The sequence below is a fragment of the Oncorhynchus gorbuscha genome, linkage group LG19 (assembly GCF_021184085.1).
Source record: "Oncorhynchus gorbuscha isolate QuinsamMale2020 ecotype Even-year linkage group LG19, OgorEven_v1.0, whole genome shotgun sequence".
Lineage (NCBI taxonomy): Eukaryota > Metazoa > Chordata > Actinopteri > Salmoniformes > Salmonidae > Oncorhynchus > Oncorhynchus gorbuscha.
In genome coordinates, this window is record NC_060191.1 from 33,523,327 (window position 1) to 33,667,505 (window position 144,179).

The following is a 144,179-nucleotide window of genomic DNA, read 5'->3' on the forward strand; positions in this document are numbered from 1 at the left end:
TACAAATGGTAGTGCATACAGCCCAGTACATCACTGGGGCCAAGCTTCCTGCCATCCAGGGCCTATATAATAGGCAATGTCAGAGGAAGGCCCCAAAAAAAGTCTCCAATCACCCAAGTCATAGACTGTTCTCAATGCTCCCATACGGCAAGCTGTACCGGAGCGCCAAGTCTAGGTCCAAAAGCCTCCTTAACAGTTTCTACCCCCAAGCCATAAGACTGCTGAACAATTAATCAAATGGCACATGTGACAAATAGAACTGTATTTGATATGGGATTTTTAGGTGAGAGCTGATGCCTGTGATCCCTGCCCTGTGATAAACAGTGCCCACTTAGACAAAGGCAGGGGCTCAAAATATTTGGCTTGTCCGTAAGCGCGAACCAATGCCAATGCCTTTTGGACATATTTGTTTGGTGCAGTCCGGACCTGCCTTGATTTCCACATCCACGGACATTGGTTTTTGGTTTGGTCCGGACAAAATTTGAACCAATCATAGACGTCTATGTTTGGTTCAGATTTGGTGTGGTCTGGACAAGAATTGGTCCAAACATATACTTCTATTAATTACGTATTTTCAACTTTGATTCAGAACCAAAAATGAGCCTGATTTAAAAATCAGGAAAATACATATTTTCAACATTCGGAAAATAAGTGTTTTCAACTTTCATTCAGAACCTAAAATTAACCTGATTTCAAAGTCTGGGAAAAAGTTATTTTTCAATATCTGGAAAAGAGTTGTTTTCAAGTCCTGGAAAATATTTTAAATGTACAGAAAATATGTCTTTTCACCTTTCATTCAGAACCTAAATTTAACCTAACTTCAATATCTGGAAAATACATATTTTCAACGTCATATTGCTTACTGGGACTATTGTAGTTTTGGGGACAGCTTTTTTTACTCTCGCCTAGGGCAGCAGAAAAGCAAGACCGGCCGTGAGGGTGTGTGTGTGTCTTCACAGTCACAGTGTTGTGTCGTGTGGTGTTTTATCTGTTTTTTAAATCCGATTTTACTCCTAGCTTGAGTTACCCGATGTGAACGAGAGTTCCATGTGGTTAAGGCTCTATGGAGTACTGTGCATTTCCCAGCCTCTGTTCTGGACTTGGGGACAGCAAAGAGACCCCTGGTTGAATGTCTTGTAGGGTATGTATGGGTGTCTGAGCTGGGTGTTAGCTGTTTGAACAGACAATTATCATTACGTTAGCATTTTTATTATTAGAATTTTCGATAATGAGCGTAAATAGAGACAAATATATTGATAAAAGTCGCCTTGTCCGAGAGACATTTACATGGTAATCAGAATGTCACACCAGGGTAAGCCTACACAAAACACAGCCCTTATTTTAAGTGTTTCTAAAAATCCCCTATGGGAAAAATGAATGGTGGAAAGATTATTAGAAGCATTTCCCTATGATTTATGCCTAATATGTCACCTCCATTGTGGGGCTCTATAGGCAAAACATGTGCATTGTTTGAAACAAAACACAGATAGGCCTATGCTACAGTTTGTTAACACCATCTGCTCTAACCCTCGCTCACTTTACATAATTCTAAACAACACTGTACATAACTCAAGAAGATCTAAATTCATACTCCCATATGGGAATAAAATCTGATATCAAATGCTTAGCATGCAGATGCTGTTTCACCGGTAAAACTTGAAGAATTTATCATTCCCGATTGACGGTGAGAAGGGACGGTTACCACAAAAATGTGTGCATAATGTAGAGGACAGACGTGCACGGGTGATACCTATAATTAGCTCTGGGGAAGAGGCTTCCAGGGGGGTGGGATGGGCGGTTACCATCGGCGGAACTGAAGCCTCTGCCTGTATATAACACCTGAATTATAATCAGAGAGATCTGATGAAACGACAACGGTACAGATAGAGCCTTACATGTGTTAGTGCCAACTGCACACTTATCATGGAGCACCCATCTATGTAGGCTGCAACATTAAGTATAATGTTCATGCCACAGGAGCGGGCATAGGTGAATGGTGCCTCAGTTGTTGTTAGGAATTTACCACACTAAAAAAAGACGTGCTAAAATAATGTGTCTTAATTTACACCGCCAAATTAAAATAATTTCCGACCGTAATTGATGATGCTCTTGAGCATGCAAACAGACGCGCGTGCCTGTATTTTCATCTCGAGGTCGCGCATGAAGAGGGCGTTGTTGGAGGAGGTGTTGGGGGGGCAACATTTGTGCAAGGCGGGGGACGAGGGCAGGGAGAGGTTCAGCGAACGGAAGGGGATGAACAGGAAGAGCAAGGGCTGCTCACACAGAGGGGGAAACTGCTGGCAGTGTTGGTTTTTCTAAGTGTATTTATTCACCCCGTCTCCTTTCCTATTGTGTTCATGATTTTCTATCTGTGTAAATGTCCCTTTCAGTTAGTTTATTGGCGCCACGGTCAGTGCTTCCTCTACAGTAAGCGTATTATCAAGCTAGCGACTCTTGACTGTCTCCAGCCTGCAACTTCCCGTCACCGAGAAGAACGAAGACGGAAAGAGCGAGCAGCTGAAAAGGAAACAGGGTCGGTCAATAAGAATACAGCGAAATCTACACGGATATCAGACTGATAGACAAGTCGATATTAGTTGTCTTCTTTTAGTCGACTAGGCGGATCTGCGTTCTTCTCATTGTGACTTGCTTGCCAACCGTCGTTTTCCTTGTTGAACACCCGGCTGCGGCTTGCTCCACTGTCGCCGAGGCTCGAGCCAACCACTGGTGGGGGGTTTAATGGGAGCCTTGTTTCGATAGAACTCCCTTCTCCCCCCAACCCCCCCGACGGACCCTCGCTCGAATCCAATTCGGGCGCTGTCTTCCCCGGGGGGTGCCCGGTTTTTGCTTAGTCTGACTGGGGAAGGAGGGCGGTCCCCCAGCCTTGACTGTCGCTCTGGCCGACCCTAGTGGACCCTAATATGGCAGGAAATCTGAAGAAAGGCGGAGGACTGATCGGGATGATGAAGGACGCGTTTCAGCCCCATCACCACCTCCATTCCAATCACCAACCAGGGGCCGTGGACAAAAAGACGGTGGAGAAATGCTGGAAACTAATGGACAAGGTGGGTGACTAGCAGTCATATAACTATCCATCTAGCTATCCGGCTGATGATCAGTGGCTCAGGAAGCTAGCATAGATGGCTAATTAGCCAGCTCGCTGACTAGACAGCTACAGTACTAGCTAGCTAGTTAGCTAGGGGTAGCTACACCGACCAGCTAGGCTACACCGACTGGTAGAGAAAGTGGTAAATGAGCTAGTTAATTATATGTAATGTATTGTATTCATCTGCAGAAGATGTAGCCAGTTGAAGTTAGTTAGAACTACCTATATGGCTAGCGCTAGTTAGTTTGATGCTGGTGGTGGCTGGATTGCGATCTATGTTAGCCAGCTACCTAGGCAGCTAGCTAGCCAATTAACATTAGCTAGCAACATTGACCAAGAAAATAAATATCGCTTGCATGGTGGTGGTGACTCAATCATCATACCAGATTAGGGTCTTGAAAACAGTAGCTAGCTAAGTAAGCAAAGTTAGGCTTGGGCTTTGACCATAGCCACAGAGCTACATTTTACCTTTCAGAACAGAAGATCCGTTCCGTTGACAAAGGTGTGCAATAAGGTTGTAAAATGTTATTCACCATTTGGGATTTAGCTAGCTGGCTGAATGTAATTTTAATGACCAGTGATTGTAAGATCAGATGTCAAACACAATAACTTTCAAACAATGTGGCAACAATCTAACTGCTCGACTCCCAACACTTACTCTAGCAGTGACTCATGAAGTCCAGAGTATTGTGCAGCATGGAAATTAATACATGTGATCATCATAAAGAATTAGCTCCATTTACTTCACAAGAGGCGCAATTCACAACATAATTTCTTGGAAATTGTAGCTGGCTGACCCCTAGTTTCCTGTGCGATTCACATGGAATTATCGCAGTGATTCAGAGGACAAGAAAGCCTTTTTGTGTTTGTTTCTCTATGAGTAGTGTACACATTTGTCACTCTTTTCTCTTATCTGTAAGAACCCAAGCCCCTGAGGATTGTTATAGTGGCACATGTTGGCCAGTTTGCATTGCTCTCCACCAGACAAGCACATCTGCATTGTCTCCGTTAAGTAAAGGTTAAAAATGATGTATGGGAGAAGAGGTCGCTTAACACAAACAGAAAAAGTGAAGTGACACTGCAATGTCAGTTCTCCTTTTCTGTTTCAGAAAGTGACCTTGGCTTCCCAATCAATGGCACACACAAAGTCTAGTCTGTCTGAGGCGAAGTTGAGGAAGTGTGTGTGTGTCCACAAGACCTTTAGAAATAGAAGACTTTGTCCACGATGGAGGGTTGTTGAAAGGAAAACCACTGTAGAACCTGCGATATGTGTTCTATGGTATGCTGACTTTAGCAGAATGCTTCGAGGCTTGGATACAACTTTACAAATTACACTTGTGGAGACTTTGTTTGCTCCTACTGCAACTGGTATCCTATCAAGTATTGTTCATAGCATTTGTCCTTCCCCTCTTTCATAACGGATTAATAATCATTACACTGACCCATCTGCATCAGGTTTAACCATTTTAATACAGCTTTTTCTTCATACGGTTTTGCCCCATGCACAAGTTAGCCTATCTGCCCATTCAGATATCATGAGGACAACTCGGACAACAGTCCATGTTTGTAATAGATCTGCCTAAGAACTTCAATGTTAAGCAGTTAAAGTGTATGTATAGAATTGGTGTAGAGAGTTATTACAGGCTTACTGCTTTTCCCGTGTTGATTGGGTCCCTAGTCAATGTTTTAGTGGTTTTATCGTAACAGGGACCTGCAGTCATGGGTTACGTCCCGAATTGCATCCTATTCCATATATATTGCACTACTTTTGACCAGGGCCCGTAGGGGGACGCACCCGTGATCTAGAGCACAGTGGTATGGGGGGGGGGGGGGGGGGTTCTGTCCCAGCCTCCGATCCTGAGGTTAGCGAGAGAGCGGAGGAAGGGAATGCGGAACAGCTCAGCGGCAATCTTTTGGTTTAGTCCAGGCCACCAAGACTGGATGTGTTTGCGTGTGTGTGTGCACGTTTAGCCAACTGATAACTCTAGGACTTCCCTTCCTTGGCTACAGGCTTATCTGCTCTCTGACAGGACTCGTGCACTTGGGTTGGAAGCACATCAGGGTTTATTGTGACCCCCTCTGACTGACCTCAGTCAGTTGGCTACACTGAACACATGTAGATGGCATGTAGTACTGTGCGCCTCCTGTAGTCTGTTCTGCTGTGATGACACCATGTGGTATTTCACCCAATAGATATGAGAGTTTTATGACAATGGGATTTTTGTTTTCTAATTCTTTGTATGTCTGTGTAATCTGAGAGGGAAATGTGTGTCTCTAATAGAGGTCGACCGATTGTGATTTTTCACCGCCGATACCGATTTATTGGAGGACCAAAAAATGCCGATACAGATTAATTGGCCAATTTATATATTTTTTTGTTTTCTCATGATTTGGTTGGGTTGAGTTGCTGTCCTGGGACTCTGGGGTCTGTTTGTGAACACAGCCCCAGGACCAACTTGCCTAGGGGACTCTTCTCCAGGTTAATCTCTCTCTAGGTGATGGCTTTGTTATGGAATCGCTTCTTTTTAGGTGGTTGTAGAATTTAACGGCTCTTTTCTGGATTTTGATTAGCGGGTATCGGCCTAATTCTACTCTGCATGCATTATTAGGAGTTTTAAATTGTACAAATCAAATCAAATTTTATTTGTCACATACACATGGTTAGCAGATGTTAATGCGAGTGTAGCGAAATGCTTGTGCTTCTAGTTCCGACAATGCAGCAATAACCAACAAGTAATCTAGCTAACAATTCCAAAACTACTACCTTATAGACACAAGTGTAAGGGGATAAATAATATGTACATAAAGATATATGAATGGGTGATGGTACAGAGCGGCATAGGCATATGAGATGAGTATGTAAACAAAGTGGCATAGTTAAAGTGGCTAGTGATACATGTATTACATAAAGATGCAGTAGATGATATAGAGTACAGTATATACGAATACATATGAGATGAATAATGTAGGGTATGTAAACATTATATTAGGTAGCATTGTTTAAAGTGGCTAGTGATATATTTTACATTTCCCATCAATTCCCATTATTAAAGTGGCTGGAGTTGAGTCAATTTCTTCAGCCTCAAGGGTTGAAGAGGCGCTGCTGCGCCTTCTTCACGATGTTGTCTGTGTGGGTGGACCAATTCAGTTTGTCTGTGATGTGTATGCCGAGGAACTTAAAACTTACTACCCTCTCCACTACTGTTCCATCGATGTGGATAGGGGTTGTTCCCTCTGCTGTTTCCTGAAGTCCACAATCATCTCCTTAGTTTTGTTGACGTTTGAGTGTGAGGTTATTTTCCTGACACCACACTCCGAGGGCCCTCACCTCCTCCCTGTAGGCCGTCTCGTCGTTGTTGGTAATCAAGCCTACCACTGTTGTGTCGTCCGCAAACTTGATGATTGAGTTGGAGGCGTGCATGGCCACGCAGTCGTGGGTGAACAGGGAGTACAGGAGAGGGCTCAGAACGCACCCTTGTGGGGCCCCAGTGTTGAGGATCAGTGGGGTGGAGATGTTGTTGCCTGCCCTCACCACCTGGGGGCGGCCAGTCAGGAAGTCCAGTACCCAGTTGCACAGGGCGGGATCTCACAACAATAGTTCTATAACTGAGTCAAGAATATTTAGACAGATCCTAATTGGTTTGTTGAATTTTATGTTCCTTTTGATGGCTTACTGAGATTTACTGTCAGGGCCCAGGCATCTGTCTCTCTCTCTGTTTCTGTCTGTCTCTCTGGTGTTTGTCTCTCTCTCCCCCTCTCAATTTCAATTTGAGGGGCTTTATTGGCATGGGAAACATTTGCCAAAGCAGGTCTCTGTTTCTGTCTCTTTCTGTCACTATCTTGCTCTGTATCTCTCACCCCCTCCTGCTCTCTCTCCTCTCTCCTATTCTCTCTGTGTGTTGTCTTTTGATCCCCATGCTATTCCACTGATAAGATCAGCCTGGAGCTCACTAAGCAGATGCAACCAGCCCTGCTCTGTGACTAGGCCACTCAAGACATGGTGGGTTCATTTGAAGGTTGGCCAATTCAGCATCAAATTGTGAATTTGGGTGGTGTTTATGATGACTGAGTTCAATAGACGGAATAGGTTCAAGTGCAGAATTGAGACGACAGTCACGTTTCTTTATTTTATTACATGACAGTTTGCTCCTGTATCTCTTTATAATGCACGAGGAGCGTGACTTGTCTGAGTGCAAGTTGAATATGAATGTAGCCAGTAAGTCTAAGGTAGACAACAGATAACACTCTGTTTTAGATGGGGCGTTTATACTGGACACAAAGAAGAAGCTGACAAAGTAGATGATTGGTTAATTTCTGGAAAATAGGCCCTCTTCCTTGTTTTACTTTGGTCAAGTTATTCATTCATCACAGAATGCTGTGGCATGCATGTTTATGTTGTATATTGATTATGTGTTTATGGTTGTGACTCCGCTCGGGCTGTGGAGGTCACAACATTTCGTCAGGTGGTGATTGTCAAGCAAATAACGGTCGGTCTCACGGTAATTGACCGTTAATTAAGGTAAACACATTTAGCATCTCCTGGCTTCCGAACACAGTCTACAAGTCATTTTAAAAAGTCTAACAAATCCATTTAATATAGCCTTCACTGTCACAATCAATCCATTTATTTTAAACCGGTCTAAAGAACCATGATATGAAGAAAATGGTCATGTCCTGATGTGGCTATGCCGAATGGCTGTGGGCTACACTAGTTCACTTAACAGACAAGATTTTTTTTTAATTCTGTGGCATTATTTTATAGTATGAAGAACACAATTGAACAAAGCCGAATAAAACAAACATTTTCTCAATCATTTGAGGGAGTGCGCACGTGCAGCTGTTCTTTGTTGAGCGGTTAACAAAGAAATAATTATTCCTATATGCTTAATTTAGAGTTATGTAACTTTAGTTGTTCTACAAACATTGGGCTATAAAAAGTTGCTTGAAAGGAATGCTTTGTTTTTTTTTGCGCAGGCTGTACACACTACATCACTCATTCACAATTTGACAAGCACTTGATAATGCCTCAAATTTCACGGCGGCATCCCCTTTGTGGCCGTAATGCACCCTAAAAAAATCCATGCCTTCTGCGGCCCAGAGTGCTGCGTCGTTCCCTTCTCCCTGAGTGTGCTGTGTTATCCAAAGCGTCTCTCACTCACACCTCTCCGTCACGCGATCGGGGTCTTTCTCACAGGCAATAAGTGAAGGCCGACACTTCGGGGACGCAATTGCGCGCGTCCTTATCTAATTCCGAGGTGCATATTGAAGATATTAGAAGTGTCCACATTTACTTTTCATCAGCCAACAAGATTAGTAGGCCTAACGAACAGCAAAAGCACTAGCCTATGCCAATCTACTATCCCCCATAGTGCCAAAGGCGACTTATTCTGTGCGAGGAATTAAATATTCCAAACCTAGTCCGGGACAGTTGTGGGATACGATGGATCGAAAATTAATACAACCACTTGCATCAAACTTTGTTATGCATGCGATGTTGTTAAACTATTTATCTATTTCATCACATTATAAGCGCAGCAATGCACACATGGTAGTAGGCTATAAGCGCAGCAATGCACACATGGTAGTAGGCTATAAGCGCAGCAATGCACACATGGTAGTAGGCTATAAGCGCAAATGTTCCGTTAGCGGGAAAACACCATTATCAAAAGTGACCGCAATTATGCATGCAATGATTTTATTATAATTTATAAAGGTAAATTTTTATGGCAAAAAGGTGAGCTTCCCCAAACTTGAAACTCACTCACTGCTTATATAAAGTGGGGAGAACAAGTATTTGATACACTACCGATTTTGCAGGTTTTCCTACTTACAAAGCATGTAAAGGTCTGAAAAAAAAAAAATCCAGAAAATCACATTGTATGATTTTTTAAAAAGTAATTAATTTGCATTTTATTGCATAACATAAGTATTTGATACATCAGAAAAGCAGAACTTAATATTTGGTACAGAAACCTTTGTTTGCAATTACAGAGATCATACGTATCCTGTAGTTCTTGACCAGGTTTGCACACACTGCAGCGGGGATTTTGGCCCACTCCTCCAAACAGATCCTTCAGGATTCGGGGCTGTCGCTGGGCAATACGGACTTTCAGCTCCCTCCAAAGATTTTCTATTGGGTTGAGGTCTGGAGACTGGCTAATATTGTCACCCATCAGACTATTCTTAATTTAATCGTGACTTTACAGAAACAAATTAATATATGTGACATTTTGTTTTGATTTAAAATGGACCATTATCATACACCTGCATCAAAACGGGCTGTGGAAAATAAATCCATATCAAATCAAACTTTTATTTGTCACATGCGCTGAATACAAGTGCAGACCTTACCGTGAAATGCTTACTGACAAGCCAACAGTGCAGTTCAAGAAGAGTTAAAATATTTACCAAATGAACTAATGTAAGTAATAAATAAATAACGCTCCGGTACTGCTTGCCGTGCGGTAGCAGAGAGAACAGTCTATGACTTGGGTGACTGGAGTCCCTGACAATTTAATGGGCTTTCCTCTGACACCGATTATTATATAGGTCCTGGATGGCAGGAAGTTTGACCCCGGTGGTGTACTGGGCCCTAACGCAGCAGGTGCCATACCAGGCGGTGATGCAAACGGTCAGGATGCTCTCGGTGGTACAGCTGCAGAACTCTTTGAGGATCTGGGGATACATGCCAAACCTTTTGTCTCCTGAGGGGGAAAAGGTGTTGTCGTTCCCTCTTCACGGCTCTTGGTGTGTTTGGACCATGATAGTTCGTTGGTGACGTGGAGACCAAGGAACATAACTCTTGACCTGCCCCATTACAGCCCCGTTGATGTTAATGGGGGCCTGTTTGGCCCGCCTCTTCCTGTAGTCCACAATCAGCTCCTTTGTCTTGCTCACATTGAGGAAGAGGTTGTCATTTATGCACTTAAATAGCGAATGCAGGATGCTTTCCACTGTGGTTTATTTTCATGCCAGCCAGGTAGGCTATACTCCTGTTGTAAATATAAGCAATGCTTATATTAGGAAAGTAGAGAAATAAATATAGTAGGTCTAGCCTATAGAAGTCTGATGGGATCCTCTTTTTATTAGCAGCCATCACTCTTTCTCCTGCAAGTGCATAGCCTATAGAAATATTGCCGATTCATAAGAAAACAGAGCCCTTCCCTTTGTGTATTGGAGAGGGACTGTGTGTGTGTGTGTGTGTGTGTGTGTGTGTGTGTGTGTGTCGTCTATTACCAGACCAACAGCAAGCTTTAATCCTGAGATGACTATTTCATTCTCTTCACTGTGTTGAAGGCCTTAAAATAGACTCACTTAGTGACTCTCAGGGTTTTCTATCTCAGCACTGCTCTCTCACACGCTCTCCCAGGCACTTTCACTCGCTCTGCCACTTCTCCTCCAAGTGGCTTTTCTCACTCTCTCACTTCCCTGTAGTCCCTAGTCCTTACTGGACTTGACGCTCTGGCGAGACTCAAGTGATGCGCAAGTGATTACTTGTCAGAGAGAGCTAGAGTATTTTACGTTTAGGTGAAAAGTGTTACGATCAATATAATCGACGTCATCACACTATCATACCGATGTATTTATCAAATGGTGTTCAGCGGTAGTTTTTGTTTTAGTGATATCGATGGTCCCCTTTTCACTGACCGTTGTGTATGTAGGCTAAACACTCAAGCGTGCACAGACGTTAGTTTGTTCAGTTAATGTTTGGGTACTTGTCAGGGTTGTGATCAATTCACTTCCTGAATTAAAAACATCTTCATAGAATACAATGTGCAACTTTTCAATTCAAGAAATAGGATTTTTATTTACTTCCCGAATTGTATTAAAAAGCAATGGATCCCAACCCTGGTATGTATTCGCATACTACTAAGTCTCTTCCACCACCGTTGCTGACTTCTCATGTGTTTCAGTAAGCTGATTCATCATCTCCCCTATGTGTCCTATCCTCTCCCTCCATCCAGGTGGTGCGACTGTGCCAGAACCCCAAGCTGGCACTGAAGAACAGCCCACCTTACATCCTGGACCTGCTGCCAGACACCTACCAGCACCTCCGCACCATCCTGTCCCGCTACGAGGGCAAGATGGAGACGCTAGGCGACAACGAGTATTTCCGCGTCTTCATGGAGAACCTGACCAAGAAGACCAAGCAGACCATCAGCCTGTTCAAGGAGGGCAAGGAGCGCATGTATGAGGAGAACTCTCAGCCCAGGTGAGATGATGACATTGTTGGAGATTGAGGTGGAAATTGAACTCATTGTTGACGAAATGCAGGTACTTTTCCTAAAATACTTATTGGTCTCACAATTGCCATTTCCTGATAATTTTTTTTTAAACGTTTCATTTTTTTCCCCAAGACATCAAGATAAGTGCCTTTGTTTTTGTACCACGAGCGCGTGCATTGAGCCGTCTTATCCTCCTCCTTAAATGCTCCTGTGAGGTCGCACTCTGACCTGTGTTAGATCACGCTTAGTTCATTCACTACCAGAATATTAACCCTTTTTGTTAGCCCAGAGCTAAGCCGAGCTGTACGGTGCTGGCCTTGGTTACACATCCACCATAAGTCCAGGAACTGTGATTTGAAGGAACACGTTGAAAAGCAACGATCTGAGCCAGTACGGTTTGGGACGGCACAATAGCATGAAAAGGCTCAATTTCTTTCTCCTACATCTGAAGTGAAGTGGGGGGGGTATTTTTGTGTGTGTGCTGAACCCCTCCCTGTCTTAGCAGGCAGGTGTCGGGTTAGATCTCATCGGTGGGTACGTTTCTGCGCCTCCTTAAAGTGGAGCAATGTAGTCTTGTACTGAGTAACAGCCAAAGAGAAGGGTGCTGTGGTTTGTACAAGTGAACATTTGTGGTGTAGGGTGACGCTGATCTATTTGCCTGTGTTCTGTCTGTCTCTGTGTTCACAGGCTTTGCCGTTAGTCTCCCACAGACATGAGGGTTGTAAAGAAGCTAAAGAAATGGCAAAAATACAAAATGTAGTCTTAACACCGTAGCTTTTTGAATAACATCAAAAACAAAAAATATCGCTCCATACACAGTACAAATGTACACATAAGATCAACTTTCAGACACACACAAACAATGACTACGTCTTATCTGAACAGACCCGCATGTTCACACACCTATCCCTCATGCCTGCATTATTGTTTGCCACTTGGCCTTAAATTGTATCAATTTAACAAACACCGTTTTGGATGTGACCAATACCGTCTTTTGACATGACCAATATCATATTTTCCCTTCAATTTGAAGCTCAGGGGCCAAATTATTCAATTATCTCAGAGAAGGGAATTGTATGCAGTGCCTTTAGCAAAGTTGAACAAGCATGTTAATGTTGACGACATTCTATAAATCCCGTCAGAAATGCAGGATTTGGCTTAAATCTTTTGGAGGAATAGGCTGTAAAAATGGTCTATTCTACTTTGCCAACGGCACCCCATGTAATTCCTACTCCGACGCTTGATAACTATGGCCCCAGGTTATACAGTTAAAAATGACAATGAAGCTTGATTTGCACATTCCTAACTTATTGCTGGACACACTCCAAGCCTCTCCCAGGGTCAACCGGTTACACGCAGTGGGAGCATGAATATGATGGCTCGAGTTAAGTGTCAAGTATCAATGGCAGGATGTGGCCAAATATTTTCTCCTTTAATTAACTGACACAAGTTGGGCGCCTGCGCTCATCTCCAATGTACTCAAAACAGTTTTTTTTAATGAAAACTGTGGTTAATTTCCTTCTTTTAATGCAACAAATCAGAGTAGCGATGACTCTCTGCCTGGAGTTTTGCATGGCTTCTGTTTTTTTGGACAATGAGTCTCCTTGTGCTGACACTAAGGGAGAGGAGGAGGCTCAGCTCACATTCCTCTTCTGTCTTCCCCCCTAATTGAATTAGCATTAAGTAACGGACCCATTTGAACGGTCTTAACCACTCCTTTGTGAAATACATTTTCATCATCACTTTATTACAGAGCGAGTGGGTTCTAGAGCCGGAGCTGGTAGTAACCGATGAAGCCCCCCACACACACACACACACACACACACACACACACACACACACACACACACACACACACACACACACACACACACACACACACACACACACACACACACACACACACACACACACACACACACACACACACACACACACACACACACACACACACACACACACACACACACAGGGACCAGAGACAAAGAGCACTATTGTGCCTAGAGGAGGGCTTTAGCCCAGTAGCGTGGTTAGTGTGTTACCAGCCGCAAACGGCCTTAGCTGTGTGACACTCCTCCCATACCAGGGTTCTTAGCACGGTGTGCCTTACATGCTGACTAAACCGGGTGCGCGCATGTTGATTTTTGTCCACCCACACCAGACGCGATCAGGACACAGAGGTTGAAATAACCAAACAAACTCTAAATCAACTATATTCATTTGGGGACAGGTCAAAAAGCATGAAACCATCATAGCCATTTTAGCTAGCTAGCTTGCTGTTGCTAGCTAATTGTCCTGGGATATAAACATTGGGTTTTTATTTTTACTTGAAATGAGTAAGGTCCTCTACTTCGACAATTAATCCACAGATAAAAGGGTAAACTGTTGTTTCTAGTTAAGGCTTCTCCTTTGGGCTTATTATGGCAGTTGGCAACCAACTTTTTAAGGTGCATTACCACCACCAACTGGACTGGAGTGTGGACCTCAGTTCGTCTTACAATCAATCACCCATGTGGGTATATGCTCCTAAAAACCAATGAGGAGATGGGAGAGGTGGGGCTTGCAGGGATGTAGGCAGACACACAGAATTTTAGGAGCACTATGAAAAATGTTTGACATATTAAAGCTTGTGCTCCCAAATTAACATTCCAGGTCGCATGGCTAAATATTTAGGCGCAGATGCAAGTAAAATGGTCGCACTGTAGAGCCCTAAGTTACCACTCGTTCCTCCTGGATAGGCTGGAGATGGTTAGAACAGTTTGATACAGTGTTAGCTTCAGCCTCGACTTAAGTAGTCTCCTGTATGGACAAAATTTTAGCTATTCCCTTTCCTCTGGTTGTTGATAAAGGCGGAGCACCATTTTAGTGAAAAATGATGGATGCTAGCTATGAATGATATGACGATTACGTGGTCATCCGACACGGTTGTTTCTTCTCAGACCGTTGCAGTACAGAGAGCGCTAGTGGGTGGATGTGGTGCCGAGATGCCCTGCAGACTTCTCCACAATACTACCGCCGCGAAATTTGCTCTTCACTTTATTTTCATTTTGGCATCCGGCACAAATATTTTTTGCTCGTCTTGCACGCAGACATAATGACACACAGCCCCCATAGTTCTGAGGAGAGTGATATTTGCGTTCAGCGTTCTGACAATTGCTGGATGATTACCACAACCACCGTAGAATGAAAGCCTTTTGCTAATTTTAGTTGTGCTTTTTGTGCGGTGGTGGCCTGACATGGGAGTCTAGCTGCAACACTGCTGTGTGTGAGGGGGTGAAGTGTTGGCTGTGGGCTGTGGGCTGCTAGAAGGGAACTAATGATTAACAGTGACACTGTCACGCACTGTGCTCGCCACACAGTTTCTTCCCGGTAGACTGCGAGCTTCCTTTTCCTGTTTCTCACAGGCCACCTAGTGCCATTTCTACGCCGCTCAGAGAGGGGGGGAGGGTGCGCAACAGGGAGAAGGAGCACAGCAAATGCTAGCCTGTTTATAACCACAAAGTCCAGTATGAGTATGGAGTTGATCAATGTGTGCAGAAATAGGCCCTTCCAACCTCCCCTATATCCGGATATTGCTCAGACCTCCCTGAGCTTTGCCGTTTGATCTGGCTTCCTTGGCTAAGCCCCTGACCAGCGCTCCGTCCTGACTGCTGCTAGTTAATATATCCTGGGGGGGAGAGGAGGGCTGGTTCCCAAATGGAACCCTATTCCCAATTATAGTGCACTACTTTTAACCAGGGCCTATGTAGGGAATGGGGTGCCATTTGGGATGAGGACAACAGGAGAATGGTCCCGGGGCGGAAGGGGTAATCCATCTGCAGTCCGAAGCGTGAGACAAGGCTGTTCTTCTACTCCAAGCCCCGTTTTCATATCCACGGGGCAGGAAACCAGAACAGGAGTGCGGCTTTCCTTTTTAGCGTGGCTGCTCTCTCCTCCTCCTGTCACTCCACCACATGCCCATGATCCTGGCCTTGTTGGATTTATGTTTTCAGATCAACATTAAAAGCAAGTACTCCCGTCTATATTCATGCAGCCCCTGTACAGCCTGCTGCAGCCTCCGCGGCTACAGCTGAGGGTATTGCAGATGGTGGGACCCCAGTGATGTTGGGAGAAGGATCTGCATGGTTGGCCATGGGCCTCCTACTTCATCTCCCTCACTACTGCAGACACTCGCTGTCTGTGCCCTCCTTTCTCTCTGCAGACAGAGGAAGCCTCCCATATCTTCTTGCACCTGGCAGTCTCAAGCTAGTCTGCACGTCCCTGATAGTGCCTCAGTGGCCCACACAACCCCTTTTGTTGTGTCTATCTCTTCTAATGCCACATTCAGTCTCTTCTCTAAATAAGCAGACAAAACTATTGCAAATGGTTTCATTTTGTTAGCTTTTCGAATGTTGACAAAACAGTTGTCGTATGTAGCTGCTATGAAAGGGGGCTTCTCTGCCTCCTATCTGTGCTGCCGGAACTCTGTGGTATCATGCCAAGTTCATGTCCCTGCCAGCATGTCCCTACCAGCATTAGTACCACAACATCCCTCTATTTGCAGAGGGCATGCGCCAGTTGCTAAATTAGTCCCTCAAAGCCCTGAGCCTGCCCCGTGGATATGACTTCCCATTTTCTATAGACTACCCAAGACGATAGTTCCTCACTCAGTAGCAGGCTATTGGCTTTGACTATCTCTCCCATCTTATTTGCTGGCAAAGGTCTGTGCAAACGGATCAATTTCAGCAATAGGGAAATGCACTGCCAGATAACGAAATCATTCCAAAGGATGTGTACATTTTTAGGGCACATGCAGAGAATGTGAGAGAGCCTGCATTTTGCATACTGTAGCATCACTCTGAGTCTGCTTATTTGTATTTAACCTTTTAACTAGGCAAGTCAGTTAAGAACAAATTCTTATTTACAATGACTGCCTAGGAACAGTGGGTTATAACTGCCTACAGAACGACAGATTTTTACCTTGTCAGCTCAGGGATTTGATCTTGCAACCTTTCGGTTACTGGTCCGACTCTCTAACCACTAGGCTCCCTGCCGCTGCTGAATTTGACATTCTTTGCCACTTCATGTACCAGCAGTTACTAATATGTAACTCCAATACTGTTCTGTCTGAGAATTTTGGGCTATTTCTTGATGAGTTCTGTCAGATCAGACAGACAATTTGTGGTTGGATGTGAGAAATGGAAAACATTTCTTAATGTTTTAACAGCATTACATAAAAAAATAAAAAAACATTTGTCCATAAGAACAATAAGAAAAAAATCCTACAATTCAATGTGAATTCACAATACAGCTGCCAGCAATGGTTTTGGTCTCGGTCCCTTCAGATTGTTAAGCGTTGCACCGGTAGTCTACTAACATTACTGTATCTCAATTCCACCTCGCAATGTTCGCATATCCTTTATAGTTAACTTCTCAACATATTGCCATACAGGTAGGGCTGACCCAATTTAGTCGACTGGTTTATTGTTTTTTCGATAGGCTGACGGTCGGCCGAGATTTTTGTTTTTTAGTCGAGCAGTCCAAAATAGATGAATGTTGCGTTGCGCCTGAAATGGCACCCTATTCCCTATTTAGTGCACTACTTTTGACTAGAGCCCTATGGGCCCTGGTCAAAGAAGTGTGCTATGCAGTGAACAGGGTGCCATTTTGGATACAAACTTTTTATTCACATTAGGCCATTAGGGACCATGCCAGTTATCTACTCTGACTTAATTTGGCTTTGTGAAATGCCCTCGACTGATGGGCATTTTACCCATCATGCCACATGCAGGCCAAACTGTTAGCGCTGCTGTGAATGGAAATGCACTTAATGCTTCCTGGGCTCCGTTTCAGGTTGAGTTACACTGGCCTGCACATCACCCCTAGCCCGATCACGCACGCACCCACACACACACACACACACACACATGCACGTATGCACACCCGGAAGCAACACTGCATCGTTTATTTATGGCATACTGCTGCTGCCAGTTTCAAAATAATATAGACTGTATAGTTCTCCTACTGGGTTATGAGGAACATTAGGCTTTAAACCGTTCCTTATTTGACCCGGGGACACAGCAAATAGGCGACGTAAGGCTATTTAGACAGGAAATGGTAAGATTATGCATCGGTCGCTTTCTCTAACACTGTTAGCACGGAATAGCACTTTTCGAGTGGAGCGTTTTTAGGCGGCGACTCGTGTCTCTCAGTCTTTATCAGGGTGGATGATATTAAAGGAATTAAACGGTTAATAGAAAAATAAGAAAAAGTGAGCCTCTATGTTTTGCGTTGGTGCGTCAGGATGTGTCAGTCAAAGTATGTGTCTCTGCGTGCGTGCACTCAAGCACACTTGTTTGTGTGCGTAAGTCTGCTGTCACTGCTGTTTCCTGACAGAGATCCGGTGAGCAGCCAGTTCCGGAGAGTTAAATGTATAATGTGATGAAAGGGGAACCCAGTGTGGTTGCGATGTTTTTCTCTGTAGAAGTGTCTAGGACTACTGTGGTGTGATTGTGTTGCTGCTGCACGGTGGGTGTTGAAGGTCCTAGTTCACAGACAGACACAGACAGCCCGACTGCTACATTGTATTGCATTGAGAGTAGGCCTACCACCAGGCTTACAGCATGTCAATCCCTCTCTCCCCGATTGTCATGTAGGCCTAATGTGTAGTGCCACCAGCCACTGTGATTTAGTCCCCCAGACCGTCCGTTCGCCAGTAATTGGCTTCAAGTTGGCCGTCGCTTTAACTTTCTAGCCTTCTATCTCGGAAAATTGGAAATGGGAAGCTAGCAGCCAGCTGCTGGTCAAAGGTCAGGCCCTTATAGGAGGAGGGGGTCACCACGAGCTCCGTATCCAGGGATAGCTTGGCCCATAGCCATGGTAACAGCAGAGATCTATGCTCTGTTGTCGAGGCTATGGTGAATTGGAGGGGGTATATGTATCTGCGGGTTAACTACTGTAGCTCGTGCAGAATAAGAAAATGAATGCATCCCAAATGGCACCATATTGCCTATAGAGTGCACTACTTTTAGCCAGAGCTCCATTGGCGCTGGTCAGAAGTAGTGCACTATATAGGGTAAAGGGTGTCATTTGGGACGCAAGAAAAAGAAGTGCCGCGCCGGGGTTAAAAAAACACACAGCCGCCCACGCACTGAGGTTGCATTTACTCAAACACTCTCTTTCTCTCCCTCCTTTTCTTTTTCTTTCTCTCCTCTCCTTTTTCTCCTCTCTTCTCTCTGGCTAACGATGTCCTTGGGTTTTTCAGACGAAAAGGACTGGCCATAAATAATGAATGGGTTTGTGTTGTTTTTTTTGGCATAGTCTTTTGGACTTTTCTAACTAACTTTCGTTCGGTGCTATTGTTGTATCTGTGAAGACTGGTTTTGAGTTAAAGCAGATGACGCATACAGACAGAGGAGTAGAGTAGAGGACAAGTCTATATGCACTTGTTGGGATCTGAGATATGATAAGCCTAAACAATGTGTTAATAGCGCCACTTTGCCCTCTGATAGGATAGGAATAGCTAAGCAGTGTGTCGTCTCCACTGTCCACTAGGCTTGTCTCTGTATCAAACAACATACAGGAGATGCGTTTTAAAGGTTTAAAGGCTCCCTGCCTCTCTTGACTTAGCCTTGTAGCATTGGAGCCATGCCCAGCCGCGCACAGAAATACAGAGCAAGTGTTGTAGCACCAAGTTCTACCCTAGTCAGAGATATGAGGACACACATACAACAGACAACGTGTCTGTCAGTGCAGGCGCATTGTAAACTCATAAGCTACAACATCACTCTCGGGATTGGCAGTTTAACTCGCTGTCTTGTAGACTGTGACCCTTAATTGTGACTAGACACATACACACTAGTCTCTCTCACACACAAGGCTAACTAGCATGCGGAGCAACTCTGCAAAATGTGTCCTTCCTGGTCTGAAAACGGTGATGAACATAACACGTAGCAACAACAGCATGTGGGGGGAGGGTTCTTGAAATGTAGCAACCAATCAAAATCTTGCCACTGGGAGCCAGCAGGCCATTCAAATATTTTTTGCGCGACCTCTAAGGGAGGTGTGACAGTGGTGTGATTTTAGCGGTATGGCAACGCAAGACTACCCTGACACAAACAGTGTGCGTGCGTGTAAAGGTGAATCAAATATACGCTTTCTGTTTGCCGTCACTGCCCACTTGGTTAGCTAGGGTCAGTAATGTCAACCTCAGGATGTCCCCTTCTAGAAATGTGGGCACTTATAATTGGCATACTTCTCCAGCAGAAAATAAATTGTGATTAAATTAAGCACATTGGTTGAATTTGACATTTAAACTGGAAAGTGTGAAGGAGAGGTTAGACAATGTAATTGTCAGACGGGCTTAGTTTTGCAAGGGTCGTGTCAAGGAGACGAGGGGAAACCGGACTGATTTCTAGCGGGGCAGATGGTCTTCTACTGCTGCAGAATGCCACGCCTCACTCAAAGCCATTCGCAAAAAAAGAGGCTGCATTTCTTTTTCTTCTCGTCTTGGCAGTTGAGTGTCAAAACATCCCCCCACACGCGCTCACACACACACACACGTGCTCACACACACACACACACACGCGCTCACACACACACGCTCACACAATTTGGCAAGGTGTCTGTATGCTCACTGTCTTTTTCGAGCTCATCATAAGGCTCTGTCCTCTCCTCTGTCCCCTTACACGGCCTTCCCCACCCTTCCTCTGTGCTGGCATTGGAGAGTGGGAGAGACTCTGCCGCCACACTCTTGCGCTCTCTTTTGCATGTCAATTATCCCAGCCCCACCCCTCCCCAAGAGCCTCGCACAATCCCTCACTGTGTTATTCTGTGCTTTCTTTGCCACTTCGTCCCCCCTGCCGCCACTGCGTTCACCCGCCTGCCTCTTGCCTCGTTGCTCATCTGCCCAGGGGCCTCTGGAATCGGAAAAGTGTGTCAGGCATGTTATGGCCTCCAACCCCTCCCTTCTACCGTCGAACCCCAACCTGCACACCCAGGCTAGCGTGTGTAATGTGATGGAGGTCTAGTCCCTTTCTCACTCACTCACTCACTCACTCACTCACTCACTCACTCACTCACTCACTCACTCACTCACTCACTCACAGCTTCCACCATGGAGTTCAGCCCCTGGCCTCTATGTTGTGGTGTGGAAATTACAAAGCCATGTTAACATGACATATTAGTTATCGGTGGCTGAAATGTGTAGTGGCTGTTTTAGGGAATCGCACCATGGATTAGTTTGTCTTGGCCCATAAGACTATTTTCAGGGTGAGGAACCATCCATCGTCAAGTTGTATAATACTCTCTCCCTCTGTTCCTCTTCTGTAGACGGAACCTGACCAAGTTGTCGCTGATCTTCAGTCACATGCTGGCTGAGCTCAAAGCCATCTTCCCCAACGGCCTTTTCCAGGGGGATAACTTCAGGATCACCAAGGCTGACGCCGCCGAGTTCTGGAGAAGATCATTTGGGGACAAGTGAGTCCACCTCTGCCCTCTACAAAAAGTTGACATTTACAGCAGGCTAGCCAGTCATAGTGAAAGTATTTACATTTAAGTGGTAAGATTGGATATATTTATGCACCACACGATGGAAATTGGAAGAAAGAAATTGCTTTGATGTTTCAAGCTACATGAGGTAGTCTAGGTAAACCGATAGAAAGTAGTTGACTCTTTTTTTTTTTTTTTACCATTTTTTTTTGTTGGTTTCCTCCTAAACCAAACTCTTTATTAGTCACATTTTTGTCAGTCACCATAAACACCCAGAACCAGGAAAAGCGACTGGCCAAATTAAGCCCACAAGATTTCATATGGCCTGACCAAAAATGTCTCCTTAAAAATGTCAAAATTGTCCCGTGGCTTAATGTTGCAGCTGACCCCTGCTCTAAACACTATTGTTGCGCTGTAGCGAATAACATGTTTGGAATGTCCATATTCAGGGTAGAATCAGAAGTGGGATCAGACACCGTAAGTGCAATAACAGGGAAGGTTTAATACGCTGCATCAACGTTGCTTGTTCAACTCAATGGGTATAGTATAGTAAACTTGTCCCATGTTTTAAGGACGATAGTGCCTTGGAAGGTGTTCCGGCAGGCACTGCACGAGTTCCACCCCATCAGCTCGGGCCTGGAAGCCATGGCCCTCAAGTCCACCATCGACCTCGCCTGCAACGACTACATCTCCGTCTTCGAGTTTGACATCTTCACCAGGCTTTTCCAGGTTGGGCCTATACTCACACGCACGTGCAAACACACACGTACATGCGCATGGACACACAAAAACACGAGCACAAGTGCATGGATATACACACACTCTCATGCCTAGATGCACGCAGACACACACTCAAATTCTAGGTAACACACTCACACACACACACTCACACTCACACTCACACTCACACTCACACTCACACACACACACACACACACACACTCACAGCCCCCCTTGTACTACACTCACAATTTCTCTTGAGAGATGAGTTGAGAAAAGAGTCAGACAATGTATTTGTGTTGTGGATATCACATTTTATTGGTCACATTCACATTGTTAGCCGATATTAATGCAAGTGTAGCGAAAATGCTTGTGCTTCTAGTTCCGACAGTGCAGTAATCTTGTTAGATATTACAGTAGCTCCCATAGAATAGTCCTCCATACCATCACTAACTCCTATCTACGGTTTAAAAGCTGGGGGTAATGGACCAAACAATGGCTATCACTGTAGGCAATAGTCTCTTACCATAGCCGCACTTTCTACCTACACATGAGTTTGGCAAAGCAATACTTATTGTGGCCATGTGTGTTTCTCTGCTATGAGGTATCGGGTGGCTGTTGCCTGCATCCCTGCCTGCTGAGAGAGAGGGCCAGTGTTTTATAGTGGCTGCGTTGTGTGTCTCTAGGCTGAATTGAGGCCTCTTGCTGGCTCTTGTTGTTGGCATAATGCAGTCTCCAATACTTAAAGAACCCACTTTACAGCAGTGGATCTCAACTGGTTTTGCTTCAGGAGCCAAATTGAACCAGGTTGTCTTAGTCGCGATCTAATATTCGCATTGCGATTTTATTTTAGGTCTGGAAAACGGTTCAATCCTATATTGACAGTAAATGTGCTAATTATATGGCAACGGAACAACAATCCCACCTTTTTCTATTGTCAATAACCCATATTCTGGTTTGAGACTTCAAAATCAACCAAATCTGCTAAATAAATAACTATATATTGAAAATACTATGATTGAAGAAAAGTAGTTGAGGATAAATGATTACAAAAAAATATACGTTCATTATTTCTAAACATTTTATAACTGGTTTTAGTCATTTAAATTCAGACTGCTGTATAAAAATAAATAAAAGTAAAACCACTCATGACCCATTCAAAACCTTGGACCTACCAGTTGAGAATCGCTGCTTTACAGGGAGTCGGGACTGGATGAAATTGTTAAGTGCCTCGGAGAGGAGTGGCTTTTTTGGGGCTAATTCAAGTTTTTAAGTGGCCACCGTACAGAGCACAGAGAGAGCTTACTGGGCCATTCTTTCACTGCTAGTCAGCTGTGAGGAACAAACTGTACTAAAACGTACCCGTCCTGTCACAAAGGACCTCGGGATCTGACTAGTCCTTAGGAAATATGACTGCATTATTGACATGTTTGCAATTCTGATCCACTAGTGACGCATCACTAATCCAGTTGCATTGGAAAAAGTTCTAGTGGCTGTTTCCCAGACACAGATTAAGCCTGGTCTTGGACTAATGTACGTTCACCGGAGATGAATTTCACACACGTCATGTTTAGTGCTGCTGTCCCTGTGTGCAGTGGCCTAAATGCTAAAAGACCAACAACCAATGTCCCCCCGTAAGTAATTGTCCCAATTGGACAAGTGCAAGTAGTTGCCCCTTGTTTCAATCCATTTTCTTCCATTTGGTGCCTAATGAATATGACCCACGCCACTTACATGCCAATTTCAATACCTCAAAGCGAAGGTTTGTATACATTTTCCCCTTTTTAGTCACCTGTTTCTTTTGTTGTTTCTAAGACACGACTAGTATTTGTTCCCCGAGGGGGAAGTGTTCTTCAGTCTCATTTTTTTCTTCAACATTTTATTTTGTATTTTCTTTCGGCCCCAGCTAGCTCCCTGGCTTGTGTGATAGTGAGTGGATTGGATACAGTGCAACCTAGGTGGCTGGCTGTCTGCGAGTCGTGCCGAACAGCTGAATACATGCCCTTTATTTGGGTTTTGGACGCGCCCTCGAAATAGCCGCGGCGTGTTTGCCGAGAGCGCTCGTGTTCTTTTGAAGCCCCCTGCACATCAAGGTCGTGCTTCTCATCAGCATGTGAATGAACCTGTATGATAGAGCGATAGTGGATAAACTGCAGTAGGGTAGAATTGGATGGAAGCATCATTTCCAGTTAGTAACACACAAGACTGGTCTGGTTAAAAGTAGTGCACTATATGGAATAGGGTGATGTAGCCTAGCCGATTCAAGGGTCGTGTCCTAGTGTTGTGTTCATTGGGCGTGGGCTAAGAGAAGTGTCTTAATTAAAATACTTCCACATTTTACAGTAAAAAATGACATCTGAGAATGCGTCTTTGAGAAGAGGAAGTGACAGGATGGCATTGTTGCGGTCTGTTGGGTCACCCATACATGCATAACCCATTGGTTGACTGTATTGTACAAGGCTCGGTCTTTGGTCACTTTGTTTCCACTTCATTTGCCACTAAACCATCAGCACGAGTTCACTTCACGCTTTCTTTCACGGTTTTTGACTTGTCAAGAGACCTCACAAACTCACTGGTGTGGATCCCCGTTCGCACCTCTACGCATGCTCGTCTAATTGCTAAGTCAATTTGAAACGAGTTTGTCATAGTGCGTTAACTTCCATCTGCTAGCAGTAGAACTTGCACGAACACTGGCCTAACTCTTATTTCCTCTTTTCTGTTGTCTCCGAACATACATTTTAAGACCAGACGGCTGAAAAATAGTTCCTGATGGTGTGTTAAGGTGCTCTGAACACTCTCTAATTTGAGTCACACAGGCAGTCGTATTGCAGCGCAGGGTGATTGACTCTTAGTACAGTACATTCGTAGCTTCTCACTGTCGTTACCACATTACCATTCCCCGGGGGCAGATCTGACATGAAGATAAGGTTGCATCTCTGGAGAAAGTAAAGGGAGCTTTTAAGAGTCAGCCATGAGTTGTTGCATTACTCGCCACGGTGTACCACTGTGTTGTGCCGCTGTGTTGTACCACTCTGTGGCGACGTGACTCACCTTCTGCTCTGTGCTGCGTGGGTGTATGCAGCCTTGGTCGTCTCTGCTGAGGAACTGGAACAGCCTGGCGGTGACTCACCCGGGCTACATGGCCTTCCTCACCTACGATGAGGTCAAGGCCCGGCTGCAGAAGTTCATCCACAAGCCTGGCAGGTCAGTGAGAGAGTCTGCATACACACACATGCACACACACACACGGGCACACACACAGGCAGACACACCGTATGCACCCTGACGCGCGTGCGCACACACCTCAGCCAGATACACTTTCTCCTCTATTGTCGATGCAGAAACACAATGAGAGAGAAGGATGATGTTTTATTATAAACTGGGTGGTTCAAGCCCCGAATGCAAGTTTGGCTGACATCTGTGGTATATCAGACCGTATACCACGGGTATGACAAACCATTTATTTTTTACTTCTCTAGTTATGTTGGTGACCTGTTTATAATAGCAGTAAAGGCGCCTGGGGGGGGGGTGGTTGTGGTATTGTTCATAAGAACAGCCCTTAGCCCTGGTTTATTGGCCATTTACCACATCCCCTCGTGCCTTATTGCTTAATTATACACTTTCATTCAAGTTACTCTCTCATTATAACCATGACTTTACATATTCACCTTTACTTTTGTCCCTACAACATATGTGATGGTCACTGACTTGAGACTTGCCCGTGCTGTCACGTACTCGCACACTCCAAAAACAGCTACTTAGACTGCACTGCTTTCTTACAGTCTGCCTGTCATGAGCTTACACACACACACACTAACAAACTCGACCTAACACACTCTGGCGAGCACCGCCAGCTTGGCTGTCGAACACACACTTGCACAATGACACCAGAAGGTGCCAGTCCACCCCTCACCCCTAGTCTCACGTGCCCCCCCCTGTGGCACATGGAACAGCATGGTACCTAGCATCAATAGGTCTATTGTAGAGACTGGGCGGATGTCAGTGCTCGCTCCAACAGAGGACAAGTGTGTGACGCAACGCGGCAAGTATCGAGCCTTCGTTCAACCTCCCACTCCTAGATGACAAAATTGGTGACTCTTTCAAAATGATTTGACTGAATAAGCGTTACTTTACTATGTGTGGATGGTGTATTCATATTAATAATGCTTGAGGATCCTGTGATGTGTAAACGTTTCCAAGCATGGTGAGCGTGTACAGCATTGTAAGCTGTGCCTGTGTGTGCGTGCGTATGCTGTATACGCTTATAAATTGAATTGCATATAGTGTGCACACTCACACTATAAGCAATACAATTTATAGGCATGTACAGTATATTGTTTATAAAAGTTTGTAATGCCTGCAATTGCTTTATAAAAGGCTTGTTAATGAAAATATATCCTTTGGTATTGAACTCAGGACAGAGAAGCTCACCAGGAGTTTGCTTAGGGATTGGGAATTTTTTTGGGGGGGTGTTTTCCCTATTGTCATTAGTCCTTTGTTTGTGTGTGTCACAGCTACATCTTCAGGCTGAGCTGCACGCGACTGGGCCAGTGGGCCATTGGCTACGTCACTGCAGATGGGAACATCCTGCAGACCATCCCCCACAACAAGCCCCTCTTCCAGGCCCTCATCGACGGCTTCCGGGAAGGATTGTGAGTTCACCAACCTCTCTTTCTCTGTGCGTCTGCCTTCCTGTCTCGGTCTCTCTAACTGTATCTTTCTCTCTCGTCTCTCTTTCTCTCGTCTCTGTCGCTCTTTCCAGTCTCAACTCGAGCTGATTTTTCTATAAACAATGGGGATCATTTTACATCTCAAAGTCCTTGCAACATGTCTCATGTTGCATCGGCCACGACTCCATGTCCCCTTCTGTTTTCATAAGCAGCAGGAGAGTTTGATTTGCAATGTGCAGTCAGTGGTTTGGGTGGATAGTGGCTATAATGGTGTCTCCTACAGCATTGGATCCAATCTCTGGTCCTCGAGTACCCCCAACAGTACACCTTTCTGCTGTAGCCCCGGACAAGCACACCTGATTCTACTTGTCAACTAATAATCAACAGTTGAATGAGTTGTTTTGTCCGGGGGTTTAAACAAAAAAATGTGTACTGTTGGGGTTAGTAGAGTATGCCAGTGTTCAAACTTCTGTTTTTGTTTTATAAACGCTGTGGTAAGAATCTTCCAACCTGTAATCAAATGCTGAATTAGTCTGTGAAAGGTTGTAGGCTACATGTGATTTGCTTTGCAAAGAGCCTCATACATGTGTTCTATAAAGCCACTATGTAAAGTATCATTTAGGCCTCAAGGTTACGCGAAAGACGTAGTCAAAAACATACAGCTGCGACTCAAATTACACCCTATATATATGGTGCTATGTTTATAATTATTTTATTTATTATTATTTAGTAGTAGTTAGTCTTGTCTCATCGCTGCAACTCCCGTACGGACTCAGGAGAGGCGAAGGTCGAGAGCCAAGCGTCCCCCGAAACCCAACCAAGCCGCATTGCTTCTTGACACAATGCACATCCAACCCGGAAGCCGGAGGAAACACCATAGTACACCTGGCGACCTGGTCAGCGTGCACTGCGCCCGGCCCGCCACAGGAGTCGTTAGTGCGCAATGAGACAAGGATATCCCTGCCGGCCAAACCCTCCCTAACCTGGACGACGCTGGGCCAATTGCGCGTGGACCTCCCGGGTCGCGGCCGGCTGCGACTGAGCCTGGGCTTGAACCCAGGATCGTTGGTGGCACAGCCTTAGACCACTGCTCCATCCGGGAGGCCAGTGCCATGTTTTTAAACCCTTGTGGCAGCCCTGTGTGGCTTTAGTCAATAGTAGTGTACTTTATATCGGGAATAGGGTGTCATTTGAGACAACATACAGTACCAGTCAAAAGTTTGGACACACCTACCTCTGAGAGAATGCCAAGAGTTGTGCAAAACTGTCATCAGGGCAAAGTCTGGCTACTTTGAATAATCTAAAATATTTAACACCTTTTTTTGGTTACTACATTATTCCATATGTGTTATTTCATAGTTTTGATGTCATCACTGTTATTCTACGATGTAGAAAATAGTAATAATAAAATAAACATTTTTTTTTTTTAAACCTTGAAAGAGTAGGTTTCCAAACTTCTGACTGGTACTGTATGCGTGTTGGTTTCCCCTTGTGAGTGACCATCTCATCTACCCAGCTACCTGTTCCCCGACGGACGCTCCCAGAACCCAGACCTCACAGGACTGTGTGAGCCCTCGCCACAAGACCATATCAAAGTCACACAGGTAGGTCTCTCTCTCTCTCACATTCATAACCTTACATACTGCACTTCCTGAATCTTGGGTCCTGCTCTGTAGAGGAAACGGTTTGAAACTGAGTGAAAACGGGTACTATTTAAACTTGTCCAGTAGGAAATTCTGATTTATTTTCTGTTTTAAAATGTTTTTGCTGTGGTGTACCCTACTGAACACGACCCTGGCTCCTTTTTAGTTGCAATATAAGAAACAAACTAAACTACGGATGCTTTTAATCTGCTCCGTTTGTGTTTAATGTACATGCTATCCTACGCTCTGGGAGGTCTGCTGAAATCCCATGGCTGACTATGCATCTCTGTGTGTGTGTGTGTCCTCAGGAGCAATATGAGCTGTACTGTGAGATGGGCTCCACCTTCCAGCTGTGTAAGATCTGTGCGGAGAACGACAAGGACGTTAAGATCGAGCCCTGCGGTCACCTCATGTGTACCTCCTGTCTCACCGCCTGGCAGGTAATGTACCCCTAGTCTCTTTCACACTGCTGGGTAAGGGGGGTGTAGGGCGGGTTGGTGGATGTGTGGGTCAGTGGGCGGGAAGTGTATATGTGGGTGCATGCATGTGCATTCTCATGTAGGCATGAATGTTCCTAATCCCCCTCTCACCCTCTCTCGATTATTTTCTTCTCCTTCAGGAGTCGGAGGGTCAGGGCTGCCCATTCTGCCGGTGTGAGATCAAGGGCACGGAGCCCATCGTGGTTGACCCCTTTGACCCCAAGGACCCCATAGGGGGCTCCTACGGGAGCTGCAGGGGTATTTTTGGGGCGGAGGGTGCCCCGTCGCCCAGCTACGACGATGACGACGACGACCGGCTGGAAGACCCCCACCTCATGATGAGCAAGCTGGCCTGTTCCAAGGTGAGCATGGTCTAGCTAAATCTGATATGGAGCACTCTTCTTCCTTACTGTAGCTCCTTGGTGAAATTTCCCCTAGGTACAGGTCTAGGATCAGCTTCCCCTCCCCTATTCTTAACATTTTAGTGGGGGAAATGCGAAAACTGACCCAAGATAAGTGTCCAGGGACAACTTTACATTACTCTTCCTCTCCCTGGGCCACGTTCAGCAAGGTACAACATTGTGGAACGTTCAGATAAATTCTGTCACAAATAATAAGTTTCTTTCTCAAAGTTTACCTACTGAAAGTTGGGCACATAATCTACTGTAATCCTTGTGGACTATAAATGTGCACCCCTGCTCTAAACTGAACTCTTCTGAGGAACTCTTCCTCTCTCTTTCCCGCACCTTCAGAGTGTAAGATCACATCGCTTTCATCTTTGACTTCTAAGCTTCCGGGTTAGCTTTGCTTCTTCCAGGTATTTGATGTGCCGGGTCTTTATTTTTCTCCTCTTGTGAGACGGCATCTTTCAGGTGTCTCTTTGTAACACGTCAAAACTCCGCCCGTGGAGTAAGCTTGAATAGACGAGTACTCTGAGAGTGAGATCACACAGCTTTGATGTGATTGGGAATTGTTTTCTTTGGTATTGAAGAGGAAGTGTGCAGTGACAAGTTCCCAGAACTCTCCCTGAGCTGTCGTGTGATGTTGCAGGTGGAGCGGCCCCCTTCGCCCATGTCCCTGGCGCCCCAGTCCTCCCTGCCCCCCCGTGCCCCCCCGCCTCGACCTCCTGCAACACCGACCGCCCAACCCCCCCAGGAGCATCCAGCCCAGGGACCACGTCCAAGGCAAGCTCTCTGCGCAATTCACAGTCTAACGGATGGGAATGTCGCCAATAGAAATGTGTGCGGAGAGTCTGGCCTATTTAGCCACTGTTGGACCGCAGTGGAGGTTGAATAGAAATTAAAATAAGTGGCAGTAATTTATGTTTTGTATAGCACAGACCAAAATCCTCAAACTTTGTTAAAAATAAGTGTTTTGGGCATGACAGCTGTTGATGACAGCTAGGCTGCTACTTCCAATGAAAACAGATGAAATTGATTCAGTCCTCATGGTCTGTAATTGTGCCATCCTTGCCTGTAGGCGTCCTCCCACCACAAGGACAAGCCTCTCCCCCTGCCCCCAGCCCTGAGGAATCTGCCCCCTCCTCCTCCACCAGACAGACCTCTCTCTGCCGGGCCTGACGGGTGGCTCGGCAGACGGCCACTACCCTGCACCCCCCTGGGGGAGCCCAAGCTCCCCCCGGCCCCGCCCAACCGCAACCTGGCCGACTGGAACCCCAGGCCGGTGCCCAAGGCCCCCGGACAGCCGCCCGGTGTGGGAGACAGGCAGCTCTCCAACAGACACTCCCTCCCCCTGGCCCTACCGTCAGCCCTAGACGGATGCACAGACGGACAGCGGAACAACAGCTCGCTCAGTCTGGACCATCAGCTGGTGAAGGGAGCCCAGGTATAATACTAGCTTCCGTTAGAGCAGTTGGTTAAATGTAGTTTCACAGACATGGATTTCATCTATACCAAGAGTGTGTACAGTTGCACGTGACTGTGTGAGGATCACAAGTGAGTATTTACAGAAATGGAACTTGAGCGGCGTCTTCTCTGTTCCTCCCCAGAGTTTTGGAGGCACGGCGTCTGGCAGTCAGGAGTATGACAACCCCAAAGTGAGGCCTTCGGTCTCGGCCAATGCCATCTATGCTCTGGCAACAAGGTACAGTACACACACTCCTCTCCCTGCTGTGTGAATGTGCTATATGATGTATAAGGCCCAGGAGATTTTCCTGGCTGAGTGACTTTACCTGAGGTATAGGTATACTCCGAACCTAGAGTTTTCCCCGATCAGGTCCCAGAATCCCAATCTGTTTATATTAAGTGTCCCCCTCTCACTCCCTGCGTTGTCAGACCCCATCCAGATCTGAAGCCTGTGGCTGGGGGGGAGACCTACGAGAGTGACGAGGAGTCAGACTACATGATCCCCACCTCTCGGCCCGTCCTGGCCCCCATGGCAACCCCCCTTGTGGTGACAGAGGCCCCAGCCCCCAAACCCCCCCAGCCCAGCTCTCTTAACTCATGGTAAGCACCATCTGCTATAAGACCCACTCATTGAGAAACGCTTCATTGAAAAGTTTCACTGTACGTTCTTTGATAACTGTGATGATATTGTAGGTGTACTGTGTACATCTTCAGTAATGTATTTTCTTATTCTGACAATTGATTACACGTCAATAGCAGAAACCCAAGTTAAAAATAAAAATATTTAAAATATATATATATATATATATATATATATATTTTTTTTTTAAACTTGGGTTTCTGCTATTGACGTGTAATCAATTGTGTGTGTATATATATATATATATATATATATATATATATATATAAAATCTAGGCATATGTTGACATGTCCTCTTAGCCTCCCTCCCCTACCTGTGTTTGATAGGCCCATGCTGAAGGACCTGGATGAAGGACCTCAAATGTATGAAGCCATGTATAACATCCAGGCCCAGGCCCTCACAGCCTCCCTGCTTCACATGGCCAGAGACTCGGGTACTGCCCTATCACAAAACTATGGCTGTGTCCCAAATGGCACCCTATTCACTACATAGTGAATTACTTTTGACCACTCTGTCCTAAACGCAATCTGCTTCTGCTTATTATGAACACGCATGTAGTATACCCCATCTTTGCTAGTTCAGCACTCCACCTCTCTTCTCATTTTACCCCACCGTTCTAGCCCACTCTATTCTATTCTATCCCATTCTATTAAATTCCCTTTGATTTGAGGAGATTAAAATGCCATTGTTTCATTTCACCCTTCTGACCTGACTGAATCCCTCCCTTCCCCAGATTGCTCTGAGCTGCCCCCCATGGCCAGTACCAATGGTCCCATCTGGGAGATCCCCTGCCCGGTCCGGGAGCTTCCCGAGGAGGTAGAGGAGGAGAACGGCTACGACATCCCCAAACCAGCGTTGCCCATGGCCCGACGCACCCTCTCCGAGCTGGGGGCCGCCACCAGCCGTCTTGTCATGGACAGCGAGCCCGGAGCGTCTGCCTGTAAGGCCCCCACAAATCCAGTGATATAGTTAATTTGTAGGGTCAGGAGTTTCAAAGGGGGGTAGTTCGAGCCGCATGTGGCTTCAGAGCCGTGTGTTTCAGACCCTTATAGTTAATTTGTAGGGCGGAGAGTTTCTTCTGACCTCATCTGACCAGGCAACACTGGACCCTAGGTACTTTATTTGATAAAGACATGTACAACAAACGGTGCACCAGGTTTGAGCTAAATAAATAGCCAATTCTTATCTGCAATTGTAAGATATAGGCTGTTACTAGAGCCCAGAGTTTTTCCGTCACGGGTTGAGGAAAAACTCCTGGCCCAGTGCATCTCGAATGGTTGACCACCCCTGGGTATTATTCCTGTATTTAAGTCTTCAAGATTTAGGATTGTGAATTGCGAGATTTGGGCAGGATAACTGAATTGTAATGTGGCTGCTGCTTGTTGTTCTGTGGTTTGTGATGCGAATGCTGTTCTATTTTCCTTCCTGTTCTTGTAGCCTTCTCGGAGTCCAGTGACGCCCCAGAGCGGCCGCCCAAGCCCCTCCCCCGCCGCTTCAACTCAGAGCGCCGGCGCAGCCCCATACCTCCTGGATTAGGCACTGGAGGAGGCGGAGGAGGGTCGGGAGAAGGAGGTGGAGTAGTAGCCAACCCCCAGATCACCAGTGAGATTGAGCATCTCATGAGCCAAGGCTATACCTACCAGGACATCCAGAAAGCCCTGATGATTGCACAGAACAATATGGAAATGGCCAAAAATATCCTGCGCGAGTTTGTCTCCATTCCCTCCACGGCACACATTCTTACATAGTACCTCCTCTGCTCCAGCCCTGCCCAGCTCAGCCCAAAGCCCATTGCCTGCAGTACTAGCGCTTCAGTGCTAACCGGAGCCCCTGCAGTCTCCTGTCCGGCGCCCTCTCAAAGCTAGCTCGATGCTAACTGTGTGTGACTCCGAGCCCTGCACTCCACGTGATTTCTCAAGAGAGTCTGGACGCCTTTTGTAATGTGCTGCAGGGCCACTCTCCATATCCTATGTGGTGATGCTGATGGCTCATCATGCAACCGAAGCTTCGGCGGTCATTCTCAGTCGTTTTCGCATCCTTCTGAGGCCTCTACCGAAATGTAATCGACACCTCGCAACAAAAAAAAACATGTACGTGTGTTTATATAAGAATTTAATATATAACAAAATATATATTAAATGTGTATAATGTATACATATATATTTCCAATGAGTTCCGCTTCGAAGGTCTTTTTTTTCTTCATGTCGTTCATGTTAAGGATAGATTGCAGAGGACAAAGATGGTGGTTCTTTGAAGCCGCTCTGAGCGTGAGAGCACCCTTCTATAGTCCCCAGCCCTCACTTTGAGGAGAAAGACAGACTTGGTTTAGCATTTAGAAGCAGGCGTTTCCTAAACATTTGGCAACATGTCAAATGTGGCCTTTTTAATGATATTGCTTCGGTACTTTCTGGGGGAAATTAGTGTTTGTGTGTTGCCTCAAAGTAGCATAATGTTAGTGTTAGAGGTCTGGACTGTCATCTCCAGCTAAGGTTGTAGCCCAGTGTGTGGTTTGTGTGTGTGTGCGCTTTCAAGTGATCTACAGCTAAGGGAAAGGTTAAACCCATAGGGCATGTGTCTTTGTCTGGGATGTGTGTTAGGTGTGTTTGGCCATTGACTTGGCTACTAGGGTAGGGACATGTGATGGCTGACCAAGTTCACGGTTGACAATTTGATTTAAGCCCGGTGAAAAGCAAAGCTGCTTTGACTGTGTTATTAGCTATATGCATCATTTTCTACTGTGGGTAGCTTTATTTCCTACATCTAATCGCCTCATCAGTGATTTCGATGACCAAACTGGGACTGGGAAGCCTGTGTTTAGTTTTTTCACTAAGACGGTTTTTAGAGGCAATCCTGGCTCTGCTGTTAAGCCACACAAATGTGTGATACCAACTTCGGATGACTTGGATGTCTATGTTAGCGCAGTGGAAGAGGGGGTTCTCTCTCTCACTCCCACTCCCATTCTGTCAGATCTAATCAATCGAAGCCATCTGGGAGGTCCCGATTGGCCCATGTCCCAATCCCTCTTCTATCCCTGTGCAAAATGAATGTGGGTTGGTCGTACTTCCATAAATGTTGTGCTCTTTCTAAACATCCTTCTTTCTACCAATCGTCTGAATGGGAGGGGCAAAGTGTACTTAAATCTAACGGTGGGCAAAAAAGTATTGACGGATTCTATTAAAGGCCCAGTACTGGGCCAAGATTTGATGATGTGTTGAACACAGCTCCGACATGAGGAGAGCTTCGTCCGAGACGTACACCGAAGCTGTTCAGCTTTGTGAAAGAAAAAAAAAAACATGTCATCGATTTACTTTAATAATATATTATTATTATGATCATTATTGTTATTATTAATTCAGAAGTGCTTTACTGCTGCTACTATTGTTATTGCTATACTATTAAGCCTTAAATGTACATTTGTGAATATTGTTGTTTAACCTCTTTTTTTTAAAGTGACAGTATCTAATTTGTGTTCTTTATTTGGTGATGTAGCATACTTGAAAATGCAAGCAGCTTGGGTTGTGCAATTCAAGCTGAATTCAGTTGTTTTCTTATCTTTAAAGACTGGATAGCCTTTAGGGGAATTATGATGACATCATAAATCGCATTGACCGAAGTGGTAGCACCGGCAGAACGAACCATGTGATTGAAGAAACGGAACAGTGCCATAACTCAGGGGAGTACATCTAATCCAGATGAAATTGGGTGTTGTGCAAGCTTTGTTATTAAGGATTGTCTTAATTGCACAGCTGCAAAAAGCCCAGTAGCTTAGGGAACAAGGACATGTTGAGACGCACACCCAAAATGTTGATGAGTCGCCCCCCCCCCAAAGTGGACAGAAAGTTGCACATTCTATATAACTCTTATTTATTTTTGTAAACCTTTCCGGTCACACATTGACAGGGTTATAAAGAGTGTTTTACTTTATTTTTCCTACAGAGATATTACATCTGTTGTTTGGGTCAACGTAACAGCAGGGTTTGTGGACCAGTTGGGAATGTGGAAATTTTGTTCTCTGTTTTCACGGAGAGGTTTCCCCAAAATCCTGGTTGGAGAATTGCCAAGTTTTAGGATTCCCCTCCCTGTTATTACTTCCTGATTCCAGGAAAACCTGGGAATTGTGGTAACATTTCTGGAATTTTGCAATCAGATCTGTAACTCAGGAATACCATATGTACACTAACCAGACAAGTGACTTTTCACATGGACTGTTCTGACTCGTCTTGACTCAATGAGTTGACAACACATTGTTAAACTAACTTCCTAACGAATACACTCATTAAATACAGTAGGTGCACCATGTTCCTGTATGACTACATGATAGGTCTTCATTAACTTTTGAGTGTTCCGATTCAGTGGTTATAGGACCTTCAGAGTTTGAATGCAATCCAGAAACTTCTATTTTTAGGGAGACCACACCGATGAATATGCGAAAGTCCACACGAATTGACAAAAGTAACCTATAACTAATTGTCATCATAACTTGCACATCATCTTGTGCTGACTTCTCTTACATTGTTGGTTAAATGTAGAAATTGCACTGGCTCAAATTCCTATAATTTTATCTCCAAGACGGGTACTATTGGGGTACATTGACTTCACCCCTAAAGGTGGAGAGGCTCTGTTAATGGGATTGTCGCAATGGGCTGTAGAATCATCTTATAGGCTAGCTTCTCAACTGTATCTCAGTCTCCAGACTGGACGAGGTTTGTGGTGTCCTTAGTTTATTTTTCTTCTGTTCCTAGTTGCCTTGAGCGAAACGTTGATGTAACTTTTGAGTGCACCATGTTCAATAGGGATTGTGTGGTTTCGCCTCCCGAGTGACAGCAGTCTAAGGCACTGCATTGCCGTGTTGCGACGTCACTACAGCCTGGGGTTTGCTCCCATTACCGAGTCCCATAGGGTGGTGCACAATTGGCCCGCGCCATCCGGGTTAGGGAAGGAGTTTGATCGGTGGGGCTTTACTTGGCTCATCGTGCTCTAGTGACTCCTTGTGGTGGGCTGTGTGTCTGCAGGCTGACGACGATCGCCAGTTGAACTGTGTTTCCTCCGACACATTGGTGCAGCTGGCTTCTGAGTTAAGCGAGCAGGTGTTAAGAAGCGTGGTTTGGGGGTCATGTTTCGGAGGATGCATTTCTCTGCTATCGCCTCTCCCGAGCCAGATGAGGAGTTGCAGCGATGAGACAAGTTCTTAATCACAAAATTGGGGGGGAAAGAGGATTAAAATTACAAAAATAAATAAAGGGTTTGTGAGGTTTCAGAACGGAATTGCTTTTCCTTTAATATTAATTACTGTACTGATTCTTGTCTAGGTATGAACATGTACAGTGCATTCGGAAAGTATTCAAACACCTTGACTTTTCCACTTTTTTTACAGCCTTATTCTAAAATGGTGTAAATGTTGTTTTTTTCTCATCAATCTATACGCAATACCCCATAATGCATTTTTGCAAATGTATAATTTAAAAAAAAAACATTACATTTACATAAGTATTCAGACCCTTTACTCAGTACTTGTTGAAGCACCTTTGACAGCGATTGTCTTCTTTGGTATGAAGCTACAAGCTTGGCAAACCTGTATTTGGGGAGTTTCTCACATTTTTCTCTGCAGACCTTCTCAAGCTCAGTCAGGTTGGATGGGGAGCATCGCTGCACAGCTATTTTCAGGTCTCTCCAGAGATGTTCTTGTCTGGGCTCTCGCTAGGCAACTCAGGGACATTCAGAGACTTGTCCCGAAGCCACTCCTGCGTTGTCTTGGCTGTGTACTTAAGGTCATTGTCTGGTTGGAAGATGAACCTTGGCTGAGGTCCTGAGCGCTCTGGATTAGGTTTTCATCAAGGATCTCTCTGTACTATCCTCCGTTTATCTTTCCCTCAATTCTGACTAGTCTCCCGGTCCCTTCCGCTGAAAAACATTCCCACAGCATGATGCTGCCCCCACCATACTTCACCGTAGGGATGGTGCCATGTTTCTTCTGTACGTGACGCTTGACATTTAGGCCAAAGAGTTCAATCTTGGTTTCATCAGACCAGAAAATCTTATTTCTAATGGTTTGAGAGTCCTTTAGGTGCCTTTTGGCAACTCCAAGCCAGCTGTCATGTGCCTTTTGGCTGAGTGGCTTCCGTCTGGCCTCTCTACCATCAATTCCTGCTTGGTGGAGTGCTGCAGAGATTGTTGTCCTTCTGGATGTTCCTCCCATCTCCACAGAGGAACTCTAGAGCTCTGTCAGAGTGACCATCAGATTCTTGGTCACCTCCCTGCCCAAGGCCCTTCTCCCCCGGTTGCTCAGTTTGGCCGGGTGGCCAACTCTAGGAAGCGTCTTGGTGGTTCCAAACTTCTTTAATTTAAGAATGATGGAAGCCACTGTGTTCTTTGGGATCTTCAATGCTGCAGACATTTTTTGGTACCCTTCACCAGATCTGTGCCTTAACACAATCCTGTCTCGGAGCTCTACGGACAATTAATTTGACCTCATGGCTTGGTTTTTGCTCTGACATGCACTGTAAACTGTGGGACCTTAAATATAGATGTGTGTGTGTGCCTTTCCAAATCATGTCCAGACAATTGAAATTACCACAGCTGGACTCCAATCAAGTTGTAGAAACATCTGAAGGATGGTCAATGGAAACAGAATTCACATGAGCTCAATTTTGAGACACATAGCAGAGGGTCTGAGTACTTATATAAATAAGGTATTTCTGTTTTTTTTTTTTTTTAGTACATTAGCAAACATTTCTAAACCCCCCGTTTTTGCCCTGTCATTACGGAGTGTTGATTTGAGGAATTTATTTCATTCATTTTAAAATAAGTCTGTAATGTAACAAAATGTGGGAAAAGTCAAGGGGTCTGAAAACTTTCCGTATGTGCCTTCAGAAAGCATTTATACCCTTAGACTTATTCCACATATTGTTACAGCCTGAATACAAAATGGATGACATAAACATTTCTCACCCATCGACACACACTACCACATAATGACCAATTGAAAACATGTTTACAAATATATTGTAAATGAAATGCAGAAATCTCATTTGCATAAGTATTCACATCCCTGAGCCAATATGTGTTAGAATCACCTTTAGCAGCGATTTACAGCTGTGAGTCTTTCTGGTTAAGTCTGTAAGAGTGTTGCACTCCTGGATTGTACAATATTTGCACATTCTTAAAAAAAAATATTCTTCAAGCTCTATCAAATTGGTTGTTGATCATTGCTAGACAACCATTTTCCACTCTTGCCATAGATTTTCAAGCAGATTTAAGTAAAAACTAACTCAGCCACTTGTGAACATTCACTGTCTTCTTGGTAAGCAACTTCAGTGTAGATTTGGCCTTGTCCTGCTGAAAGGTGAATTCATCTCATATTGTCTGGTGGTAGGCAGACAGAACCAGGTTTTCATCTTTTGCTTGTGGTTAGCTCCATTCCGTTTTTATTTATTTTTATCCTGGAAAGCTCCCCAGTCCTTAACGATTACAAGCATACCCATAACATGATCCAGCCACCACTATGCTGAAAATATTGGGATTGGTGCTATGTTGTATTGGTTTGCTCCAAATATAACCCTTTGTATTCAGGATAAAAAGTGAATTTCTTGCCACATATATTGTGGTATTACAACAGGATGTATGTTTTTGAAATATTTTTCTTCTGCACAGGTGTCCTTTTCATTCTATCAATGGGGTTAATATTGTGGAGTAACAACAATGTTGTTGATCTATCCTCAGTTTTATCCTATCACAACCGTTAAACCCTGGAACTGTTTTGAAGTCACCATTGGTCTCATGTTGAAATCCCTGGGCATTTTCCTTCCTCTCCAGAAAACTGAGTTAGGAGGATGCCTGTATCTTTCTAATGACTGGGTGGGTTGATACACCATCCAAAGTGTAATTAATAACTTCACCAAGCTCAAAGGGATATTCCAATGTCTGATTTTTATACCAATAGGTGCCCTTCTTTGCAAGGCATTGGAAAACTTCCCTGGCCTTTGTTGTTCAGTCTGTGTTTGAAATTCACTGCTCAACTGAGGGACCTTACAGATAACTGTATGTGTGGGTTACAGGGATGAGGTAGTTATTCAGAAAACATGTAAAACACTATTATTGCACACGGAATCAGTCCATGCAACTTATGTGACTTGCTAAGGGGGGGGTTGAATACTTATTGACTCAAGACCACTTCTCATTTTTAATGAATTTGTAAACATTTTTAAAAATATTTTCCGTTGACGTTATGGGCTGTTATGTGTAGGTAGGTCTGTGACATAACATCTACATTGTATCCAGTTTAACTTCAAGCTGTAGCACAACAACAAAATGTGGAAAAAGTCAAGGGGTGTGAATACGTTCTGAAGGCACTGTAAGTGCATATGGACCTTTTTTCTACATACTATACCAATTTGTGCTACGATACTGTCACTTTAAAAATGAAGTGTATAGTTACTGATTTAAAATATGTGAATTGCTATGTTTTATTTCAATTTGCATTCCTGTACATGTCAGATTTGATACCCCCCCCAAAAAGTTTTTTGTATACTTTTGTGGATAATTTTGTGCGCAGTGCCATATGTTTAGAAGTGTCAGTAATGTTCTCCTGATGACTAGAATGAGGCATTGTCTGACGTGAGAGCATGTTTTCAGCCCGTTGGTCTAAAGATAGTCCAGTATTGGTTCTTACCTATACGCCTCCTCTGCCTATTGGACGACGTCACCACATTACACATCAAACTCCTTTCCCCATGTGGAATTGTTCCATTTTTGTTTACCAGAAGAGGGAGCTGTCTGTCCTCTGCCATTTTTCTCTTCAACCGTCGAGGCGTTTATTGAACTTTTTAATGCTCGTCACTTTGGAAGTATGCACAGTGCTATACTGTTTATTAAAAGAGTAAATAAAGACGTCAGGTCTCAGTTTAACGGTACTTATCCATAGCTGAACACAGTCCTTCAGCAATCTCCCTCTACTCTGGTTCACATGTGTCGCAACACCTGTGTTGCAGAAAAATGCATTTTCCATGTTTTATACATAACTGCTGATTGTGCCCCAGGCTTGCTGTTGGCTCGGGCTTTTGGAGGAAACTTGGCCAATCCAAAATCAAACCCTAGCCCCCTGTGCACCCTTTTTTAGGAGTAATATGGTAATTGCTCCCTCTTGCCTTTTGATAGGAAAAGAGGCATTTTCTGCTAATTGTATTTACCGAATTCCCTCACTCCTCCCGAAGTGCATAGGGGCTATGGGTCGGTTTGGGATTGGGCAAGTGTCCACCTCTCTCTCTCGCTGCCTTACTGCTTCAGCTTTTCTCACTACCAAGGTCTAAACTGCCATCAGTGCCCCGACGTCAGCTTTGGTTTAAAACATCTGCCTGTCTATGCATGTGGATGGTCCGATAATGTGGACCTTTCAGACTCCATTGTTTTTTTGTTATGCATTTTCCATTATAAAGGTATTTATTAATTTACTGCTGTACTCCTCCCCCAAAACATCACGAAATCATGTTTTTCTTTTCTGGAATTTGAAGCATTTTTCTTTAAAAAAAAAAAATAAATATGCATTGCTATGCTGCATTTATTTTGTCCATAATCATTTATCTTTATCATAATCTATATTTCCACTGTGTCCATTATCATAGACAGCCCTCAATTTGATGCAATCGTGTCTTGTCACTTGAATCACAAAGAACGGACGAAGAGAACCTCAGTTGGGCAATGCCCTGATTCTCCACCCTTCTCCCGAGTCCCGAAGCATGCTGTCAGAATTAACAATATTGGAAACTACCTCAAACGCTTACACTGAATACTTTTAAGTCCATGAATGGGGAGTGTGCACTGTGCAAATGCACACTTTTGGAGAAGGGTGGAAATCGGAACGCAGCCTTGGACTTTAGGTTCTACCGTGAACTTGAACATGTTTTAATTGTCAACATTGGTGTGCGCTTTTCCTCCATTTCATCTTCCAGTGATAAACGGACAATCTACCAGTCAACCTCCAACAGTCATCCCTGCGTGAACACACCTTGGTAAGAATTGTTAGCACCGTTGTCGTGTTCTTAAGAAAGGTCTAAGATCCGTTCTGCATTTTGGCCCGGTACAGACAATTCTTGTTCCCCTTATCTTGGTATCGATTAAAAATAGAATAAAACTCCCAAATCCATTACTTATCTGAATATGTTTTAGTACTCTTGGGAAGAAATGTGGGAATCATGGGAGATGATTAGCTACTGTAGTACAGCATACATTCCTGTCTTCACAAGCCGAAAGTGATCTTCTCTTCTCGCTATGTTTATATTTGGAGTATATGCAGTATTCTTTCTATCAATTGCTTGTTAGTCCTGATTTTTTTTTTAAACGGAAAGTTGCAGATTGTCAAGATGAGGTACAGTCTTGATGAGAGACACGTTTTTCATTGAACATGCATTTTTATTTGGCATTTACTTAATAATAATAATACAAAGTTTTTACAAACAAAAGGAATCTGTTCACCTGTCCTGAAGTTAATCAGTCTGCAAGTCATAGACCATTACACTTTTTTATTTTCTATTAACAAAATGAACACTTGATAGTCCTTGTCAAAAACATCAAAATAAAAAATGGTGAAAAAGGGAGATATTGAAGGCTGTAATTAGACAGTACAGAACGTACATTTGACTTCATACTATCAAAGATTGATGACTGTCATACTTTTCTCCTCAGATTGTACCGTAACACATTTGATTGGGAGGACTATGAGTAAAACTGGTGGCCCTAATGATTTGATGCAGACTTAAGCAAACCACCTTTTAATCTGTAGTGTCTTTAGTTATTAATAAGAGTAACTTCTGGGTTGTGTTTTAACATAGCCATGGGCGAGCTCTTGGAATCTTACCTGTTGTGATTTAAGAAAGCTCAAACTAAGGTGTGTATTGTTATCGAGCCATTCTCTGGTGTAGAAATGTTAGTCTGACCAACTGATAACTAATTCTTGTAATTTTGTTTGTAGAATGAAAACTACTAGGTATCATAGCATAGCATTTCAAGAGGGGTTCTGTGTAAAACACTATCAGAGTTTAACATTTAGTCCCTGTTCCGATGACTTCCATGTAGTTTATAAGAAACCCACGCACTACTCTTGCTAGTATCACTGGTCTTTACGTATCTGCCTCAAGGCCTTCGTCAGGTTTTTAGTCTTTTTAAAAACTTTTTTTTTTTTTACTCGACGAAGGCCTCGAGGCCAATATGTAAAGATTAGTAGAGAGTAGTGATGCTAGCACGAGCAGTATGCAGGTTTCTTCTTTTTTCTCATGTTATTCAACTGTTACCATGCACCTGCAAGAAAGTTGGCTCAGATGTGCGAGTGCCTGTTTGAGTTATAAATATAGTTTATTTGCCATTGGGGAGAGTGGGGTAAGTTGAGCCATTTATTTTTTATTTTTTTACGTTTAGCACCACTCAATCAAGGAAAATATAGTGTTCTAACAAAGTTATCTACATGCATGTCGGAATGTTGTGTATCCCTGGAAATAATAATGTGAACATTTAGTTTTGAAGACGGCTTGTCCAAAGAAAGTGGTCTCTTGGCACAATGTACGTATGGGGTAAGTTAAGCCGCCTACAAATGTCTGTACTGAAGGAAATATTACTACTACTTCTCTTAAAACCATGTCTGACTTTATTTCCCAAACACAATTCAACACGATCACAATAGTTTTTTTCTTTTAAATAATTTGTAGCATCTTTTAACACCACTTAATTTATTTTTAAAAACACTTAACATAGGCTATGTCCTGTTAACCCATATCCCAGCGATTAATGTCTTGTATTACGCCTGGGAAGAAACACACATTTGCTCAACTTACGCCAAGGCGAACATTGACGATATTAGCCCTCATGCTAGGTTTAGGACCTCATATTGAAGCTTATAGAGACCCAAACTGGTGTGTGTGTGTGTGTGTGTGTGTGTATATATAACAATCTTAAAATGATCTACTTTGGTTTAGACACAAGCATCATGAACCCGGTAACACAAATGCATTTGACTTGGTGAAGATACCTTTTAAAAATATTTTTTACCTAACTTGCTTTCCACTTTTTACATGTACATTTTACTTCCTTCACAGACTCCCTGAAATTATGACCTCTTCCCATTTTGGTCAAATTATTCGTTTTATGTATGGTTTCCTAGAAACAAGTGTGGCTAAACTTGGCTCAATTTACCCCACTCTCCCCTAGGTCAAAGAGCCATTTTACCTTCACTTTCATCAAAAACTAGCTAAAGTTTCACTCGCATTAAACACGCAAACACTCCTTCATCCAACTTAAACCAGAGATTCACAGACAAAACAAACAAAACATGACAAAAAAATGATCATAACAAACTAAAGAAAATCAGTGCACTGGATATTTTCACGAAGAATGATAAAAACAAGAGTGAAAGAATGTAAGCTATTCTGCAACTTGTAGTATGAGGCTGAATGTATAAGGCAGACAGATGTTTACGAAACTGGAAACATATCAGCGTGATTCTAACCTCTTATTTACAAACAGTACAAGAATGAGACAGCAGTTTACAGAAGAAAAAGTAACCAGTAGCTTTGGCTTCATCGGAGCTCTGCTATTGGCTCTTGTAGTACAAAATAACCCAATCCTGGATATTTCACTACATATCCTTTCTTCCATGAATAAATCACTGCTTTGACCTGATTTGGATAGCCTTCACCTATCCAAGTCATGTCAGCTTAGCCATCACTCCAAAGAAGGAAAGCAGGAAGGATATATTGAAACGAGGCCCATCTCGCATAAGATTAGAGGAGGATACACTTGAGGAGGCCTTACACTTGTTTTTGGCTTTGTGAATGAACATGTTAGGTTCAGGGGTAAGTAAAAAATGTAAAAGACTAAGCTAAAATGGAATTTGCTAAATGATATGTGATGTCACGACCACTTTGAGTCCACTTTGAGAACATCGCTCTAAAGGTTGTATGTTGGTTTACATGGGTAGATGAAGCAGGCTATATACATGTAGACATGGTAGGTAAGCCTGTCATTAGGCACCCATGGTTTCAGTGTACAGACATTAGCAAAGTAGGAATTGAAGGCAGGCAATCACGCACAGAACAACAGCAGGTGGACCTCTAGAGTAAAGCGAGCTCTGGTCCAGGGCGTTGGTTCACGTTCCTCCACTATGCTGCAGAGGAACGCGCCCTAACGCCCTGGACCAAAAAAAAAAAAACACCAAACCCAAAACGAGCCATGTCTTTTTAAAGGTTTTTCTCTGGTTATTTTAAATAAAGAAATATATACAGGATATAATATATATATATACTTCATAAAGAGCAGTTCCAGGCTGATCTTCAGTGATTGGCTGCCTGAGTTGGCATTTGGATTAAGGTACATTTATATATATAAAACCATCCTTATTTTGTGCTCTAACTGGGTCTCATGGGTGCATAGAAGAAGCCCATTCAGGAACATTGCTAGGCTGATCCTAGATCTGCATGTCCTATGTTATGCAAATGATAAACATGACTGAACATAATGTAGCTACCTCCTTTATTAGCCACTGCCATGTTAAAGAACTAAGAATGTGGGATCCGGTTAGAGAACTGCAGCACATATCAGATGAGTTGTAGGCCACAAGGCATCAAAGGATCCATCCCACCCTGAGAGAGTGAACTGGACTGGGAGCAGCTGCAGGAGTCGCCCCTTCACACAGCCACACTCACTTCTGCACGTCTATGTACTTATCACCCTTTACTCCAGAGGACGGACACACACAAACACACACAGAGAAGTGAAACAATGTGTTAAAGGTTGTAATCATAGGACAGCTGGTAAGGAACATTCATCTTCAACGCAACATTGCATTGTATTAACCACTAAAGTTCAAATACTAAAAGATACCATTTTAACTATCATTTGGATGAGTGGTTGTACAATTCGTGAGGAAGGTAAAAAATAGGCAGTGTCCATAGTTACCTGGTCACTAGAGGGCTTCTTGTCTCCGTTGACACCTAAAAGCACGGCCTCCTCTGTGTTGTCATTATTAATCTCCACCATTGTGCTGTCCTTACTCGGTTTGGTACTAGAGAGAGAGCGAGAGCTCAGTCACCATCATGACCAATGTAATACCCTTTTCACATTCCTAAGCCAAGACAACCCAAGCTGGCCTGTTTATGCCTCCAACATAGTTGCGATACTAAAAAGGACAAGAAACTCTCTGAGCCAGCACAGTACGGTTCGGGTCAGCACAATAGTGTGAAAACGGTATCCGATAGAAATGATAATGACACATCAGGGAAAATCATGAAGAAGAAGGGGAAAAAATGACAATGAGGTATTTTAGAGTTTTCCTCTAAGGCATATCCAACAAATTAAGCTACCAGATCATGATTCCAAAATATGGTTGCAAAATTACAAAAACCTTCCCTAAAAATGCACAGCTCTTCCAGCAATTCTGGGTGGAGGATTCCTGGAAAACCTGGGAATTTTGAGAATGCTTCTGGAATTTTGCAGACCTTAAATAAAGTAAAATTGTGGAAAACACACTTACAGATCCTGCTTGCCCGAACGCCCACATGGGATCTTGCCCTTCTTGTACAGGAAGTACAGCACACTGCCAAGGATAGCCAGCAGGAGAATACAGATGATGATGACAGCGATGATCACACCGCTGCCCTCTGGTGGGACAAAGAAGAAGAGGCAGAACCACGGGTCATTTCCTATCCGGTAAATGCTTTGTGATAACGTCGCCCTTTAAAGGAGTATCAGATTTTTAAAAATGTGTGCGCGCTTGCGTGCGTATCCATGTCATTCAGGAGTGTCGCTTGTATATCATTCAGAGACAACAGCATGCACAGGTGGTGGTAGTGATGAACAGGCGTGCAGTCTCTGAACAGGTTGTTCATCATGGAAGACGTTTTTTATTGAGGACTAAAGATCAGTCAGAAGAAACACTTTCCAGAGTTGTGCTGCGTGGTTTCTCTGTCAGAGAATACCAACCAGAACTACAGTAGGAGGCAGCAGGACTAAGGGAGAGAGAGAAAGAGTGAGGGAAGGTAAAGAGGTGGATGGGTGCACTTGGGGATGGACCTCCCCTAGAGGAAGGATGCAGATTTAGATGGATGGATCCATTTCCATCAAGGTACAGAATGGGTGATACCACTCCATTCTCTCGGGAGGGGGTTTGTACTCAAAATGCTCCAGATGCAATTTAACTTTTCAGCCTGGTTAAACAAAAACATTTTTTGGGGGTTATGTTTGTGATGATTCATGAAGCATCATTCAAAGATAATATTCAAATGATAACATTGTAACTAACAAAGTATGAATATTTAAAAAAACTATAATTCCAGATTTCATCTAATTATATTTTTCCACTTGATAATTTAGAAGTATCTCTCCACATAGATAAAGTTGTGTAATACTGTACTTTTTCAGACAGTATTACAAAGTCACACACAAAGAGATCCTATTAAATGATCAATTATTCCATGTCACAAGGGTTGCCTCCTGAGTAGAGAGTACAAAGCCCTCCCCTGCATAGAGAATGAGGGTGCTGTGGAGAGAAAGAGCGAGTGTGGAGGGTGATGGTGGTGGCTGGGGAGGGGGGGGGTTCAGTCTAGACAGTGTAAGCTGGGTGGAGCGAGGCGTGGGCAGGGCAGCCTTCGAAGCGTGCTAGGTGGGTGGCAGCATCAACGCCCAGGACCAGAAGTCACAAACCTTTCTTGACTCTCTTCGGAGGAGTTACTGGGGTTACTGTTGTTACTGGACAAACCACACGGACACAGTTATCACGATAATACACCAGCTCTATGGCAACATAACACTGTTAACGACTGTGCAACAACCGCCCTGTCTACTTAGCGTGGCCCTAATCACTTAGCGCCTTTGTTACAGACACAGATAGGTAGGAGACAGGAACCAGGAACGGCTCTGCAGTCTGCACCCTCCAAAAAAAGGCCCTAATGATTTCCAGGAGCAGCAGCGCCGGCTGTTTTAATCATATTTTGTCATCAATAAAGCAACAACAAACAGGATTTTCCCTCTGAGGGACGGAGGCAATGATTTCCTGGCATGACGTGAACGGTCCACTGAGGTAATGGGAGTCAGAAGACTATGTTGAGTGCACTTTAACCATCAACACACAGCTACAGTTTCAGCCTCGCTCCTGATCTGTGTGCAAACAAAGACGGATCTTTATGCAATAGGGCGATATGCAACCATTTAGTGAACATAGTCCGAATTAGGATGACCCTGTAGTAAGAGTTCTATGGCCAGTTTCCTGGATCCAAATTGAGCCTAATCCCGGACCAAAAACTGTGCTCAATGACAGGCCAGAATCTCCATTGAAATAGCTTTCTAGTCCGGGTCAGGACTAGTCAATCTATCTGTGTCTGGGAAAGCCGGCCCATAAAGATTTCATTTAATCTACCATCTAATTATGACAGTTATCAAAGAACACGTGGGGATGTGTTCGTATGATATGACTGATCAACACATGGCAAATAAGCAGCTCTGGCACACCAGTTAGTGAATAAAAGGTTTCTCAACCGTGACCGTCCTCATCGGTATAAACCTTAATACACCCATAGAGACCTTTTTGAATTCTGATTTTGGTCATTGCTAAAAGCACCCGTCGCATTTTTCCTTTTCTCCCCCCCTCCCCGAGGAAAGCTCAACTAGCCAATCAACCGCTCAACAACAAAATTGCGAGGAAAAAAAGGTGCACGCATGAATGATGAATGAAGTTCCTTGTTGCAATACCGTGGTCGTTTGTTATTGCAGTCACGCTGCACAGGTGATCAGATCTCCCGACGCTTGCCAAAATCGAAGCATCCCATTGATATGATACAGCGATCTTCTGGAATGCGCAGCATGACCGCAATAAAGACGACGTGGAACTCAACCAATGACACAGCAGCGATGACAGTAGTGTTTATACTAAAAGAGTGGTACGCTTACCTGTAGTACTGGGAGCTGACGAGGTCGTTTGGACAACTGAAAACAGGCAAAGGGAGAGTGACACTCTCCTGTTAGCACACTGACAGTTAAAGGAAAACTAGTAAAGGGAAAGGGCGATACCTAGGCAGTTGTACAACTGAATGCGTTCACCTAAAATGTGTCTTCCGCATTTAACCCAACCCCTCTAGCAACTTTACTAAAGAAGATTTGAAGCTCAGGTTCTTGTTTTCTGTCATGTTTCCATTAATTAAATCATTCGGTTGTTAGTATATTCTGCCTGTTCATTTTCTCTTAACAGTCAAACCGGACAACTTGACATAAAATATACAGTGGGGCAAAAAAAGTATTTAGTCAGCCACCAATTGTGCAAGTTCTCCCACTTTAAAAGATGAGAGGCCTGTAATTTTCATCATAGGTACACTTCAACCATGACAGGCAAAGCGAGGGGAAAAAAATCCAGAAAATCACATTGTAGGATTTTTTTATGAATTTATTTGCAAATTATGGTGCAAAATAAGTATTTCGTCACCTACAAACAAGCAAGATCACTGGCTGTCACAGACCTGTAACTTCTTTAAGAGGCTCCTCTGTCCTCCACTCGTTACCTGTTTTAATGGCACCTGTTTGAACTCGGTATAAAAGACACCTGTCCACAACCTCAAACAGTCACACTCCAAACTCCACTATGGCCAAGACCAAAGAGCTGTCAAAGGACACCAGAAACAAAATTGTAGACCTGCACCAGGCTGGGAAGACTGAATCTGCAATAGGTAAGCAGCTTGTTTTGAAGAAATCGACTGTGGGAGCAATTATTAGGAAATGGAAGACATACAAGACCACTGATAATCTCCCTCGATCTGGGGCTCCACGCAAGATCTCACCCCGTGAGATCAAAATGATCACAAGAACGGTGAGCAAAAATCCCGGAACCACACGTAGGGGACCTATTGAATGACCTGCAGAGAGCTGGGACCAAAGTAACAAAGCCTACCATCAGTAACACACTACGCCGCCAGGGACTCAAATCTTGCAGTGCTAGACGTGTCCCCCTGCTTAAGCCAGTACATGTCCAGGCCCGTCTGAAGTTTGCTAGAGAGCATTTGGATGATCCAGAAGAAGATTGGGAGAATGTCAGATGAAACCAAAATATAACTTTTTGGTAAAAACTCAACTCGTAGTGTTTGGAGGACAAAGAATGCTGAGTTGCATCCAAAGAACACCATACCTACTGTGAAGCATGGGGGTGGAAACATCATACTTTGGGGCTGTTTTTCTGCAAAGGGACCAGGACAACTGATCCGTGTAAAGGAAAGAATGAATGGGGCCATGTATCGTGCGATTTTGAGTGAAAATCTCCTTCCATCAGCAAGGGCATTGAATATTAAACGTGGCTGGGTCTTTCAGCATGACAATGATCCCAAACACACCGCCCGGGCAACGAATGAGTGGCTTCGTAAGAAGCATTTCAAGGTCCTGGAGTGGCCTAGCCAGTCTCCAGATCTCAACCCCATAGAAAATCTTTGGAGGGAGTTGAAAGTCCGTGTTGCCCAGCAACAGCCCCAAAACGTCACTGCTCTAGAGGAGATCTGCATGGAGGAATGGGCCAAAATACCAGCAACAGTGTGTGAAAACCTTGTGAAGACTTACAGAAAATGTTTGACCTCTGTCATTGCCAACAAAGGGTATATAACAAAGTATTGAGAAACTTTTGTTATTGACCAAATACTTATTTTCCACCATAATTTGCAAATAAATATATTAAAAATCCTACAATGTGATTTTCTGGATTTGTTTTCTCATTTTGTCTGTCATAGTTGAAGTGTTCCTATGATGAAAATTACAGGCCACTCTCGTCTTTTTAAGTGGGAGAACTTGCACAATTGGTGGCTGACTAAATACTTTTTTGCCCCACTGTACAAGACATGACAAATTAGACAGTGGACAGACAACTTACTGGCTTTGATGCTGAAGAGGAAGGAGTCTGTGCCATGGACGTTGGAGGCGTTGCAGTTGGCTGTGACGTCAGAGGTCACCTTGACGCTCACCACACTGAGAACCTCGTCCTCTGTCTGTCTGTGGGACACCTCCTTCAGGATCTAGCACACACAGGGGAATAAAGCACAGATAAGACTTGAAACCAAAACATTGTCTATGTCCCAAATGGCATCCTATTCCCGATAAAAGTGCACTACTTTTTCCCAGAGCCCTATGGGCCCGGGTCAAAAGTAGTGCACTACAATTGGAAAAGGTGGCCATTTGGGACAAACCAATCGCAGATATATCGGTTCAGAAAGGAATGTTGAACATGAGTTACTTTGTCTATTAACGTTGTTACAGGAAAAGACCCAGGTAGCCAGGATCGGAACAGATCTGTGTGTAAATAGATCAAAAGAAGAAAAAAACACACCATTGTCCCTCTTTCCTTCCCAGCCAGCCTAAACATTGTCTGTATGAGCTGACCCAGAGAAGCCCTCTGTTCCTGCTGGTCTGACTGACTGTCGGTCTGTCTGCTTACCTGTGATTCGTCAGAGGAGCTCCAGGTGATAACAGGGGTTGGGTATCCTCTAGCATGGCAGCTCAGGTTAAGGAACTTATCTGTGACCTCCTCCAGGACTGTGTCTGCTGACTCCTTGATCTCTGGGGGTCCTGCATGGAAGAGGGGGACGGAGGGTTAGTTGTGTGTGTGTGTGTGTGTGTGTGTGTGTGTGTGTGTGTGTGTGTGTGTGTGTGTGTGTGTGTGTGTGTGTGTGTGTGTGTGTGTGTGTGTGTGTGTGTGTGTGTGTGTGTGTGTGCGCATGCGTGCAGGCAGGTGGGCTCACCCCGTACGTGGACATGTAAAGAGCCACTGGTCTCCAGTCCTTCTAGTGAAGGCACCTTCACCACACACACGTACGTCCCCGCCGTGTCAAACACAGCGTCCTTCAGGGTCAGTGTGTGGCCCTCTGCAAAATGTTCTCCTTTCTACACACACACACACACACACACACACACACACACACACACACACACACACACACACACACACACACACACGTCTATGAGGGAAACAATATAAATCTAGCAGCCACACCTCTTAAAGAACACATCTGAGTTTCGAAAGACATAGTCGAGACAGATATCAGGGGACTGTGGGAGCTGTTTTGTTAGACATTATCGATCATAGTCTGCTGCTGAAAAAAAACGTGTTATGGATTTACATCCTCTGCCTTATTGTGGATCGGGAGTTACTTATCTCACGGAACACAGCGGGAGTTATTTAATAGATGCCTCTCCAACGTAAACCAGGTAGAGTTTGGCATATGTCAAGGTAGCTGTCATGGCCTCTCCCCTTTACATTTTTTTCTAATATCCTACCACTGGTATTGAGTAAAGCCTGTGTGTCTATGTACGCTAATGACTTAACATTATACACTACAGCTACCACAGTAAGTAAAATCACTGCAACACTGAACAAAGAGTAGCAGTCAGTTCTAAAATAGGTGGCAAGCAATAAGCTAGTCCTAAATATATCAAAAACTAAAATAATTGTATTTGGGACCGAACACTAGCTAAACTCTTAACCTAATCTAAATCTTGTAATAAATAATGTGGCAATTGAGCAAGTTGAGGGAACTAAACTGCTTGGTGTAACCCAAAATTGTAAACTGGGAGGTTCAAAACATATAATGCAACGGTAGCTAGATGGGGGAAGGTGTGTCCATGATAAAGCGCCACTCTGCTCTTATATGGTCAAGTGCCACAAAGAAGAACAGGCAAATGAACCGCATCACTACTTGTCTTTGTGAAAGGTGTTGCCATGTTGAAGGCAGCCAATACACAGCTCAGACATCCATACATACCCCACAAGACATGCCACCAGGGGTCTATTCACAGTCTCCAAGTCCAGAACAGACTCTGAGAAATGCGCACCACTACAGTACATATTGCCACGACCATACGGAACTCTTCTTCACACCAAGTAACTCAAGCGAGCAGTAAAATCAAACTTTAAAAAACAGATAAATCAACGCCTCATGGCAGAACACGGAAACTGAAGCGACACACACGCACACACACACACACACACACACAGACACACTCTAAAACACACATTCTACACACACACGCACGCACACATTGTAATGTTGAGGTATTGGCTCAGTGGCCTACTGTAATTTACCTTGAACCATTCAGTGTGTGTGGGCAGGGAGGACAGGGCATTGCAGGTGGCCATCAGCTCTTCTCCCTGGGCCATGACATGGGTGTCTTTGGGAATCAACACAGCCTGGTCCAGATCTATGGACACACAACATGCACTGTTAAGAACACTGCTACACTACTCTACATAGAGTAGGCCAATGTTAGTAACCAGATCGAAGGGGCAATGGTATACATTGTCTGCATTCTGTTTCACATTTGCGAGCCCACAAATACTTTCTCACGCACCCCCCCCCCCAGGGGTTTTTGGGACCACCATTTTGAGAACCACTGCACTCCATTACACCACATTTCACTACTACTGCAATAACTAGGCCAGGAGTTTTTCCGGAGCCAGGGAATAACTCTAGGCCATAGTCATTGGACCATAGCGAGGGTCCTAAGTTTATCCTGGTCATGTCACAACTTTTGGGGCTACTAATAATGACTAATGTCCCAGAAACTGTACCAGAGGAACGTTTCACTCACAGTCGACGAAGAGCTCTGTGTGCCCTACGGTTTCTTCATACGTGTCCAGGTCTAGTGAGGTACAGGTGATGTTGCCGCTGCTTAGACGCATCACGTCTTTCAGGACCAACACGTTCAGCTCCGATTCCAACTCTTGCTACAGAGAGGGAGTGGCATTTATAACACACATCAACCGTGTCGTGTGTTAACACAGAAATTCATGCACGCGTGCACATACACCCAATGACACACAATCCACATCCAATCACTTACAGTAAACACATGCATCAATGTATATAGTTCTGTTTATGGTTGGAGGCACAGAATATATATATATATATATTTACATGGGACTAGGAGTAGGCATGGGTTTCTTACCATATTGTGCATGAATGTAAAGGGTGGTTGAGGATTCCCGTTGGCACGGCAATGGACCTCAACTGTGTCCCCTTCTTTGACACGCCCCTTTGGTGACTCCACCCACACATCAAGAGAAGTGGTTGGATCTGAAGAGATTTTGTATTTTATTTAACCTTTGTTTATCCAGGAAAGTCAGCAAGACGTAAGACCTAATTCTTGCTAACAAAGACGACCTGGAAAGTGGCAAGTGTGGCCATATCAAGTTCGGTACAAAACATGAGAGACTTCACAACTTGACAGAAACACGTGGCGATAGCACAAAGAGTCGGAAAATAAAAACGTTGCACTGTGGCATAGTTGCTTGCATTTTATGATTCCTACTTCTCGTTGAGACTGAACACGATTTGAGACGGCAATGTACTTGTGCAAGTCTGTGACTGTGCATGTGTATAGTTTTCTACTGTCTCCATATGAGGTGGGACACATTAAGAGGCACAGTAGACTCACAGTGGACAGTGATGTTGATCTTGTTGGTTTCAGTCATCTTGGTTCCACCAGGGACAAGGTAGCTGACTTCGCAGTAGAAGAAGGAATCCTCGTCTTCCTTGACCACATTCAGGTGAAGGTCACTCTGGACGGTGTACAGACCACTGGACTCCTTAGTGACCAGGGTCACCACACTGACCTCTGTGAGACATGCAGCACATATGGAAAACAGAGAACTTGAGTTACTGTAGAAGTGTAGATGTTGATGTATGCCCAATGGCCAGGTTGAATACAAGGGGTATTCAGAATACTATCGCTTCTTTTTGTTTTCTATTTTTAAATACATGTTGTTGTTTTTTCTTCATATTTTCAGCTCAAATCCACAGCCACATTTCATATTCAGGCACATGAAACTGACATCTATTTTTCCAACAGGCATGATCTGTGTCATAGTAATCACGGATCTTTGTTCCTTAAGTTCAATGTCAAATTCTTGACTGAAGTCAATCTGATCTTCATATTTGATAACAGAAAAAAATATGTTTGTTCCTTGTGAGATCCGAGGCATGTTTACAACATTCTACATGTGTTTATTATTGTCACGTTGCTCACACACAAAAAGCAGGAAGAGCATGAAGCAGATGTGGAATTGCTAGCTGTTATTATCAACTCTGTTTCACCTAGCGTAGATACTAATGTCAGGGGGTGTCTATGGACACGGTAGTCAAAGCCTCGGTAGTACTCACCGCCTGGCGTGTTCTGCAGTGGGCTCTGGTCACGGTACCAAGTGATGTTGGGCCTGGGGTAGCCATTCTTAGCCTCACAGCTCCCTATCTATGGTGAAAGATGACATTACACCGTCAGGGTGTAAACCCTTTTCTCCTCGATTTTGGGGATAGAAAATATTTTATACCCTAAAACCATCCTAATTTTCATTTCTCCAAATGGTTAGTGTTACAAGTCCTCCAAAGTTACAAGCCCTTACCTTATCCACATGCTATACCCTGGAGTCCTCACTGACCGTAGCTATCGCTAACAATGTGTTGTTAGTTAGTTTGTTTTTTTACCTTAGATGGGTTATTTTTGCTGACAGAGATCCCAGAGTGCACCCCCTCAATGTTTGGACGATCAGGTGACGCTAGAGAGGAACAATGGATGACATCACATAGGGAGCGATAGCTCGAATAGTCCAGGGCTAAGGCTAAATCTGGGTCCAGGAAACTGGCCAGAGCAATGGGTGCATCACACTCTTACCGAACACCTTGAGCATCGTGCGTCCCTCCATGTTACCCGCTGACAGTCCGTTGACTTGGCAGAGGAACTCCAGCTCATCCTCCAGTGCCACGTCCCTGATGGTCAGCACCACCTCGCTGCTCTTCCCCATCCCGTTCACACTGATCTTGTCTGTGAACTGCCCGTCCCGGTCGACTACCTGCACGTTTCTGTCTCCGTAGTAGATCCTCGAGCGGACGTTGGTCTTCGTGATCTACGATCGAAGGTTGAATTCAATTGTCAGTTGGAAAACAGGGCAGAGACAGAGGTGACGGATCCTTGAGATCCATGGGCGTAAAGTAAATCTTTGTGCCCATGTAAATCTCCCATTTACATCAACGTTAGCTGACGCATAAATGTACAGATGGATCTCGAGTTAGGACTGGGCTAAGAGAGCATGTGTTCATTTGTGAAACAGGGATCTGAGATGGAAGGGATGTGTTAACCTGGTTGTCAGATCTGTTGGTCCTTTAGCCAACTGCTAACAGAGTTAGATTTGGCAACCAGGCTAACGTGTGTGTGTGCGCGTCTGTCCGTGTGCATGCATTTGTGTGTGGGACTACTCACCATATACCACTGGATAATGACATCATCGTGGCTGTCTGAGACCGTGAACATGCAGGTGATCTGGGCCGTGTCCCCAAGGAACACCTCCACTCTGTCCTCCATGTTCACCTCCACCTTGGCCCAGGCTGCTGTAGAGACAGAGAGTTTGAGATCAATTACATTGCAGGCCGACTTTGCGGAATCAGTCACGTTGAAAGCCACTTTGCACAATGACGTGAAAGTTTGTAGCTTTGATCATACTTTTAATCATTTCTGTGTCAACATTAAAGATGGAATCCGCAGTAGGGGGAAACTGCGCCGATGGCCGCCCCACCACTGTCTTCTAGCACACGTGCAATGATGTCAGATGGGAAAAAACAGCGTTTGTTGTTTGCAGTAACTTCTTTGTTTTTGTAATATCACAATTTTAAAGCATGCATGCGCACATAAACACACACACACACACACATCTTCCTGGCCTGACGTGGTAGGAGCTGAGAATAAGCAACAAAAAGCTCATAATGGTCAAAGAAAAAAATAGGCTATGACAGGAATTCTGGGAGCCCACCCATGTCCATATTAATGTGCTGCATTCCAGTGTGTCACTGTTCAGGAGGGAAGAAAGACTCAATTTACAGACCGCATAGTGAGCCAGTGTTCGGCTCTCTCACAGAGGAATGAGTGTTTTCTTCCCTCCAAGCGTCTCACAGCGTGAGGCATCGTACTGTATGAGGACACACAGGCCAGAAGGGCCATCAGAAGGGCACTTTACACACTTTATGAACTTTACACACAATATGAAAGCAGACTCCTTCCTATAGCGCTTCACTTCCGGTTGAACGCGAAATGAGGGAGAGCTCTGTTTTGTTGTTTCGGAAAGTTTTGAAAGTGTATTGAAAAGTTTCTTAGTAGGAAAGGAAATGCCAACAACTAACAGTGAGCCATCGTGCTCATGCATTAAAAAAAACTAATAATGAAAGAAAAGCATTACTAGTTTGAATTTAGAATTTTTCTTCTTTGTTTTATAAGAAACATTCATGTTGAAAATTCCAAATTGTTTGCATAGTTAACTTACACACACACAGCTCTGACACACACACTTACCTCACCAGACATGCCATCAGGGGTCTTTTCATAGTCCCCAAATCCAGAACAAATCTTTAAAAGTGTACAGTACTATACAGAGCCATTATTGCATGGAACTCCCATCTCATATTGCTCAAATGAACATCAAAACCTGGTTTTAAAAAACAGGTAAAGCATGGCACAACGCCTCTACCCTATTTGACCTAGATAGTTTGTGTGTATGTATTGATATGTAGGCTACGTGAGCCCTTTTAAATTGATGTAATTCTGTTCTTGAGCTACTATTGTCCATTAATGTTCTGTGTTACGTCAAGTTTCATATTTTGTGTGGACCCCAGGAAGAGTGCCAGTTGCTTTCACAGCAGCTAATGGGGATCCTAATAAAATAACACAGAATAGAAAAAAATTGAGATTGGTAATGACCCCTTGCTGTGCCTTTAGACATTTCTGCCAATATGCAACGTTTAATTAGTCACTTTCAGTAGGATGCTGTGAGTTAAGAGAAAGAAATGTGGCAAGTCAATCATGTGTGATTTTTTTTATGTGGACAGAGTGTATGGGTGTGTGTGTGGAGGGGGGGTGGGGCTTATTGGCTGCATGGTCTATGTACATGCAGTGTATGTATATGTGCGTACCTTCATTTTCACGTTAATAGGTGAGAGTTCACATTGAGGGCACATTAACACTCACTGAGCACGTTTGATCTCAACACCACAGTGACAGCCAGGTTATTATCTTCTGTCCTCTACACACACACACACACACACACACACACACACACACACACACACACACACACACACACACACACACACACACACACACACACACACACACACACACACACACACACACACACACACACACACACACACACACACACACACTTCTCTGGACCCACCAGAAGCTAATGGAGGAAGAAGGATGTAGTCTTAGTACAGTGATCCAATTAGGTATCCCCACAAAAATATTTCCTGTGCATTAGCAACGGAACAACAGGCCAATGCTGACTCACTCTGAAGGGGTCATGTTTACAGTCATCATGTTCCAATTCTCAAGCTATCCTCTCTACATACAGTACCAGTCAAAAGTTTGGACACACCTATTCATTCCTTGTTTTTTCTTTATTTTGACTATTTTCAACATTGTAGAATAATAGTGAAAACATCAAAACTATGAAATAACACATATGAAATCATGTATTAACTAAAAAAAAGTGTTAAACAAATCAGAATATATTTTATATTTGAGATTCTTCAAAGATTCTATAAGAGGAACAGAAACTCAAGCAGTAGAACATTTTAACTGCCCGTACTCAGCTCCGGTGAGCTCCTGCCCAAGACAAGCACTATGTGTGTTTATGTGCATGAATTTGTGTGTGCGTAAACAGGAGGAGGGTGGGGGATTGACATTGGTCTCTGTACTGAGATTTATAACAAGTTCCTGATGTTCAGGAGGCCAGAATGTAAGAGGAGCCGTGCCCCTTGTCCCAGGTTGTGCACATGTGAGGTGAGTACCTTCACGTGCAGAAGAGATACTTTAAAACCTTATGATGCCCTTATAAAGGCATTATGAATGCTGTCTACTGTAAGATGTTACCAAGACCTTTCTCCCATGGTTTTAGGCATTATCTTACCTAACATGGTAGATAATAATCACATGGTTACCACACAAATAAACAAAATGCTTGATATCAGGTGTTGAAAACATACTTTCATCATTGTGACATAACGCTTTGAACGTTTTTAGAATGTGATTACCTAGTAGATTAGACTGGACACATTAAGAATGTCTTTAAAAAATGTTTCTTGAATGTTTTTGAAGAAAAAAGTCAGACTTTGGCTTGGGGCAGTTGCCAGCATACCTAAGAACCAACCACTTTGAACATCATAATTGAGTCTAATTAGCACAAACAAGTCTGAGACACACATCTGGAGCGGGCTGACAACAACTCTGATTGTGTCTAGGTGTTGACATGCTCTCTGAAAGAAGATGAGCGATTTAAAAGAGTGTCCTTACATTTCACTAACAAGGAAGTCACTGTTGATAGTTCAAGTGAGGACCGAAGGTGGCCCCACCTTGCAGTGTTCCAGCTGTCCATGCTCAATCATGTGAGATCTGTGTGCTTGCCAACAAAGCATGGCGTAATTACACCAGGCAACACAAACAAGCATTTTCAGGTTAATTCTTCATTATTGTTTCTCTTTTCAAAGACATGTAAAGGGAGAGCTCTCTTTTTCAGGCCATATTATATCAAACATTTTGTATACCTGCACACCAGACTTTGATGTCTTTGCAGACATAACTCCTGCCTACAAACACCTAGTGCTGACTGAGCAATTAACCAGAAATGTAGGTTATTTTTCTGTTTTTAAACAACTAATTGAGGACATATGTTCAATGATTTAAATTCCATTTGGTTCGTTTTTTTTATGTGAGCTCAACGTGCACATCGCACAGTTCTCCAGATAAATCAGATCCAACCTGAACTGTGCGATATAGTTGGGAGTTGTAGTTTCCAACAGGCCAATATTCTACATAGTTTAGCGCATAAAACGTGGTAATTAACTAGAATGACCAAAATCCATTGCGCATCACTTGTCCGGTCTGTGTTTATTTTACACCCGCTACGGAAAAGAGTAGAGTGCGCAATCGCGAGGTGATATATAGAGAGCAGCTGTTGCTTCATGAGGTACAGTAACTCTACCTGAGAATACATGATCATGGTAAGGGTTTTCCAAACTGGGTCCCAAACTGTTTTGGTTTTTGCCCTAGCACTACACAGCTGATTCAAATTAACAAAGCTTAATGATGATTATTTGAATCAGCTGTATAGTGCTAGAGGGGGAAAACTAATCGTGCCCAGGACCGAGTTTGGGAAACTAAGTGATGTAAGTTATTTATAGTTGGTATTCCGTAGTCATAAAAGTATACCTTATTTACTTTGAAGTCAGACCGCATAGGCAGCAGCTCTATAGAGACGAGATGATAACTTTGAAGTCATCACATTAATCAAATATACACAACAACATATTTTATTAAAGTAATGTGAATAAATGATGGTTAACAAGTGATAAGCAGTAATGGGCAGTCACTACCATCATGGGACTTTGATTAATTGTTTTATTCTGTGTTATTACAGCATTCAACCCACATAATGCATGGTCCATTTAATGTGAAAATCAACCTCAAAAATCTCTGTCTCTCGTCCAGCTGAACCCAATCAACCCACCAGCTGCTTACGCAAACAAGCGCACAAGCAACCACACAAAAAACACGCACGCTCGTGCACACTCACTGACCATGTCCGAATACATACTGGAACTGCATACTAATTTCACCATTTGATCTAGTAGAATTTTCACACATTAGATTATGCATTCTGAGTACTATTTTAGAGATTTCATATACTTTAACCCCCCCCAAACCTGCAGCCCAGAAAAACAGAAGCCTCCAGACAGGTAGATGAGATACGGCACTGGCTTTTCAAAGCCTGGAAAGTGTTTTGACTCGAAGCGATGGATGGAGGGACACTTGGCACACTGTGCCCTACCTGCCTCCCTCCCTCTGTCTGTCAGTCTAGCTAGCTAGCCTGGCTTTAGGCCAAGCCAACAGCAGCTGGAGAGAAGAGATGCAGGTGTGGGGCACTCACACACACACACACACACACCATTTCTTATCTTTTCATATACTTTATCTCCCCACCTCATCCGCTTCAACCACTGGACCTTGACAGGATATCTGGGCTTCAACCACACTTGCCGACGACCTGCATTGTTAATTACATACTATCAGAGTCTCAGCAGTCATCTTTCGGATTCAATTAATATTGCTACTGATGATTTTAATGAGGCTGTTCATGCGCTTTCCTAACTGAGAGACCTGAGCTCAAAGCACCGTCTGGTTCTTTGACATCTCCACCCCTCTGGGTGACCCTGACAAGACTGCTCATCCCTGTCATCTGGCTTGGGGGGGGGGGCTATGGAGGGGCACAAATCCCTGCGAGGGGGAGGGTGGGGCAGTGGATTCACATCTGTGCTCAGACCCCCAACCAACAACCACCCTCCACCCCTAAATGAAGCATGTCCTCACCAATCAACCCTGAAACAAAGTTTGTTTACATAACGTTCATATATAATGCCTACAATGTATTTAATGTACTCTTGATCTCACAGTCAGGCGAGTGTGTCTCTGAATAGTTTGTAGCTGTGAAGTCAAATCTAAATATTCTTTATAATATTTCAATATCAGCTATGGATTCTTCCCACTAAAAAAAAAAAAAAAAAAAAAATGTATAGTGGGCTCTACGATGGTTTTCTGTAAATTGACTTTTCACAAAGCTAAAATGATTTGCTAGGATGAACAGTACAGTTTACAATCCAGGAGGGTAGAAATCAGCTATTCAATGCGTACTTATCATTTTCCCCATGCATGTTTGTTATAGAATCTGCTCACTGCACGATATATGTGTCCATACATACTTATAAACACCACTCATTGTTCATAATGACAGTGCAATGACATCTCTGTCACCTCTAAGAATAACAACGAGATATAAACCCTCCTCTTCACAACTGTTACTGACAAGAAGCACATGGCTGAGCTCTTTAATCACCACTTCATTAAGTCAGGATTCCTATTTGACTAAGCCATAAATTCTTGGTCGTCCAACATTTCCTACCTCTTCTAATGCAACTAGCCCCGATGATCCTCCCTCTTTTTTCCCCCTGCCCCCCTACAAAGTTTCTCACTGCAGGCGGTCAATGAGTCCGAGGTGCTAAAGGAGCTCCTTTAACTTGACACCAAAACAACATATTTTTTTTCTTTCTTGGGCCTCTATAACTATAAAAAAAAACTATTGTTTTTCTGTTTTTTTTGTGTGATTTGGATTCATCCCCTCTACCACATGGAACCCCACTAATCCTACCGACGGAAACGCACGTGGTGGCTAATAACAGACCTCCATCCTATGCTAGCTTGCTACCGATGGCCCAGCTAGCTGTCTAAATCGCCGTGACCCCAACCAACCTCTCTACTCACTGGACCCTTTTGATCACTCGACTAAGCATGCCTCTCCTTAATGTCAATATGCCTTGTCCATTGCTGTTCTGGTTAGTGTTTATTGCCTTATTTCACTGTAGAGCCTCTAGTCCTGCTCACTATACCTTATCCAACATATTAGTTCCACCACCCACACATGCGATGACATCTCCTGGTTTCAATGATGTTTCTAGAGACAATATCTCTCCATCACTCAATACCTAGGTTTACCTCCACTGTTTTCACATCCTACCATACCTTTGTCTGTACATTATAACTTGAAGCTATTTTATCGCCCCCAGAAACCTCCTTTACTCTCTGTTCCAGACGTTCTAGACGACCAATTCTTATTGCTTTTAGCCGTACCCTTGTCCTACTCCTCCTCTGTTCGTCTGGCGATGTAGAGGTGAATCCAGGCCCTGCAGTGCCTAGCTCCACTCCTATTCCCCAGGCGCTCTCTTTTGATGACTTCTGTAACCGTAATAGCCTTGGTTTCATGCATGTTAACATTAGAAGCCTCCTCCCTAAGTTTGTTCTATTCACTGCTTTAGCACACTCTGCCAACCCAGATGTTCTAGCTGTGTCTGAATCCTGGCTTAGGAAGACCACCAAAAATTCTGAAATTTTCATCCCAATCTAGAACATTTTCAGACAAGATAGAACTGCCAAAGGGGGCGGTGTTGCAATCTACTGCAAAGATAGCCTGCAGAGTTCTGTCCTTACTATCCAGGTCTGTACCCAAACAATTTTCTCTAAAACAAGTCTCTCTCCGTTGCCGCCTGCTATAGACCACCCCCTGCCCCCAGCTGTGCTCTAGACACCATATGTGAACTGATTGCCCCCCATCTATCTTCAGAGCTCGTGCTGCTAGGCGACCTAAACTGGAACATGCTTAACACCCCAGCCATCCTACAATCTAAGCTTGATGCCCTCAATCTCACACAAATTATCAATGAACCTACCAGGTACCTCCCCAAAGCCTTAAACACAGGCACCCTCATAGATATCATCCAAACCAACTTGCCCTCTAAATACACCTCTGCTGTCTTCAACCAAGATCTCAGCGATCACTGCCTCATTGCCTGCATCCGTAATGGGTCAGCGGTCAAACGACCTCCACTCATCACTGTCAAAGCTCCCTGAAACACTTCAGCGAGCAGGCCTTTCTAATCGACGTGGCCGGGGTATCCAGGAAGGATATTGATCTCATCCCATCAGTAGAGGATGCCTGGGTATTTTTTTAAATGCCTTCCTAACCATCTTAAATAAGCATGCCCCATTCAAGAAATTTAGAACCATGAACAGATATAGCCCTTGGTTCTCCCCAGACCTGACTGCCCTTAACCAACACAAAAACATCCTATGGCGTTCTGCATTAGCATCGAACAGCCCCCGTGATATGCAGCTGTTCAGGGAAGCTAGAAACCATTGTATACAGGCAGTTAGAAAAGCCAAGGCTAGCTTTTTCAAGCAGAAATTTGCTTCCTGCAACACTAACTCAAAACAGTTCTGGGACACTGTAAAGTCCATGGAGAATAAGAACACCTCCTCCCACCTGCCCACTGCACTGAAGATAGGAAACACTGTCACCACTTTTAAATCCACCATAATTGAGAATTTCAATAAGCATTTTTCTACGGCTGGCCATGCTTTCCACCTGGCTACTCCTACCTCGGTCAACAGCACTGCACCCCCCACAGCAACTCGCCCAAGCATTCCCCATTCCTCCTTCTCCCAAATCTAGTCAGCTGATGTTCTGAAAGAGCTGCAAAATCTGGACCCCTACAAATCAGCCGGGCTAGACAATCTGGACCATTTCTTTCTAAAATGATCTGCCAAAATTGTTGCCACCCCTATTACTAGCCTGTTCAACCTCTCTTTCGTGTCGTCTGAGATTTCCAAAGATTGGAAAGCAGCTGCGGTCATCCCCCTCTTCAAAGGGGGAGACACTCTTGACCCACACTGCTACAGACCTATATCTATCCTACCCTGCCTTTTTAAGGTCTTCGAAAGCCAAGTCAACAAACAGATTACCGACCATTTCGAATCTCACCATACCTTCTCTGCTATGCAATCTGGTTTCAGAGCTGGTCATGGGTGCACCTCAGCCACGCTCAAGGTCCTAAACGATATCTTAACCGCCATCGATAAGAAACATTACTGTGCAGCCAGATTCATTGATCTGGCCAAGGCTTTCGACTCTGTCAATCACCACATCCTCATCGGCAGACTCGACAGCCTTGGTTTCTCTAATGATTGTCTCGCCTGGTTCACCAACTACTTCTCTGATAGAGTTCAGTGTGTCAAATCGGAGGGTCTGCTGTCCGGACCTTTGGCGGTCTCTATGGGCGTGGCACAGGGTTCAATTCTTGGACCGACTCTCTTCTCTGTATACATCAATGATGTCGCTCTTGCTGCTGGTGAGTCTCTGATCCACCTCTACGCAGACGACACCATTCTGTATACTTCTGGCCCTTCTTTGGACGCTGTTAGCAAGTTTCAATGCCATACAACTCTCCTTCCGTGGCCTCCAATTGCTCTTAAATACAAGTAAAACTAAATGCATGCTCTTCAACCGATCGCTGCCTGCACCTGCCCGCCTGTCCAACATCACTACTCTGGACGGCTCTGACTTAGAATATGCGGACAACTACAAATACCTAGGTGTCTGGTTAGACTGTAAACTCTCCTTCCAGACCCACATCAAACATCTCCAATCCAAAGTTAAATCTAGATTTAGCTTCCTATTTTGCAAAAAAGCATCCTTCACTCATGCTGCCAAACACCCTTGTAAAACTGACCATCCTACCAATCCTCGACTTCGGCGATGTCATTTACAAAATAGCCTCCAATACCCTACTCAACAAATTGGATGCAGTCTATCACAGTGCAATCCATTTTGTCACCAAAGCCCCATATACTACCCACCATTGCGACCTGTACGCTCTCGTTGGCTGGCCCTCGCTTCATACTCGTCGCCAAACCCACTGGCTCCATGTCATCTACAAGACCCTGCTAGGTAAAGTCCCCCTTATTCACAGCTCGCTGGTCCATAGCATCTCCCACCTGTAGCACACGCTCCAGCAGGTATATCTCTCTAGTCACCCCCAAAACCAATTGTTTCTTTGGCCGCCTTTCCTTCCAGTTCTCTGCTGCCAATGACTGGAACGAACTACAAAAATCTCTGAAATTGGAAACGCTTATCTCCCTCACTAGCTTTAAGCACCAACTGTCATAGCAGCTCACAGATTACTGCACCTGTACATAGCCCACCTATAATTTAGCCCAAACAACTACCTCTTTCCCTACTGTATTTATTTTATTTATTTATTTATTTTGCTCCTTTGCACCCCATTATTTTTATTTCTACTTTGCACATTCTTCCACTGCAAATCTACCATTCCAGTGTTTTACTTGCTATATTGTATTTTACTTTGCCACCATGGCCTTTCTTTGCCTTTACCTCCCTTATGTCACCTCATTTGCTCACATCGTATATATAGACGTGTTTATACTGTATTATTGACTGTATGTTTGTTTTACTCCATTTGTAACTCTGTGTCGTTGTATGTGTCGAACTGCTTTGCTTTATCTTGGCCAGGTCACAATTGTAAATGAGAACTTGTTCTCAACTTGCCTACCTGGTTAAATAAAGGTAAAATATAAAAAAATCTGGGTCAGATGGTTTAGACCCTTTCTTCTTTAAGGTTGCAACCCCTATCATCGCCAAGCCTATCTCTGACCTTTTTAACCTGTCTCTCCTCTCTGGGGGAGGTTCCAATTGCTTGGAAGGCAGCCACAGTTCATCCTTTATTTAAAAGGGGAGATCTGTTATCGGCCTATTTCAATTTTTTCCTGTTTATCAAAAGTGTTGGAAAAACCTGTCAATTATCAACTGACTGGCTTTCTTGATGTCTATAGTATTCTCTCTGGTATGCAATCTGGTTTCCAATCAGGTTATGGATGTGTCACTGCAACCTTAAAGGTCCTCAATGATGTCACCATTGCCCTTGAATCTAAGCAACGTTGTGCTCTTTTTTTATTGACTTGGCCATAGCTTTTGATACGGTAGACCATTCAATTCTTGTGGGCCGGCTAAAGAGTATTGGTGTCTCTGAGGGGTCTTTGGCCTGTTTTGCTAACTACCTCTCTCAAAGAGTGCAGGGTATACTGTCAGAAGATCTGCTGTCTCAGCCATTGCCTGTCACCAAGGGAGTACCCCAAGGCTCGATCCTAGGCCCCACGCTCTTCTCAAATTACATCAACAACATAGCTCAGGTAGTAGGAAGCTCTCTCATTATTTACATGCAGATGATACAGTCGTATACTCAGCTGGCCCCTCGCCATATTTTGTGTTAAATGCTCTACAACAAAGCGTTCTTAGTGTCCAACATGCTTTCTCTGCCCTTAACCTTGTTTTGAACACTTCCAAAACAAATGTCATGTGGTTTGGTAAGAAGAATGCCCCTCTCCCCACAAGTGTGATTACTATCTCTGAGGGTTTAGAGCTTGAGGTAGTCACCTCATACAAGTACTTGGGAGTATGGCTAGACGGTACACTGTCCCTCTCAGCACATATCAAAGCTGCAGGCTAAAGTTAAATCTAGACATCGTTTCCTCTATCGTAATCTCTCCTCTTTCAACCCAGCTGCCAAACTAACAGGTAAGGGTGCTCTCGAGCGGCTAGATGTTCTTTACCATTCGGCCATCAGATTTGCCACCAATGCTCCTTAGATGACACATTACTGCACTATATACTCCTCTGTAAACTGGTCATCTCGGTATACCTGTCGCAAGACCCACTGGTTGATGCTTATTTATAAAACCCTCTTAGGCCTCACTCCCCCATATCTGAGATATCTACTGCAGCCCTCATCCTCCACATACAGCACCCATTCTGTCAGTCACATTCTGTTAAAGGTCCCCAAAACACACACATCCCTGAGCTGTTCGTCTTTTCAGTTTGCTGCAGCTAGCGACTGGAATGAGCTGCAACCAACACTCAAATTGGACACTTTTGCCTCAATCTCTTAATTCAAAGGCTCAATCATGGACACTCTTACTGACAGATGTGGCTGCTTTGCGTGATGTATTGTTGTCTCTACTTTCTTGCCCTTTGTGCTGTTGTCTGTGTCCAATAATGTTTTGTGCTGCTGCCATGTTGTGTTGCTACCATGTTGGTTTGTCATGTGTTGCTAGTTCCCCCTATGTTGTGTACCACTAGTTCCCCCTGTTGCCTTTACTAGTCTTAAGTCTTAAAATCCTTGAGAGGAATCTCTCTCTGAGGCATTCCCAAAGATGTAAATATGAGGGACTTGTCAAGAACTCCACAATCAAATGAGTTCTGCTGCTTTACCCTCTGTCTTTTCTAACAGGCACCAAAGAAAGAGTTCCCCTTTTATCATCAGATCCATCAAATGCCCTTTTATCTGTCAAAAATACTGATCCTCAGAAGTTACGCGACACAGGCATACAATTTGCAGTCAAGCACGTCTGCCCACACAGAACATGTTAAAAGTCTTATCATCAAATATGCTTTGTGACTAGACCTTCAAAGAGAATGGCAACGTGATCACAGGCGTGCATGCTTCAGAGCGAATGAGAAGAAGCCCACTATGAAGCATCAGACACTAGGACACCAGGACTTCGCTGTCTCCTAATGATTGCCTGGCTCATTACCTTTCAATATCCTCTTTTGGGAGTTTAAGAGCAGAGTGTAGTTACCCCCTATTGTTTTTATTTACAACTTCCTGCTAGGTTTTGAATAGCAACAGCAGGGTGACAACACTTTATCAGAAGAGCTATTGAAAAACATGTCCACCCCTAGACACTGATGTTAAATCAATTTATGATTTTTCCCACTAATGTGTAAAACTTAGGATTGGGGAAGGGAAGCTGATCCTTGATCTGTACCTAGTGGAAACTTCACCCCAGAGCATTTTATTTACAACTTCCTGCTAGGTTTTGAATAGCAACAGCAGGGTGACAACACTTCTTATCAGAAGAGCTATTGAAAAACATGTCTCACTACTAGCTATAGACTAGGGTTTCCCAAACTCGGTCCTAGCCCCCCCCCCCCCCCCCAAAAAAAATTACCAACTCATCATCAAGCTTGGATTATTTGAATCAGCTGTGTAGTGCTAGGGCAACAAAAACAAAAAAACATGTACCCAGGGGGAAGGGGGGTGGCAGGACTGAGTTTGGGAAACCCTGTTATAGATAACCGAGAACTTAAAAACACATACATACTGTATATCATTAGCACTGTTGTGAAGAATAACAACCCAGATTTCACCAGTGGGACGACTGGGTTCCCTTTGATACATATGCTTCTCTTCTCCAGACCATTTCCGGAGACCTTCTCCCTTACCTCAGTACCGTCGAACTGCTGGTCAGCTCTCCGCTATCTCTCTCAGAATGACCTTCTTGATCCAAATCAGTCAGGTTTCAAGACTAGTCATTCAACTGAGACTGCTCTTCTCTGTATAACATGCTACTTTTAATTTCAAAAAAACGCCGCAGCCCGTCTAGTGTTCTGTAGTACCATGTTGAACAATTATTGTAATGGCAGAAGTTCTGTAAATGTCTGTACTTTGCATTCAATTCCAACCAGTTAGAACAAATGTGTTAAATTATGTGTTCAACAATAATTTGGCCCCTGCCTGAATAAGGCATGGCTAATAGGCAAAGCCCTTGGCATTGGACCATGACTAAAACCAATACACAGTGGCTACAGAATACATTCCAACAAGAAACCCTAAAGAATACAAATAAAACAGGGAGACACAGGGGGTCAAAAACATCACAGAGCAATTTTTATGTCATCACAGCAACAATGGGCCAATTCTGAAATGTCTTGAGACCTAATTACAGTGTGTACGGGTCCCAAATACTGCCTTCATGGTGCTAGCTACAGTAGTGGCGTAACGTTAGGACAATGCTAGCGTTATGGCTGAGCTCCAACTCATCAGACCTGCTATGGCTCCTGCTGAGTTAGCCTTTCTAATGCTAGCTTGGCTAACAGCTAACTCCAACTTCACTGTGCTGAGTTAGCTACAGTAGCTAGCTAGTTCTGGAAGAGGTTGTGATTCAGGTGAAACTTTACATGCTGAGAGGAGTACTGACATGGGCAGCTGCAATAAGCAGATTCCCATGCCAAAAGCAAACGGCGGCTGCCTGGTCACCATGACCCAAATCCTTTCCCCTGGGTCATCGTCTAATGCCTACTCTGGGCGCCAGTCAACATACCGTTACAGTCCAATGATTTATAAGTTAGGAGGAGTAGGAAGATGAGCAGAAAGTAAACATAATATGGAGAAATGGGACCACACACGCAAGAGAACATTTTTTTATCAGTGAATCCGATCCCTTCTTAATCTTTCAGCAGCACGCCTGTTCCTAAAATGACCTCAAGGTGGATTTTTCTTTTTTTTCACCTCAACACTCCTCTTCTATTGGTCCATCTGGATGTTGTCTAGAATGACATGTTCCGTAAGAGAGAAAGGTTGTGAAACAGGGAGGTACTACCTGAACCTGTCCAATAAGGTTACTGTTTCTACGGTGTACCCTACTGAACACGGCCCAGTCTAGAATATTCTCTGGCTCCCTCTGTGAAGAGACTGACGACTACTACTGAAGATTCAGCAGAATCACTGGCCTAATCACTCTTTAAATATTTGTTTTTTCTTTACCATTACCTCAAAAGATGAACACCAAAGAGAGTTCACTGTGTTCTCCTGCTTTGATAACTTGGAAAGCTGTTGGTCTCCTCCACGCACACACTCCAACACTCAGTTTGCATACCCTATGCATACAAGTTTATACATGACTTCTGAAATTATGTGGGATGATATAAGTGAAATCATAACAAAATGGACGCCATCTCACAGCTGCATTTTAACTGCAAACTCAGTGTGTTCCCACCTTATGCCTTGTCACATTGTGGTACAAATTTACCCTTCCATCCTCCTTCCCACATTTTGAAAAATGTGGCCTCCAAAAGGATTTGTGTACTCAAGAAAAGGCAAAAATAACACAGAAGTATGGGAATGGCCAGTAGGGACGATATTATTTTCGTGCCGCCTTCATTGTGACGACAGAGCAAATCCCATGACATGCCTTCTGAAGTATGAAATGTATGCTGGAACTCTCTCTCTCTGTCTCTCTCTCAGTGGCAGATCTAAAGATAGCCACCTCTGGAAGCAATTGGCCCATGCAGGCCGAGCCAACATGATGAAGTATTCGAGAGCAGCTCTCTCCTTTTTTGGTGTACCTTGAAAGTGGTGTGAATCAATGCCAGGTAGTACATAGTACTATACAAGGGGTTGAGTGTGCCAGAGAAGCAACCATTCACCATGTAGGACATAGAAGGCCCCCATGAGTAATATTTTAAAGCAGGGTTCCCCAACAGGTGGTCTGAATTTGTATTTATTATTATTATTATTATTTTTAATCATTGTTGGATATAAAAGACTGTAAAAACACCAGGAAATCAGCTCCAAGTGATTTTAATTTTGGAAAACTATTCCCAAGTATTCCCATGCATAATACATTGTATACAAATGTAAGCAAGGTTTGAAATTATTATGTTTTAGCAAAATATAATATCTGTTTGGGCTTCTTGCTATCAATTTGCAATTGGCAAATTATTTGTCATTATGTTCCAGCCCCCCAACCATTCACTCAAGAGAAAATCATCCTGTGGCTGAATCTAGTTGGTGATCCCTGTTTTAAAGGCAATCGATATCCATGCAGTGAAAAAAAGCCTTGATGTGGAGATAAAATAAAATCACCTTTGTTTTGGAGCTAATTTTACCTCAAGAGTTGTTCCTTATTAAAAAGTATGTGTCGAATCAGAGCAATGAATTGGTACATTATAGTGACATCAAAACTAGTGTTTATTTCATCTCAGTATGCTAGTCCTGCAAATAGGCTAATGGACTGAATATAGCTAAAGGACTGAATAAAACAAGGAGGAACTTATGTCCATATCTTTACTGTACTCACAATAATCACAGAACCATCTCAACACCATCTCTGAGCAAAGCAAATACTGCATACATTGTTTCGGAAAATGTGTCCCGCAAATACTAAGCGGTCGTGATTCAATGCAGCCCTAAAAAATGTACAATACAATATATGTTAACAGTGACACACCTCTAGAAACCAGGCCTGAGGGGAAAACTGGACGAGCCCCAGTCAAGTACTTCTCAATAAGCCTGTCTGTGTAATGTCTGCCAGTCGGTGCCCTTGGCTGGTCTGGGCCGAGGCTCAATGGAGCTCTGGAACCTCCTATCTGCGTCCCAAGGCACCCTATGGGCCCCTGTCAAATGTAGTGCACTATATAGGGAAAAGGTTGCCATTTGGGACACAGCCCATAACAATGGAAGAAGAGAAGAAACTTCAAATGATTTACATGCAGGCTGACAAGAGAATGCAGTAGCTTTTTCCAATGTGCTTCAGGTTATCTGTAGCAATTCTGAACTAACAAGACTATTTCTTGTCACCGTCAATTTCACAGTTTGAAGGTACTCTTAATCTAAAAGTACAAGGGGGGTGGACTAAAGTTAACATATATCATAATTTTAAGATGGTCATACCATGGATCATTTAGCTATTTAACTGTGAATGTTAGGACTCATTTAGGTATCAAACTTTTTTTTTTATAAAACAATATATATATATATATATAGAATATTGAGCCTTACTACTATAACCCTTAGAAACGCATTGAATAACACATTCATAAATGGCCCCAAAAATAAATAAATAAGAAGGAATAAGACTTTGAAGTGTCTGTCCTATATCTAAGAGATATAAGAAAGCTCAGTAAATATGGTTGTTTTTTAAACATATTTAACCCCCTTTTTTTGCCACAAACCTACATCCACACCTCCATTCATTTTCGTATGGGTTACATTTAGACAAGTCCCTTGACACTTGTGGGGGTCGTAGAGCAAAACGAAGAACGCCATTGTGTTAGGACTCTACAAACGTTTTCATAAGAAGACCCATTTCCGGCATGTCTTGTGGACTGACAAACATGCCTGTAGCCTGGCCACCTTCCACCGCAGATGCGGAAGGCTTAGGCTTAGACAGATTTTGATGGGGATTTTTTTATTATGTTACTTAGAGTGACACATGGGTTTGTCAATAGACTTATAAGGGTTGAACATTTTATGCTTTAGAGCATCTTAGATTAGCTAAATGGTGTCCCATCCTCCAAATAGCTATTTTCTTTTTTTAAATTTAACCTTTGTTTAACTAGGCAAGAACAAATTCTTATTTACAATGACGGCCTACCCCGGCCAAACCCGGACGATGCTGGGCCAATTGTGCACCGCCCTATGGGACTCCCAATCACAGCCGGATGTGATGCAGCCTGAATCTCCAAAGCATACAGTAGCTATAACGAAGAGCTACTGCAAAGATAGATTAAAATAATGTGTATTTATTTCATGTGCTTCTTCATGAAAGATGCTAAGATTTAAATTACCTCACCCAATAAAACAGCTCTATAAGGAGGCCCCATACAACATATAATCGTGATATGATTTGCAAACTGTCCGAACAGAGTTACAGTAGGCTAATGGCAACTGTACAGTAAGGCCAGAGAGATGAACACTGTCTGGAATGTAAACAGACGCTGACACTACCAGAGTGCTCTAATGTATGTTCCATGAAACAGCAAAAACACACACACACACGCGCGCACATGCACTTGCACACGCGCACACAAACACAAACACTCAGGTGGAGCCATCCAGGGAGTCAGTAATGCGGTCTGCACTAAAAGGCTCCAAATGTGCCATAGATCAGCAGAGAGACGTTTGGTGTTTCAGAAAACAACATCCATTATTAAGCAGCAGCGTGTACTGATGACATTGGACGACACACTGCTTCTGTCTGTGGCTGAGCGATCTCCTCTGCTCCCCCATTTCAACCAATCAAATGAGCTCCCGAGGGCCAGTCCAGTGCTCTCCAAATACATATTCAGGCCTTCAGCTAAAAGCAGGCCTCTTTGAGGCTCTGCAAGAGGGACTCCGGTGTTCCCTCACTTTTGATCCGAGATCCGAAATGCAAATGGACGTGGCTGAGGCCAAAGACAATATTCAATGTGTGTCATGTTCACCATCAACTACAGAAATGGAGCTCATCTACAACAACATTCAATCACATCTGCTGTATCAAATATACCAAACAAAAATATAAACGCAACAGTTAAGTGTTAGTCCCATGTTTCCTGGACTGAAATAAAAGATCCCCGAAATGTTCCATATGCACAAAAAGCTTATTTCTCTCAAACGTTGTGCAGACATGTGTTTACATCCCTATTAATGAGCATTTCCCCATATCAAGAAGCTGATTAAACAGCATGATCTTACACAGGTGCACCTTGTGCTGGGGACAATAAAAGGCCGCTCTAAAATATGCAGTTTTGTCAGTGAGTGAGCGCATAATTGGCATGCTGACTGAAGGAATGGCCACCAAGGCTGTTGCCAGAGAATTTAATGTTCCTTTCTCTACCATAAGCCGCCTCTAACGTCATTTTAGATCATTTGGCAGTACGTCCAACCGACCTCATGTAACCACGCCTGGCCAGGACCTACATATCCGTCTTCTGCACTTGCAGGATCATTTGAGATCAGCCTCCTGGACAGTTGATGAAACTGAGGAGTATTTCTGTCTGTAATAAAGCCCACTTTGGGGGACAAACTCATTTTGATTGGCTGGGTCTGGCTCCCCAGTGGGTGGGCCTGGCTTCTAAGTGAGGCCCATGCCCTCCCAGGCCCACCCATGGCTGCACCCCTGCCAGGTCATGTGAAATCCATAGACTAGGTCCTAATGAATTTATTTCAATTGACTGATTCTCTTATATGAACTGTAACTCAGTAAAATCATTGAAATTGTCGCATGTTGCATTTATATTTTTGTTCAGTACAGTTATAGGCTAATAAGACACTAGGGTTTCTATGGATGATAGATAAGTGGATGACGCCTTGGGTGTTAAAAGAGCTATTTAGTAGGATTCCAAGCACTATTCAACACGGTGGCTGAATTGAGAACTGTGGCAGGAATCTAGGGCTGGTCTGAGGGGCCGGAGGCCCTATGCCCCTGAATCTGGTGGGGGAACAGAAGAGAAGAGAAGCAGGCAGGCAGGGGGAGGAATATCTGAGGAATGCTCAGCATTCTCACTCCATCATGGCTGCCTCTGGGATAAGGTGGAAGAAGGGCCAAACCACATGCGCACACACACATGAATGCTCGCACACATAAACACACACACACCCTCTCAGAAGACTCACAGTACTGAACCCAGTTCCCTGTCCACTGTCCTAAATTGTCTATCTATTTCAATGGACAATGAGACAGGAGTGAGCACTCCACAGCGATTGGCCACTGTGTCTATAGGAGTCAAGGAGAGAACATAAGGAGTTGTAGTACCAGGAAGGGTCCTCTTCTTCCTTATCCTCCTCCTCCTCTACTGCTCGATGGTGACTGGCTGGTGTTGAGTGTTTTCTCTCAGGTCATTAAACCTCACCATAGTGTTTTAGTGTGTTTGACCCCAGAGCAAAAGTCAAGGGGTTGAGAACCACAATCACATAGGCTTAGCTTGAGAGATAGCTTTAGAAATGACCAATGCACCCTGCAGTCATGACATTAAATACCACAGTTAAGTAAGAGATATGTAAGCTTTCTGTAGTTCACAGTAAGTTCATGAAATTATTTGTATTGAAGATCTACAATATTTTCCACACAGAATATTTAACAGATTCTCCACAAAATGATGAAAATCCAGACAAATAGTGTATATTAGCTTCTTCCTGGAAATTAACATTTTCGCTGGAACATTCTAAACTCACATGACCGAAAATAACTTTCTGCCTTTCACATTGAGATGCTGTAGTTTGTTTCACCTCACAAATCAGAAGCACATCTACTTCAATGCATCAGCTGTGTCCACATAACTCCTGTGCTGTGCTGTGTGAGCGATGGCCTGTGTGCCAGACAAGGGGAGCTTCAGAAGCTACTTTTCTGATGCATTCCACCATCTGAGAATCTGGCCGCCACAAGAGTCTCCCACAAGCCTCTCCAGCTGATAGTATTGGAAATTGGAAGACATTTGACATATGCTGCTGTTCAAATGATTCAATTAGCATATGTTTTATGTTTCTGTGCAGCATAAAGTACATTTAGAGGATCAAGGGAATCTCTACCCCTGTTTTCACCTTACATTAGCATGGTGTGTTTTCGTGCTCCAAGAGGATCAAATCAAATCACTCAAAAAATTGGTCACATACACATGGTTAGCAGATGTTAATGCGAGTGTAGCGAAATGGTTATGCTTCTAGTTCCGACCTTGCAGCAAAATCTAACAAGTAATCTAACAATTTCCCAACAACTACACTGTACACACAAGTGTAAAGGAATGAATGAGAATATGTACATATGTACGGCGATAGCCGTGCGGCATAGGTAAGATGCAGTAGATGGTATAGAGTACAGTATGTACATATGAGATGAGTAATGTAGGGTATGTAAACATATAAAGTGGCATTGTTTAAAGTGACTAGTGATACATTTATTACATCCAATATTTCATTCTTAAAGTGGCTAGTGTCACGACTCTTACCGAAGGTGGCTCCTCTCCCTGTTCGGGTGGCGCTCGGCGGTCGTCGTCACCGGCCTACTAGCTGCCACCGATCCCTTTTCACTTTTCTGTTTGTTTTGTCTGTTTAGTTTCACCTGTTCCTTGTTGAGGTTGGCGAGTGCTATTTTTTTCCTTGTGCGGAATAAACACTATCCTGAACTTTCTGCCTCCTGTGCCTGACTTTCTGCCTCCTGCGCCTGATTGAGTCAGTATATTGGCAGCAGCCACTCAATGTTAGTGATGGCTGATTAACAGTCTGATGGCCTTGAGATTGAAGCTGTATTTCAGTCTCTCGGTCCCAGATTTGATGCACCTGTACTGACCTCGCATTCTGGATGATAGCGGGGTGAACAGGCAGTGGCTCGGGTGGTTGTTGTCCTTGATGATCTTTTTGGCCTTCCTGTGACATCGGGTGGTATAGGTATCCTGGAGGGCAGGTAGATTGCCCCCGGTGATGCGTTGTGCAGACCTCACTTCACTCTGGAGAGCCTTACGGTTGTGGGTGGAGCAGTTGCCGTACCAGGCGGTGATACAGCCCGACAGGATGCTCTCAATTGTGCATCTGTAAAAGTTTGTGAGTGTTTTTGGTGACAAGCCAAATTTCTTCAGCCTCGTGAGGTTGAAGAGGCGTTGTTGCGCCTTTTTCACCACACTGTCTGTGTGGGTGGACCAATTCAGTTTGTCCGTGATGTGTACGCCGAGGAACTTAAAACTTACCACCTTCTCCACTACTGTCCCGTCGATGTGGATAGGGGGGGTGCTCCCTCTGCTGTTTTCTGATGTCCACAATCATCTCCTTTGTTTTGTTGATTGATGTTGAGTGTGAGGTTATTTTCTTGACATCACACTCTGAGGGCCCTCATCTCCTCCCTGTAGGCCGTCTCGTCATTGTTGGTAATCAAGCCTACCACTGTAGTGTCATCTGCAAACTTGATGATTGATTTGGAGGCATGCATGGCCACGCAGCCATGGGTGAACAGGGAGTACTGGAGAGGGCTGAGAACGCACCCTTGTGGGGCCCCAGTGTTGAGAATCAGCAGGGTGGTGATGTTCTTTCCTACCCTCACCACCTGGGGGCGGCCCGTCAGAAAGTCCAGGACCCAGTTGCACAGGGCGGGGTCGAGACCCAAGGTCTCGAGCTTAATAACAAGTTTGGAGAGTACTATGGTGTTAAATGCTGTAATCGAAGAACAACATTCTTACATAGGTATTCCTCTTGTCCAGATGGGTTAGGGCAGTGTGCAGTGTGATTGTGATTGTGTTCGTCTGTGGACCTATTGGGGCGGTAAGCAAATTGGAGTGGGTCTAGCCCACGTGATCGAAGCAATCTTGAAGCTTCGAATCAGATTGGTCGGACCAGCGTTGAACAGACCTGAGCACTGGTGTTTCCTGTTTTAGTTCCTGTCTATAGGCTGGGAGAAACAAAATGGTCAGTCGTGGTCAGATTTCCTGAAAGGAGGGCGAGGGAGGGCTTTGTATGCGTCGCGGAAGTTAGAGTAGCAATGATCCAGAATGGTGCCAGCACGGGTCACAGATTCGATGTGCTGATAAAATTTAGGGAACCTTGTTTTCAGATTAGCTTTGTTGAAATCCCCAGCTACAAAAATTTTCCATTACACATTTTTACTGTTGCCAAGCCCATCAAGGCCTTGATTGGTGAACCACTGATCAATTCACAGCTACTTTTGTCTGTTGGCAAGGTTAGGAATACTCACACACACTGATTGTAACATGCAGCGTTTTCAACTTACATATTTAACACACTTTGACTACATGTTGCATGTCCATTTATACAGTAATTATTATTCACTATGTCCTCACCTGGGATTTTAACTCACAGCATTCAGATCTTCCTGGTAGGCCACTATGTCTGTGTCAGGTATCAGTTAATTTGACTATCATTGATTTAATTTACTTATTTACTTTCTGTATAGTTGTCTCATTTTTGTGGGGCATATTTACCTGTTTTCACGATACTCCTGAATCACTATGATCATTAAGCGTTTTTCGTACTTTTAACAGAGCACAGTTTCACTTTGAAGTGCATTCACCCTGTTGCTTTCACCTAAGTTGTTTCAAATCTACACACGTGTGCAGGGAGGAGGGGTTAGGGTTTCTTCTAGACAGGGGCTAACAATACTGGCACATAACCTAAAGATATCTGTTATTGGGACAGTAGTTAGGGTTTTCATCATTGGTGCTAGTTTGAGACCTGCTTAGGGAGTCTCCCTCCTCTCACATTCTTAGCAATATACAGTACGAGTCAAAAGTTTGGACAAACCTACTCATTCAAGGCTTTTTCTTTATTTTTTACTATTTTCTACATTGTAGAAGACATCAAGACCACAAGGTTGGTTGAGAAAATGCAAAGAGTGTGTAAAGCTGTCATCAAGGCAACATGACTTCATTCGTTCAGTACCAAAACATCTGGTGATTTTGCAGAGAGCCACATTAATTTACAGAAATACTCATAATAAACATTGATAAAAGATACAACTATTATGCACGGAATTATGCAACCGCTGTGTCAGAATTCAAAAAAACTTTACGGAAAAAGCACACCATGCAATAATCTGAGTACGGTGCTCAGAGACCAAAAAAACAAACAGATATCCACCATGTTGTGTAGTCAACAGATGTCAGAAATAGCATTATAAATATTCACTTACCTTTGATGATCTTCATCAGAATGCACTCCCAGGAATCCCAGTTCCACAATAAATGTTTGTTTTGTTCGATAATGTCCATCATTTGTGTCCAAATACCTCCTTTTTGTTTGCGGGTTTAGCCCAGTATTCCAAATTCATGACGCACGATCACTAGGAGCAGATGAAAAGTCAAAAAGTTCCATTACAGTCTGTAGAAAAATGGCAAACAATGTATAGAATCAATCTTTAGGATGTTTTAACATAAATCTTCAATAATGTTCCAACCGGAGAATTCCTTTTTGTCTTCAGAAATGCAATGGAACTCAAGCTAACTCTCACGTGAACGCATGTCACCAGCTCGTGGCTCTCTGGCAGACCTCTGACTCATTCCCCTCTCATTCGCCACCACTTCACAGTAGAAGCATCAAACAAGGTTCTAAAGACTGTTGACATCTAGTGGAAGCCTTAGGAAGTGCAATTTGACCCCATAGACACTGTGTATTCGATAGGCCAAGAGTTGAAAAACTACAAACCTCAGATTTCCCACTTCCTGTTTGGATTTTTTCTCAGGTGTTTGCCTGCCATATGACTTCTGTTATACTCACAGACATCATTCAAACAGTTTTAGAAAATTCAGAGTGTTTGTTATCCAAATGTACTAATAATATGCATATATTAGCAACTGGGCCTGAGTAGCAGACAGTTTACTCTGGGAAACTTATTCATCCAAGCTACTCAATACTGCCCCCAGCCCAAAGAAGTTAACACTTTTTTGGTTACGACATGATTCCATATGTGTTATTTCATAGTTTTGATGTCTTCACTATTATTTCACAGTGTCGGAAATGTTTAAATAAAGAAAAACCCTTGAATGAGTAGGTGTGTCCAAACGTTTGACTGGTATGTTAAAGTCAATGTTTGGCAAAAGTTACAACACACCTATCTGATCTAATTTAAATGTGTTTCTCATTGAAAGATCGGTAGGAACCGGTAGAATTCTAAATAGCAGAGCGTCTCAAAGAGAACTATCGTCTTTTTTAAATCTACACCACATATAACATAGAACATTAGGAATAAGGAATCACATCAGCTCTCTATCTGTAAGATTTCAAATTTGTTGGCAAAACATGGCCCAGATGGTACTGTTGCTTCTGTTAGAAACATACCCAGAACATTTTTGCCATATTCTCAGAATATCAGAAATGTGCATATTTACAGTAGCATGTCTGTACTTTCTCACATTTGACATTTAAGCAATGATGATGCCAGTTATACCAAAACAATACACAGCACAGAGTTCCATCTCCAAATTTTAAAGGGATACTTCAAGATTTTGGCAATGAAGCCCTTTATCTATTTCCAAAGATACATTTTTATGCCGCTGCGTGCAGTTTGAAGGATGTTGCTAACTAGCTTTAGCACAATTGCTAACTAGCATTAATTCAATGACTGGAAGTCTATGATGCCTGCTATAGCATGATAGTAGACCCCAAAGTAATTGTGCAAACACGAGTTAGTCATTAGCTCGCAAAACTACCTTCATACTGAATGAAAAGACATAAAAATGCTATCCTTGAGTTCATAATCACTCATTTAGCCCATTGTCTACGCTATGTAAGAGCCTTATTCAATTTGATCTGGAATTAGGCGCTAAATGACTCGACAAAGACAATGTAGAAGGACCATTTTACCAAACGCAAAGTACATAGCTCTGGGCTTTAGATGTGGCTTACAAACAACACAATTCATGTGACAGTAGACACTGGACAGTGAAGCACACAGAACAGAACAGGCCTCTTTCATTCATGGCACAATCAGGCTGTTAGTACTACCTTAGGTATGTTAGCGCTTGGTATAAAGGCTTACGGTGATCGAAACGATATGTATTTCTATCCATGATCAAAAAAGGGAACAAACTAGTTCATAAGTTTGGACGGTTTGCATGGAATGTTTACATATTTTATGTAGCAGTCAATAAGATCAAAGTGTGTGTGCATGCGTGCCTTTCTCCCTGCCTGTGTGTGTGTGTGTGTTGTCAGCTGAGGGGGTGAAAAGTTGAAACCAATGTCACTCCATTGGTTCACACAGACTCACACAGCACAGCTGTCATCCCTGACTCTCTCCAATCCTTTATCGTGACACTACTGTAATGAGTGGAGCTATATTATCTAATAACTGAATACAGTGAGAGGTGCTTTGCCTCAAAAATATGCCAATTGCTGAAACACATGACCACAACTGCTCCAGAGGGGCAATGAGGAAAATGAAGCGAGCAGGATTTAATTTCACTCTCAGCCTTTGTCTCCCCACATTTTCTTGCTAAAACAGGCAGAGACGGCAAGAATTGGCACGTATAACATCTTAATAAATGAGAAATCTGGAGAAAACAACAATACTCTTTCACAACCAGATGATGAGTCAAATATTAAAGCAACTGTTTACATACCGACAGGGCTTTGTCCCGACAAATTTGTTTGGTTATTGTATCCAAAACATTAAATAATGTCCTTCTATGGTATCATGCCTTGGCCTCTGAGAAAACACCAGACAGCAAAACAAATTGAGAGTCATTCCTAATTGTGTAGGTGTGAAATAGAATCATAGACGGATACAGATAGACAATATGATGAAGGTGCAATCATAACAGACTAGTGTGTAATATTTTGAGCCCTGAATGCTGATTGGCAGACAGTCGTGGTATATCACACTGTATACCACGGATATGAAAAATGTATTTTTACTGCTCTAACTATGTTGGTGACCAGTTTATAATAGCAATAAGGCACCTCTGGGTTTGTGGTATATTGCCAATACACCGCGGCTAAGGGCTGTATCCAGGCGTTGCGTTGTACGTAAGAACAGCCCTCAGCCGCCGTATATTGGCCATATACCACACCCCCTCGGGCCTTATTGATTATTTTATAAACCGGATAGTCCTGGATGCCCAATGGGGTGTGGAATATGACCAATGACGCAACCCGGAGCACCTGCATACAGCTCTTAGCTGTGGTATGCAACATAACCAAAAGTATTGTCATGACGTTGGCCTGGGGGTAGGTTTATGACAGTCATAAATACCTCTTCCCCCCTTTTTCCTCTCTCTACCCTACTGATGTTACATTTGCAAAACCCTTGGTTAACATAGAGATTCTGGGAACATCAGAAGGTGGGGGGACATGAACTATATTCTGGTAATCCGACCAATTGAACATATGCGGTGGTACTTAATGAATATGATGTCAGTTCGGTTGTCATCTGAGACATTCTCATCAATGATAAGATGACATAAACGCTACAGTGGAAAGTCTACACATCAGAGTTATCATATTCACATGGAATTGTTGTTCAATTTAAATGTTTGAATATTAAATTATTTGTGATGGGATGAAATTTGATTTTAGCTTCTAAAATGTGATATTTGGGCTTTCATAAGGTAGGGCTCTGCTCAATCAGTGGCCCGCCCCTGTGAAGGGACATGGGCTATAAAACTTTTCAAACACGCCCTCCTCTCCCTTCCTATATAAAGCATAGACGACAATATAACCTCCTGTTCCGAGAATGTGATGACGACGGTCCGATGTCAGAATGGTTCAGATAATAAGTACAGAACATAGCCAACATCTACCACACAACAACTTTACTACAACGTATTCAATTTACCAGCAGAGACATTCTTCAAAGGACAAAGGACTCAGTTGGGCAACACGGCCATCTACCACCAACCTACCGAAGCGCAGCTCAGAGTAAATATTTATTGCATTTTCCTTTTCCAAATGGAAAATGCAATAAATATTTAAATAAATATATTAGAATGCATAAGATATTGTATTTACGATAGCACAGCTTCACCCTTTGTTCCTCAGTCTTCCCGCTCTTTCACTCAAACCCAGCCCTTTTCTTTTGTGTAACCAGCCCGCTAGGGACGTTTTCCTCTAAGACGTAATTTGTAATCAAGTGATGATTTAAATATGTGTATGTGTAATTCTGTGTGATTAGTTAGGTATTTAGTAAATAAATAATTAAACCCAATTTTGTATTGCTGATTCAACTTGTTAGCCAGGGTTCGTGCAGATAACCAAGAATTTACAACTTTCAGATGAGACTGAATTAAGATGACGATTAATATTGACTGCTATTGATGTAAAATATTACTAGGTCTTTAAGAAATTATTCGGAAGATAACAGCTCTATAAATATTCTTTTGTGGTGCCCGACTCTCTAGTTAATTACATTTACATGATTAGCTCAATCAGGTAATATTAATTACGGGAAAATTATTTTCTAGAATAGCATGTCATATCACTTAATCCGGATTAGCCAAAGACACGACAGTATGTATGCTCATTGAACATCTCATTCCAAAATCATGGGCATTAATAAGGAGTTGGTCCCACCTTTGCTGCTACAACAGCCTCCACTCTTCTGGGAAGGCTTTCCACTAAATGTTGGAACATTGCTGCGGGGACTAGCTTCCATTCAGCCACAAGAGCATTAGTGGTGTCGTGCACTGATGTTGGGCGACTTCAGGAAACAGCAGAGGGAACACCCCCCTATCCACATCGATGGAACAGTAGTGGAGAGTGTAGTAAGTTTTAAGTTCCTCGGGGTACACATCACAGACAAACTGAATTGGTCCACCCACACAGACAGCATCGTGAAGAAGGCGCAGCAGCGCCTCTTCAACCTCAGGGGGCTGAAGAAATTTGGCTTGTCGCCAAAAGCACTCACAAACTTCTACAGGTGCACAATCGAGAGCATCCTATCGGGCTGTATCACCGCCTGGTACGGCAACTGCTCCACCCACAACCGTAAGGCTCTCCAGAGGGTAGTGAGGTCTGCACAACGCATCACCGGGGGCAAACTACCTGCCCTCCAGGACACCTACACCACCCGATGTCACAGGAAGGCCATAAAGGTCATCAAGGACAACAACCACCCGAGCCACTGCCTATTCATCCCGCTATCATCCAGAAGGCGAGGTCAGTACAGGAGCATCAAAGCTGGGACCGAGAGACTGAAAAACAGCTTCTATCTCCAAGGCCATCAGACTGTTAAACAGCCACCACTAACATTGAGTGGCTGCTGCCAACACACTGACTCAACTCCAGCCACTTTAATAATGGGAATTGATGGGAATTGATGTCAAATATATCACTAGCCACTTTAATCAATGCTACTTAATATAATATTTACATACCCTACATTATTTATCTCATATGTATACGTATATACTGTACTCTATATCATCTACTGCATCTTTATGTAATACATGTATCACTAGCCACTTTAAACTATGCCACTTTGTTTACATACTCATCTCATATGTATATACTGTACTCGATACCATCTACTGCATCTTGCCTATGCCGCTCTGTACCATCACTCATTCATATATCTTTATGTATATATTCTTTATCCCTTTACACTTGTGTGTATAAGGTAGTATTTTTGGAATGGTTAGCTAGATTACTCGTTGGTTATTACTGCATTGTCGGAACTAGAAGCACAAGCATTTCGCTACACTTGCATTAACATCTGCTAACCATGTGTATGTGACAAATTTGATTTCATTTGATTTGAATAGACCTGGCTCGCAGTCGGCATTCCAATTCATACCAAAGGTTTTTCATGGGGTTGAGGTCAGTGCTCTTTCCAGGCCAGTCAAGTTCTTCCACACCGATCTCGACAAACCATTTCTGTATGTACCTTGCTTTGTGCACAGTGACATTGTCATGCTGACAAAGGAAAGGGCCTTCCCCAAACTGTTGCCACAAAGTTGGAAGCACATAATTGTTTGGAATGTCATTGTATGCTGTAGTATTAAGATTTCCCTTCACCTGAACTAAGGGGCCTAGCCTAAACGATGAAAAACAGTTCCAGACCATTATTCCTCCTCCACCAAACTTTACATTTGACACTATGCATTCAAGCAGGTAGCGTTCTCCTGGCATCTGCCAAACCCAGATTAGTCCATCGGACTGCCAGATGGTGAAGCATCCCTCCAGAGAACGCAGCGAGCTTTACACCATTCCAGCCGACGCTTGGCATTGCACATGGTTATTGCACATTGCACATGAGGCTTGTGTGCGGCTACTTGGCCATAGAAACCTATTTCACGAAGTTCCTAACGAAAAGTTATTGTGCTGGCGTTGCTTCCAGAGGCAGTTTGGAACTCTGCAGTGAGTGTGGCAACCGAGGGCAGACGATTTCTACACGCTACACGTTTCAGCACTCGCATGTCCCGTTCTGTGAGCTTGTGTGGTATAACACTTTGCGGCTGAGCCATTGTTGCTCCTAGACTTTTCCACTTCACAGCACTTACAGTTGACCGGCACAGCTATAGCAGGGCAGAAATTTGACTAACTGACTTGTTGGAATCGTGGCATCATATGACGGTGCCACGTTGAAAGTCACTGAGCTCTTCAGTAAGGTAATTCTAATGCCAATGTTTGTCTATGGAGATTGCACAGCTGTATGCTCAATTTTATATACCTGTCAGCTACAGTGTCCACATACCTTTGTATATATAGTGTATACTATTAACTGGTTACAAACATAATTAGAGCAGTAAAAATAAATGTCAGCCAATCAGCATTCTGAATGCTGATTGGCTGAAAGCCATGGTATATCAGACCATATACCACGGGTATGACTTAATGGCTCCGGGGGGGATGGTTTCCGTTTGTGCAATTTTTTTTGTTTTTTCCGCATTGTTTATAACTTATTTTGTACATAATGTTGCTGCTACCGGCTCTTATGACCGAAAATAACTTCTGGACATCAGAACAGCAATTACTCACCTCAAACTGGACAAAGATTCTTTCTTTAACAAGTCCGACCCAAAGTATTATACAGCTCTGACGGGAACGGGCCCAAATCCCCATAATTTGCGTGAGGAAAAGATGGAGAAATAGGGGGCGGAGGTCGGGCTAATAATTCGTAGGTGAGTGAGTAAACCTCCACTACCATCCGTTCTATTGGCCAACGAGCAATCATTGGAAAACAAAATGGATGCTATATGAGATAGACTATCCTACCAACGGGACATTAAAAACTGTAATATCTTAGTAGTTGTGACTGAACGACGACACAGATAATATAGCTGGCAGGGATTTTCCATGCATCGGCAGGACAGAGAAGCTATGTCTGGTAAGACGAGGGGCGGGGGTGTGTGTCTATTTGCCAATAACAGCTGGTGCACGATGTCTAACATTAAAGAAGTCTCAGGGTATTGCTCGCCTGAGGTAGAATACCTTATGATAAGCTGTAGTGTCACGCCCTGATCTGTTTAACCTGTCCTTGATTGTCTCCACCCCCTCCAGGTGTTGCTTATTTTCCGCAGTGTATCCCTGTGTTTCCTGTCTCTCTGTGCCAGTTCGTCTTGTATGTTTCCAAGTCAACCAGTGTTTTTTCCCGTTCTCCTGCTTTTTGCATTCTCCTTTTTCTAGTCCTCCCGGTTTTGACCCTTGCCTGTTTCTGGACTTTGTACCTGCCTGCCTAACCATTCTGCCTGTCTTGAGCACAAACCTGTCTGACACTCTGTACCTCCTGGACTCTGATCTGGTTTTGACCTTTTTGCCTGTCTACGACCATACCCCACTGGATTAATAAACATTGTAAGACTCCAACCATCTGCCTCCTGTGTCTGCATTTGGGTCTCGCCTTGCGCCTTGATATGTAGACCACACTATCTACCAAGAGAGTTCTCATCTATATTATTCATAGCCGTCTATTTACTACCACAAACCGATGCTGGCACAAACATCACACTCAACCAGCTGTATAAGGCCATAAGCACACAAGAAAATGTTCATTCATAAGTGGCGCTCCTAGTGGCCGGGGACTTTAATGCAGGCAAACTTAAATCCATTTTTACCTAATTTCTACCAGTATGTCACATGTGTAAACAGAGGAAAGAAAACTCAAGACCACCTTTGTCTCCACACACAGAGACGCATACAAAGCTCTCCCTCACCCTCCATTTGGCAAATCTGACCATAATTATATCCTCCTGATTCCTGCTCACAAGAAAAACTAAAGCAGGAAGTGCCAGTGACTCGCTCAATACGGAAGTGGTCAGATGACGTGGATGCTACGCTACAGGACAGTTTTGCTAGCACAGACTGGAATATTTTGCGAGATTCATCCAATGGCATTGAGGAGTATACCACCACAGTCACTGGCTTCGTCAATAAGTGCATCGACGACGTCATCCCCAACCAGAAGCCATGGATTACAGGCAACATCCGCATCGAGCTAAAGGCCAGAGCTGCCGCTTTCAAGGAGCAGGACACTAATCCAGACGCTTATAAGAAATCTCGCTACGCCCTCAGACGAACCAACAAACAGGCAAAGCGTCAATACAGGAATCATATTGAATCCTACTACACTGGCTCTGACGCTCGTCGGATGTGGCAGGGCTTGAAAACTAATACGGACTACAAAGGGAAACCCAGCTGTGAGCTGCCCAGTGACGCGAGCCTAACAGATGAGCTAAATGTATTTTATGCTCGCTTCGAGGCAAGCAACATCGTGTATGAGAGCACCAGCTGTTCCGGATGACTGTGTGAGCATGACCTTTAAACAGGTCAACACTCACAAAGCCGCGGTGCCAGATGGATTACCAGGACGTGGACTCAATGCATGCGTGGACAAGTGTCTTCACTGACATTTTCAACCTCTCCCTGACCGAGTCTGTAATACCTACATGTTCCAAGCAGACCACCATAGTCCCTGTGCCCAAGGAAGTGACTGTAACCTGCCTAAATGATTACCGCCACTTATCACTCACGTCAGTAGCCCTGAAGTGCTTTGAAAGGCTAGTCATGGCTCACATAACCAGCATCATCCCGGATACCCTAGACCCACTCCAATTTGCATACCGCCCCATACATCCACAGATGACGCAATCTCAAATTCCTTGGTGTCCACAACACCAACTAACTATTATGGTCCAAACACACCAAGACAGTCGTGAAGAGGGCACGACAATGCCTTTCCCCCTCAGGAGACTGAAAAGATTTGGCATGTGTCACCAGATACTCAAAAGGTTCTACAGCTGCACCATCAAGATTATCCTGACCGGTTGCATCACTTCCAGGTATGGCAATTGCTCGGCATCTGACCGTAAGGCGCTACAGAGGGTAGTGCATACGGCCCAGTACATCACTGGGGCCAAGCTTCCTGCCATCCAGGACCTATATATTAGGCAGTCAGAGGAAAGACCAAAAATTGTCAAACACTCCAGTCACCCAAGTCATAGACTCTTCTCTCTGCTGCCGCAAGGTAAGCAGTCCCGGCATTCTCTGACTTAATGTAAACTTTGTATGAAGTGGGTTTTATACTCTGTGGAAGAAGGGGCGGTTCTATGACACCTAATGTGATGTCTGGGCTCACATGGGTGTAGCTACTGACTAGTTAAACTTTACATGAAAATCCATACTATCATTTAGAAGGTTAACATCACGTTACATATTGTTTCATGTTTAATCACGTTTCACAACATTTAGATGTAAACCTGACAGCTGGGAAATATACACTTTAAGTGATACAGTGATGTGTGTTTCCTGTCCTTCATGAGATCCCCAAATGAAACACATGGACCACTCCCACATTCTCAACAATAGAAATCTTGTTTAATTATTCAAACTTTTGATGTCTAAGGTTCTCCCTGTGTTCCACAGTTTACATTCCAATCTCGAACACTACAGAGCACAGGGGCAGCGTATTTTATGACCGACCATAAAACAGCCGACTTCCCGCTCTCCCCCTCTATGAGAGAGAGCACACTGTAGAGCAGACCCACTGTAACCTGATCCTTCAGATTGTCACAGGAGAGTTATGACAATTTCTATCCCCCATTTGTTTTTACACTGCTGCTGAATTGCTGTTTATTATCATGTAAAGTCACTTTACCCCTACCTACATGTACAAATTACCTTGACTAACCTGTACCCCTGCACATTGAATCGGTACCGGTAACCCCTGTATATAGTCTTGTTATTATTATTTTATTGTGTTATTAAATATAATTTTTTACTTTAGCTTATTTGGTACATATTTTCTTAATTCTTTCTTGAACTGCATTGCTGGTTAAGGGCTTTTAAGTAATCATTTCACAGTAAGGTCTACATCTATTGTTTTCAGCGCATGTGACAAATTTGATTTGATGACAAGACATTTATTTTTAATGCTCTAATTACATTGGTAAGACTGCTTTACTTTTTCCACATTTTGTTAAGTTACAGCCTTATTCAAAATGGATTAAATTGTTATCAATCATCATCAATCTACACACAATACTCCAAAATGACAAAACAAATGTTTGCATGTATTAATTCTTTTTTAAATGAAATCACATTTACAGAAGTATTCAGAGTCTTTACTCAGTACTTTGTTGAAGCACCTTTGGCAGCGATTACAGCCTCAAGTCTTCTTGGGTATGATGCTACACGCTTGGCACACTTGTATTTGGGGAGTTTTCGTCTCTGCAGATCCTCTCAAGCTGTCAGGTTAGATGTGGAGCGTCGCTGGCCAGCTATTTTTGGATCTCTCCAGAGACGTTCAATCAGGTTCAAGTCCAGGCTCTGGCTAAGTCACTTAAGGACATTCAGAGACTTATCCCGAAGTGACTCCTGCATTGTCTTGGCTTAGGTGTCATTGTTCTGTTAGAAGGTGAATTTACGCCCCTGTTGGAGGTCCTGAGCGCTCTGGGACAGGTTTTCATCAAGGATCTCTCTGTACTTTACTCCATTCACGTTCCCTGAATCCTGACAAGTCTCCCAGTCCCTGCCTCTGAAAAACATCCCCACAGCATGATGCTGCCACCACCATGCTTCACATACTTTACTGGTATTGGCCAGGTGATGAGCGGTGCCTTGTTTTCTCCAGACGTTATGCTTGGCATTCAGGCCAAAGACAATCTTAGTTTCCTCAGACCAGAGAATCTTGTTTCTCATGATCTGAGAGTCCATTAGGTGCCTTTTGACAAACTACAAGGGGGCTGTTCAGTCTGGCCACTGTGATAGAAAAATTACATATTTACCTGTTTTCTTTTATATTAATGGTTAATATTTAACTAAAAGTAAGACATTTCTGTGCAGTTAGTGTCTGTGTTTTCCTGGGCTCCACTCTAGTTCCCTGCAGCTAATCTGGGCGTATGGTCACTGGAGATGGCTTGAGCTGACAAATTAGTTAACCTCTCTTGGGCAGGGGGCAGTATTTTCACCCCCGGATGAAGAGCGTGCCCAAATTAAACTGCCTGCTACTCAGGCCCATAAGCTAGGATATGCATATAATTAGTAGATTTGGATAGACAACACTCTAAAGTTTCCAAAACTGTTAAAATAATGTCTGTGAGTATAACAGAACGGCAATGGCAGGCAAAAACCAGAGGAAAATCCACCAGGAAGTACTATTATTTTGAAAGTCTGTTTTTCCATTGAAAGCCTATCCACCAAAGAAAGAATTAGGACCCAGTTCACGATCTCTATGGCTTCCTCTACATGTGGCCAGTCTTTAGGCTTTGTTCCAGGATTTTACACTGAAAAATGATGGAGATACACCACTTTCAATGAGTGGACAGTGGAAATTTCCAGACATGAGCCAAGCCTTTCTTGTTTCTCCTTTTCTATTGACAAAGCTTTTGTCCGGTTGAAATATTATTGATTATTCATGACAAAAACAACCTGAGGATTGATTTTAAACATCGTTTGACATGTTTCTACGAACTTTTATAGTACTTTAAAACTTTTAGTCTGAACTTAGTGCCCGCGCCTTGTGCATTCAGATCACTGGACTATACGCGCGTGTGGTACAAACACTAACACGGAAAATAATCACCCACAACTTAAAAGTGAAACCAGGCTACCTAAATATGGTTCTCAATCAGGGACAATGATAAACAGCTGCCTCTGATCGAGAACCATACCTGGCCAAACACAGAAATCCAAAAACTTGGAAAAAGGAACATAGACAAGCCACCCAACTCACACCCTGACCGTACTAAAACAAAGACATAATAAAAGAACTAAGGTCAGACTCCGGCCACAAGACCTAACCAATAGGGGAGGGTCTGGGTGGGTGTCTGACCGCTGTGGCGGATCTGGCACTGGACGTGGACCCTACTCCACCATAGTCCTTCTCCGCCTCTTTACCCGCCTCCGTGGCTTCTTTAACGCGGCGACCCGTCGTGGTTGGTTCCGGACTGTGACCCGTCGTGGTAGGTTCCGGACTGTGACCCGTCGTGGTAGGTTCCGGACTGTGACCCGTCGTGGTAGGTTCCAGACTGTGACCCGTCGTGGTAGGTTCCGGACTGTGACCCGTCGTGGTAGGTTCCGGACTGTGACCTGTCATGGTAGGTTCCGGACTGTGACCTGTCGTGGTAGGTTCCGGACTGTGACCCGTCGTGGTAGGTTCCGGACTGTGACCCGTCGTGGTAGGTTCCGGACTGTGACCCGTCGTGGTAGTTTCCGGTCTGCGGCCCGTCGTAGAAGGTTCCGGTCTGCGGCCCGTCGTAGGAGGTTCCGGTTTGTAGACTGTCGCCGGACGCTCTGGACTGGGTACTGTTGCCGGACGCTCTGGACTGGGTACTGTCGCCGGACGCTCCGGACTGGGTACTGTTGCCAGACGCTCTGGACTGGGTACTGTCGCCAGACGCTCCGGACTGGGTACTGTTGCCAGACGCTCTGGACTGGGTACTGTCGCCGGACGCTCTGGACTGGGTACTGTCGCCGGACACTCCGGACTGGGTACTGTTGCCAGACGCTCTGGACTGGGTACTGTCGCCGGACGCTCTGGACTGGCGAGACTCACTGTAGGCCTGGTGCGTGGTGCCGGCACTGGTGGTACCGGGCTGGGGACACGCACCTCAGGGCGAGTGCGAGGAGCAGGAACAGGGTGTACTGGACTGCCGAGGGGCGCTATAGGCCTGGTGTGTGGTGCCGGCACTGGTGGTACCGGGCTGGGGACACGCACATCAGGGCGAGTGCGAGGGGCATGAACAGGGAGTACTGGTCCCCGGAGACGCACTGGAGGCCTGGTGTGTGGTACCGGCACTGGTGTTACCAGGCTGAGGACACGCACCTCAGGGCGAGAGTGCGGGGAGGAGGAACAGGGCATACAGGGTTCTGGAGATGCACAGGAAGCCTGGTGCATGGTGTTGGCACTGGTGGTACTGGGCTGGGGACACGCACCTCAGGGCGAGTGCGGTGAGCAGGCACAGGACCTACCGTGCTGTGGAGGCGTACTGGAGGTCTGGAGTGTAGAGCTGACACAACCCGTCCTGGCTGGATGGTTATACTTGCCCTGCAAATGCAGGGTGCTGGCACAGGACGCACAGGGCTGTGCAGACTCACAGTACGCAGAGCCGGCGCAAGATAGCCTGGTCCATGGAGGTACACTGGAGATCAGGAGCGCTGAGCCGGCACCCTCCTTCCTGGCTGGATGCTCATTCTAGCCCGGCCAATGACACGCTCCCCACGGTAAGCACGAGGATTAGGCTTAGGTCTCCGACCTGACTCAGCCAATCTCCTCGTGTGCTCCCCCCCCCAAAAAAAAATATTGGGGCTGCCTCTCGGGCTTCCATGCTAGCCTTGTACCCTTATATTGTCGCCATTCCTCCATTCTCCTGTATCCCTCCTCGCACTGTTCCATAGAATCCCAGGCGGGCACTGGCACTCTCTCTGGATCGATCGACCACCTCTCAATCTCCTCCCAGGTTGTTACCCACTCGTCCTTCTCCCGGGTCCATTTCTCCACAAAGCGCTGTTCCTCTCTTTCATGCTGCTTGGTCCTTGTTTGGTGGGTCATTCTGTCAAGTTCGATATACGGAGGAGACCAAGGCGCAGCGTAAGCTATATAATACTAGTGCAGACACAGGCAACTAGACATAGACAACCCACCCAACTCACGCCCTGACCATACTAAAACAAAGAAATAATGAAATAACTAAGGTCAGAACGTGACACCTGCAGCAAGAGGAATTGTGAATTATTATGTGGATTATAATTAATGGACATGTTTTGTAGGGATTGATACATTTTTTTGTTTGGGCGAATCAAGTCTGACATTTTAAATGGAAATTACAAACTGTAAAAGCCATTTTAAACATTGAATATACTACAAGTTTGCATTTCCTGATGTGCAGGAAAATTCTCAACAACAAAAGAGTGAACAAATTAAAATCCTACATCTGTACCACACATACTGTACATCCCACTAGTTAGTGTGTGAATGGTGTCAGTTTCACCCTATTATTGCCAAAATTCCAGTCTGCAAACATAAAAATATTCACTATGCCCTACCATATGTAAACCATATCATGGTATTTATCTGAAGGAAAGTGACAGAAACAGGCAACTGGTTGGCCTTACACTTCCTCAAATAAATAACATATAGATTACAAGAAGATGTTAAACTCAGGATACAATATCTGGGAGAAAGGAGGTTTTTATCTGGGATTGAAATAATGTATTTTCATACTCTGTGAGTAACCTCTCTGTCCTATATGCTGTAATTGTGGGAATTTACTGTGTCACATGAGCCCGATGTATCATTTGCATTAGTAAACATGTGGCAAGGTAAACGGTTGGGGGTTGATGACAGTCAGTAGCAGCAGGAGACGGGGACGGAGCCAGAGAGCCAGGGTGCACTTCCTCTTGGAGCGCTATGTTCAGTAGGTGTAAGGAGAGACGCTGGGAGACGAGAAGCAAGTACAGGGAGTGAACATTTATTAAACAACGGACATGAAACAGAACATGGACAGTGTCTGGACAGGGGAAACAAAACAACTATATGCTGACAAAGGGATCAAACAGACAGATATAGGAGGGGCAATCAACAAAGTAATGGAGTCCTGGTGAGTCCAAAGACGCGCTGGTACGCGTAATGTTGGTGACAGGTGTGCGTAATGATGGGCAGCCTGGCACCCTCGAGCACCAAGGAGGGGGAGCGAGAGCTATGTGAACTATGTGAAAGAAACAGTTGTTTTTGTCTTCCGCTGCAAAGTGTTTTGCTACAGTATGCCAACAGGAACACGACCCAGGGCTCTATGAACAGGAGGCATATTCACATCAGACTTAATTTAGATTCCAAACATCTCAATATATTTAAGGTGGAGACAATAAAAACCTTCAACCTAAAAGAGTAATGAAATTGAGACCTACTGTTATTGCAGTGCTTCCGTTTTGTGAAGTGTAGTCTGTGTAAATCCTTTGACATTCAGTAAAATAAGGCACCGATCTAGGAGTCGTTTCTGGTAAAGCTGTCTTCCAATTCCAGGGTGGAAATCAGGCCTTAGCCCTATAAACTGTTATTACCTCCTGATGTTTGTCTGGATACCTAGCTGGCAGTTTCCTTACCACTGCTGGCTGGCCACATTGGGTTGTTATATACTGATTACCATTGAGTTTCAACTCAAAGCTGTCTTTCCCTTGTCACTCTTAGACTGAAAAAAAACAGATATGGGCACTAGGTTTTCACAAGGCCCATAAAAGTGAAAGAAATGTGGCCATAGTCGAAGAATCAAGGATTACTAGAGGACAACGCCAACAACTCAAAAACCAACTTTGTGAGCATACCCAATGTAAGATACTGCCACAACTGTAGAGCTAAGTTGAACTGATATGAAAGAAATTGAACCGAAATTCAGTTGTCAGATTTGTATTCCGGACCTTGATCAAACTCATGTTTATGAATGACCAACTTCAGTTCACTAATTACATTTGTGCAAAAGCAGAGCAGCAATTTAAGTGACCGCTGATGTTCTTGGCCAGGAATAGAGCTCTCTATTTGTCAAAGAAAAAAACAAAATTACTTTTCCTCAGTGGACAAAGCATCAGTTTATGGCTGCCAAGCACCGGCCTACAGAGTTTGACTTGGTTTGGTTTGTTGCTTTAACCCAGACCCAAGACTGGCTTAGTAAGCTATTCAAGGGAGTAAAATGACTCAACTGCAATAAGAAAAAATGTCTGCTCTCAAAACAGAAACACCTAAGATACTTCAGACACCAAAAGGAGCAATATTTCCTATGAACTTGGTTTCTTCTCATGAGCTCAGGGGAAGAGAGAGAGAGTAGGAAGCCTTATATTAAAATGCTGATGACACAGCAGTAAGTCACTAAGTGTTTTGTTTGTGTATTCTGTGTGAAAAGCTACTAATAACCAATCAAAGGATGTGTAACCTAATAGATGTCCTCTCTCTTACAAAGCAGGCTAGTTATTGGTTATTCCTGCAGTTAAAATGTCCAAACGACACAACGTACAGTGATCGAAACAATTAATCAAATGTCACTGTAATCTCTTGTTCTGGGAGTTTGATGACGGGGGCTTTACATGACTGTGGTTGTGATGGCGAGATCACGTAACGTGTGTGGGCAGTGCAGCAATTCTCGCAGTAATATACAGTATTTAGCATTTTCCGCTAAATTGTTAGGCTAGATCAGAGGAGGCTGTTGGGAGGAGCTATAGGAAGATGGGCTCATCGTAATGACAGGAATGGAATGAATGGAACGGTATTAAACATACCTTACATATGGAAACGACATGTTTGAGTCCGATGCATTCATTCCATTCCAGCCATAACAATGAGCCTGTCCTCATATAGGTACTCCCACCAGTCTCCTCCAGGCTAGATAAATGACAGGTAGTTCAAGGCATGTAGTTACAGCAGTCAAGCATTATGTCAATGACACCAGTCTGACACTTATTCAGCTCCAATGACAGAACCCTTCGCCTGTATCGACGCAAATGACCAGAGATCATGAGCTAGAAGGAGGAGTGAGAGTGGGTGGCCAATACAGGGGGATTCCAGAGGCTGGAGGACTTTAGAGGAATCAGGTAGCAGCAGTACTTGAGAAGTGACCCCAGGGGGATGAAGACAGACAGAATACTGGATTATAAAGACCTCAGTAACCTGAACCTCAGTCTGGGTTCTCTCAGACAGTTTAAGTGCCAGGTGTATGCAGCCAGTCGTGTAAAGTAAAAATACTTTAAAGTACTACTTAAGGAGTTTTTTGGGGCATCTGTACTTTACTTTACTATTTATATTTTTGACAACTTCTACTTTTACTTTACTGCATTCCTGAAGAAAATTATGTACTTTTTACTCCATACATTTTCTCTGACATCCAAAAGTATTCGTTACATTTTGAATGCTTAGCAGGGCAGAAAATGGTCCAATTCACGCACTTATCAAGAGATCATCCTTGGTCATCCCTACTGCTTCTGATCTGGCGGACTCACTAAACACAAAGGCTTTGTTTTTAAATTGTGTCTGAGTGTTGGACAGAAAATTGTGCCGCCTGGTTTGATTAACATTAGAATTATTTTTATTATCCGTACTTTTTACTTTTACTTTTGATACTTCAAGTATATTTTAGCAACTACATTGACTTTTGATACTAAATTATATTTAAAACCAAATACTTTTAGAATTTTACTCAAGTAGTATTTTAATAGGTGACTTTCACTTTTGCTTGAGGCAATTTCTATTAAGTTATTTTTATTTTTACTCAAGTATGAAAATCAAGTACTTTTTACACCACTGTTTGCAGTTGTGTGTGCATCTGTCTACTGAGATCAAAAGAGCTAAGGTATAAGGTACAGTTGGCAAGACAGTGGTGGCATTTCTGGTAACATCTGAAGCGATTTCAAACACACTAAACATTAACGGATCAATGGATTGTTCGACAGCTCCAGTGGAGAACAGATGTTAATGCAACATTTGGCAGGTTTCTTACATACGGGCTGCCTCATTGCACATCTGCAGACATTGAAAGACTGTAATAACAATATCACATCAAGCCAATCTGTTAATGCATAATTGAATGCAGTGTTGAACCAATCAAAATCAAAACCAAATCTGAACCTGGAAAAAATACAAAAAAGCCTAAAGAATTGTCTTTCTTTATCATAAAAAACATTTGTATGGCTGTTTAAAACAGAGATTTAATTCAACTGATTGCTGATTGCTTAATTGTGCAGTGGTTGTGTGCAACCAATTAGCTTAAGCAAGCTAGCCAGTGGTAACAACGTGTCTGTAACGGCGTTCGTCTGTTGAATGAAGAAAGTCGGACCGAAATGCAGCGTGTAGGTTACTCATGACTTTAATGAACAGAATAGCGGTACATGAAATAACTGAAATACAAAAACAACAGAACGGAACGTGAAACTAATTACAGTCTATCTGGTGACTACAACACAGAGACAGGAACAAACACCCACGAAATACAAAGCGAAACTGAGGCTGCCTAAATACGGTCCCAATCGGACACAACGATAAGCACCTGACTCTAATTGAGAATCGCCTCAGGCAGCCAAACCTATACCACACCCCTAATCAGCTGCAATCCCAAATAATACAAACCCCAATACGAATACAACATATAAACCCATGTCACACCCTGGCCTACCCAAACATATAACAAAAACACAAAATACAATGACCAAGGCGTGACAGTGTCAACAATTCCCTGATGGCAACAGTGGAGGGGCCTGGGAGGGAGCCTCCACACAAACAAACAACTCAATGGACTGCTCCTTTAATTTCCCCATTCTGATCCAGCATACAGTGTATTGATTGTGGTAATGCCTGTCTGTGGGGACGATTCATACCCTCTGATCTGTACTTCACAGAGGACATTGCCCTTCCTGGCTTCTGTCCATTGTTGTCTCTACTCGTGCCATCTCTAGTATTGAAAGTCGTTCACAACAGCCTTAAACCGTTAGGCCTTTTCATCCTGATAACACAGCACACAGAATGTCCTGGTAGCCACTGCTATACTCTCTAACTTGTTTCACAATTCAGATGGTGTCCTCCACAACTTCAAATCAAATTTGATTGTTCATATAAACATGGTTAGCAGATGTTATTGTGAGTGTAGCGAAATGCTTGTGCTTCTAGTTCCGGCAGTGCAGTAATATCTAACAGTAGTCTAACAATTCCACAACAACTACCTAATACACACAAATCTAAGTAAAGGGATGGAATAAGAATATGTACATATAAATATATGGATGAGTGATGACCGAGCGGCATAGGCAAGATGCAATAGATGGTATGAAATACAGTATATACTGTACATATGAGATGAGTAATGCAAGATATGTAAACATTATTAAGGTGGCATTATTAAAGTGACTAGTGATCCATTTATTAATGACCAATGATTTCAAGTCTGTATGTAGGTATGCATGTGTTAGTGATGGCTGTTTAACAGTCTGATGGCATTGAGATAGAAGCTGTTCTTCAGTCTCTCGTTCCCAGCTTTGATGCATCTGTACTGACCTCGCCATCTTGATGGCAGCGGGGTGAACAGGCAGTGGCTCGGGTGGTTGTTGTCCTTGATGATCTTTTTGGCCTTCCTGTGACATTGGGGGCTGTAGGTGTCCTGGACGGCAGGTAGTTTGCCCCCAGTGATGCGTTGTGCAGATCACACCACCCTCTGGAGAGCCTTGCAGTTGTGGGCAGTGCAGTTGCCGTACAGCCCGGTCTCAATTGTGCATCTGTGTAAGGACCGACGCCGGAGACGAGAAGCAGGTACGGGGAGTTGACATTTAATTAGGAACAGACAAAGAGCAAGACAGAAACAGCGTCAACACACAGATACATAATGACAAACGACAATCAATGCAGCAACAGAGATGGGGAACTGAAAAATATAGGGGAGGTAATAAACAGCGGAGTCCAGGTGAGTCCAATAATACGCTGATGCGCGTGACGGGGGGAAGGCAGGTGTACGTAATGATGGTGGCAGGAGTCCGCAATGCTGGGGAGCCTGGCGCCCTCGAGTGCCAGGGGCGAGGAGCGGGAGCAGGCGTGACAATCTGTCAAAGTTTGTGAGGGTTTTAGGTGGCTCTTGAGGTTTAAGAGGCGCTGTCTTCACCACACTGTCTGTGTGGGTGGACCATTTCAATTTGTCCGTGATGTGTACGCCGAGGAACTTAAAACTTTCCACCTTCTCCACTGCTGTCCCGTCGATGTGGATAGGGGGGTGCTCCCTCTGCTGTTTCCTGAAGTCCACGATCATCTGCTTTGTTTTGTTGGTGTTAAGTGAGAGTTTGTTTTCCTGACACCACACTCCGGGTGCCCTCACCGCCTCCCTGTAGGAGGTCTCGTCATTATTGGTAATCAAGCCCACTACTGTTGTGTTGTCTGCAAAGTTGATGATTGAGTTGTAGGCATGCATGGCCACACAGTCATGGGTGAACAGGGAGTACAGAAGGGGGCTGAGCACACACCCTTGTGGGGCCCCAGTGTTGAGGATCAGCGAAGTGGAGATGTTATTTCCTACCTTCACCACCACCACCAGGAAGTTCAGGACTCAATTGCACAGGGAGGGGTTGAGACCCAAGGCCTCAAGCTTAATGATGAGCTTGGAGGATACTATAGTGTTGAATGCTGAGCTGTAGTCAATGAACAGCATTCTTATATAGGTATTCCTCTTGTCCAGATGGGATAGGGCAGTGTGCAGTGTGCAGTATGATGGCGATTTCATTGTCTGTGGACCTATTGGGGCGGTATGCAAATTGAAGTGGGTCTATGGTGGCAGGTAAGGTGGTGATATGATCCTTGACTAGTCTCTCAAAGCTCTTCATGATGACAGAAGTAAGTTCTACGGAGCGATAGTCATTTAGTTCAGTTACCTTTGCCTTCTTGGGTACAGGAACAATGGTGGCCATCTTGAAGAATGTGGGGACAGCAGACTGGGATAGGGAGAGATTGAATGTGTCCGTAAACACACCAGCTAGCTGGTCTGTGCATGCTCTGAGGGCGCGGCTAGGGATGTCGCCTGGGCCGGCAGCCTTCCCTAGGGTTAACACGTTTAAATGTCTTATTCATGTTGGCCATGGAGAAGGAGAGGGAGGGCCCACAGTCCTTGGTAGCGGGCCACATCTGTGTCGCTGTATTATCCTCAAAGTGAGCAAAGAAGGTGTTTAGTTTGTCTGGAAGCAAGACGTCGGTGTCCGTGGCTGGTTTTCTTTTTCTAATCTGTGATTGCCTGTAGACCCTGCCACAAATGTTTTATGTCTGAGCCATTGAATTGCGACTCCCTTTTGCACCTATACCAACATTTCGCTTGTTTGATTGCATTGCGGAGGGAATAACTACACTGTTTGTATTCAGCCATATTCCCAGTCATCTTGCCATGGATAAATGCGGTGGTTCACGCTTTCAGTTTTGTGTAAAGGCTGCCATTTATACACGGTTTCTGGTTAGGGTAGGTTTTAATAGTCATAGTGGGGACAACATCTCCAACGCACTTCCTTTTAAACTCACTCACCGAATCAGCGTATAAATCAATATTATTCTCTGAGGCTGCCCGGGACATTTCCCAGTCCGCGTGATCAAAACAATCTTGGATTCCGATTGGTCAGACCAGCATTGAATATTTCTTGTCATGGGTACATCCTGTTTGAGTTTCTGCCTATAGGACAGGAGGAGCAAAATGGAGACATGGTCAGATTTGCCGAAGGTAGGGCAGGGTAGGGCCTTGCATGCATCGTGGAAGTTAGAGTAGCAGTGATCCAGTGTATTTCCCGCACGAGTGCTACAATAAATATGCTGATAGAATTTAGGTAGCCTTGTTCTCAAATTTGTTAAAATTCCCAGCTACAATAAATGAGGCCTCAGGATACATGGTTTCCAGTTTACATAGAGTCCAGTGAAGTTTCTTGAGGGCCATCATGGTATCGGCATGAGGAGGAATATACACGGCTGTGACAATAACCGACAGGAATTCTCGTGGAGGATAATGTGGTTGGCAATTGATTGTGAGGAATTCTAGGTCAGGTGAACAAAATGACTTGAGCTCCTATGTGTTGTTACGATTACACCATGAGTCGTTAATCATGAAGCATGCACCCCCGCCCTTCTTCTTCCCAGAGAGATGTTCATTTCTGTCAGCACGACACATAAGGAATCCCGGTGGCTGTGCTGACTCCGACAACATACCCTGATGTCTCTCTGGAAGGCAACCTTTGCCCTAATTCCGTCTACCTTGTTATCGGAAGCGGTGGGTGGTGTGCACGCCTCCGAAGTCTGACCAGGAGATCGCTTCGTCTACATCTTCTGCGGAAAAGTTGGACGTAATGTTGGTAAGTTGACGTTGCTCTGATATCCAATAGTTCTTCCCGGCTGTATGTAATAACATTGAAGATTTTCTGGGCTAACAATTTAAGAAATAATACAGAAAAAACAAAACAGTGCATAGTTTCCTAAGGACTAGAAGTGAGGCGACCCTCTCTGTCAGTGCCATCTCGCCATCTTGTTAATGGTTTGGAAGATTGATTCTATTTAAAATTATATTTATAATCACTAACTTGGCTTGTGGAACTTTCCTGAATCCTTACACGAGTATGGCTGCAGACTACTTAGAGAGGGTACTTCAGGAAGCCTGGCTTTGTTCAATAGCTTTGACAGGCTGCTCAACGTAAAGATAATGTGCTCCTTTCTAGCTAGCCAGATATAGCAAAAATACGGTTGCAGGACAGATCCTTTGGGGTACAATTAAACTGACATTACGCCAGCAGATCCTTAACTGACTCTGGTTGTTGTTTTAACCTAATGCAATTTGGAAAAGCCCCCGAGTTTCCTTAACGACCCATAACATCCCTAAAAACCATACCCTGACAACTGCCTCTAGCCGTTTAGAGGTGAGGACAACATGTTTTTACAACATCGTGACTATCAATCAATCAGGTACTTTCCCAGTTAGCGTGGGTGTGTCTTCAGACTTCAGAGCACCATACCAGTAACCAAGCAACATCATCACAACTCATTGTCCTCATTGTCAACTCACAGCCTCATTGTCCTCTTTTTTTGAGTCAGATTACAAGTATGAGGCAAGACAGTGCAAGATGCTAAATGCTGAAAAAGAAATCACATGAAGTGTCCTACATTCATGTTTCTGTTTCTGTCCCTTCTTGCTAATTATTTGAAATGATTAATTTTAGTACGTGTGCTGATGTAGGTTACAAGTTTATGCTTTGCAAGATAGAGTTTATGAGGAATGTGTGTTACTTTAGATATTGCTTTAAAAAACAATTTCATAGTACCTCATGTTTGCCAATATGATTTAAATGTTTATTATTGCTTGGGGTCTGATATTAACTTTCTCTTTAGGCATACATCAGAAGGGCTCGTCCTTTGAGTTTTTAGCTTTTCCTGTTGATTCCTCACAGAGATCTGGCCATTGTCACACAGGTCTACAACCGATGAATGGCCATTGTGTAAAGAATGGCCATTGTGTGAATTTACATTACGCAAGCATTTCTGATGGATGTTGCACAGTAACAACAAACGATATCAAAAAGCGCAGGTGGCCTGTTTCTTGACTTTGTCACAAGGACTTTGTGTCTGTTGGTTATGGCTTGCTTTCAAATGTAAAATTAGAAAGCCGCTTGTATAGACCTACATAACTACATTTCTAAGGTGTTGCACATGATGTAATATGATCCGTTACATTTGTTATGTCACACATTTGATTGATGATGTATATGTTGTCATTACACATGCATGAATGATTCATGAAAAAGTTAACGATAAATATGTGGAATATTGAATTGTTTAAAAAAAACTGTATCTATGCCTAAATGTTAATTATTGCACTTAGGTACATGCCGTACACTCTCCCCAACCACCATATCTGATCATTAAAGACATCAGGCATGTGTCAGTGGTGAGGCTTCACTCACAATGATTCCAATCAGAGTGTGAAAAAATATATGAATTTTGCAGGATCACGTCCCAGGTTACTACTTGAATTCCTGGAGACATTTGACTGTAGGGGGGGTTCTACCTAAACAGGATGGGGATGGAGAATGCATTCCACTGGCTGTAACTGGTTGCTCTTATCAGAAGGCTAAGGTGAACAAGGCTTTCTAATGTAAGAACTGTGTCACAGTGAAAATTAAAATGGGGCTTGGAAGTGAAACAGTGGCATTCCACGCTCTATCCCCTCTGCCAGAGGCCTGAATTTAGGGACTTCCGTTTCAAGCACAGCTCTCCACTGATTCGCTGCCCAGATCTGCACTTCATTATGTAAAAGTTGTGAGGTTGGGCACAAGGACTTTTATTGTGTACATTGACAGGCAGCGCCTCGCAGTAGCAGTTGTCTGGAATGGGGCACCCAGGCCCTCACCAGCTTCTCTCAGCCATGGTGAAAAAGATGAAAGACATTTAATGGGAGATGTCTTTGTGATGAGCATGCCCTTTGACCCTGTAATTGTCTGGTGTTACAGGAAGTACATTCTATCATTATCAAAGGGTCGTTATAGGAATCCCTGATGCTACCATCCCTTCTTTGATGCCTCAGAATAGAATGTTTTTACTATCGTGAAAAGCTTATTTGAGACAGAAAAGAGCCCTCAATACATTTCCCAGAAAACCTAAGGTTTTATTTAGGCATAAGCAGCTTCATTTATGTATTTAGATAAAAGTAAGATAAAAGTAAAAGTAATTTAAAGTAATGTTGCTACTTTGAGGGTAAATATCAAAGTATTTGCTGGGGCCTTGTGGCATGCTGGCATTCTGTATCCAATATCCACTGGCTTCCAGTTGAAGCTCGCATCCGCGACAAGACCATGGTGCTTGCCTACGGAGCTGTGAGGGGAACGGCACCTCAGTACCTCCAGGCTCTGATCAGGCCCTACACCCAAACAAGGGCACTGCGTTCATCCACCTCTGGCCTGCTCGCCTCCCTACCACTGAGGAAGTACAGTTCCCGCTCAGCCCAGTCAAAACTGTTCGCTGCTCTGGCCCCCCAATGGTGGAACAAACTCCCCCACGACGCCAGGACAGCGGAGTCAATCACCACCTTCCGAAGACACCTGAAACCCCACCTCTTTAAGGAATACCTAGGATAGGATAAAGTAATCCTTCTCACCCCCCCCTTAAAAGATTTAGATGCACTATTGTAAAGTGGCTGTTCCACTGGATGTCATAAGGTGAATGCACCAATTTGTAAGTCGCTCTGGATAAGAGCGTCTGCTAAATGACTTAAATGTAATGTAAATGTAAATAAAACGCTTGGCCTGGATAGCAAGGGGATGAGGGTGATAACTTTTGATCACTCTGGCATAGTAATCAATTGAGGCTGAATATGAATTCCAACACAGCAAGACCAGACTAGACACGTTCTTTTCAGACTGAACGCATCTGACGTTTCATGCAGCTGTCAGATGTGAATGATGCCCATCAAAGAATAGACCAGACAGACAGCGTATGGACATTTGAAATCATGTGTGTTTAACCTTTTACTGCAGGGTCACACAGTTTTGTTATATTTCAGTCTTCTGTGATGTGTATAAAGTGTTATATTGGGATGCAAACTCAACATTGAATACATTTCAACTCTATATTTGACATGGTGCAGGTGTCTTCTTTTTTTGTAAGCCCATAACCATGTGTTTGAGGTAGTTGCTAGTCTAAAAAAAACAATAATACTGAAAAAGACTGAAATATAACCAAACTGTTTGACATAGAAACACCAGATTTTCTGCAGGTTTAAAAAAAAAAAATGTTTATTTAATTATGAAATTACAAAAAAGATTAATAACATTCCATCCATAAGCCCATTACGTCATTTGACTGCAGGAAATGGGAACTTGTTTGAAATTAAACTTGACAACATGAATTGAATGGTGTTAATCCAAATCCATAGTAAGATATCAAGAACATGACCGACAGTAAAGACTGAGGACGTAGCCTATAAATTCACATGACCTGCTATCGACCCCTGCTATCGACCCCTGCTATCTGCATTTTTAACATGATAGCTATGGCATTCCGACAGTAGTCCAAAACTAGCATCACCTTCCTGAGAGACAAGGGGTGTGGGATAAAAGGGGAGGTGGGAAGAGGATGTAAAGGGGTAAGAGGGAAGGGAAGTCAGACATGCAAAGAGAAGGGTTCTAGGGGAAAGGAGGGAAGCCATGACCGTCTTTCTAAACAAACAAAAACAGACAAACGGTATGATTAAAAAGGGGTTGAAACAACCGATCTATAAATAAGGATTGTGTTGTTGACAAACGTGTTTTACTAGCCTGAGTTATAATACTCTACACCACCATTCATTTTTCACATCGTAAATTTAAAAACAAAATTACATTAATTATGTGTTTGGGTGTAAGCTTACCTTGGCCTGACATTTTTGATCACCGTGTGGTTCTCTCTCGGACAAGTTGGGAGTTCCCTGTCAAGAGGGGTGATATGGAGGCCCGGCTGGCTTAGCTAGCCTAGCTGGCATGGAGCCTCAAGTGAAGGACACTAACAAAAGTTTTCAATGCTGCAGGAGCTGTGTTTAATTTCCTTTTATTCCAGGACAATGTGGACCAACAAGACTTCCAATGTAGCAGCTGTTTGCTTGCAGAGGACTACAGGGGCAATGTGCCTACTCTTAGCAAACAGATAGTGAACCTAACCAAGCTACTGGGGAATCATGCCCGCCTGCTTTTTCTTTCTCCTCCACACAAGTAGCCGGACGCCACTCTGGCCTGATGGAAGTGTCGCCGCCGTGTCGGCTGTCCACAGCCAACTGTCCGGAACTCTGCAGGGATCCCTCCCAGAAGGCGTCTCCCCCTTCCTTGGAGATTGGAGTGGATGATCCTGGTGGATGTTCCTGTTCTCAATCCTACCAACCAGACATGGAGAAATGTCACTCGCAGTGTAAATTGAAAACATTGTCCTCTTGCAACGGGGGATCTCCTTGGAGATGTTATGTCCGGACCGGACACTAGAAACAGCTTCGCTGCCCTCCATCCAGAGGCTTCGGCACCTTCTTCCATGGCGGCTTCTGATTCGAGATCGGATCCGGAGGAACCTGCGCCTTCGTCCTCTTTACTGTCTCCCTCTCCGGTACCTCAGAGATCCCATCCTCATCAGACCGCGAGGCTGTCTGAGTCTCCGGCCTATTCATTATCCACAATGGATACTACAGCTGGCCCGGGTCCATCGGGCCCCACTAGCCTTTGGTCCTCGAGGGTTTTGCAAAACCACGAAAGGCGAAAGAAAGGCTGGACCTCCTCAACCATTGCACCAGCTGTCGTCATCGTCAGTTCTATGGTAGGCAACATCATGGTTCCCGGGGGGAAAACTCTGTGCTATCCTGGATTACTGACATTACAAGGCTGCTTCTGCTTCAATCTACATTAGGGGGGCTAGCTCAGAACTTCTGATAATAGATTGTAAAGACCTGATTCTAGCACTGAAAGATTCCAAAAAGCAACCAATTATTTCAGGCGGGTGTTAAAGAATTCAGCAGGATAACTTTGACACCTTCTGGAAACAGAAGATGATCTAAAGGAATGAATCCGAATCGTCTTGGCTCCTGGACTCGGTCCACGCATTTCAAGGCTGCGTTGAGACAATGACTTATCAATGACCCACGCCCAGCTCAGATAATCCCTACCATTCTGTCGCTGAGTTGTCATAATGCTGCAGCAAATGTACATTATCCCAGGGGCATTGGCAGACATAATGTAAGTAACCTAATTTATGTCCCTCTAACTGCCCTGAATGCCTCTGTTGATTCTACAGCTATTGTATGCAGTAATCATGTGTCAATGACCAGGGTTCATGTTCCCTAGTAGGACGTCCACTGTGTGCAGCTAACCCTACACTATTAGCTAAAACATAAATAACATGAGCATGTCTACTTCTGCTAAGCTTCCAATTAAAGCAATAAAAAAATCAAGCATCCCAGAAAAGTGCTAAAAAAAAAAGAAATCAATATCTTGCTTATAACAGATAACAGGCATTCATATTCTGAAACTCACTTAGATAATACATTTGATGATACAGTGGTAGCAATAAATGGTTATGGTGGGGGTGTTGCTGTTTATATTCAGAAGAGAGCTAACATTAATAATATGCATGTAAATCTCTCATGGCTCAAAGAGGAGGAGAAATTGACTTCATCACTACTTGTTTTTGTAAGAAGTGTTGACATGCTGAATGCACCGAAATGTCTGTTCAAACTACTAACACACAGCTTGGACACCCATGCATACCCCACAAGACATGCTACCAGAGGTCACTTCACAATCCACAAGTCAAGAACAGACTATGGGAGGTGCATAGTATAGCCATGACTATATGGAACTCGATTCCACATCACGTAACTGATGCAAGCAGTAGAATCAGATTTAAAAAACAGATACAAATCCACCTTATGGAACAGAGGAGACTGTGAAGAGAAACACACACAGGAACAGACACATGCATTCGCACACAGATGCTAGCACACGCACTCGACACACACGTATATTGTGTAATACTGTTGTACGGTGGTGTTATACATTTTGTATTGTAGATATGTTGTGGTGTAATAATGTTATATGATGTACTGTTTTATTTGTGATGTAAGTGACTTAATGTGTTTGGACCCAAGGAAGACTAGCTAATGGGGATCCCTAAAAAATACAAATACAATGTGTCTTGTTTCCATCCACAAGCAAACATTTTTCCTTAATTTCCCCTCACCTTTTCGCCTAGGAATCGTTCTGGTTTGATGTGATGATGTTTGACTCAGGCTCGTGGTCTGGTGATAACACAGACATGCTATTCACTACTGTAACATGACTGACAAAGATTAACCCTGGTAGGAAGACATGACCTGACAGTAAGCAGCTAGGCAGCTGATTTTCCATATTCCACCAAATGACCCAAAAACATATGTAACAACCAGTATATCTGCGAAGCATCTAACAAAAACATAGCTAGACCTTAGAGTAGGCTCGCTAAAATTATAAATAATTAAAATCTTTCATTATGGTCAATTATAAACTGGAAGGTTCAGGCCCTGAATGCAGATTGGCTGATATCAGACCGTATACCACGGATATGAAAAACATTTATTTTTACTGCTCTAATTACATTGGCAAACCGTTCATAATAGCAATAAGCCACCTCAGGGGTTTGTGGTATATGGCCAATATACCATGGCCAAGGGCTGTAATCCAGGCACTCCGCGTTGCATCTTGCCTAAGAACCACCCTTAGCCGTAGTATATTGGCCATATACCACAAACCTCTGAGGTGCCTTATTGCTTAAATATATAATCGCATCAGTGCAATGCTTTTCACAATTGAAGTTATCTGAATAAATGGTACAATATAGTTTTGATCTAAAGAAAAAAGTAAGCTATAGAACAGATTAGAAAAGTGGTCTCTTTGAGCCCATTTTCATATTTTTCATAGCCAGTTAAAGATTGCATTCCACAAGAGTCACACATTCTTAAAATGATAGTCTCTGGGTATTCAGTCAAAACAAAATAATGAATCATATATAGTAGGGGACCAATTCATTCCACTTATTCTGTTCACTTACTACTATTATTTATATGATGACAAATAAATAACTATTTTAAACGCATTAGACATGCACATGTGTTCTGATGTAATGCGCAAAGATTTCCAGTTACGTGTATTAATTCGTTATTGTAACTAGTCTACATACATTGGATCGGTAGGTAGCCTGAGTGGTTAGAGTAACTGAGAAGTTGCAGGATCGAATCCCTGAGCTGACAAGGTAAAAAAAAATATGTTCCCTGATAGGCCGTCATTGTAAATGAGAATTTGTTTTTAACTGACTTGCCTAGTTAAATAAAGGTTTTAAAAAACGTTTAATTCCTTACAGTATAATTGAACTATAACTGACAGTAGAAAACAGATATGCTTTTTACATCCCATGCAGCTAAATAAAAAATGTGTGATAATAAGATATAATTTGCATTTCAACTTACATAAACGATTGACCAGAAAAATGTCAGAACAAGGTAGCAACATCACATGTTTGAAGTTTGCTGGGTCTACGCAGCCTTATTCAGAGCGGGGCAGAGTAGCGCTCCATCAAGTAGCCAGCCTTCAGTAGCCAAGCAACCCCGCAACGTTTCCAATGTACAGTACAGTACGGTCACAAAACGATACACCGCTGAAAACCGCATCCTATTCAGAGTTTCCAAGAAGTTAGATCTGCATTAGGTCACATACCTTTCCAGGTCAGAGAAAGCAGGGAAAGTCCCACGAACGTGGAAGCGTTCATTCGCAAAGCCATGTTGTCTCTTCTGCCCAGTGTCGTCCTGAGAGTGAGTGTGAAGACTGGCCGATCCTGGCAAACGGCAAGACAGACGCACGGTGTTAGAGAGGCAAGAGATGTAGGGCAGATAGGGTTGACAGCGACTGTGCTGTTGGTAGGAGGAACTTATAGGGGAAGGGAGCTCAATACAGTAAGTTGCCTAATCTTTATGAACAGATAGCCTAAATGATAACATGGTTTGGTACAAGGGTTCCTCAAATGTCTAGAATGGAATAGGATATAATAGAAAATATAGCAGTAAGAAGCAATTAACGGGGTTCAGAGGATGACAGAAAGGACACAAGATCTGTTGGACAACAAAGCAAGCGCTCAACATGTAGGAACTGTCTTATTTTATGTGCAACCAGTGAAAACATTAGCATTTGCGTCCACAACGGTGATCCAAGAGAAGTTTAGTCTAGTGCTGTAGGTTGGTTATCTTTGAATGCAGGTAATCATTCTTAAAGTCATTACTTAATGTATTGAGTTTCAGTGTTGGGGAAGCTACTCTGAAAATCTAGTTTACCAAGATACCAATTACGTCACACTGGAAGAAGTTAAGCTACACTAAAGCTACCCTTAAGAGAAATATAGTTCGCTTAACTAAAGTTAGATTGAAAAAGTACTTACACTACATCCAAACTACATAAATTATCATATCTAAATCTGAAATGTCATAGACTACAAATTGCAAGACCAGATCACTCTGAAGTAAGAGTCTGGTGGTGCAGACATGTTAGGTTGCAGTGACTTTTATTCACACAGCTTCTAAGAACATATACACACAGAAAAAAGGGTAGTAGGAGAACCCTTTTTGGTTCCAGGTAGAACCATTCTAGGTTCTAGATAGAGTGTATATATGGTTTACATATGGTTAACATTTACAAATTGTCATGGCCCCATGTCCATCTATTCAATTCTTGAAGCCCTGGTGTGATATAGTGCCACCTAGTGGTGTAGCATGACTGTATTTGAATGCAGCAACTAATCATTCTCAAATTCATCCATGGCTAATTTATTGAGTCTATATACCAAATCTGGAGTCAAGAAGAAAGAAGATGTTCTTATGTATTTTTAGCACATGTGCTAACGTGGACCTATAGGTACTGTGCAACCATATTGAATGCAACAACAATGTTTTCTCAAAACCATTAAAGACTGATGTAATGAGTCTAAATACAAAATCTGGAGTGGATCTGAAGTATGGTTCATGAGGAGAAGATGATTGCAGATGATTTTGAGGATTAACGTTACATATGCAAATAATGAGTTGTTAATAGATCCTTGTTTTCTGAGATATCAATACCTAATTCAATGTGGTTCATTTTTAGGGACATCTATGATAGCGATGACAATTTTCATGTTGACCAGCTGTTGTGGACTGTGTTTACAGTGGTTTTACAGGACAAGTAAAAGCAGATTTGTTTAATTTGTAAAATAACTCAGCCATCTTTTGGGTAGTTAAGACATGCACCATGGGCCTACATGCCAAATGTGGTGTCATTTGGTCCTATGGTTCAAGATAAGAAGATTCTTAAAGTATTTGAGCATATTTTAGCATATTAGCATATGTGCTAATATGCATCTACTGGTGGCCAACTTTGAATGCATCAACATTATTTTATCATAGTCTTTATGGACTATTGTGATTATTCCAAACACCCAATTTGGAGTGAATCTGACTTTTAGAATTATTTTAATAGCTCTACATAGTCAAAAAAAGGTCATTGTTAAATAGTTTCCTTATTTTTTAAAGATTTTAGTGGCAAATGTAATATGGTTCATCATGGTAATGTCTTTGATGACCCTAAAAGGTTTCAAGTTGATAGGCCATTGTGGAGTGTATTTACAAAAGATTTAAATGGACACGTAAAATATGATTTCCTTATTTATCAATAACTCAGCCATCTCTTAACCAATCCATTAGCTTTTTTCAGACTAAGTTAATCATTTAAAGTCTAAGACGTTTGGAGAAGGTGGGGGGTGCTAAGCTGATCACTGAAAATGTTTAAAGATGGTCATAATATGGATCATTTAGCTGTTTGATTTAGAATTGTAGTACCCCTTTAAGTATCAAAACAATTATTTGGGTTAGGCACAGAATTACTTTCATACTTCCATTCGTTTTTTATATCGGTTACCGTCAGATGAATCCTGTGACACTTGTGGGGGTCATAGAGAGAACGTGTTCGGGAGAACATCCCCTTTCCACAGTGGGGTCCCGTTCATTTTTAGCCCAAACGGTTCGGAAGCTACCAAACAGAAGTTGGCACACCATCGTGTTTGTGAGAGTCTCCCCTTTCCATAGAGTCATGATAGTTTTTATAGGTCAAACCGTTCAGACGCTACAGACATTTACCTGAGAAGACCGATTTTCGGGATGTCTCTAGGTCTGGCAAACATCACTCTAGCTCTGTGACTTTTCACTGCAGATGCGGAAGTGCGACACTGGTGGATGCCAAATATCACTAGCTTAAGCCTACAGATATAGATTGGGATTTTATGTAACACGACTCTCGGGAGTTAAGAGGTGTAATTTTGTGTTATCTGGACTTATGGTTCATGGGAAATATGTTTTTCAAAGGTTTACCAACATTTCCAAGGTGGAGGAAAATCTATCCTGATGAACCTTTGTTCAGCATGGGGAAAGACACCTACATATAAAGTTTCCTGTCTCTAGGTCAAACGGGGCAACGGATATAAGGATTTCAGTGAGACTGCTTATAACAGTGCCCACTATGGGCCAATCGTTACCATTCTTTTTTAACAAGTCACTCATGGCCTCAATTTCTGTACGCCAAATTAGAAAAAAATGTTACCAATCTATGTAGTTGTACATTGAATAGTATCCATTGTAGGGTAAGCATAGCCACATGGACATGGTATGTGCTTTATGAAAAGCATGACATAAATCTTAGAAAGCTCAGAGAAGACAATCACCAATGGAGTTATTTATTTCATCTGCATATTTCATCTTGGCCAACAGCTGTTGGGTCGTGGGGCCCTAAGGGGCCTACAGGGGCCCCTGCAGTCATGGCTGTCCTATCAGATCTCAGGTCCGTGATGAATACTTCCTTGGTGACCACAGTACTGACCAGTGAGCACAAACTTATATAACAGATAAATGGTGGGAAAAACCATTGTGAAAGATATGATCGGACTGGGGATCCCTTAAAATGTAATTATGCTGAAATAATTACAACCTGTTCTCTTGCCGGATTCGTAACGCAGACATGGCGTGGAATTACATTTCAGTCAGTTCCCGAGCATTCCCGAGCATTCCATTGCTTGACTAAGAGCTGTTCCAATTGATAAATCAAGGCCTATTAGAAAACTTAGATTGCTCTGCTGATTCCTCTGCCCATAAACTGTGCTTTATCTGTGATTTTGGAAACCCAAGCCTCAGTACATTTGCCGCATGATGAAGAACTTGAGGGCTCAAGAAGAAGAAACTACTACTCTTTGCTGAAAGCAAACATCCGGTACATGTAGACAGAGGTCTTTTTAGGGAGTCCAAAAACAGGCTAACTTTTCGCAGTGATTACAGCTGTGATTATTTCTGTGTACGTCTCTAAGAACTTTGCAAACCTGGATTGTACAATATTGGCACATAATACTTTTTTCATTCTTGAAGCTCTGTCAAGTTGGTTGTTGATCATTGCAAGACAGTCATTTTCAAGTCTTGCCATAGATTTTAAAGACGATATAAGGCAAAACTGTAACTAGGCCACTCAAGAACATTCAATGTTGTCTTGGTAAGCAAACACCAGCGTATATTTGGCCTTGTGTTTTATTAGGTTATAGGTTATTGTCCTGCTGAAGTGAATTTGAATTTGTCTCCCAGTGTCTGTTGGAAAGCAGACTGAACCAGGTTTTCCTCTAGTATTTTGCCTGTGCTTACCTCTATTCTGTTTCCTTTTATCCTAAAAAAAACTCTCTAGTCCTTGCCGATGAAAAGCATACTCATAACATGATGCAGACACCACCATGTTTGAAAATATGAAGACTGGTACTCGGTGATGTTTGGTATTGGATTTGCCCCAAGCATAACACTTTGTATTCAGGATTTTTTTAGTACAGTTTTTATTTTTTTGCCTTATTGCAAACAGGATGCATGTTTTGGAATATTTGTATTCTGTACAGGCATCTGTCATGTTTTGTCATTTATTATCTTGTCTTGTCCCTGTGCTTCCCATTCTATTCGTTTCCCTCTGCTGGTCTTATTAGGTTCTTTCCCTCTTTCTATCCCTCTCTCTCCCCCTCCCTCTCTCACTCTCTCGCTCTCTCTTCTCTCTATCGTTCCGTTCCTGCTCCCAGCTGTTCCTATTCCCCTAATCAATCATTTAGTCTTCCCACACCTGTTCCCGATCCTTTCCCCTGATTAGAGTCCCTATTTCTTCCTTTGTGTTCCGTTCCTGTCCTGTCGGTTCCTTGTCTAGAATTCACCGTGCTGTGTTTGTGTATCGCCCTGTCGTGTCGTGTTTTCCTCAGATGCTGCGTGGTGAGCAGGTGTCTGAGTCTGTCTGGTTCAAGTGCCTTCCCGAGGCAACCTGCTGTTCACCTGCTGTTCAAGATCGAGTCTCCAGTTTGTCCTCGTCATTTCGAGTGAAAGTTGTGTTTTTTGTTTGTAATTACTTTACTGGATTAAAGACTCTGTTTTCGCCAAGTCGCTTTTGGGTCCTCTTTCACCTGCATGACAGCATCCTTCTTTTCACTGCATTTAGATTAGTATTGTGGAGTAACTACAATGTTGTTGATCCATCTTCATGTCTCTTAACACAGCCATTAAACTCTAACTGTTTAAACACTATAATTGCACACAGAGTGAGTCCATGCAACTTACTATGTGACTTGTTTAGCACATTTTTACTCCCAAAAATATTAAGGCTTGCCATAACAACAGGGTTGAATACTTATTGACTCAAAACATTTCAGATTTTAATTTAGGATTAATTGACTTTAAAGTTCATTTGTTAATTTGACTTTAAAAAATATATATATTTAACCTTTATTTACCTACGCAAGTCAGTTAAGAACAAATTCTTATTTACTTTATGGGGTATTGTGTATAGTCAGTGACACAAAATCTGAATGTAATCCATTTTAAATTCAGGCTGTAACAAAACAGAATGTGGAAAAAGTCAAGGAGTGTGAATACTTTCTGAATGTACTCAAGAAAGAATATTAGTGGGCAAGACAAAATATTTAAGCGCTTTAAACAGGGTATGGTGGTAGGTGCCAGGCGCACCGGTTTGAGTGTGTTAAGAACTGCAACGCTGCTGGGGTTTTCATGCTCAACAGTTTCCGGTGTGTATCAAGAATGGTCCACCAGCCAAAGGACATCCAGACAACTTAACACAATTGTGGGAAGCATTGGAGTCAGCATGGGCCAGCATCCCTATGCAACACTTTTGACACCTTGTAGAGTCTATTTCCCTCTGAGGGCAAAAGGGGGTGCAACTATTAGGAATGTCTTCCTAATGTTTGTATACTCAGTGTATAGGAATTATATATTATAATGAGATATATAATGAGTACATTATAAAAATTAAATTGGGATATGATATACAGTATTATGATGAACTATTACAATTAAAATATTTCATCATTAGTTTGGATACGTTTATTGCTTTATTTCAAGCCTGTGTTTGTTAAGATATGTATTTTATTTGTTTATGTTGTGGTGACCTAATGGAGGCCGTGGGAGGGGCCTCTGTGGAGTTATCTGCACTTTGCCAATCCCACCCCTGATCAGACTACTGTGAACTTAAAAGCCTTTGTAGTGAGGTAAATGCAAGGGGCATCAATAATGATACCATGATTAAAGATGGAAAAGATGCTTGTGCTTCCTTCGAGACAAAAGCTTTTAGTCTTTCATCGTTGCTTCCCATTACAGTGCATTCGGAAAGTATTCAGTCTTTTTTAAAACTTTTTCTAAATTTGGTTTTACGTTACAGCCTTATTCTACAATTTATTAAAGACATTTTTCCCTCATCAATCTACACACAATGACAAAGCAAAAACTGTTTTTTAGATTTTTTGCAAATTTAGTAAAAATAAAAACTGAAATATCACATTTACATAACTATTCAGACCCTTTACTTAGTACATTGTTGAAGCACCTTTGGCAGCGATTACAGCCTCGAGTCTTCTTGGGTATGACGCTACAAGCTTGGCACACCTGTATTTGGCGAGTTTCTCCCATTATTCTCTGCATATCCTCTCAAGCTCTGTCAGGTTTGATGTGGAGCGTCGATGCACAGCTATTTTCAGGTCTTTCTAGAGATGTTTGATAGGGTTCAAGTCAGGGCTCTGGCTGGGACACGCAAGGGCATTCAGAGACTTGTCCCGAAGCCACTCCTGCGTTGTCCTGGCTGTGTGCTTAGGGTCATTGTCCTATTGGAAGGTGAACCTTCACCTCAGTCTGAGGTCCTGAGCACTCTGGAGCAAGTTTTCATCAAGGATCTCTCTGTACTTTGCTCTGTTCATCTTTCCCTCGATTGTGACGAGTCTCCCAGTCCCTGCTGCTGAAAAACATCCCCACAGCATAATGTTGCCACCAAGATGCTTAGGCCTGATTGCTGGAGTGATGCAGAAATGGTTGTCCTTCTGGAAGGTTTTCCCATCTCCACAGAGGAACCCTGGAGCTCTGTCAGATCGGCCATCACGTTGTTGGTCACAACCCTGACCAAGGCCCTTGTCCCCCGATTGCTCAGTTTGGCTGGGCGGCCGGCCAGCTATAGGAAGAGTCTTTTTGGTTCCAAACTTCTTCCATTTAAGAATGATGGAGGCCACTGTGTTCTTGGGGACCTTCAATGCTGCAGAAATATTTTGGTACCCTTCCCCAGATCTGTGCCTTGACACAATCCTGTCTCGGCGCTCTAGGGACAATTGCTTCAACCTCTTGGCTGGGTTTTTGCACTGACATGCAACTTCACCAGGGAGACCTTATATAGACAGGTGTGTGCCTTTCCAAATAATGTCCAATCAATTAAATTTACCCTAGATGGACTCCAATCAAGTTGTTGAAACATCTCAAGGATGACCAATCGAAATAGGATGCACATGAGCTCAATTTTGAGTCTCATAGCAAAGGGTCTGAATACTTACATAAATAAGGTATTTCTGTTTTTTTATTTGTAATAAATTAGCTAAAATACTTTTTCTTTTAACGTTTTGGTTTATCGTTGTGGCATATTGAGAATAGATTGATGGGGAATTTATTTTACGAATCAATTTTAGAATACGACTGTAAACGTACCAAAATGTGTAAATGTGTAAAAATGTGTCGAATGCGCTGTTTCTGCTGTGTAGTGTTGTGTAGTCCTGTGCAGTGCTGTGTAGTCCTGTGCAGGGCCGGTGTGTTGCCATCTGGGGGCTCAAACTTTCTAAACCCGTAACGAATATCATTCAACAAACCGGACATCTCCTTTTATCCCCCCCCCCCCTATGTTTCGGAAAAAAAATCTGGTCAACGCAGATTAAGGACCACAACTGCCTCCTTCTTCTCTTCTTCCTCATCCTCCACCCTCAACCTACAGCTAATCCATTTCATCTGGTTCAGTAAAAGCTCCAATCCACGACACTCACCCCCAGAGTACTCCTAGGGAGGGATACAGGTCTGTATATGAGCAATGCCTATCACACACAATACATAAATATACTTGACATTATTTGAAAAGGCTTCAGGGGCAACATATTTCTTCATTGTTGCAGGTGAAACTTTGATTTAGATTTTCTAGATGATCTTGGTTCAGTTTTTGTGTGTGAAAATGTATGCTTTACTTTAGGACTACTAGTGCTGTAACCTTTGGTAAGACAGAGGCCAACCGTGTGGTGGCTGGTGTGTGGATGAACTTTAGAAGTCAAACAGGGAAATTATGACACCTCTGGATGAAAGGCAGACGTAAACAAAGAGGTTGTTGATGCTTCCACTTCCTGTATGGCCTAGCATGGGCCCCTGTTTCCAAAACAATCTCATTGTTCAACCTAACCACTCAAGGCCAGTGAAATATAACACAGAATAATTCACTCAGTTTAGGCAAATTAACAATTGTAATGTCAACAGAATGTATCATATTACACTTTTCTGTTATGAAGATAATGACCAATGTGAAGGAAATACTTTTTGTATCCACAATGTAATGTATTGCAACAACAGCCATGAATACAGGAAATGGGGGGATGTAAAAATGTTTTTTATATTTTGTAAAACTCAGCTTGTATATTGTTAAAAACATTGGTGCATCCCCAGAGGGTCACTTATTATGAATTGGATCACTTATTCTGCTACTACAGAGTGAAGCAACGGTGAACCATGCCTTGCCTCTTTGGCATTCACATGATAGAATACAATGTGCAGTATTCTTGTGAGACAAAGGTATTGATCTAAATACAGTAGAGCCGTATGGTCAATGGACATTCTGGTAGTAGTGAGTAGTAGTGAGGTAGTAGTGAGGTGAGAGGACACAGCTGTCAGTAATTGGATTAGCTTGGGAATTCGTTCCTACAATTCTTTCAGCCCAGCACAGACTACTCTAGCAGTGGTATGTAGGCTGTAGCAGGTGAGGTTTCACAATCAGAGGGTGGATGGACAATTCTCATCATATCATTGTGTCACATGAGGAAGGGTGGAGTTTATAGCTAACGTGTAGAAGAGAGGAAATGGAAAGACAATCCAGTCATTTCCGCCGATCACTCATGTTTTACAACTAGGTCATGTAACATATGTTTACTGTATATTAGAGCCTTCCTGAAATACCTGGAAGACAAGACGCTTATATTGAAACAATATATCATAGCATAGTCATTTTATTTTTTGGAGCAGCAGGTAGCCTAATGGTTCGAGCGTTGGGCCAGTAACCGAAAGGTTGCGAGATCAAATCCCTGAGCTGACAAGGTCGTGATCTGTCGTTTCTGCCCATTGAACAAGGCAGTTAGCCCCACTGTTCCTAGGCCGTCATTGTAAATAGAATTTGTTCTTAACTGACTTGGCTAGTTAAATAAAGGTTCAATAAAAATTAAATGCCAGTCATTTACTATATCACAGCAACTTTGGCCTTAACAGCATTCGTCATGACTTCAATATTGTGGGTTTTGGAACGGTAGAAGTCTTACTGCCACTTTGTTATGATAGGTTGTGTCAGCTCTATTCTTCCGAGGTTATTGATAGTAAGTGGGTTTATACTTCAATTGTAGCTGTCATAATTTTTTTTTACAAAGTCCTATCAGGATTCATCTTAAGAATGTGCGCTCTTTACCTGTAATGATATACAATCCTAGGCCGAGGGTTTGGGAAGATTGGGAGCATTTAGTTTGGGAAATAAAATAGACTGGAACTGAGACAACACAAATAAAGTGCCTCGATGGCTCTCCTCCGTGCAGTTCCCAGGGACTGCAAAGACCCTAGAAGACCCAAGAGAGTAAGCTTTTAATTTGGCTGACATATAGGGACAGAAAGTCAGGACATTCTGGAATTTTGTGAGGGGACACAGAAGACCCTGCGTGGGGTGTTCCAAACAAACGTCCTGCTTTTATTCAAAACTGTGCTTCTCTGCTTGTGAAATCAGGATCTTCACAACTTCAGATCTGCATGTCGTATTTATTTGAGCATTTTAGGTGATGTTTTGGAAGTGCTTCATTGATGGTTGTCTTTGTGTCCCTTTACATTAAACTTTATACCCATGAGAATCTTAATCTGCGTCCGTTGGGAATAAACACACTTACATTTTGTCCATGAATCCGGTTGCCCTGGCATTTCCCCTTTGACGTATTCTCTAGGCTAGCACCCTTAGCACATACCCCTAGTGTACCCTGGTCCCTGCACGAGTGTAATTGATGACTGGACACTGTTCTTGTTTGTTATGGTGCTCGCTCTCTGTGGTGGAAAGAGATAGCTTAAGTTTTAAGGAGAGCCTAGAGGAAGGAAAGAGGAAAATAAGTCATTCTTTCCAGGCCAGACCCAAGAGCAAGTTGTTTTGGGGTTGTCTGTTCGAATGAGAGAGGGCCATTGTCCAATGTGCACAAGGGTGGGAGCACGGAGTGTGTGCAGGGGGCAAGAGGGCTTGGGGGAAGAGTGGGAGAGATATTTGGAGTCCTGTTTCTACTAAACTCCATCACAATAACATGAACTGTGACAAAGGGACACTTTGATAAGAGACGCAAGCTTTTGCAAATCCCTGTCTCCATGGTGATTACTGGTAATTAGAGGCTATTAATCATTACACGTCCCACAGACAGTGTTTCAGGGCATGTCCAATCCTACCCCACACCATGAAGAGTGAGTCCATCCATTCTAACTGAGTTCGAGCTCAGTTTATCACATCTGTGATGTCTATTTTTGGAATGTCAAAGGGGTATTTACAAGAAAATGTGCAAATATCTGAACTCATTCCTAAAACATTTTTTTAAATGAATCATAACATTGAGCATGGCTTTCTAGCATTAGAAATGAAATTGAGCTAACAAGTGACGACCATGTCGACCAAGTAAAGCCATCCCCATGGTCCTGGGAAGGGAAACTTTCACAGACCAAGAATGTACTCCTGGGGAATTTCCACGTTCAACAGTAGTTGTATTTTTTTTCTGATATTTCTCAGTGCCTCACTTCCTGTGTTAAAAAGGATGACTCTCTTTTTTTCAGCCCATACCGCAATCAGGCCTGCCGATCATGTAGAAGGATGTAAGGGAGGGTCAGCCAGTCACATTCTCTATTACAGCAGGAAATAAAGTGGTGGGCGGGAAAATCAATTGTAGAAAATGAGTCCTTAGCGGGTAGGAAGTGGGAAGTGCGTCAAGGTGTTTTCTTATTTTACCATGGGTGGCTTCTGTTGTTCTCCAATCTGGGATCCATTTCAATATTGTTTGTTTATTTTACCCAGGGCCTCTAACGAGACCGTTTCCATTTTGGCTCTAGAGCATGAGGTTGTAAATTGTGGGACTGTCGTCTCTGACAAATGTTTAATGTGAGGAAAAAATGCTCCTGTCGGTCATCGGCTGCTTGTCTTTGTATGGTGAATATAGGGACACGCCGCTCCATACTACCGATAAACCTCTGACTGGGTTTTGTAAGAGTATGGAAAATAAACATATTTGTCTTGGTTAAGATGAAAATCTAGATCCTCCTTAGAACGAATACCCCTTTGGAGTTGAAGTAAGTAGCTTGCTGGAGGGGTATACCTACTGTGTAAAATCTAAGCAATAATTTAAGAGATTAATTTGTAAGTATACTGAGGCCTTCTAAAAACTTCAGACTCCCAAGGCCCATTTGAGATTTTTTATTCACCTCATTGATGGGAAGTTTATTGCTTAGTTATTTGTGGATCAAAGGCATGCAAAATTGCATGACATTTAGTCCTAATCGTCGTCTGAGATAATTTGGTTTTTGCCTTGCAATCTCGGCAACCCAGAACAAATCTAGCCATGTACCCCCTATAGGCAGGGCGTAACTTTCATAGGGGACGAGGGGGACATGCCCCCCCCCCCCCCATTCTGAATTTGCATTTTGTCCCCCACTGTTTTATTATTGAAATGTGATACAAAACTGGGGCGACGGTGTGCTTTAGGACCATGCGGACGCCTCCGAGTGGTCGGGTAGGCTGTTTGGAGTGAATTCATTTTTTTAAACAAAAAAATATGAATACTTCTAAATCAAAGTTGCGCCCCTGCCTATAGGTGAACGTGCACACCTGTGAAATTATGATTAGTCCCAAAAAATCAGTCACGCAAAAACCAGCGCACCGGTAGAATTGTTGAATGTAGTTTCATCAAAGTTATTTTCCAACTATGTACATTGACTTCAATTCAGGGAATGAGTTTTGATTAGATCCCGAGGGGTTCGTGCTCATTGTAAGGAGATTGTGACAGCCGGTCAAATGGCGTTCCTTGAGAAAGCAGGAACAAGATGTATGTCAGGAGAAGTGCAGTATTATAATAAGGAGATGTATACTTGGAATATGGAGGAGGAATGGAGGGAAAAAGAGAGACAGAGGAGGTCTAAGAGAAAGAGGGAGGAAATGGCTGAAAAAAAGGGAGATGGTTTGTTAAAGAAGAAGGGTAGAAAGTGTAAGCAAAGTGAGATGAAGACAGGAGGAGAAATAGAAGTGAATGATGTTGAAGTGATGATGTCGAGGCTTGCACCAAGGGTCAGGATAAAGATGAGTCTGTGACAGTAGGAGTGAAGTTTATGGAAAAGGTGGACCCTTGCCTTTTGGCTGATCCATTTGTGGTTTCAGGGTGGGTGAAAACAGAATTGGGTACTGTGGAATTAGTGAGTAACCAGAAGGGGTCTTGCAATAATTGTTTGTGTTTTTCTGCTGGTCAGAGGAAGAAGGCGCTCGGCGTTAAACGAATGGGTGCAAGAAATGTGAATTGTTTCGCTCTCCAGAAAAGGGCGCCATTGAAAGGAGTGGTTACTGGGATACCAGTAAATTCAAAAGTTGACCAACTGAAGGGAAAATTCCTGTGTGAGTGATGCTCGTCGTTTGGTGCGACACAGACAGGGTGACGAGAGTGGGGAAACAGAAGAGTCATTGTCTGTTCTTTTGAGTTCTGATGTTGAGTCTTTGCCCGACAAAGTGATGTTAGGATATATAAGTTACCCATTACAAGCTTTCGTGTCAAATACACTACGTTGTTACAGGTGTCAAGCTTATGGGCATTTGGCAGCAGTGTGTAGGAGGGAGGTTCCTAGGTGTGAGAAGTGTGCAGAAGGGCATGAGACAAAGGAATGTGTAGCATTGGGGAAAGTGGTGGTATGTGTTAATTGTAGGGGTGCCCAGGGGATTGGGGATCAGAAATTTGTCGTGTGAGAGAGGGAGGTTGAGGTTTCAAGGGTTAGAGTAGTGCAGAAGTTGTTATATTCTGAGGCAGTGAAGAAAGTAGAGGAAGATGGGTCAAAAGGGAGGGATCTTGAGAGGAGTGGTGTTAGCAGTAGATCTGTACCAGTACAGAGGGATAGACCAACAAGTGATATATGTTTCAGTAAGAATTGATTTTTAGCATTTATAGAAATGGTGTGCGAGACTTGACATCAGAAGAGTTACAGGGTGTGTTAAGTGGTGATGTCCCATCCTTTCAGGCTGTTGGCATGAGGTTGGACTAAATATATATATATTTTTTGTTTGTTTGTTTTTTAAATATTTTACCCCTTTTTTCTCCCCAATTTCGTGGTATCCAATTGGTAGTAGTTACTGTCTTGTCTCATCGCTGCAACTCCCGTACGGACTCGGGAGAGGCAAAAGTCGAGAACCATGCATCCTCCGAAACACAACCCAACCTAGCCGCACTGCTTCTTGACACAATGCACATCCAACCCAGAAGCCAGCCGCACCAATGTGGAAAGCGGAGGAAACACTGTACCTAGGATAGGATAAAGTAATCACCTGGCACTATTGTAAAGTGGTTGTTCCACTGGTGTCATAAGGTGAATGCACTTTGTACCTCTGGATAAGAGCCCGTAATGTAAATGGAAACACTGTACAGGAGTCACTAGGAGTCACTAGTGCGGGATGAGACAAGAATATCCCTGCCGGCCAAACCCTCCTCCCGGAACCCGGGAGACGCTAGGGCCAAACCTCACATGTCTCTCCTATCATTGCTATGTAGCCCCATGGACCAGGTCCCGGTCTGGCAGACATATCAGTGTGGATGACCAGCTGCGAAGACACCTGTATCTCTGGTGGCACAGCCTCCTCCCAGACCACTGCACCAAACCGTTCTCAACTAACATCAAGGCGGTGGCCCTAAATATATTTAAATAGTGGAGTAGGGTGGTGTTATTCTTTTGTGAGTGTAGTGTTAGATGGTAAGGTATGTAAAAATATATTTTAAAAAATGTAAAACATTTGTTGTTTTTTTAATTAAAGGAAAGTATAAGGGAGTTGTACTCCAATCTAGTAAGTGGCGGTAATGCAAAATATATTGGATGCCAACTGCCGTTAAACCTCATAGAAGAAGAAGAAGAAGAGGAAGAAGAAAAATATATTTTTAAAAATGAAGAGGAAGAGGTTTAGTAAGTAATGCAAAATATATTGGATGCCAACTGCCGTTAAACCTCATAGAAGAAGAAGAGGAAGAGGTTTAGAGTAACACGCTTCGCGGACGTGATTCGTTAGAGGAGAAGATCATATGACCAAACCGAAACCATTATGGCGGCCACCGTACAGGTAACAGCCCGTGTCTGTTTTGTGACTTTTCGTCGTCAACTTCCTTTATCTTGCATTGGATTATGGTGGATTTTGCACAAGGATATACGTTATTGAAGACGGGGCATGATGAGATGGAACATTTTGTGATCGCAAGACGGGAATTTATTTAGGAAGAACAGTTTGTTAGCTAATCGGCTAACCGAAGAGCTAGCTAGTTACTATAGCCAGCTCAAGTTTGAAAGTAAACATCCGCTGATTACAGTGTGTGCATATGTTCGCCCTTTATCCAAAACAAACGCGGTTGCACAGCTGGTTATTTCAAATTGTAACTGGAATGTGCCCGACCAACGTGTTTGGCAGGTAGTTATGTTCGCTAGTAGAGCTAGCTTTGTTATGCTAGCTAGCTAAACTGGCTAATTGAACCGAAGGAGAAGTGAACGCATCCGAGGACGAGGTAGCTAACGTTATCTAGCTAGCTATGTACCCTTTGCTGGCCAGACAAAGTTAATTGATCAAGACAGTGGACCAACTCGAGTAAGAGCTGTATCATGGGTCTGGTGAACCTTGTCTTTTGCACTATTGGGAAATGTTTCGATTTCATATTCTTCCTCCTGGACCTAAATTTCTTAATAGTCCATTCAGTGATACGGCTCCTGGCGGCATGTATCAACTTTGTGAATAAGCTACCCATGATACTGACCAACTCAATGGTGAAGTGCTGGAACTTCACTGTGTTCTGTATGGTTGCCATGATGGACAGCGTATCACTTCTGGCCCAGGGGACAGTTAACATGTTAGGGCGCTGGCTGCAGCTCTTGGGAGGTATTTTGGAGAGTTTCAAAATGGTGGGCTACTTGTCCTCACATGTTCTCTTGCATGTCAGGGATCTCTTCCACCGTGGGCTGCTGTGTGGCCTCTGCTTGCTGCAGCAGGTGTGGGAGGGCTGTGGCATTGCAGTCAGTCTGGTGCTCTACCTGGTCAACACGGTGGTCAACCTGCTGCTCATCGGGACCCAGAACGTCTACTCTGTTGTAGTCAGCATGTGGGAGGCGGTCTCCTACCCACTGCAGAAGGCTATGGAGCTCACCCTCACACTCTTCACCTTCCTCTACAGCAGCCTGGTCGGCACCTCAGTCGTACTCTGGACTCCCGTCAGGCTAGCCCTGGAGTTCCTAGGCTTGCTCGGACACATTTTCGTCAGCGTCTTCCTCCTGAACATTTATGGCCTCATTCTCACGGCTGCCATTGTTGTCACCGCCACAATCTACATGAACCCTGAGCTGACCCGTCTTGGAGCCCGCCACGCCGTCGGTTACTTCAACTCTTTCCCCACCCTGCAGGTCCTACAGAGGGTGCTCCATCGCCTCTGCATGCTGGGGAGGGGCGTGTGGCAGAGGCTTCAGCGGCAGGCCAGCCTCCTATACCAAACGATAACACCAGTCTACAGGAACATCAGAGTGAGGGGTGAGGGCCACGCCAGGCAACCTGAACCCAGTGACAGAGAGCAGAGGGCTCTTCCGGACGGTAGGGCAGGAGACACTGCACCACACGCTGAACGCGCTGCTCGGCCTCGCCAGCTAATGGATGACCTGTGGGACCTAGCATTCCCCAGCTCTAGCGGCACATACAGGCCTATACAGAAACATAAGCTCTCCTCAGAGGAGGGGGGCACCAGCTCCAAGGGTCCCCCAAAGGACAGCCTACTGACTCTGCTCCAGGAGCAGGAAGAGAGGAAGAAGTGCATAATCTGCCAGGACAGTACTAAGACAGTGGTGCTGCTGCCTTGCCGCCACCTGTGTTTGTGTCGGGACTGTACCAACATATTGCTGCGCCAGCCCATCTACCAGCAGAACTGTCCACTCTGCCGCCATATGATCCTTAATACCATGGATGTGTATCTGTGAGGGACCGAACGAGGGAGGGGCGTGTGGCCCAGAGCGCTGCATTGTTAACGTGTTGAATCTCAGGTTTCGAACGTGCAGAGACTTTAGGCTACATCTACACTAGCAGTACATTGCAGCTCAGGCACACTGCTATCCAAGTCCAGTCCACTGTGCTTGAGTTGCTTGTCGCCCATGGCTGATGTCTTAAATGATGCCTGTGTTTTGTTCAGACAACCATGGCAGTGCTTGCCTACATTTATTTTTATACTTGCTTGTTCATATTACTGAACACTTCATGGTCATTCCAAACTGTATGTGGTGTGTGAACTTAAAGGAATGTTTGCTGTGTAGCAGTTAATTTCCTTTATTCAGCATAGGTTCAGTTTGAACGCATTCAATGGAAGTTTAAAGCGCAGGCGTCAGTACAGTACGAAATGTTATCGTAAGAACATATTTTGTAGCCTATGCTTAGATTTAAATGGTGACAACCTCTCAAATGCAATTTGTCAATAGCCAATATTGTTCCAAGCAGTTCATATTCAGGGACCTGTAAAAAGTGTGAAATTATTTTCTATTGTGGGATCGGGGGTTATTTTCATGAGCTATGGTTGTCTAAAAAAATATCAGTGTCAAGAGAAATGATTTACCAGATCTATGTCTTGTCATATTACACAGGTTTGTTTTGTTCTAATGATTATGCCATCATTTGGATCACTGTAGTGTAGCCAGTTCTTTCCACTATGCTGACATATGAACACTACCTAATTTATGCTCCACACAAGGTATATTCTCCTTTATAGTTATTGTAATGTTTTTGTCTTGTGATCAAACATTGACATGCTGTTCAAAATGACCACCTAGTCAGTAATGGCTTCATAATTCCTTGTTTCTATTTTTTTTCTCTTTGCTCAAAATAAGTATTGATCAAAGCTCTGTGAAATGCCATGTTACACAAACTGCAAATGGTTATTGAATTAGTTTGCAAGTGTTGGAGAAAAGCCTGTTTAAGTGACAATAAAAGGCATATTTGATATGCCTTTTTTTTGGACCAAGGTTTCATAAATACATCTTGGATAGGCTCTGCCCGTAAGATTTTTTGGGGGGTCAAACATGACGGAGTGACTTCAATATTGTGACAGACAACCTCGAACGTGAACCACACTGATGTCCTTCTGTGGTTGTTTTAGTCTCATTGACATTGTGTAGCCTACAATAATTTCCTAATGTCTTTGTTCCAATTAGAATTCTTAACATTTCTGTTATTTCAACAGGTTCTGTAATCACTCATTCAATAATTTTGCCCTTTATCCCTTTTATCTCGTCCAAACCAACTATTTTCAAGTTTTCAACCATTTTCTTAACAGCCCCATTTTCTTTATTTTTATAGTAATTATGAAACCAACAATTGTCTATGATGTGACATCTTGATAAAAATCTGGAGAAAAAAGTTGGGCCCATGAATTGTCTGTGAGACGTGACATTGTATTGATACTAATCTATGAAAAAAGATGGGCATATATTTTAGTCCAGAGTAAATCCTAGGTTATATTCTGAGTTGACCTCTTTTCCTGTCAGGTTTCCCCAAAGGCCTTTATTCATTGCGTCACATTCCTATCTACAGATACAGTGGACTCTTATCACAGACCACACATGGGGCCATTCACACAGCTTATTTTATCTAGGAAGACTGACCTGTGTATCCGGGGGACACGAAAGGTAGCTGGTTTGAATCCCGAGCTGACTAGGTGAAAAATCTGTCTGTGCCTTTTAGCAAGGCACTTAACCCTTATTGTTCCTGTAAGTCTCTGAATAAGAGTCCGCTAAATGACTTAATTGTAAGCCTGTATTTTGTTTTATAAAGGTTTATGAATGTGGCCAGACTCACTAATGTGAATGACAAATGTCTGTGAGACAATAAACAAACATATCTTGGTACTGTTTTTCTGTCTTTTTCTATTGTGGGAAAACCATTTATTTTATGTATTTTCACTGTTTACTTCGCGTTCCAGTTCAGAGCAGTCAATCGACTTGTGTTTTTGTTACAGACTGGGTTTACCAGCTTGTGTGAGCAAACCTAGGCCCTGATGACAATCCACCAGAAAGAGAACCACGGCCAGTTCTGTTTCACAGGATATTTTGCTCATCATAATATGAGATAATCAAGGCTATTATTTCCTTGTTGATAAACTTGTTTCCTTGTTGATGTTGAATGTGTAATTGATTCCGGTCCTCTTGACCAATGAATCCCCAAATAAGGGTTTCGCATTACACGCACTAGACATTGGTAACGTGTTGTGTCAAATTCCATGATGAAAGGACAGTGTTTCCAACATACATTTTGAGTTAAAACCCATATTTCCCTCCATTGCTATGCCACCATTGCCAAGATGTCTATATTGATCCACCACTCTGAAGTTCACTAAACTGCTAGATTGTCGTGAAAACCAAGTAGAATGGAGATGTTGAAGATTCCATATACAGTGCATTCAGAAAGTATCAGAGAAAGAAATTTCTGGACTCCTGGACTTCTTTCACATTTTGTTACGTTACAGCCTTATTCTAAAATGGATTTAATTAAAACATTTCCCCCATCAATCTACACACAATACAAAGCGAAAACAGGGTTTTAGACAGTTTTGCAAATGTGTATATATGAAAAAATGTTACATAAGTTACTTACATAAGTATTCAGTCTCTTTACTATTTGGTATTTTATTAGGATCGGCATTAGCTGTTGCAAAAGCAGCAGCGACTCTTCCTGGGGTCCAGAAATGAGACTTGAAATTGGGCTCAGGGGCATCCTGTTTCCATTGATCATCCTTGAGATATTTCTACAACTTGATTGGAGTCCACCTGTGGTAAATTCAATTGGACATGATTTGGAAGGGCACACACCTGTCTATATAATGTCCCACAGTTGACAGTACATGTCAGAGCGAATACAAAGCCATGAGGTCGAAGGGGGGAAGGGTACCAAAAAATGTCTGCAGCATTGAAGGTCCCGTAGAACACAGTAGCCCTCCATCATTCTTAAATGAAATAAGTTTGTTACCCCCAAGACTCTTCCTAGAGCTGGCCGCCCAGAAAAAATGAGCAATCGGGGGAGAAGGGCTTTGGTCAGGGAGGTGACCAAGAACCTTATGGTCACTCTGACAGAGCTCCAGAGTTCCTCTGGATGGTTGTCCTTCTGGAAGGTTTTCCCATCTCTGCAGCACTTCATCAATCAAGGCTTTATGGTAGTGACCAGTTTGCCAAAAGGCACCTAAAGACTCTCAGACCATGAGAAACAAGATCGAAATCTTTGAACTGAATGCCAAGTGTCACGTCTGGAGGAAACCTGGCACCATCCCTACGGTGACGCGTGGTGGTGGCAACATTATGCTGTGATGTTTTTCAGCAGCAGGTACTGGGAGACTAGTCAGGATTGAGGGAAAGATCTACAGAGAGATCATTGATGAAACCTGCTCCAGAGTGCTCAGGACCTCAGACTGGGGCGAAGGTTCACCTTCCAACAGGACAATGACCCTATGCACACAGCGAAGACAACGCAGGAGTGGCTTTGGGAAAGTCTCTGAATGTCCTTGAGTGGCCCAGCCAGAGCCCAATCAAACATCTCTGGAGAGGCCTAAAAATAGCTGTGCAGCGACGCTCCCCAACCAACCTGACAGAGCATGAAAGGATCTGTAGAGAAGAATGGGAGAAACTCCCCAAATACAAGTGTGCCATGCTTGTTGCCTCATACCCAAAATGACTTGAGGCCAAAGGTGCTTCAACAAAGTACTGAGTAAAGGGTCTGAACACTTATGTAAATGTAATATTTACATATATACATTTGCATAAAGAAACCTGTTTTTGCACTGTCATTATGGGATATTGTTTGTAGATTGAAAATTATTTAATCCATTTTAGAATAAGGCTGTAACAACAAAATGTGGGAAAGTGAAGGGGTCTGAATACTTTCTGAAGGCAGTATAAATGTAGCCATTATGCTAACCCTGGTGATAATATCTCTGAATGGGAGAAAGTAACCTTCCCCTTCCCTAGACTTCCCCATCTGTGAGGAGAGGGAAACTGAAGAACAGCAGCTGGGGGTGATAGGTATAGGAGGGGGTCAGGAAAGGGGGCTCTGCTGGACATTGTGAATCACTTCCTCTAGGAAGTGGAAATCCCTTCCTCCCTTCACTAGAGTTTTGTGGTTTATGACATCACGGACTTAATTCCCAAAGTCCCTTCTAAATAGGGACTCCACACTATATATACAAAAGCATATAAACAATGTAAAATGTGCAGTTTTATCACACAACACAATGCCACAGATGTTTCAAGTTTTGAGGGAGTGTGCAATTGGCATGCTGACTGCAGGAATGTCCGCCAGAGCTGTTGCCAGAGAATTGAATGTTAATTTCTCTACCATAAGCCGCCTCCAACATTTTAGCGAATTTGGCAGTACTTCCAACTGGCGCCGCAGCCCATGTCCTCCACATCCAACTTCTTCCCCTGCGGGATTGTCTGAAACCAGCCATCCCAACAGCTGATGAAACTGTGGGTTTGCACAATGGAATAAGTTCTGCACAAGCTTTCAGAAACCGTCTCAGGGAAGCTCATCTGCATATGCTCGTCGTCCTCACCAGGCTCTAGACCTGATTGCAGTTGGGCATCGTAAACGACTTCAGTTGGCAAAAGCTAACCTTCGATGGCCACTGGCACGCTTGACAAGTGTGCTCTTCATGAATGAATTCCGGTTTTAACTGCACCGGGCAGATGGCAGACCGTGTGTATGGCGTTGTGTGGGCGAGGGATTTGCTGAACGCTGTGAACAGAGTGTCCCATGGTGGCGTTGGGGTTTATGGTATGGGCAGGCATAAGCTACGGACAATGAATACAACTGCATTTTATTGATGGCAATTTGAATGCACAGAGATACCATGACGAGATCCTGATGCTCATTGTCGTGCCATTCATCCTCCGCCATCACCTCATGTTTCAGCATGATAATGCACTGCTCCATGTCGCAAGGACCTGTACACAATTCCTGGAAACTGAAATTGTCACAGTTTTTCCATTGCCTGCAACCTCACCAGATGTGTCAGCCATTGAGCCTGTTTTGGATGCTCTGGATCGATGTGTACGACAGCGTGTTCCAGTTCCCACCAAAATCCAGCAACTTCGTAACAGCCATTGAAGAGGAGTGTGGCAACGTTCCACAGGCCATAATTAACAGCCTGATCAACTCTATTCAAAGGAGATGTGTCATGCTGCATGAGGCAAATGGTGGTCACACCAGATACTGACTGGTTTTCTGCTTGCCATGCAGTAGCAGAGAGAACAGTCTATGACTTGGGTGACTGGCGTATTTGACAATCTTTTGGGCTTTCCTCTGACACACCTAGTAATAATGCCTGATTTAGGGGCTAGCTTGCATGTGGGGGAAACAACTTTAAGGGACAACAAGTTCACAATGACACAGAGCGCAAGTAGTCTCACAATGGTTCAAGTAGGATGACACTTAACTAGCATTGGCTTGACATGTGGAGTGGCCTTTGTTGTGTCAACAGTATTCGAATGTGTGATCCGACTCTACTCCTGACAGTTCTATTGCAGCTGACCAAACAATGCATAGGATACTGGTGTCATTCAACATTTCACCATTAAACCCTATGGAAAACGTTTGAGGGACCTTGATAATTTAAAAAGAATCCAAAAGCTTTGGTCAATCTGACCAGCCCCACTGGGGAAAACTGGTTGAATCAATGTTATTTCCACGTCATTTCAACCAAAAACTCTATGCGAAGACACTATTGAATCAACATGAAAACTGTTCATTTTTTCATGTTAGTTGACAAGTCAACCAAATGTTAATCAAAACTAGATGTTAAACTGATGTCTGTGCGTGAGCATGATCTACTTGAGACAATAACAAAGGAAAACAGTGCTATCCCGGTATAGTTTTCTGACTGTTTCCATTGCGTCATCCACTATAGCGTACAGTTTGATGACATGATCCGCATTATGACATCTGACCTATGTAAACTGCTGTCAACGCAAATGGCCGCTGTGGAGAGACACCGGAGATTCCGTTGGATCCATTTCTTTACGATCATGAGTGACCCTATCTTGGATAAGTGTTTTGATTACGGAACCAGCAAGTTACTTTGAAGTGTACTGTGTTGCATTGAGCATTGACAGCCGCAGACAAGAGGGTTTACCGTGGCTTTTTCCACTGCCCCGAGGTTCGTCTTGGGGTTGTTCCCGTTCCTTATACCCCTGGCGATGGGTGAAGTGAACACCCCTAGGAATCCCATCCAATACCACATTAAGCATTATCTCTCATCAGTCTCCATTCAATGTTTATGTCGTTGTATGTAGAGGAGAGCATATTTTCTCTCAACTAGATTAGGCCTACATGGCAGTTTTAGTGCCTTTGCATGATATACAGTATAGACCTTCTCAAATACCATACAAAGCTATTTTCTGTAATATTCTTTTTCTGTTTAGATGCTAAGAAATTCAGAGTTGGGTAATTATTAATACTATACCATGACTTTGAGATAGAATCTGGGTCTCCTGTTCCTTGGGGCTTCGGAGGCGTAGGTAAGAAGCATACGTCTAATCAAGCTCTTGCACGTCAGCAAACACATTTTTCTGGCATGGAATAGGTCCACTCAAGCAGAGGGCAAGGGAAACCCCAATAAATACACAGCCATTCTGAGTGATCACCTTCAACCTACACTGTATTGTGAATCATTTATATCCCGATGAGAGTGGTCTCCTCCAGGATGACAACGCCCCCATTCACAGGGCACGAGTGGTCACTGAATGGTTTGATGAGCATGAAGAGGATGTAAACCATATGCCCGGGTCGTCAGACCCCAACCCAATTGAACACCTAGTAGGAGATTCTGGAGCGGAGCCTGAGACAGTATTTCCACCACCATCAACAGAACACCAAATGATGGAACTTCTTGTCGAAGAATGGTGTCGCATCCCTCCAATAGAGTTCCAGACACGTGTAGAATCTATGCCAAGGCGCATCGAAGCGGCTCGTGGCGGCCCAACGCCCTATTAAGACACTCTGTGTTGGTGTTTCCTTTATTTTGGTAGTTACCTGTACATACAGTATTGTCTGCTCTCCAGAGCACTCTTACCGTGCTGATGTGAAGCTCTCGTTGTTGCAGGTCTATTGGCAGGTCTCTGAGCAGTAGAAAAAGGCATGCAAGTAGATTCTATGACGGAACATCACTCCTCACAGACAACTCTGAAGCAATATACTGATAGATGTTTTAGAAGCAAGCCACATAATCATACAAGCCTTATCCGGTTCCAGTTGGAATTCCGAAACTACACTGAACAAAAACATAAACGCAACATGGAACAATTTCAAAGTTACAGTGCATACAAGGAAATCACTCAATCACTCAGAAATACATTCACTAAACCTTAATCTATGGATTTCACTTGACTGGGAATATAGATATGCATCTGTTGGTCAAAGATAGCTTCTTTTTTTTTAAGGTAGGCGCGTGGATCAGAAAACCAGTCAGTATCTGCTGTGGCCACCATTTGCCTCATGCAGCGCCACACATCGCCTTCGCATAGAGTTGGCTGTTAATTGTGGCCTGTGGAATGTTGTCCCACTCCTCAATGGCTGTGCAAAGTTGCTTGGACGTTGTCCCCGAGAGCATTAATGTGAGGGACAATGAAGTCTATATTCTTTAGTGACGAGGCCATGTAGTTTGACCTCCCAAATCAGCTCTTACTACTCCTTTAACAGTACATACCAGTAGAAGTGCTATACTGTCAATTCTGTAAAAACATTACGAGAGATCCCGTGGAGCGATCAAATATGTTTTGAGGATTGTAAGGCCACATTGGACCAGTGTTCAGTGCCGCTGACGTTGGGCCAAGTCTTTGAGGTTAGGTATTTGACTCCGGTGACAATCACTAAGAAGACACCGTCACGTGACCAAAGGAAACATTACACATTCTACTGTTCCTTGACAGAGGGATGTGCATAGATGTCAGCAAAGGCATATCTGAGAACAGGATTTTTGTCTGTCAGAATGGCAAACAAATCGTGGTTCGCATCAACGGGATGCTATTTGGCGATGACATACAATGTCCAGGGTTCAGTGACAGACGAAGTGGTAGAGAACATAAAGAGGGGTGCACACAATTTTATGGTCGAAACATATCCGAGAGAAAATGGAAATAGTTCCCTACTCATTCCCGTTTCTGAGTGCAGCACCAATGGACGTGACCTGTCCTAGAGGTCATCTTGTTCACACTGGAGACAGGCGTACGCACTTGGCCCAGGGCCTAGCTCTAAAAGAAAGTGTGAGTGTAGGCCTCTCTCTGCTTCAGTTTATCTTACCCGTTATGCAGTACACACATTCCATAGTTCCTGAGCCAATGGGAACAATTGAAAAAGCTCTCTCAATGCCCACGCCGACACAGTAGGGCCATGGACTGCTCCAAAATCCAGTAGCAATCTTCACTTTGTGATCGATTAAAAGTAGAACCAGAAACAAGGAGAGGACACGTTGAATAAACATTTAATGAGAGGAGAGTTTATGGGCTGGAGCTGGGCTGGCTGGATGAGGGAAATGGAAGTGGTCCATAAGTTGATATCTGTTTTATTCATTTAAACGTTTAGCTACTGTTGTGATAACCAGCAGGGCACATTAACCCATACAGACTGTTTGTACAGCTGTTATCTGTTATTATATTCTACCAAGATAAATTGGCTCACAAATTACATGTGAATTCTTATATTTGAGGCACTTGGTAACAGATGTTTGCTCCAGCGACCAAGGAATGGGCAAAAATCGGTTTGAATGAGGCACTGGTGTGTTGTGGTGATACAACACTGCCATCTTGTGGACAAAGTGGCTCCCCTCACCATATATCTTTTTTCTCACCCTTTTAGTAATGCGTTACTCTTACCACACTCTATCATTAACCCCAGGCAGGCAATAGATTTAGCTTCATAAAGGTTAAGACACAAGATCTGAATGTGTTGTGATACAGTATATTTTGTATTTGAAATGCTCTTAAGACAGGGAGGAAACTCAGGCAAAGAGTTTCAAAGTCTGTTCCTTTGCTCGTCATGTTCTCTGACTTCCCTCCTCTAGACACTCACCCATGCTTGCTATGTCAATGAATGACATCACTGTCTCCTTCATCCCTGTTTGGCAGTCTTTCCGTCAGGGAGAGAGGGGGAGAGATTTACAGGGCCTGAACGAATAGAAAAGAGGGATGTGAATAGCGAGGGGAAGATTGATTAACTCTACATCCCCTCATCTCTTCAGGGCAAAAAACATTCAAGTGTATTTTGGGAACATCATTTTGTCCAAGAGTTTGAGGCGAAGGGGAGAATGTGAGTTCCTTGTCTCAGAGTGAGAATGTTTAACAGTCAGTGCAAAGGTCAACTGTCTGTCTGTAGCTAAGAGTCTGTCAATGTACTTTGAAGTTTAGATCCCCAATGGTGAAACAGCCTCCCCCATTTACAATATAACAACAACAAAGAAGTTACTGAAATCAAAAGCACACTGTTTTTCCCCCTCGGACGTCATTGCACCCCCCCCCCCAGCATTCTGCGCGACATCTCCTCGCCTTAAACAATGCTGGTGGGGTGGCTGTGGCACTAGTTCTGCCTACTGTGAGTTCTGCTTTAAGAGAGGAGCCCATGTTTGGTGATGTCATTAGACTGAATTCAACAAGGGCCCCAGTGGAAAATACTCCACGCTTGATACTCTTTTCACTTTTGGGGGGGTCTTCTTGGATAGTAAAAAATAAATCTTAGAAAGAGAAAAGAATATAGCTGTCAGCTTGTCATTAAATAATTAATCTAGCTATATCTAACGTGGAATCAGGCATATTGTCCTTGTTGAGCACCTAGTAACTGATGTCATCTCAGTTGTTGGTCCTTGTTTTTTTGTGTTGTCATAAATGTACTTACCTGATCAGAGTATTAGGTATTAAAGCCAGTCATGAAAGTTACATTTTTTATTTGTGACATAAGTGAAGGTTGCACAGACTTAAATTAAAAGATTGTGGAAAGTATTTTAGGGCTTCAGTTTGAATTCTTTTCAATTCATTTTTTTTGCACAAAGTACTAGGCTAAGTTTCATGACATCAAGTAAGTGATGTCACGGTTGGAAGCCCTAAATAGCTCACAAACATGTTTGATGCCTTATTGAATCCTCGTTACACCTCCACCACAACAACCTTCTTATTTTCACAATTCCTGCCAAATGCAGGAGCCAACATGTCTCATTTAAACCCCATAGGCCATCCTTGTTTGTAAAGGCAAAAAAACAATGATACATGTAGGGCCACCGTCAGAAAGTCTGTAAAAACGATTCACCATTGCACAGCAGCAGTCAAATGGCTAACCTGAAGCACAACTGAAAGCACTACAGTTCACTTGATTCATCGACACAACTCATCAGTATGGTATGTGCCATAGCCTACTGCTATTTCTGTAACCTTTATGTGTTTATGCAATAACCAGAGTTTTCTAATAACCTTCTAGAGAGGCCATGAATCATGTAGAAGGACAGTAAATTAGTTTAACGTTTTCAAATATTTTCTGGGGGAGGATCCCCTCCAGCCACAACACCAGACTTGGTCCACGCAATGTCTATACCACTTCGCCCTTGGCGAAGACAGCAGAGTTTTTCCAGTCCGAGTACACCAGGAAGCCAGTGAAAGTGCTGTCAGTCTTAGAGCTGGAGTAGAAACCACTGTACTCTCCCAATGCCATCTGCACCCACACCTGGTCGCCCGGGATGAGGTGCAGCAGCGAGCCTCCGGACAAAGATGCTGGCTTGGGCCAGTTCCCATAGAACTGGAAGTAGGACGCCATTGTGAGACCGTTCTTCATCAGGTCAAACTGCAGGCTGGCCCGGTAGACGGTGGCGTGGACCGCAAAGTAGTAGACGCCGGGCACTTTGCAGGTGAAGCGTCCTGTTTCCGCGTTGAAGTCGCCCTGCTCGTTTAGCGTTACCTTGTCAAAGCGCACAGCGTCTTCCGCCGCCACGGGCATGGTGCGGCCCTCGGACAACTTGGCGCTGAAGGCTGATTTGGGAGCAACGGCGCACTCCCCCGACTGCCCCCTGTCTCCTTTATCTCCAGGGTTCCCCTGATCTCCAGTGAGGCCTCTAAAGCCTGACTCGCCTTTAGGGAGAAGAGGGTAAAAACACAATGCTGTTACTACTGTTCATACAATAACAATTGAATCAATTGAACCAGGGGAAGACTCATGGATCTATATAGTAGAAAGTATGGTGCACTGTACCTGTCTCTCCCCTGCCTCCCTTCTCTCCCTTCTCCCCAGGGACAGAATCACGCCCATCCCTCCCATCTCTTCCTGGTTGGCCAGCACTACCGTGCACCCCAGGAGTACCTGGGATACCTGGTTGTCCCGTACACAGACTGGGCGGGATCTTGTTGTCGTCTAGTTGGCTGGAGAAGTTGACCAGTAGAACAGGGAGGAGGAGGAGGAGGAGGGGCCACAGCTGGAGTGATGTCATTTCAATGCTACTATGTAGAGGAGGGAAACATTCTCTGTCAACATGAAGGAATTAAAAATATTCTATTCTCCAGAAATGACTTCTCCAGGGGATCCTCAGTGTTTCATCTGTGAGATTATAAATAGCTATGGTGTTCATTGATTTGTTCTGAAGATGTTATGAGATGCACAACAGTGCAAGGGTTACATAATCACAAGGAAACCTAATTACACAAACTATTGAACCCATAAATGCTATGTGCTGAAATCAATGGAAATATCCTTATTATGACATGAATTATGACATGAAATGATAGCAGAAAAATAACCTGTAATGTAGTGTAACGGCTGTCATATATTAAAGACTGAATCACTTTTTCTTATTGACATACATTATTGACTACACTGACTTGTGTAGTGTGAATACAGACGTTCAACTCCTTTCCCATTGGTCACATGTGTAGAGAAAGGTCTTGGACTCTCACTCAACTGGACACAGCTAAGAGGAGGAGTCAGATGACCAGGGGAAATCATGCAACTGGGGAGAGGGAGTGACGGAACTGGAATAACCATCTAAAAATAACATAAGACGCCTCATACCACGGACACAAACCTTTGAGAGTATAGGCCCCCCGGTACAGTTAACAAGAGCATACACAGTACCTACAGTGCATTCGGAAAGTATTCAGACCCCTTGACTTTCCACATTTTGTTACATTCCATCCGTATTTTAAAATGGATTAAATCTGGTTTTATTTTGTATAAGTCTACAGACAATAATGCAAAAACAGGTTTTTAGAAATCTGGGCAACAATATTAAAAATAAACTGAAATATCACATTGGTATTCAGACCCTTTACTCAGTACTTTGTTGAAGCACCTTTGGCAGCGATTACAGCCTCGAATCTTCTTGTGTGACGCTACAAGCTTGGCACATCTGTATTTGGGGAGTTTCTTACATTCTTCTCTGCAGATCCTCTCAAGCATTGTCAGGTTGGATGGGGAGTATCGCTGCACAGCTATTCTCAGGTCTCTCCGGGGAGATCAGGCTCTAGCTGAGCCACTCAAGGACATTCAGAAACTTGTCCAGAACCACTCTTGTGTTGTTTTGGCTGTGTGCTTAGGGTCATTGTGTTCATGAGCGCTCTGGAGCATGTTTTCATCAAGTATCTCTCTATACTTTCCTCTGTTCACCTTTTCTTCTATCCTGACTAGTCTCCCAGTCCCTGCCACTGAAAAACATCCCCACAGCATGATGTGTCACCGTAGGGATGGTGCCAGTTTTCCTCCAGATGTGAGGCTTGGCATTCAGGCCAAAGAGTTCACGCTTGATTTCATCAGACCAGACAATCGTGTTTCTCATGGTCTGAGAGTCTTTAGATGCCTTTTGGCACACTCCAAGCGGGCTGTCGTGCAGTTTAATGAATAGCTTCCGTCTGGCCACTCTTCCATAAAGGCCTGATTGGTGGAGTGCTATAGAGATGGTTGTCCTTCTGGCAGGTTCTCCCATCTCCACAGAGGAACTCTGGAACTCTGTCAGAGTGACCATCAGGTTCTTGGTCACCTCCCTGACCAAGGCCTTTTTCCCTTGATTGCTCATTGAATGCTCGCTCGAGCGGCTAGCTCAAGGAAGTCGTGGTGGTTCCAAACTTCTTCCATTTAAGAATGATGGAGGCCACTGTGTTCTTGGGGACCTTCAATGAAGCAGACATTTTTTGGTACCCTTCCCCAGATCTGTCCCTCGACACAATGCTGTCTTGGAGCTCTACGGACAATTCCTTCAACTTCATGGCTTGGTTTTTGCTCTGACTTGTACTGTCAACTGTGGGACCTTATATAGACCTGTGTGTGCCTTTCCAAATCATGTGCAATCAATTGAATTTACAACAATTGCTTAATTTCAAGTCTCATTGCAAAGGGTCTAAATACTTATGTAAATAAGGTATTTTTTAAATTATTAGCAAATAATTCAAACATATGTTTCACTTTGTCATTACGGGGTATTGTGTGTAGATTGAGGATTTATTTTTATTTAATTCATTTTAGAAAAAGGCTGTAACGGAACAAAATGTTGAAAAAAGTGAAGGGGTCTGAATTTCTTCCGAATGCACTGCATGGCTGACAGGCATCATACTTTTAAAAGGCTATAAGGGCAATAAGATTATGACCATACCCTATATAAGTCCCGTGTGGCTCAGTTGGTAGTTGGTAGAGCATGATGCTTGCAACGCCAGAGTTGTGGGTTCGATTCCCATGGGGACCAGTATGGAAAAACAATAGGAAAATGTATTCACGCACTACTGGTCTGGATGAGAGCGTATGCTAAATTACTGAAATGTGATGCTGTTAAATATCTGTTGGCGTCAGTAGACTTCTTTTTAAAACAGCTGTTTCACATTAAATGTTAACGAGAGCAGCAGTGCCAGAATGGAAGCAATCATTATTTGTTCAAAACAAAAGCTCAGTGTTAATCCCTGCTTTCCTTTGGTGTGAGTTCGGGATCGTGTCTGTGTCTGTCTGTGTCGTCTGTGTGTGAGTAAGCCTGAGGGTTTTGAAGTGAGGGACAGAGTGTCTCCGCCCCCTCCTTTAGCAGTGCTGGGAGAGAGGAGGCAGATGTGAGCAACTGACAGCATGTCTACAGACGGACACGGTTGGCTACCATGGGACTGCATCACAGGACGGGTCTCACAAGGCCTGAGAAAACAGACACGGGGAACGGCAGGGCATGTCTCCAGAGCACTTCACAATCCATTTCCTGATAGCAAGAGTGAACCATGTAGCAGAGAACTGTGCAACTTGATCACACAAAAGAATGCTCACGTTGAAAATGTAAAATTACTACCACAGAATATACCCATATTCAAACGTCCGTTTTAGACATTTAATAAAACTATCTTCGAGTAAGGACTTCCAGCCTGTAATGTGCTCACTACAAGCAACTTTAAGGCCAGATAATATGAAATCCTGTCTTCCAGGTTATTTTCAGCTCAGTGCAGCCGTCGTGAGTCAGTGGTATATTTCGGCCACAGCTGCTGTATTCTTTATGACAGCATTTAAAGACCTGTTCCGAGCACAGAGGTCTGGCCTGTGGAGAAACTAGCCGAAAGACGTGTCAGCATTCTGAGGAAGAACAGACAGACAGGATAAACACTGGAATCTGAGAAGCTGCAGACCACTGTATCCCTATATTGACCACAAAGTCCCTTTTTTTGTGGGAATACAATATGCAAAATACAATAATACCTCAGTATGTATTGTTGCAACTTTCTGAGCTACTAATCATCCAATAACAGAAGGGATGTTGGCAGTATCATAAAGAATCACAGTATAGCACGTTTCTGATGAGGATAGCAGCAGCTCTACGACCGGTTAGAAAAAATGTATACTATTTGAATAGGATACTATTTGTTACTTTAATAAAACATGTACAGTGGGGAGAACAAGTATTTGATACACTGACGATTTTACAGGTTTTCCTACTTACAAAGCATGTAGAGGTCTGTAATGTTTTATCATAGGTACACTTCAACTGTGAGAGCCGGAATCTAAAACAAAAATCCAGAAAGTCACATTGCATGATTTTTAAGTCATTCATTTGCATTTTATTGCATGACATAAGTATTTGTACATCAGAAAAGCAGAACTTAATATTTGGTACTGAAACCTTTGTTTGCAATTACAGAGATCATATGTTTCCTGTAGTTCTTGCACACACTGCAGCAGGGATTTTGGCCCACTCCTCCATACAGACCTTTTCCAGATCCTTCAGGTTTCGAGGCTGTCGCTGGGCAATACGGACTTTTAGCTCCCACCAAAGATTCTCTATTGGGTTCAGGTCTGGAGACTGGCTAGGCCACTCCAGGACCTTGAGATGCTTCTTGCGGAGCCACTCCTTAGTTGCCCTGGCTGTGTGTTTCGGGTCGTTGTCATGCTGGAAGACCCAGCCACGACCCATCTTCAATGCTCTTACTGAGGGAAGTAGGTTGTTGGCCAAGGTCTCAAGATACATGGCCCATCCTTCCTCCCCTCAATACGGTGCAGTCGTCCTGTCCCCTTTGCAGAAAAGCATCCCCAAAGAATGATGTTTCCACCTCCATGCTTCACGGTTGGGATGAGGTTCTTGGGGTTGTACACATCCTTCTTCTTCCTCCAAACACGGCAGGTGGAGTTTAGACCAAAAAGCTCTATTTTTGTCTCATCAGACCACATGACCTTCTCCCATTCTTCCTCTGGACAATCCAGATGGTCATTGGCAAACTTCAGACGGGCCTGGACATGCGCTGGCTTGAACAGGGGGACCTTGCGTGCACTGCAGGATTTTAATTAATGACGGCGCAGTGTGTTACTAATGGTTTTCTCTGAGACTGTGGTCCCAGCTCTCTTCAGGTCATTGACCAGGTCCTGTCGTGTAGTTCTGGGCTGATCCCTCACCTTCCTGATGATCATTGATGCCCCGCGAGGTGAGATCTTGCATGGAGCCCCAGACCGAGGGTGATTGACCGTCATCTTGAACTTCTTCCATTTTCTAATAATTGCGCCAAAAGTTGTTGCCTTCTCACCAAGCTGCTTGCCTATTGGCCTGTTGCCCATCCCATCCTTGTGCAGGTCTACAATTATATCCCTGATGTCCTTACACAGCTCTCTGGTCTTGGCCATTGTGGAGAGGTTGGAGTCTGTTTGAGTGAGTCTGTGGACAGGTGTCTTTTATACAGTTAACAAGTTCAAACAGGTGCAGTTAATACAGGTAATGGGTGGAGAACAGGAGGGCTTCTTAAAGAAAAATTAAATTATTACTGATTGGTAGGTGATCAAATACTTGTGTCATGCAATAAAATGCAAATTAATTACTTAAAAATCATACAATGAGATTTTCTGGATTTTTGTTTTAGATTCCGTCACTCACAGTTGAAGTGTACCTATGATAAAAATTACAGACCTCTACATGCTTTGTAAGTAGGAAAACCTGCAAAATCGTCAGTGTATCAAATACTTGTTCTCCCCACTGTATATTCCAATTACACAGGAATTCATCAATGCATTTGCAAAACAAAATGAGTTGCCTGTGAAACATAAATTCCTCCATTCCTTTACTGACTGTTTGAGTAGCAGCAAAAGATTGTAGATAGATATTTTTCCTTATTGTAGATAATGTGGAACCACACCTACTCACAGCAGACAGTGAATATATACAACTATTTTCAATCAGGAATCATGTGAAAATAAAGTTTACCAGTTAACGTCCAAAAGTCCTCAGGAGCTGCAGTCTTTGCCTTGTGCTGAAGTGAAAACAGTCAAAGTTATGCTTTAGCCAAAGAGTCTGGGGGGAAAAAAGGAGAACTCTGACTTGAAAGGAAACGGTAATAAAAGCAAATTAGAAAGGGAGGGTGGGAGAGAGAGAATGAGAGAGAGAGAGAGAGAGAGAGAGAGAGAGAGAGAGAGAGAGAGAGAGAGAGAGAATGAGAGAGAGAGAGAATGAGAGAGAGAGAGAATGAGAGAGAGAGAGAGAGAGAATGAGAGAGAGAGAGAGAGAGAGAGAGAGAGAGAGAGAGAGAGAGAGAGAGAGAGAGAGAGAGAGAGAGAGAGAGAGAGAGAGAGAGAGAATGAGAGAGAGAGAGAGAGAATGAGAGAGAGAGAGAATGAGAGAGAGAGAGAGAGAGGGAGAGAGAGAGAGGAAAAGACCGTTCGAGTATGAGGGAAATATTTGAAGTCTCGCCAGCGCAAATAATAAAGGGGAAAATAAGTCTTCAATAAAAAAGATCAGGATCAAACAAGAGTGAGGGAGAGGTTGAGAAATGAGGAACGAGAGTGAGGGAGAGGTTGAGAAATGAGGAACGAGAATGAGTGAGAGGTTGAGAAATGAGGAACGAGAATGAGGGAGAGGTTGAGAAATGAGGAACGAGAGTGAGGGAGAGGTTGAGAAATGAGGAACGAGAGTGAGGGAGAGGTTGAGAAATGAGAATGAGTGAGGGGTTGAGAAATGAGGAACGAGAATGAGTGAGAGGTTGAGAAATGAGGAACGAGAATGAGGGAGAGGTTGAGAAATGAGGAACGAGAGTGAGGGAGAGGTTGAGAAATGAGGAACGAGAGTGAGGGAGAGGTTGAGAAATGAGGAACGAGAATGAGTGAGAGGTTGAGAAATGAGGAACGAGAATGAGGGAGAGGTTGAGTAATGAGGAACGAGAGTGAGGGAGAGGTTGAGAAATGAGGAACGAGAGTGAGGGAGAGGTTGAGAAATGAGGAACGAGAGTGAGGGAGAGGTTGAGAAATGAGGAACGAGAGTGAGTGAGAGGTTGAGAAATGAGGAACGAGAGTGAGGGAGAGGTTGAGAAATGAGGAACGAGAATGAGTGAGAGGTTGAGAAATGAGGAACGAGAATGAGGGAGAGGTTGAGAAATGAGGAACGAGAGTGAGGGAGAGGTTGAGAAATGAGGAACGAGAATGAGTGAGAGGTTGAGAAATGAGGAACGAGAATGAGGGAGAGGTTGAGAAATGAGGAACGAGAATGAGTGAGAGGTTGAGAAATGAGGAATAAGAATGAGGGAGAGGTTGAGAAATGAGGAACGAGAGTGAGGGAGAGGTTGAGAAATGAGGAATAAGAATGAGGGAGAGGTTGAGAAATGAGGAACGAGAGTGAGGGAGAGGTTGAGAAATGAGGAACGAGAGTGAGGGAGAGGTTGAGAAATGAGGAATGAGAGTGAGGGAGAGGTTGAGAAATGAGGAACGAGAATGAGTGAGAGGTTGAGAAATGAGGAACGAGAATGAGTGAGAGGTTGAGAAATGAGGAATAAGAATGAGGGAGAGGTTGAGAAATGAGGAACGAGAGTGAGGGAGAGGTTGAGAAATGAGGAACGAGAGTGAGGGAGAGGTTGAGAAATGAGGAACGAGAGTGAGGGAGAGGTTGAGAAATGAGGAACGAGAGTGAGTGAGAGGTTGAGAAATGAGGAACGAGAATGAGGGAGAGGTTGAGAAATGAGGAACGAGAGTGAGGGAGAGGTTGAGAAATGAGGAACGAGAGTGAGGGAGAGGTTGAGAAATGAGGAACGAGAGTGAGGGAGAGGTTGAGAAATGAGGAACGAGAGTGAGGGAGAGGTTGAGAAATGAGGAACGAGAGTGAGGGAGAGGTTGAGAAATGAGGAACGAGAATGAGTGGGGGAAAAGTAGGTGCAGCGAGGATAACAAAGGTTGGCAGATTACATCAGATTTTAAGATTCGACACTGGAGGAATTTCTTTCCCCAACATAAACAGTGGGAGAGATCAGACTGTTGTGGTCACTGGTCAGGGATATGTAGCCATGAAACACTGAGGCATAGTCCTGGAAAACTCGAGCAATGCAGTTAACTGCTGTTACAGCCTAAGCGTCATATTGTGAACTCCTCAAAAAGCAGTAAGGCCTTAGGATCAGAGAATTCTTCTTTTATTAGCTTTAACACGGAGATATTTGATCGGTTTCATGAGCGTAAAGATACAGGGAGATACTTGAAATGATGTTGTCTGAGAGTGAAGCAATGTTGTTCTTTCCTCCGATTTTCTTCAGAAATTGAAGCAAAAGAGACTTTGGCTGGAATCCTCTCCTCGTGTCAGTTTTGAGCTGATTGAGGAATGTGAAAACATCCCACATTTCACTTAACCATTTGCAGCCCCTCTTAAAGAGGACGTGACTTAGTTCAGTAAAATATCACTCACTTTGATCGCTGTCTCTCCACGCAAAACAGCATGTATGTGTCCCTAAAGTCTGCTACAGCATTTACAAAGACACCACCTTGAGTTAGTAGTACGCCACTGATGACATCGCTTCCAGGTACAGACTACGTTGATGGGACTGCTGAGGCTTGGTCACATGTCGGTGGGAACCTCCATGTTTCTACACATGGGTTTGGTTTGGTCTGTACACTACTTCACTGTTTTATGGGACAAGGAGAGGTTGGCAATTGCTCTTTAAAATCCCAGACCGAGACTTTTCCCTTTTCACTCGAGGCAATTGAACTGTTTCACAGAGGACTTCACAAGCCTTGCGTTGAGGCCAGTAGCCATAACTGCACTGAGGTGGTGCAGATTTATATATGGTTTCAACTACCATTAGACAATCAGTCCATTTTTCCCCCTGCTCGTTTGGACACAAAAGACTGTAAAAACATTAGAAAAGTGATTTTTATTTTGGGAATCTGTTCCAAAGTATTCTCAAGCATAATAGAAAGATGTACAGTATGTGATCGTGTACAAATGTAAGCAAGGTTTGAAATGATTATGTTTTCGACAAATATTATATCTGTTTTGGGCTTCTTACGGTCAATTTTCAGTCCACAAATGATTTGTAATTCTCTTCAGGCCCCCTTACCATCTGCTCGAGAAGAAATCTTCCCCTGCCGAGTATACAGTAGCTGATGATCCCTGCCCTAGATGATCCTTTCATTTCTACAGCAAAAGTCATTAAAATAACCATGACAGACTGAACCAGTGTCCCCGGCCATTTGGAGGACCTGAGCGAGTGGCATGAATGACTCACAAATGTCACGGAACTATAACATTTCAAATTCTGCACTGAATATATTGTGCAGGTTGTCAATAGTGTAACTTATGCTGTCGTTATTTCACAAGACCACCTGGGTAGAATACATGTCAAATGAAGGTATAACATGAGTTGACGTACCACTGAGCAAGGCAGTAGATGCGCTAGGTAAGAATGTCTGCTCAACAACAAATATACATAAAAAAGTATTTTGAAAGCTCGCCGCAATTATGCCATACAACTTCCCCTCTGTTGAATTAGTGATAAAATCTGACTTTGTCATGTTTATTTTAACTGGCTAGACCAGACGAGTCTGGACTAGACTGAATAGATCTTTGACATTGTTCATAGGAGAACAAAAAGCCCTTTACCAGTACCTAATCCAGCCCACACCACACACAGAGTGAGTCAGCGCCAGAGCAGCGTTGGTACTTAGTGCTCCAAGGCACAACGACAGGTGTCATCTGGATATATTCCTGACGGCAGCCCTCTGACCACATCACATTTCTCTAGATATTCTTCTCCCAGAACTGGGATTCCTCAAATCAGCTAACCAGATCACCCCCGCCCCCCTGATACTAGCGT

The 144,179-nt window shown here is 43.5% G+C and overlaps 4 protein-coding genes across 9 annotated transcripts; 2 read left to right on the forward strand and 2 right to left on the reverse strand.

Moving 5' to 3' along the window:
- Positions 1-2,228: 2,228 nt before the first annotated feature.
- On the forward strand, positions 2,229-34,097 carry LOC124005958 (E3 ubiquitin-protein ligase CBL-like). Its single transcript, XM_046315605.1, is given in 18 exon segments — positions 2,229-3,065; positions 11,071-11,318; positions 20,641-20,787; positions 21,372-21,528; positions 24,602-24,723; positions 26,034-26,171; positions 27,706-27,793; positions 28,141-28,272; positions 28,452-28,673; positions 29,362-29,400; positions 29,402-29,458; positions 29,460-29,495; positions 29,791-30,156; positions 30,320-30,414; positions 30,606-30,776; positions 31,144-31,250; positions 31,551-31,757; positions 32,255-34,097. Coding segments are annotated over 18 exon segments (2,787 nt in total). The 5' UTR covers positions 2,229-2,921; the 3' UTR covers positions 32,566-34,097.
- Positions 34,098-41,316: 7,219 nt separating this feature from the next.
- On the reverse strand, positions 41,317-107,647 carry LOC124005088 (cell surface glycoprotein MUC18-like). Of its 4 annotated transcripts, none has more exons than XM_046314019.1 (17): positions 107,461-107,647; positions 55,070-55,194; positions 54,485-54,716; positions 54,298-54,368; positions 53,977-54,064; positions 53,252-53,431; positions 52,763-52,890; positions 52,406-52,541; positions 51,900-52,015; positions 50,560-50,701; positions 50,256-50,386; positions 49,695-49,836; positions 47,741-47,776; positions 46,499-46,543; positions 45,330-45,456; positions 44,756-44,861; positions 41,317-44,528 (listed from the first exon to the last, which is right to left on the reverse strand). In XM_046314019.1, exons 1-17 carry the CDS (start codon positions 107,522-107,524, stop codon positions 44,499-44,501), a joined length of 1,899 nt encoding a protein of 632 aa, XP_046169975.1. In that variant the 5' UTR covers positions 107,525-107,647; the 3' UTR covers positions 41,317-44,498. The 4 variants fall into 4 exon arrangements, with proteins under 4 accessions (XP_046169975.1, XP_046169974.1, XP_046169976.1 ...); XM_046314018.1 differs by having other exon boundaries at positions 55,070-55,197; positions 107,461-107,646; XM_046314020.1 differs by having other exon boundaries at positions 41,317-44,533; positions 55,070-55,197; positions 107,461-107,646.
- Positions 107,648-121,644: 13,997 nt separating this feature from the next.
- On the forward strand, positions 121,645-125,515 carry LOC124005282 (E3 ubiquitin-protein ligase RNF26-like). Its single transcript, XM_046314397.1, has 2 exons — positions 121,645-121,710; positions 122,576-125,515. The coding sequence occupies exons 1-2, from the start codon at positions 121,673-121,675 to the stop codon at positions 123,594-123,596; spliced, it is 1,059 nt and encodes a 352-aa protein (XP_046170353.1). The 5' UTR covers positions 121,645-121,672; the 3' UTR covers positions 123,597-125,515.
- Positions 125,516-133,565: 8,050 nt separating this feature from the next.
- Positions 133,566-140,475, reverse strand: LOC124006428 (complement C1q tumor necrosis factor-related protein 5-like). Of its 3 annotated transcripts, XM_046316438.1 has the most exons (4): positions 140,318-140,473; positions 137,261-138,207; positions 134,875-135,116; positions 133,566-134,753 (listed from the first exon to the last, which is right to left on the reverse strand). In XM_046316438.1, exons 2-4 carry the CDS (start codon positions 137,302-137,304, stop codon positions 134,218-134,220), a joined length of 822 nt encoding a protein of 273 aa, XP_046172394.1. In that variant the 5' UTR covers positions 137,305-138,207; positions 140,318-140,473; the 3' UTR covers positions 133,566-134,217. The 3 variants fall into 3 exon arrangements, with proteins under 3 accessions (XP_046172394.1, XP_046172396.1, XP_046172395.1); XM_046316440.1 differs by lacking the exon at positions 137,261-138,207 and having other exon boundaries at positions 134,875-135,119; positions 140,318-140,475; XM_046316439.1 differs by lacking the exon at positions 137,261-138,207.
- Between the last annotated feature and the right edge of the window lie 3,704 nt (positions 140,476-144,179).

Bases quoted from the DNA above. Each gene is read 5' to 3' on its own strand.
- LOC124006428 (XM_046316438.1), bottom strand. From the start codon at position 137,304: ATGCTCTACCAACTACCAACTGAGCCACACGGGACTTATATAGG. The intron at 135,117-137,260 runs GTATGGTCATAA...TCTACATAGTAG, and splicing joins CCACACGGGACTTATATAGG to CATTGAAATGACATCACTCC. The intron at 134,754-134,874 runs GTACAGTGCACC...TTCTCCCTAAAG, and splicing joins GGGAGGCAGGGGAGAGACAG to GCGAGTCAGGCTTTAGAGGC.
- LOC124005282 (XM_046314397.1), top strand. From the start codon at position 121,673: ATGACCAAACCGAAACCATTATGGCGGCCACCGTACAG. The intron at 121,711-122,575 runs GTAACAGCCCGT...CTTGCATGTCAG, and splicing joins TTATGGCGGCCACCGTACAG to GGATCTCTTCCACCGTGGGC.
- LOC124005088 (XM_046314018.1), bottom strand. From the start codon at position 107,524: ATGGCTTTGCGAATGAACGCTTCCACGTTCGTGGGACTTTCCCTGCTT. The intron at 52,891-53,251 runs GTGAGTCTACTG...AAATCTCTTCAG, and splicing joins GATCAACATCACTGTCCACT to ATCCAACCACTTCTCTTGAT. The intron at 46,544-47,740 runs GTAAGCGTACCA...TGGTTTGTCCAG, and splicing joins GTCAGCTCCCAGTACTACAG to TAACAACAGTAACCCCAGTA.